Below are 144,179 nucleotides of genomic sequence, written 5' to 3'. Positions count from 1 at the left end.
GTGGGAGCATGATTATTATGGTAAGTATTGCAAGTTAGCAGTATTAATTATAGAAAACAAAGATTCACTTTGCAAAGTTGCAAAGGTTGAAAAGTTGTTTTGCTATAATTAAGGGAGAGAATATTATACTTCGTTTCAAAATTCTAAAGCTTAGATCGAGAAATGTTAATAAATTTAGTCAAGGATACATAGTGCATTCTCAAAATTCGATTATGATTATGACATCCCTCTTCATAGTTCGAATTGTGGGAATATGGCACATAAAATATTATGGCAGAAGGATGATAAAGTATCACGTCTTTATGTGATAAATTATGCATCGTGTCCATACGCTTCAGGTATAGGATCGATTGCATATGCTATAATATTTGACCGTTCTAAAATTTTCCAAATGCCTAGGGCATTAAGAGGGAAAAAAGGACTAGAATCAGTTTTGATTAAAATAATTACACAACTATCAAAGGACGATCTGAGGTTCACTGAGGATTTGTCTCTTGTGAGTAGTTGGAAGTATAGTACTGAATGGACTATATTGACATTATTATGAATAGATAAAATTCTATTAAGAATGAGTTGTCATATGACAAATGTGGAAAAATTTCCATTAATGGGAGTTGGATATTAAGAAATATGTCTAGATTAGAAACTTTTATGCGAGAAGGATGTTCAAAGGAATGTACTTTGAATGTGAGACTTCACGTCTATGGAATTGTCTTGTAACAATTTCCGATAGAATACCGTGTAATTTCATTAGCCGGGTCTTGGTGACTTTTGTGCTGTGACATTACGAAAGAATCATTGCATAAAATGTTAGAATATGACATATTCTAAAAGTGGCAAGAATTCGGTATTCTTATACTAATAATAAGGATTGGGGATTGTGAAATGAGTTTCATTGGAAAAGTTTTTCAAATGATATATTTCACAGAGTATGGACCATAGGAAACCAAAGTGTGCATGCTTGGAGCATGGGACAATTGTGGTTATAATTCGAGTAATAAGTTGATTTTCCGAAACATTAAACAATGAATAATGAGTAATCAATATGGTGACTAAATAAAAGATGTTTTATTTATACTCAAGAGTTTGGGGTCATATATGATTGAGTATTATCGTTGTGTTTCACTTTGCATGTTCTGACTTCCAGAATAACTGGGTTATTCGAACCTCCACAGTCGGTCATACGTTGGAAGTAGGTATGAAGCAAGACTGTCATGAATTTGTCTGTAGATTGTCTAAAGTGTTTAGACATAGCACAAGTTTGCTGCAGAGTTCATGAGTGCTTTGATAAGATTAAAGTATTGGATTAAATCCACCCTCACTTGAATCACTTCATGGATTTATCACGGGTAATTAGTGAGACGATAACATTGTATATTCTTGAAACCGAGACGTGTGAGTTGTTATTTGCTGGTCGGTTGCACATTGATGATAAGTAAACGCACTAGTAACTTGGTGTTATAAAACTTATTGTTGTGTATGATTCAATTAGTAGGTGCAAGCAAGCATTTGAGTCGAATTTTATCCATTCCTTTTACCCAAAGTGGGATAAAAGCGATATATGTGGGCCCCTCGATGATTTAGTGATGACACCTAAGCGTTTGGCCAAGCCGGGACTAAGTTGATGTGTTCAATTGTAGTCTGTTGTCAGTCGTCATAAATCAGATGTCGGGAAACAATACATAGACAGAGAGAACGATTTAAATCCATGTCTCATGTCTATACGATATCTTGTAGAATGGAGGAATATATGATCCCTTATCTAAAGGACACGCGTATCTGATAAGATCAGAGTTGACAGCGGCTTTTGAAAGCTACGATTGCTGATCAGGTTCTGAAGTTATGCAAAATAGTTATTAGACTTATCCAAGTGGGAGACTGTTGGATTAGTGTCTAAGCCCATAACTATTTTGGTATGTACTTGACCCGATTATGAGCATGGTCCTTTTGGGTTGCCTTCACCATAACAATATGTAGGATGAATTAAGGAGAGAAAGGTTTCATTATGATTTATTAATATATTATAAGAATAATATATTAAAGGAGAAATCATATTGTTTAATTAATATTAGTCAAGATTTAATTTTGTGACTAAAAGAGATTAATTAAACTTAGGGGACTGGAGTTGTAATTATAAGATAATTACAATTGGGCTATGGATCACCTAATAATATATAGGTTGGACGAATTCTATGGGAAGCCCATAAGGAATTCGTCCAAGGGATATGTTAAAGGAGTCCATGGGCTGCTTAGGGCCTAAGCAGTCAGATTAGGGTTTCCTAGTTGCAAACCCTAATAACCTACATGTATATAAAGGACCCCTATGCCCCAAAAACGTGGCTAATTGTTCCTTTAGGGTTTCCAGCCGTTTTTGGTGCCTCCCCTCTCTTCTCTCCTTCATCCAATTGCTTAGTGGTGTTTGTGACTCCATTAGAGGTGCAACACTTGATGCACTAAGCTTTCTGAAGCCAATCAAAGCAAGGAATTGATTGTTATTACTATATAACAATCAAAGGTAAGATCTAAACCTTAATTTCAGTTATAGTTTATTAGATCTAGGGTTTATGGCTTTGGATTATCAATTGCATGTTCATTAGACAAACTAGATCCAAAGCTATTAGGGTTTGCATGTACACCATAGGATTGATGTAGTGCTCAAAACCCATCAGAAACATGGCGACCCAAGTGGCTATTTGGTTTGAGGGTTGTGTGAGTTTGATGTTTGGTGAAATTTCCCAGCATATGAATCGCGTCTCATTGGTGCTTGATAGCAAAATTTGGGGAATCAAGTTGCGGTTCCGGTCATGGATTGAGTTCAGTTGGGGTGTTTAGTCGAGTGCGTTCTTGACTCTCTATGCAATTTGAATTGATAGGTTAGGGGTAAGGGTTTTGGGTTGTGCTGATGTTAGGGCGGGAAGTGTTGTAAGACTATGGGGGTTCCGTAGCATTCACTAGCAGCCAGATGGTGCGGGAAGTGATGTAAGACTACAATTATTCTGGTAGCATTCACCTTTTGTGTTGGATTCAGTGGCGACAGGTTGTCGGCCTATCATGATCGGATGGATGGAAGGAGCCATGAATGGCTGTATAGATTGGGCAGCTATTGTTAGACGAGGTATCCTTCAGAGATCATGTGGGACTGCTGTGCGTGCGTTTCAGGCTCAGTGATCGGGTAGGTGTCCGGTGGTTCAGACAGTTGGCAGAGAAGTTGGGACCAGGGAGGTCCCGGTTGTTCTTCGGGAAAGCGGCTATGTGGCAGCAAGAGGAGTTGGAGCGACTTCAGTAATTTGGGGTCCGTATGTGGAATTGCTTGTTATTTGGTAGCCGCAGTTGACCGGTGATTTTGCTCTTTTGGAAGCCTCAAGGTATTACGGGTGGAAAGTATTCTAGTTAGGATGGTTTTCTTATAGAATTAGTTCGATGATGATTCGATGTGGGCAGTCTGTCAGGGAGGCAGACCATCTCGGAACTTCAGATTTCAGATGGAGCAGATGTGATCAGGTTGCAAGGAATTCGTTCATCTTCGGGTTCTAGAAGCCTACGAGGGTTGGTTTCAGTTGCCTTGGGATATTTGTGGGATTCTCGGGTTTGTGGCGGTGATGCTCAGGTTGTCTGGTATGACAGGGGTGGTGATGCATGATTTCGAGGACAAAATCTAATTTAAGTGGGGGAGAGTTGTAACGCTCTGTTCCGAATTGACTCCTAGTCTGAGGCCGTGACTCGAAGGTCGGTAATTATTAGGATTATGGCTCTTGGGAAGGTAAGGTCTAGGCCCATTTGGGTGCGGGTGATGCATTAGAAGTGATCTGGGTGTTCGGTTCGTATTTTGGGAGCCTAGGGGTATTTCGGTAAAGTGTCAGTTCGGGCTTTTGGGGAAAATAGATTTTTGTTCGGATGGTCTTAAGAAAGGTTTGAGTTGTTAGTAGTGTAGGGCTTCTCGTCACCTTTCCGTGGATATAAAGATCGTCAGAATCGGGTTTATAACGAAGAAGTTATGGCCTTCGGAAGTTTCATGGTTTTCAGGCTTAGCCGAGCACGCGGGGTGTACACAAAGCGTACGCGGGGCGTACTAATGAAGAAGGCAGTATGCTGGGCATACCTTGGAGTACGCTGGGCGTACTGACCAGGATGGTCGCGAAGGTTCCCAGGAGTACGCTGGGCGTACCATATGTACGCTGGGTGTACTCCAGTCAGATCAGAACCCTAATTTAGGGTCTTGGACCCTATTTAAACTCCTTATCTCATAACCTAACCCTAATATCTTCAGCCTCCATCCCTCTAAACCCTATAAATCGACCCTTAGCCTCCATTTGAGTGATTCTTGAGCTTTTTGGTGATTTAGTGGGTTTTTGGTGCTTATTGTGGAAGGAGTTCCTTGAGGAAGCATTGCTTGGCTTGAAGCTTGTGGATCCAAGCCCTAATCATATTGATCTAACTCCAGAAAGTATAAAGTTTGGATCTTGGTGGCTTTCTCATGTGGATCTAGTTGGGTTATGACTTGTTATGTTTGGACCTTGAAGAAGAAGGAACTTGGTGATCAAGCTATGGTTGGAGTCAAGCTTCTAGATCCAGAACCTTCATCAACTTTGCAAGATTTTGGAGGTATAAAGTCTCAACCTTGACAAATCTTTCATGTAGATGTAGCTAGTTGGTTTTTGGTTATGGGTTTGGTCCCTTTGTGGTGGTTCTAGTGAGTAGAAGTTACTCCAGAACCTTTGAAGCTCTATATTTGGTCCTTGTTGAGGTTATAGAGTCACAAAGTTTGGATCTTGATGAGTATAAACCTTCCATGCATGATTTATTGGTCATTTGATGAAGTTTGGGACTTAGGGTTTTGGTTTGGACCCCATTGAGTTATGCTAATTCATAAATTTGGAAACTTTATGACTTAAGCGGTCCCTTGAAATCAGATTTGGGAGTTTGGACTGAGGTCCTAAGGTATTAAGAAGTTTTGAGACATTTTGGGAGTGATTTTGACCTTTAGGAATTTATCTTTGGTGTTTGGGATTCATTAAGTCATGCAAAGGCTTAAAGCATTCGACTTTATGGATTAAGATTTCGAAGAGGACTTGGATCTATAATTGTAGCTGCTGGAATGGAGTATTAAGCACTTAATGAAAAAGTAGCTTAACAGAGGAGTATGATGGGCGTACATGCAGGTACGCGCAGCGTACACCACCTTCAGCCAGTACGCTTAGCGTACAAGGGAGTACGCCCCGCGTACTCATCAGTTGTGGGCTTCGACTGTTTTGGGCCTCGGGTTGGGCCAGACAGTGGACTTTGGGCCTTTGGACCTTAGTGGACCATCAGAAGTCAGATGTTTTGGGCCAGGAATATGTTTGGTCTTAAGGTAAGGCCCATTAGAGCGATTGGGTCCAATTTAGCAAATTGGGCCATTAGTGGGCCACTAATGGGCTTGGAAAGCTTACCTAGTGTTGGGCTTTTGTTTTGGGTTGGGCCTTAGTTTTGGATCATACTAGGCCAGGGGTAGAATGGTCATTTTACCCCATGCATGGATTAAGGATTATGGTATGGGACCCAATTGCTAATTGGGTATATTAATTGGTATTGATAGCTCGGGAAGTGGACAGGGTAGCAGCTAAGGATTTCTTTCGGGAGGCTTCTGCATTCGAGGTGAGTCTCCTCACCATACCAATGGGTCTAAGGCACCAAGGCCGACCCATTATGCATTATGTGATATGCTAGTTGATTTCGTGTTATGTGGTATGCTAGTTGATTATGTGGTATGTGATATGCTAGTTGTTTCTGTGTATCGTGTATGGAAGACCTCGGGGGGTTCCCGAGGCACTTAGGTGTAAGACCTTGGAGGGTTTCCTTGGCTTCCTAGGTCAAAGACCTCGAGGGGTTCCCGAGGCACTTAGGTATAAGACCTTGGAGGGTTTCCTTGGCTTCCTAGGTCAAAGACCCCGGGGGGTTCCCGAGGCATTGGGCTAAGACCATGTGGGGGTTCCAGGGCTTGCTTATGTGTTGTTCTGTATGGATTATATGTTCTGTATAGCTGTTTAGCTAGCATGATATGTTGTACGTGTTTGTGTGTGGGTGTGCTCCGGGGAACTCACTAAGCTTCGTGCTTACAATTTTGTTTATGGTTTCACGTATCTTTGTTTTGGAAAGGAAGGGCCCAGCTTGATCGCAGCGCACACACCCATGTTTTCCGCAATGAAGGATTTTGGGATGAACTCTGATAAATGTTTTTAATTAACAATGTTTTGGAATGATTGGAATAAATGATATCTATGTTCGGGTTATATTAAAAATGAAAATTTTACCCCCGATTTTTGGGTCGTTACATTTGGTTTTGGTTCGGGGAACTTCAAGGCTTTGAAGGGTTGCTAGAAGTGTAGGGCTTGTCGTTATCTTTTCGTGGATATAAAGAACGTCGAAAACGAAGTTTAAACGAAGAAGTTATGGCCGTTTGAAGTTGGAGTCGTTCGTGTGAGTGATCATTGACTTGTTGACCACGCCCATTTAAGGCTCATGACGTGAGCATGAAGTGCTCACGATGTGAGAGGCACCTGATGCCCCAAAACCCAAATTTTCTGGTTTTTAAAGGTAGAAGATGATTGGGGTTGCTCCTCCTTAGCCTCCTTCACTCCCAAGACCTCTGAAAACCCTAATCTCAGCCCCCATTGAAGTTCTTGGCCATTCTTAGTGTTATTCAAGAGATTTTGGGTCTTTGGAGCCATTTGAGGAAGAAGAAGATCATTTGTGGTGCGTTTGTTAGCATCTTGGCTTCATCATCAGCTAGTTGTGTGTGACAACCCGGAATTTAGGGCTGAATCTGTAAACGGTTAGATCACCGCGAACCTTTTGTATACTGACCGGTTGAATTTTAATGCATATTTTAGCAGAATTATAACGTCTTCCCAAATAAAATAAGATATGAAATGGTATCTTATCTCAAATTATGGAAAATGTTGAGCGAAACGTAAAGCACAAACTGTAACTCTGGTTAATGACTGAAAAACTGAAATTTTGTATCAAGTGCCTGTGAACAAAGAAAATATTCTAGGCTCGTAGTACATGTTTCCCTGATCGCGGATATATAAAGAACGTCTAAAACGGGGTTCATATGCAAAAGATATAACCGTTTTAAGAAACCAAACCGATATAACACTGACATTATCTGATTTCATAAACCGTATCGATCCTTTGAGGCACTTGCACACCTTAGATATAAATTCTGAGAGCGTTTTTAGTCTAATATTTTATTTACTTCTCGGAATATTTTTAATAAAAATATTTGTAAAAGTCAGAAAAATCAGACGTTTCAAACCAATTAGACGCGAAACTTCGAACGATGTTTCACGGTGATTCGTATATCAGATTTGAATTTCGCTTAGATATTTGAAATCACCGCGACCGTGACATCCTCAAGGCACCTTCGAAATATTTTTTACGATCTCCGAAATTGATATCACGTAAATCGAGGTGGCTTGTAAATAAGACAAATTAATAAGACAAAAAAAAGGGCATGCTGGCAGCTTGGCATGCATGGGGAGCTTTCAAATAAGAGAAGTCAGCCAATTTTTGTGGACTTATACAGAGTCAACGTCCATTTCCCTCTCAACTCTCTCTCTCTCTCTCTCTTATCTCACTTCCTTTTCTTTTCTTCCCCATAAACGATGTTGGTAATCAACCTTCCTTTAACCCAGCTGCAAACAACCCCAGAACATACATGCTGACAACGACTCTCATATATTGCTCAAAGTAATTGTTCTCACTGCTATATTACTTTCAAGAAAGAAAAACTGATTACATCTACAAAACAAATGACAACCTAATCTATTTATAAACTATTGTATCTACAAAATAGGCACACATCCTAACAGAAACGTGGGTATACAAATGACCCGGTCCATTCCCATGCATATCAGTAAAGTTATGACCCATTTTTTTTTTTATTCAACTCAATCTTCCACATCAAGAATATATCCAACAAACGACACCTTCGTCTTTTCTTTTGTGAGACCCAAAAGGAGGCAGCAGCCTCCATCACTCACTCATCGGAGAAACACCACCAAGTACCCGGCGTCGTTGCTGCTTCCCCTTGGTCAGCTAACAGCAAACAAAGAAGCAAGGCCGCCATTGCCATCGCCATCCACCACCTTCGTTTTGTTTATGACTCCCTCGTTCGACTCAGTCAAGATTGAAGAGACCAAAGAAGTAGGTCTCGTCCCCTCTCTCTAGTTGAGCTCACCGGAAAAGAAAGGAAACGAAGGCAGTGAAGCTGCCATCACAGCTCCGTCACCAGCCTCGTTTCCGCCTCTTCTCCTGTTGAATGGAGTTTTGTGTTGATCTGCTGCCTTCCTCCTCGTCGGGAACGGTCGGACACAAGAAAAACCAGAGAGCAAGCTGCCGTACCAGCTCTGTTATCGTCGAACACCGCCGCCGCTGCTGTGGAGGTCCGGCAGCGAGCCACCATCATCGTCACCTTGCTAGTGTGGAGTATCTCCAGCTACCTTTATGCCACTGTGAGTAAATCGACCACCACCGTTACCTTATTTTTGTTCCGTTCGAACTCTATTTCCCGATGAAGCAAGGACCCAGTTTAGTTTTGTAATTGTTTGCATACTGTAAATCCCGATATGGTGTAAAGGATGACACTGTACAAACCTTGATTCCATTTAATTAAATATAACCCTAAAGAATGCTGATTTCACGAATCTAGCCCCTCATGGGAATTAAATTCCCATTTAAGTCAAACTGCCATTAAAATGACCGAGAATAGTCCCTCCCTCCGAAAACCTTAACAGTTTTCGTCCTGAAACTAAAATTAATCCGAAAAATTTTCACATTCAGCCCCTGGTTTTGAGAATAAGTTGCAAAATCAGTCCCTGGAGTATGATTTTGGCAAAATCAACCACTAAACTTTATTTATTTTAATAAATACCACCCTATACTTAATAATTAATACTAAAACTACCTTTTTGGTTTATTAGGTAATTTAAGTAGAACCGGTGATTCGTTTTAAGAGCACGGAACGTCACAAAACGAATTTCACGACAAGTTTCACCCTCGAGACTCGTTCACGCTTCAAGGGTGAGTGTTACGGCCCCTTTTTATGTTTTAATATTTTGGGGGGGAATACATGTGAAATATATATTTAAATATATTTTTCGGTTATGAAATGTGTTTATAATCATGCAGAATATATATATATATATATTGGCTATGGAATACGCATATAAAACATATATCTAGTTTTAATACTTAATATTGTCAAAATAATATATTATAAACCGATTTCTTTACGATATACATGCGTTTAAAAATATTATTAGTCATGTGCATAATTTATTTCACTTACATCGGGCATGTACAAACATATTTATCAATTATATATGTACAATTTATAACAATTATATCTTGGAAATCATTCATGCATGTGAAGAAACATTTTATCTATTTAAGCGAGTGACATACATTTTTACGGATTTATCGAACTTATTCAGCTTTTATAGTGAAACTTTACCGTATAACCTAGTTAATGGCCTCTATAGTGAGACAATATTCATTACCTAAGTTTAAACACTTAGTATTCCCATTTAACTATAACTGTTAATCCTCGGAGCGAGATACGTATGTATAGATCTATACGGGTTGACACCCCCACATGCGGTTGCTAGCTACAACCTCGACTGATCAATCGAAGCGGGTGCATATTTATCTTTAGTATAACTACGACGTCTAATGAAGCGTCGTGCAGGGATTATAACTGGTCACATAGCTTGGTTATAGGACTCACTATTGGCATTAACCAGACTCTTTAACTAGAAACCACGGATTCGGTTTCTCTGTTTATCAAGCATTTTAAGTATGGACTTACTTATGGTATAACTCTTTATCAAGCATTTTAAGTATGGATTTACTTATGGTTTAACTCTTTATCAAGCATTTTAAGTATGGATTTACTTATGGTTTAACTCTTTATCAAGCATTTTAAGTATGGATTTACTTATGGTTTAACTCTTTATCAAGCATTTTAAGTATGGATTTACTTATGGTTTAACTCTTTACCAAGCATTTTAAGTATGGATTTACTTATGGTTTATCTATTTATCAAGCATTTTAAGTATGGATTTACTTATGGTTTAACTCTTTATCAAGCATTTTAAGTATGGATTTACTTATGGTTTAACTCTTTATCAAACATTTTAAGTATGGATTTACTTATGGTTTAACTCTTTACCAAGCATTTTAAGTATGGATTTACTTATGGTTTATCTATTTATCAAGCATTTAAAGTATGGGTTTACCTATGGTTTATCACTTTATCAAACATTTTAAGCATGTATTTACTTATGATTTATCTCTTTAACAAATATTTCAAGTATATATATACTTGTGATTTAACTCTTTATCAAACATGGTTTTAACCACAAAAGAAATACTTTCTAGACTTATAAAGTATCATTCCATTTTCTTAGATCTTCAAGTGTTCTTCATTTCACCAAGAACACCAAGAACACACACTAGTGTTTTGGGCCGAAAACACCCTTCCTTGCTTCCATATTGTAAGTATCTATCTCTTATACTTTTTATCTAGTAAGGATACTTAATTTAGAGCCTTGAAAGCAGCCATTTATCCAAGAACAAAGGTGTTTTCGGTCTAGTGCATCTCCTTAGACCAAAAACCCTTTATGAAAGGTGCAAAATGACTTTAAACTTTCCTAATGCTTAGTATCGAGTCTAGAACACTTCTTTACTGGTTGGAAGCCCTTGGAAAATCACCTTATGCATCAAAGAACAAGAGTTTTCGGCCAACCTCTTGGACCGAAAACCTCCATGACCGAAAGGTCATTTGGACTGAAAACCTCCATGACCGAAAGGTCATTTGGACCGAAAACCTCCATGACCGAAAGGTCATTTGGACCGAAAACCTCCATGACCGAAAGGTCATTAGGACCGAATACCACTTGGACCGAAAACTCCTTTAAGTGGCTATACAACCCTTAGATGCAACCCTTGGTACTTCTAGCACTTGAATCAAAGTGTTTTCCATGTCCTAGGGTGTCTTAACTTGGTTAATTAGTTGTTAAATGACTAATTGTATACATATATGTGTTATTATATGTTAAATAGGATCCGTGTGTGTGCTCAAGTCTTCACTTGACACTTAGCATCCTATACATTCCGTTCATCCAAACCACTCACTACAGGTGAGTTCATACCCCTTAATTAACCTTTTAAATGTTTTTAAATGCTTTTATGGGGGGGGGGGGAATACAAGTTGAACAATTATAGTTATTATATCAATCACATGTGATTAATAACTACTAAACAAGTGGATTCTTACTTTTCAAACTGTGTTACCAAACTGTTTTACTTCAAACTGTTTTACAAACTCTTTTCATACCAAATGATTTTATCAAACTCCTTTACAGGTCAATTACTGTTACTTAAACTCTTTTAAACTTATATTCTTTATATCTATGTAGATATAGTTATATAAGTAGGATTGAAAGGACTTAGGACTGATAGCCTACCTTACTTCCTGTTCCTTGTTTGGTTGTGGACTTAGGGTATCAAGGTTATTTGTCCGAAGGTCGTTTGAATCCTAGTTATATATCATGTATATGTGTATAGATATAAAAGGTTACTTCTTTCATTCAGTTCAATGCCTTTGGGTAGCAAAGGTATACAAACATGTTCATATACACAAACAATATTACTAGTAAACTATAATAGGTATAGTTTAGGAAGATACTATTACTAGAACAATGAAACATACAATGAGTCAGTTCATTCATGAGTAATACATAGTGATGAGAAACAAACATAATACATAGTGATGAGAAACAAACATAATACATAGTGATGAGAAACAAACATAATACACAGTGATGAGAAACAAAACATACAGGCTAGACAGAGAAAGAACACACAATACAGCTAGCACATACATATACATATACATATACATTACTTACAGTTATGTGAGCCACTTAACGGGGGCATGGCACTACCTGTCATGACCCGTTTTCTATCCAGAATCTCCTTAAGTGGAGAGCGTATGACTTTGTGTATAGATCTATACTGGATTGACTATCCTACACCCTGCTGTTCGGTACAGTGGGACTTGCAAGTCTACGGGTGCCAAACGTCATTTCTTACGACGTCTTACATCGTCGTTTTACTATAGAGTCGGTAGCAGGATACAGGCCGATCACATGGTACTTTAAATAACAATAGGTTTAAAGTAATTAGTACAGCAGTAGTTATTTAATACAACACTACAGTACTATTTCATTTTCCCTTTACATTTACTTTGTGATATTCACACAATAAACAATAATGTAAAAACTATATTTTTGGTTAATGATAGTCAGATTTGGGAAAATACACACTCTTACAAGAGACACACACACAGATACTAGATGCCTTGGTAGAAGGCTACTGTTAGTAGGAAACATAGAGTTTTCTAGGAGAGTTCAAACAGTTACAAACGTTTACAACTTATATACAAACATCTTACAAACATCTTACAAATGCTTTCATACAAATACAGACACTAATATACTTATGATCTCACCAGCTTTAAAGCTGATAAACTCTTTCAAAATAACTTGTATTCTCAAGTCGCCAGTAGACAGGTACCGGAGCCAGGTTTTGAGAAGACGGAGCTCGTTCAAGACTCATCTTTATTTTTGATGTATATTTTTGGTGTATATATAACTTGACAGAACACACTTGTATGAAATTATATTATTAATGCAATGGATGATGTTGTTGCTTGTTTATTACTTTGCATTGTTGTGATACTGAACATGACGTCCTCCACCCCCGAACGTTTCTGCCATTCCGGTTTTGGGGTGTGACAGTGTTTGGCCAAGCCAGGACTGATTTGATTTGTTCAATCAGTCAGTCATCATAAATCGGAAATCGGGAAACAACAAATGGACAGAGAGAATGATTGATAATCCATGTCTCAGTCCATATGATATCTAGAATGGAGGAATATATGATCCCTTATCTAATGGACAAGTCATTGACAAAGGTCAGAGTTTGTTGACAAGATTAGAGTTCGACAGCGGCTTTAAGAGCTACGATTGCCAGTTAGGTTTTGAAGTCATACTCAATAATAGTTTTAGACTTATCCAAGTGGGAGACTTTTGGATTAATGTCTAAGTCCATAACTATATTTGGTATGTACTTGACCCGACCCGGCATGGTCCATTTGGGTTGCACTTCACCGGCACAATTTATATGGATAGTCTTTTGAGAATAGTATATTTATGATTTATATTAATATATTATAAGTTCTAATATATTAATATGGAATCATATTATTAAATTAGTATTGATCAAGAATTAATTTAGAATTAATTAAGTGATCAAAAGGAACTAATTAAATATGGACTCTTATATATATATATATATGGAATGGGCCAAGTTCATTGAGGTTGGGCTAAGCTTTCATGGGTAGTCCATGGAGCTTTTAACCTATGGATCCTATGTAAATGAAAGGTCATGGGTATTAGGGTTTACATGGATGTAACCCTAATCCTCCATAATATATAAAGGGGTCCTTGGCTCACAAAATTGGCACTAGTGTATGAAAATAAGAGTGGGCCGATTTTAGTGTGCATACATATTCTCTCAAGTTCTTCCAAGGTGCTTTGGTGATTTGTGATTCCACTTGAGGCTTCCACACTATTGGGGCTAAGCTCTTAAGCTTGAAGACATCAAGCTACATCAAAAGGTATGTCATCTAACTAGAACTTTGTAGTATAGATGGTTCATAATATGCTAGTTAGGATGAAACCTTGGAATATTTAATATTTGCATGTATAATAGAGAAAACATAGATCCAAGGTTTATAGGGTTGCATGTACACCATAGGAGTGTTAGAATGCTCAAAACCCAACACCTTTAACAGAAGATTTGTTCATGGATTTTCGGGCAATCTAGTCTCATTTAGTTTTTGTTATGTCGGCCTACTTGTTAAGGTGAATTTATGAACCTATTAATATATGTATGAAACTTGTATTCGAACTTTAAATTTGAATGTAACTGCTATGTTGTTATTGTTGTAACTTGTGATGTATATTCAATTTGCTCGGGATCCATGAACTAAGTCGCACAGCCCGACGTATTCCGCCGCCTCAGCCGGGGGTGTGACATTGTGGAGCTTTTGGACCTTTGTAAGTCCTCAAGCTCGTGTCTTTCCTTTCCTTTCTTTCTGGATTTTGGTCATGGTTTTGGACTCCAAGCTTGAGTCTTGGCCTTTTTTCCTTCATTTTGACCTAATATGGTGTTTGAGTCATGCATTAGACATGCATGACTGAAAAGCTTCAATTTTTATGGTACTTGGGGTTAAGGGAGACCCTCTAGACTGTCCCATGTTAAGGCTTAATGGATTAGGAGCTTAATGCTCATTTTTGGTCAGATCTGGCCTCACAACGTGAGGAATAAGGTCTCACGACGTGAGAACGTGTTCGAGGAAGTTTCTGGGCAAAAGTCACGACCTCACGACATGAGCATAAGGTGATCACAACGTGAGCATCTCCTGTGCAAGTTTTGGGCTCTTTGATTGTTGGATAGCTTGGCCTTGGACTTATCTTTTGGTTTGGGCTCATAATGGACTAAGGATTTTAGAGTAATGGACTTCTGGTTGGGCTTGCCTTGCTAGGCTTGCCCTAATGGACCTTGGATGGTGAAATTGGCTTGGGCCAATTGTGGGCTTGGTTGTTTTGGGCCATGTTCGGCCATCTGGATTGTATAGTTGGGTTGTTGTGTTTTGCTGGAATTTTCTTGGGTAAAGGCCCATAAAAGGAATTGGGCCCAATTTGGAAAATTGGGCCATATTTGGGTCTTAGATGTTTATTTTGGATCTTGGGCCTTTGGTCATCTAGTTTGAGCCTTGGCTTTGGGCCCAAGCTTGTGGAAGGGTAAAAAGGTATTTTACCCAAATTTGGACTCATAGTGTGAGTCGGGGTTTAGATATTGATGGATTGTCGTCGTGGTATTTGATAGAACATGGATTTTAGCGGACCTGCAGTCAGAGTCTATTCGTGAGATCAGCTGTGATGGGGTGTTGTCTTGATGTTGGCGGTTCGGGGATCTGTCAGCCAACAGGCAATGATCGTCTGTATGATTCGGCAGTGCGAGGTGAGTTTTCCTCACGGTACTTATGGGTCGAAGGAACCACTGCCAACCCTTTGGATTGTTATCTTGTTTTATCGTATGATTGAGTACTGTGGTGATCTGTATCCTGATAGATAGGATGATGCTATGATTAGTGATCTGTTAGATCTGCCTGTTATCTGTTCTTGCTATATGTTTACCGGTCGCATGTGTTGATGTAGTGTGGTTGGGTTGAGACTGTACTGCTTTGTGCTACCAGTCAACAAACCTGGTAATATTTGTATTGGTATGTTAGATGTATGCTTATCTGTTATGTATATGTCGACATGGTTTGTGTGTGTGGTTGGGTTGAGGTGGTCCTGCTTAGTGCTAAAGGCCAACAGATCCAGGGCGGCCCAGATAGGTTGAAGGCCAGTAGGGCGTACTACTCAGGCCGAAGGCCCGGAGAACGGTCCAAATAGGTTGAAGGCCCGGTGAGGCGGTCCAGTCATGCTGAAGGTTTTGTGAGCGGTCCATATAGTCTGTAGGCCGGTGGGGCGTTCGAGTTAGGCTGAAGGCTCTATATGCATGTTGTTTGTTGTGTGTTGGTACTTTGGGGGAAACTGATCACTAAGCTTTGTGCTTACAGTTTTTGGTTTATGGTTTCAGGTATTTCAGAGATTCGTGGGAAGGTAAAAGCATGACCGTACACATCCTGATTTTATATCATTGATCTTGGGAGGCACTGATTTTCAAATAATGTTTTCAAAACACCATTTTGTAAACATTTTATTAGTAAAAGGATCGTTTTGAAAAATTTAAAATTATTGAAATTTTTGGGATGTTACAAGTTGGTATCAGAGCCTTGGTTTGAGTGAATTGGAGGAACACCCATGTGAATCCAGTCTCAAACTAAGGAAAAAGGGTTTTCAAAATGGCTTTCAAAGTAAAGATTTTAAAAATAACTTTCAAAGTTTCTATCAAAATAAGCAAATTAGGATGCAATGTGTATGATCAGTCGAAGCCAGTAAGTAGACCGCAAATTACCACACTATTATTTGATCTTGTGATATGTTAGAAAAACATGCTAGTGATAGGCTAGGGATCTTCATGAATTGCATGATAGAATTGCCTGATTATATAATGCCTTATCTCTTATAGAATCCCTGATTGATTGTGGTATGAATCTTTCGCGTGTGAATTGGCTACTGAGTGAACATGCTAAGTCACATGTTTCATGCTTTAAATGATCTTAGGATAAGGGGTTTGGTCATGCTGCGCAACTCTTGTCTGAGTCCAACCGTCGTGGGATTGAATCTGTTAGCCTAAGATTGTTTAAACTATATGGTATGTGACTGTATTCATGCAATATTCATCCGGCACCAATAGAGAGTCGTGCGGCAGTTAGTGGTATGGTGAATCGTGTGGGGGTCAGCCGGTCAGTTGCATTATTGGATGAGGAGGCGGTGGTTTCCCTAGAATGGGTGCGGTTCATAGCAGGTCGGCGTGAGGAATGATTAGCCACTCTTGAGAGAGTGAGGTCAGGGCGAAGGTGCGCTCGAGATCTTGGGAGTCTGAAATCGAGAGTTCGTATGAGAATCCGTTTGATTTTATCGTGCTTTAGTGCCAGTCGGCTCCTCTACTCGAATGCTGCCTGCTTCGTGCTTTGTGGGACCCATTTCGATGAGAGTTAACCATCAAATGAATACATTAAATTACATGCTATGAGGGTTAAATAATCTTAGAATAAAGGACTTGGACCTATTTCACAACTCTTGTCCGAGTCCAACTGTTGTAGGGTTGGGTCCTTTAGTCGAAGGATTATTAAAGCTTTGTTGCATGTAATTGTATTCATGAAGTGATTAGATGACATTGGTAGGGGTTCTTCAGCAGCTGATGGCAGAGTATGTGTGGGTGGAATCCTAGGAGAGCCTAGAAAGTTTTTAGTGCAATTGTTTCCCTGTAGAGCTGGTATTGAGAGTATTTTAATGACTAGGACTTAGAAGGCCATAGATGATTCTTGAAGAAAGTATGGATAGGTGTGGAAGGTAGTATTAGGCATGTACTACTAGAAGCACATGATCCATACTCGAATCAAGGAGAGTTTCGGGGATTCTAAGGGCTGGTCTGGGTGATAGCATGGTTTGGTACCATGATTCGTGGTAGGGGTTCCGTGCTTGTTGATCTTTTGGTTATGGTTGTCCAGGCATGGGGATGGGCCTGGTAATTGTTTTGGGCCCCAGTGGCGATATCGGTTTGGGTTGAATGTTTCAGACCTTGATGAGCTTGTTGGTTTGAGGTCTCGAAGGTTTCGCTTGAGGCCGTCTATTCGAGTCGCAAGACTCAAGGATGGAATGGCCATTATGATCGGCTTGGACATTACATCTGGAAGTGGAATGGTCGATTGATGGATTGGAATGTCGCTATCTATGGCAAGGATTATGCCCTTTCAGTTCTCCGAGTTCGGAGGAGTGAGAAGGCTTGTGACTTCCAGTGTAAGGTTGTAACTCAGTTTGGGGTCTGTTGGTCGCGGTGGTGGGCGACAATATATTAGCGCCCGTATGCGTAAGTGTTTAATGTAGTATGGGTACTTTGTGATGCGAGCAAGGGTCCATATTCTTAGGATATGTGAGATCTAGGTGTCAGATTGTCGTTGGGGTTGCAAGAAAGTAGTTATGTTTGGAGTGTAAGTCGGTAGTTGCTTATGCTTTTCTGTGAAACCTTTAATTTTAAGTGGTTACGATTGGGGATTTCAGAGGCCTTAAGCTGAAATTCATGATTCTCTTGAGATTCGTTTGATCCGTATCTGGAGGATCATTCTGTAGGGATTTGAGCATTCTAACACTCCTAAGGTGTACATGCAACCCTAAATACCTTGGATCTATGTTTTCTCTATTATACATGCAAACTTGAACTTTCCAAGGTATTACCCTAACTAGCATACAAAACTTGATACTTGGGTAATAAGACAAGTTAGATTACATACCTTTTCTTGTAGCTTGTTGGAAACCTTGAACCTTTAGCCTTTAAGAGCTTAGCACCAATAGTATGAATGCCTTAAGTGGAATCACAACACACCTAGAACAAAAGGATAACTTGAGAAGAGATTCCTTGCACACACAAATCGGCTATCCCTCTAGTATTCCACTTAAGTCTTGCTTAGAGCCAATTTCATGAGCTAGAGGGGTTCTTATATAGTGTGGAAAACTAGGGTTACACCATGTAAACCCTAATGACTTTACATATCCCTCATGCTCCATGGGTTACCACATGGGTTTAGCCCAACATGAAGAACTATGGATAATAAGCCCACTTTATAAGAATGAATGATTTACCAAATCAACCCCTTATATTTAATTAGTCTCTTTTGATCACAAAATTAATTCCAAATTAATTCTTGATCAATACAAATTAAATAATATGATTTCATATTAATATATTAGAACTTATAATATATTAATAAACCATAAATAACTTCTTCTCAAAAGTCCATCCTATCAAATTGTCCTGATGATATGCAACCCAAATGGACCATGCTACTCTTGGGTCAAGTACATACCAATTATAGTTATGGACTTAGACACTAATTCAACAGTCTCCCACTTGGATAAGTCTAATAACTATTATTGCATGTACGACTCTACAACCGACTAGCAATCGTAGCTCTTAAAAGCCGCTGTCGAACTCTGACCTAGTCAATGACACATCTATTAGATAAGGGATCATATATTCCTCCATTCTAGATATCATATGGACTGAGACATGGATTAAAATCATTCTCTCTGTCCATCTGTTGTTTCCCGATTTTCGATTTATGATGACCGACTAATTGAACAAATCAAATCAGTCCAGGCCTGATGTCATAACTAAATCATCGAGGGGCCCATAGATATCGCTTTTATCCCTTCAAGGGTAAAAGGAATGGATAAACTTCGACTCAAATTCTTGCTTGTACTTAGTCATCAAATCACACACAACAATATGTTTTATAACATCCAAGTTACTGGTGTGTTTACATATGTCAATGTGCAACCGAATCGCAACTACAACTCACATGTTTCCGTTTCAAGAATATAAGATATTATCATCTCATGATCACTCGTGACAAAATCCATGAAGTGATTCAGATGAGCCTGGGTTGAATCCAATACTCGAATCTTATTCCAGGAGCACTCATGAACACTGCAGCTACCTTGTCCTAGACAAACTACAGACCCATTCATGACAATCTTGCCTCAATACCTACTTCCAAAGTATGATCAACTGTGGATGGTTTGAATAACCTAGTTATTCGGGAAGTCAAAACATGAAAAGTGAAACACAATAATGATACTAATACTGTATGGCCCAAAAACTTTTGAGTCATATTGATTACTCATCATTCATTGTATAATGTTTCGAATAATCAACTTAATACTTGAATTAAAACAATAGTTATGCCATGCTCCAAGCATGCACACTAATAGTTATGCCATGCACCAAGCATGCGCACTATGTTTGTCTATGGTCTTACTTTGTGAAATAGATCAATTGAAAAAAACATTTCAATGATGCTCATTTCAAAATTCCAAATCCTTATTGCAAGTGTAAGAATTCCAAATTCTTGTCACTGCTAGAAAGTGTTAGATTCTAAACTATCATGCAATGATTCTTTTGTAATGTCTAGGTGCCAAAAGTCACAGAGACTTGACCAATGATATTACAAAATATTCCTTTGGAGATTGTTACAAGACAATTCCATGGAAATGAAGTCTCAAATTCAAAGTACATTCCTTTGAACATCCTTCTTGCATAAAAGTTTCTAACTTTCTCATCTATTCTTCAATACCCAATATGGAAACATTCCATATTTTCCATACGACAACTCATTATTAATAGACTCCTGTCTATTCATAATAATGTCAATATGGTCCTTCCATTACTATACTTCCAACTGTCCTTAAGCGACCAATCTTTGGCGAACCTTAGATTGTCCTTAACAGTTGTTTAACCACTTTAGTCATATCCGGTTCTATTCCTTTTCCCTTCTAAATTCCCTAGGCATTCGAAAAATTAGAACACAAGAATATTATAGCATATGCAATCGATCTTATACCCGAAGCATATGGGATACGATTCATAATGTCTAACATAAAGACATGATACTTGATCAGTATTTTGCTATAATATTTCTATTTTCCATGTTCTCATAATTTAGATTATTAAGAGGGATGTCGTAATCATAATCAAATTTTGAGAACGCAATTAACATTTCCATATATAGAATTTCCTTATGTTGAACCATTCCAACATAACATTCATATATATTTGACTAAAATTGATTAAAATCTCAATCTAAGCTTTTAGATTTGAAATGAAGTATAAATTCCTCTCCCTTAATTATAGCAAAACTACTTTTCAAATCCACAACTTTGAGAATTGAAACTTTTGTTTTCTATAATTAACATTGCCAACTTGCAACACTTTCCATAATAATTATGCTCCTACTAGCATAATAATTATTATTTTACTAGCATAACACTTATGCTCCCACTAGCTTTGACATGTATTCAGAAAACAGTTGGACTTCTAGAAATCAATACTTATTGACTTTCATTAACAACGTTCAAATTGCTGATATGAGATGCTTTGATAAGACTTTATCTAGGCTTCTCAAACTCATACACCTTTCCTTAGATAGCCCACATGTGTGTCTAAACAATTTAAGAACTTACAACAATAAGTCTCAAATGTTTAGACTTTTTGCCATTCCTCACAATTCGAATTATGAAAAGGGATGCCGTAATCATAATCAAATTTGAGAATTCAAATATCACAACTGTTATCTCCTTAAAATCTACTTAGTGAAAGCGTTTCCTCACCATTATTTTCATGAATTGGAGAGAAACCTTATGACACTTAGATTTTATGGTGTATGTGTTCCTATCCATGTGAATTTGTCATAACCATAATCACAAGACAAGGTTAGTGACAAATCCAAACTTCTTTTGGAAACGAAGTATTACTCATCTTCTTGATTTAAACTATTTCAACAATTCACGATTCCTCTTCTTAGCCATACAAATGCACTAAGATGTCTTTAGAGGATCAATTGTGATATGGTTTTTCCATAAACATTAAGATGATCGTAAAACACGATACTAAAGTACTCTCCCATCTTTTCAGATTGGAGAAACTTTTATCTTTCTGCCTAATTTGATTCTTCTCCTTCGTTCTGCTATACATTGAACATTTTCCAATGTTTCATAATTATACTTAAACTTGTAAGCATAACCATCTTTACTAAACTTTAGTAAATCATGACGAATATTCTTATCGATCTTTGTGGTGGATCTTGACCAGCGCACACCCAGTGTAACCGATCCCCTAGTCCTTCACTTGACTCACATATACATGTGAAGAAGGAATTAGTCTTAATTTACCAAAGATGGAAATTCTCATTCATCATACAATACAACTTGCATGAGTCCAAGTTTCTGTCCAATCGAAACTTGGGTAATGAAAATCTTTCCTTATTTTGGCAAATACTCGACATTACCACAAACGAAAGAATCGAACTCATATTGCTAACATAGAAACATACAAACATCAATTTCACAAATACCATTGCAAGTAGATATAGTAAAATAAAACAAAATTTTATTTATTTATAAAATACGGAAAAAACTTTTCCTTACAATGCAATTACAAATGAAAACTATGTCATTACATATTTCCTAGCAATCTATCATAACTCCTAAGCTGCAGCTCAAAAATCTGATCTTCGAACCATGCGATTGAAATCCATCTTCGCGATCAGATTCAGCATACTCTTCCTTTAAGCTTCTTTCCCTTTTGCATGATCCTACAAAACATCAAAATGCAACCTTGTCACATCATGTATTAAGAATCAACAATTAGGAACTTAATAGAGTTAAATAGTAGACTTACTTGAAGCAGAGTCAAACTTTTCGATTGTACTTTTTCTCATATCTTTCAGGTAGTAAGGGCAGCTTCGCAACCAATGCCACTTTTCTTGGCAATAGAAACATATAGACTCTTTGGGAATGGTGCACGAGACTATCTCAGACTTAGCCTTTCTCTTTGCCTTTTGGTCAACCGGGTTGACCATGGCTGATCCCTTTCCTTTGGGAAGAGAAAACTTTTATGGACTTCCAATGTTTCCATTTTCAATATCCATGGAAGTTTGGGGAGTAGATCTTCCCATCAAATTTGCTTTTCCAGTGCGCCACATCATTGCTGATTCAACAACAACAAGCAAATAGGTAATATCAATAAAGGTCATGTCGTGGTCTATCTCATAGTAGTCCTTAATGAACTCACTATATGACTCAGGAAGTGACTGAAGAACCCAGTCAACCGCCAACTCCCTCGAGACAACGACACCTAATATTCTCAGCCTGTCAATATGTGACTTCATCTCCAAGACGTGAGTACACACAGGACTTCCATCTTCATGTTTCATTGCAAGTAGGGCTTGAGTGACCTTGAATTTTTCAAGTCTTTGAACTTGTGAATTAGGGAGAATAATTGGAGGAGGTGGAGGAAGTGAAGTATGACTTCCACGATCCAACCGCGGGACATCATCTTCAAGAGGAAAACTTGTTCCAAAGGATTTGGGAAGACCATAGTTGTCTGAACTAGACATCTACAATGAGAGAAATTCAAGTTAGTTGATTTAAGTCCTTAATATAACACCCAAATGAAATATTAAGGCTAGGACCCAACATAATATTTTAAAATTTGGAAGAGGGATGTCGTAATCCAAACTGCAAAATATTTGAAGGTGGGTAAATAACGATTTACCAATTTCCACCACAAAAAACGAAAAAGAATTTCAGGTTTTAAATGAATTGAAACTCCTAGATCCTTTGAGATTCATTGAACAAAGCAATGTCATGTTTAAATCTCGATTGTGCCCTTCAAGTTTGTGACTGGGATGCCGAGGATCACAAACAAGGTGTTAATAACCATGCAAATTAGTTTGGTACACCCAATGTTACACCACCTAATCAATGTGCCGGTTAACCACACACGCTCCATTGATCTATGATTAAAATCAAGCTACCCTTTGCCACACACTGTCAGTCCAGATTAGTGTGCCAGTTAACCACACACGCTCCACTAACGACTTAACAAGGTGCAAAGTGAAATTTCATGGGTTAGCACCATGTTCACATTTTACTAAGTAACTAAGATTTGGGAATTTATAAGTGTTTAGTTACTTTATATTTATCATTATACTTTTAATGAAGGGAGAATTAGAGTCCTATCCTACCCGTTCAGCTAACAACCCTCCATCAGTCAAGGAAGCGGTGGGTGAGAGTGGACACCCATTAAACTGCCATTTTATAGGCAGTAACCTTATACCCCCCTTATAGACAGGCTTCTTGAATGAGGCCTACTAACGGTAAGATTGACTTTGTTCTTACACACACACACACATATATATATATATATATATATATATATATATATATATATGTATATATATATATATATATATATATATATATATTAAACCTATAATATTATAATAGTATAAGGGTATAGTTTTAAACTTTAAAATTCTAGAGTTTGGAATTAAATGTTTCAAAAGTTAGACTTTTACATTTACAAATTCCAAAACTTGAGGGCAGCTTTTGAACTTATTAGAAAACTTTTGGAATCCATAACTTATAAGTTTAATATAGGTTTTAATGAAAAGACTCTTGAAAATCCATTACTTGAGGACAAGTTATGGAGTTCATACAAAATTTATGGAAAAAGACTCTTCAAGTTCATAACCTATAAGTTTAATGATCTCTTTAAAAGAAAAACTTTTCATTTTCCATAAATTGAGGACAAGTTATGGAACTCATCAAAACATTTAGATCGACTATTGTAACTAACAAAAAAACAAACAATTTTGTCTATGATCTAAATTAAACTCATAAGAACAATACAATTCATATCAAACAAATTTCATGTAATTAGCCTAACCATATAAACTAATACAAAACATGAAACTTTGACAATTATCTTTTAAATTGGATTACCATGATCATTACCACATCAAAAACATGTTTATAAGTTCAAAAACAACTTAGGGTAATGATCCTAGTCCAATTCCAGCCAAAAACATCGAAAATCTGCACTCAGGGGCTCCAACTCGTCGAATGTATGAACAAACTCGGCGAGTTGGCCTGTTTTGTGATGGAACTCGGCGAGTCCCCCAGTGGACTCGGCGAGTCCACTGTCCAGACAACAGATTTTTGATTTTTAAAGCATTTCCAAGCAAGTAGCATCAAGTATAATTGAAAACAAGCCTAGGCTCTGATACCACTGTAGGGATTTGAGCATTCTAACACTCCTACGGTGTACATGCAACCCTAAATACCTTGGATCTATGTTTTCTCTATTATACATGCAAACTTGAACTTTCCAAGGTATTACCCTAACTAGCATACAAAACTTGATACTTAGTAATAAAACAAGTTAGATAACATACCTTTACTTGTAGCTTGTTGGAAACCTTGAACCTTTAGCCTTTAAGAGCTTAGCACTAATAGTATGAATGCCTCAAGTGAAATCACAACACACCTAGAACAAAAGGATAACTTGAGAAGAGATTCCTTGCACACACAAATCGGCTAGCCCTCTAGTATTCCACTTAAGTCTTGCTTATAGCCAATTTCATGAGCTAGAGGGGTTCTTATATAGTGTGGCATGTTGGGTTTTGAGCACTATAACACTTCCTAAATGCACATGCAACCCTAAATGCTTTGGATCTATGTTTTCTCTAATTATACATGCATTATCATTTTTCCAAAGCATTGTCCTAACTAGCATACAAATTGTCAAATGAACAATACAACTAGTTAGATGACTTACCTCTTAGAAGGACTTGTAGTTATTGACCTTTGAAAGTTTGAGCACCTCAAGTGTGATGCCTCTAATGGTTCACAAACACCATATGCAAGAGGATGGATTAAGAGAATAATCTATTTATCTCAAAGAGAAGAGGCAACCAATTTTGGTCTATGGAGGGTTCTATTTATAGTGTTAGACATGCTAGGGTTACACTTGGTAAACCCTAATAACCTAATGACTTTCCACATTCTCATGCTCCATGGGTTTAACCTCCATGGACTATCCATGGATTAGTTTAGCGCATAATCATGGATCATTAGCCCACACTACAAGAATGATTGATTTACATAATCAATCCCCATATATTTAATTAGTCTCTTTTGATCACAGAATTAATAAATTAATTCTTGATCAATACTAATTAAATAATTCCATATTAATATATTATACTTGTAATGTATTAATAAACCATAAATAACCTTATTCTCAAAATTCATCCTATCAAATTGCCCTGGTAAAGACAACCCAAAAGGACCATGCTACAGTCGGGTCAAGTACATACCAGTTATAGTTATGGGCCTAGACACTAAATCCAACAGTCTCCCACTTGGATAAGTCTAATAACTATTACTGCTTATGTACTTCAGGATTTGACTTAGCAATCATAAGCTTTCAAAAGCCGTTGTCGAACTCTGACCTAGTCAGTGACTCGTCCTTCAGATAAGGGATCATATAATCCTCTGTTCTCAAGATATCAGCTGGACAAATACATGTAACAATGTCATACTTATTGTCCAGCAGTTTGTTTCCCGATTTCCGATTCGTCTGACATAGAACATAACTGAACGCATCAATTTAGTTCTGACGGGGCCCGATACATAAGTCAAAACAGAATCATCGAGTGGCCCAATATATCTCTTTTAATCCTCCTAGGATAAAAGGGAACATATAAACTTCGAATCATATGCTTGTACTAACTATTCATTGAATTATACACAACAACACGTTTTATAACATCGAGTTACCGATGCGTTTTCGTACTATCAATGTACAACCAACTCATAGTCAACAACTCATATATCTAGGTTTGAAGATTTATATGATATTATCGTCTCACGATCACTCGTGATAAATTCCATGAAGTGATTCAAGTGAGCATGGGTTGAATCCAATACTCAAATCTTATTTCAGAAGTTCTCATGAATGGTGTAGCAAACCTGTTGCTATGCCTAACTCCTTAGACAATCATACAAGCCAACTCATGACAGTCTTCTTTCATATCTACTTCCAAAGTATGATCGACTGTGGATAGTTTGAATAATCTTATTATTCTGGAAGTCAAAACATGCAAAGTGAAACACAAGAATAATACTAATCCTATATGGCCCCAAAACTTGTGGGCGTAAATAAAACACCTTTTATTTAATCACCATATTGATTACTCATTATTCATTGTATAATGTTTTGATTGATCAACTTAATACTTGAATTAAAACAATAGTTATCCCATGCTCCAAGCATGCACACCATGTTTACATATGGTCCTTACTTTGTGAAATAAATCAATTTGATTTCCAATTAACCTCATTTCACAATTCTAAATCTTCAAGTGTAAGAATGTCAAATTCTTGCCACTATTAGAATGTGTTAGTTCTAAACTATTATGAAAAGATTCCTTTTGTAATGTCTAGGTACAAAAAGTCACAAAGACTTGACCAACGATATTACAAAACTTTCCACTAGAAATTTTTACAAGACAATTCCAAGGAAGTGAAGTCTCAAATTCAAAGTACATTCCTTTAAATATCCTTCTTGCATAAATGTTTCTAACTTTTTTAATATCCAACTCCCATTATGGAAACTTTTCCGTAACTGCCATATGACTATCCATTCTTAATAGAATCCTATTTATTCATAATTATATCAATATGGTCCATTCATTACTATACTTCCAACTATTCATAAGCAACCAATCCTTAGCGAACCTTAGATTGTCCTTGACAGTTTTTTAACCACTTTAGTCATATCTGGTTCTAATCCTTTTTCCCTCTTAATGCCCTAGGCATTTGGAAAATTAGAACACGTGAATATTATAACATATGCAATCGATCCTATATCCGAAGCATATGGGACACGATTCATAATGTCTTACATAAAGACATGATACTTGACCAGTCTTTTGCTATAATATTTCTACTTGCCATATTCTCACAATTCGAACTATGAAGAGGGATGTCGTAATCATAATCGAATTTTGAGAACGCATTTAACATTTCCATATATAGAATTTCCTTATGTCGAATCTTTTCAACATAACATTCATATATGTCTTGACTAAATTTGATTAAAATTCTCAATCTAAACTTTTAGAATTGAAATGAAGTATAAGTTCCTCTCCCTTCAATATAGCAAAACAACTTTTCAACCTTGCAAGTTTGCTAATTGAAACCTTTGTTTTCTATAATTAACATTGCTAACTTGCAACACTTACCATAATTAATTATGCTCCCACTAGCATAACAATTATTTTTGTTACTGGAATAACTTTTATGCTCCCACTAGCCTTGACATGTATCCAAAATCAGCTGGACTTTTAGAAATCAATACTTATTGACTTTCTTACCAAAGTTTAGATTTTTTATATGAGATGCTTTGATAAACCTTTATCCAAGCTCATACACCTTTTATTAGAAAGCTCATATGTGTGTCTAAACTATTTCAGAACTTACAGCAATAAGTTTCGAATGTCCATACTTTATTTGCCATTTCTCACAATTCGAACTATGAAGAGGGATGCCGTAATCATAAACGAATTTGAGAATGCAAATATCATAATTGCTAACTCTTAAAATCTACTTAGTGAAAGCATTTCCTCACAATCATTTGCATGAATTGGAGAGAAACCTTATGACACTTAGATCTTATGGTGTATGTGTTCTTATCAATATGAATTTGTCATAACCATAATCACAAGACAAGGTTAGTGACAAAATCTACCTCATATGGACTGAACTTAATCAATCTTAATTTCTTGCTACTTGGCAGCACAAGGGCCTACCATATCGTCCAAGTGGTTCAGCAGATCATTCTTACTGATCAATGAACTTTCACCGACCAAGGTGCTTTGCCCTATGCAAACAGTTGAGAACTCATAGAACTCACATGCATAGTCAACTTTAACTAAAATGGGCACGGAAACAAGAATATGTCAACACGATAGGTTACAAACCTCAAGTCGTGTGCTAGTGATTAACAATAGGTTTATTCTTGATTAGTTCTTGAAACTTGTCAAGATCTTTAAAACTCCTACTGACCTCTTGACATATAAGATTCTCTTGTTAAGATACATTCTTGACAAACAAATATTCAAGCGTTAGTGCGGATCCTCATCAAGAATAACACCTCACTCAATTGGTCTTAGTTGGTCTTTGTCCTTACTATGACATCACAACTTACCAATTTCAAATGTACAAGAGTAAGAAACATTTTACTCTTCATTTGATGAGTGTTATAAAACTTTTTAAGATATGTCACTCAAGTTACAATCTTTGAGTATGACTCTAAGATTTGATTTTGGAACGAAATATGATTCACCTCAATTGATTTGGCCGTTTCAACAATTTCCCGATTCCTCTTCTTAATCATACGAGTGCACTAAGATGTCCATAGAGGATCAACTGTGATATGGTTTTCCTAATCATTAAGATGATCATAAAACATGATACTCAATGTAACGCCCGTAGATCAGCGCTAGTCAAATTAGAGATAATAGGGGTCGAAAACGACTTTTCGACAAAAGATTATGTAGAATAAATAATCTTAAATAAGTTGTAGAATATGTCTCAAGAGTTCCGTACATATAAAGAACGCCGAAATCCGAGTTATAACGAAGAAGTTATGGTCCGTCGAAGTTTTACAGCAAAACCGGCACGACATCGGGAAGCGTAAAAAGTGAATTTACGATAGAATACTTTTTAGCCTTAGTAGTCTAAACCAAAGTCGTAGAGTATGTTAAAACGAGAAAATCCATAAAAAGAACGCCCAAATCTGACTTCGTATGAGGAAGTTATGATTTTTCAAAGTTTCGGCTTAGCAGTGTACAGCTCGAAACTCGAATTTTAGTTTGAGCGGTTTTTGGCTTACGCGACCTAAATGAGAGTTGAAGATCTCATTAATAGGAACTCAACGGTAAAAAGACAGAAGAAAACGGAGTCCGTATGAAGGAGTTACGAATTCTTCGCGGTCATTTAACAGTCTAAACTCCTCCTACTGTTAAATTTAAGATCGGTCGATAATTAGCCGACGGAGTCTAAATGAAAGTTGTAGATCTTGTTTTTACCTACGTGTGGAAAAAAAGAACGTCGAAAACGGAGCTCGTATGCAAAAGTTACAGGGTTTAGAAGTCGGCAGGGTGCTGCTGCAAAAGGGGTGACGTGGCTGAATATGGGCCAAGGCTTTCTCCCCAAGGAAAGCCATCAGGTGATGACACGTGGCACCGACTCGGCGAGTCCGTGAACCGACTCGGCGAGTCCGTCAGGATTTCACCCTATAAATAAAGGTGCCGGGTTCCCTCATTTCCTCACCCCTCAACCCTCTTCTTTCTCTCTCTAAACTCTCTCTCTAAGCCTCCCTAACCCCCCAAAGCCTAGGGTAACTCCCTAACACGAGGCGGAAGCCCCGGAGCGCCCGACAGCTCAGAGAAAAGAGCCTTTCGGCTCGGGAACGCTGCTCCAGCGAAGCCCAGTTTTGCGAAAAATCCGCTGTATGTGGGCTACGCCTACGCTATTTTTAATATAGCTTCTAATTAATTATAGTAACATTATTAAGACCTTAAAATAATTATTTGGGCTATTATTATGAGTTATATAGTGTTGTTTAACGCTTATATAATAATAATAACAGCTAGGCTATTAAATTAGTCTCGGTAAATACTGAACTAAACCCTAGTGGTAATGATACTGGGTTTTGTCGAGGGAAATTGTTTTAAGAGTAACGAAGTGCTGTCCAAGTACCGAGTCACCACCGTATCAGGTGAGTGCATAGTCCCTTTCATGAACATGATTTTAATACAAGTATTGATTGAAGTATTAATTATATGTTTATGTGCGAGTTAATTAATGTTGCCGAAATACGTGTTAAAGAACATACTTGATTATATATGATGATTTAGGATAAAGAGTAGACCTAAATTAATTATGAGGAATATTGGGTAGTATTTTCTTACGAGTACAAGTGAGTTATACTCAGAGAATAGAACCTTAGTATATGTCATTTATCCGGGAGCATGGATTAGACACAGTCATTGTCCATAGTCCGAGAGTATGGATTGGACATAGTCAACTATCGTTAATTCGGGAGTATGGATTAAGACATAGTCAATTGTCCTTAATCCGGGAGTATGGATTAAGACATAGTCATTCGTCTCTAGTCCAAGAGTATGGATTAGGCATAATCATTCGTCATTAATCCGAGAGTATGGATTAGTCATTCGTCCCTAGTCCGAGAGTATGGATTAGGAATAACCATTCGTCATTAATCTGAGAGTATGGATTAGGTAAAGCCGTTTATTTCTGATCCGGGAGTATGTATTAGGTAAAACGGTTAATCTTAGGTTTGAGAGTATGGATAGTCTCGTTGTGAGGATCGACGGGGTGGAATAAGAGTTGCTTATACATATATGGTGAAATTGTATATTTTGTGAGTTCTAAATTATATATATGATATAACATTGTGGGATTGAAATCCCTATGTACTCACCAGGTTTCCCAACCTGACCCACTCAGTTTATTGATATCACAGGTTTTGATATGAAGTCACATTACACTGAGAGATTAAGGAGATATAAATCACTAGTGATAATGAATGTAAGTTCTGTTTATGCTTATGTTTCTGTATTGACGATGACATCCTAAATGTTTTAAAAGGATTAAAAATACTTTTCTTCGGAAATGCTTTGATAACGTATTTATCATGTTTTCCTGGGAACAAATTCCGCAACGTTTTTCTTAAAAAGAGATACTCTGATTTTTATAAAGCATAAACAAAATCGGTCTTTTCTGGCCGTGAAAATGGGGATGTCACAGTTGGTATCAGAGCATTAGTTTAAGCGAACTAGGAATATGGATTTATTTCTAGACTTAAACTTAGAATGTTAAGCGATGATCGTGAGGAGTGTGTCTAGTATATTTAGGTAATACACCTGAATAGACACAAGCACTAGCTTATTTAGGGAAAATTCCTAACATGCTTTTATGTGCTAAATGATTTATGATGCTAAATGTATGATCGGATCTATGGTCTGTTGCCAACCGGATCTGGAAACTTTATGTGTTCAGATTTCTAAACGTTTAATTACGGTATTAGAACTGGCATGTAACTTTTCGGAGTAATAAGGAGGATTACACGTCTAAACCCTCCTCTATCTATATTCTCGTCTCGATACACCGAACGCCTGCTTTGGTGTATAGAATGTCATGGTGAAGACTCGTAGTGAATTGAGTAAATGAAGGAAATGAGAAGGCTTACGATAGTGAATGATACCTATCGGAAGATATCGTAAGAGTGGTATCTTGCCTTTAGAGTACGCAAGGAAAAATAACAGTACGTTTAGAGGAGTACGGTACGTCCGAAGTACACCTTCGATTGACAGGATGATGAAACGATTGGCGTAATTCCTGAAGCTATCCTACCCTCTGGCATTTTCACCACTGAGTTGCAGCAGAATTGATTATTGAAGATACACATGGAAGAAATCCTAGTAGAGTCTATGGAAAATTTTATGATTGATTGGACACATTTTTATGTGTTAAAATTGTTTTTGTGATAGTAACTTGGAAAGCTGCGAGACAATACTTGGGACGAGTATGAGTAGGTGTGAATGGTAGTAGAGGCCTATACTACCGGAAGCACAGGACTCACGCTTGGACCAGGGAAAGTCACAAGGTTACCAAGAAGCTAGTAATTGGTTCCGTTTTATTCAAATATGTCGTTACCATCGTTTCGGTAATGACTAAGAAGATGATTGTTATTCCGACCCTAGTGGTCATACCAAATTGTGTCCGACTACGACGAGTCTGTTACGTGGTTCCGAGAACCAAGTTCGATGTAGCACCTGACTTAAGCCGGAAGAATTAATCAAAGCGATCAGTAGAGGTATCGTGACGGTTGCTTGTAGCTAGAAATGTTACCTTTTAAGATGAGATTAGAACATGAAGGAAAATATATTCTGTTCTGGAAGACTCTAAGAGACCTGAGTCTAAGCATTGCAACATAAGATGATAGGTCATTAGAATTTGACACATCATTCCATTGTAGTAATAAAAGAACTTATCTTAAGTTTGTTAAGAAGAAGAAGGAGTCTCCAATAAGGATCGGGAGTGTGAATCAAAGGTCATGATTAAAGGTCTAACACGAGACAGAGAGCGGGAGCGAGATCGAGCGCCGCCTGCAGTCAAGGAGTCCAAGAGTTAGATACTCATTCGAAAGAAACAAAGAAGTTACGATTATTACCTAGGATGAAGAGATAACGTATGGAGTCATTATACTGTCCTGTTTCGTTGATGATTCCGGGACGTAATCATCCTAAGGGGGAGATAATTGTAACGCCTGTAGATCCGGGCTAGTCAAATTAGAGATAATAGGGGTCGAAAATGACTTTTCGACAAAAGATTATTTGAATAAATTATCTTAACTAAGTTGTATAATATGTCTCAAGGGTTCCGTACATATAACGAACGCCGAAATCCGAGTTATAACGAAGAAGTTATGGCCCGTCGAAGTTTACAGCAAAACCGGCACGGCACCGGGAAGCGTAAAAAGTGAATTTACGATAGAAGACTTTTTAGCCTTAGTAGTCTAAACCAAAGTCGTAGAGTATGTTAAAACAAGAAAATCCATAAAAAGAACGCCCAAATCTGACTTCGTATGAGGAAGTTATGATTTTTCAAAGTTTCGGCTTAGCAGTGTACAGCCCGAAACTCGAATTTTAGTTTGAGCGGTTTTTGGCTTACGCGACCTAAATGAGAGTTGAAGATCTCATTAATAGGAACTCAAAGGTAAAAAGACAGACGAAAACGGAGTCCGTATGAAGGAGTTACGAATTCTTCGCGGTCATTTAACAGTCTAAACTCCTCCTACTGTTAAATTTAAGATCGGTCGAGAATTAGCCGACGGAGTCTAAATGAAAGTTGTAGATCTTGTTTTTACCTACGCGTGGAAGAAAAGAACATCGAAAACGGAGCTCGTATGCAAAAGTTACGGGGTTTAGAAGTCGGCAGGGTGCTGCTGCAAAAGGGGTGACGTGGCTGAATATGGGCCAAGGCTTTCTCCCCAAGGAAAGCCATCAGGTGATGACACGTGGCACCGACTCGGCGAGTCCGTGAACCGACTCGGCGAGTCCGTCAGGATTTCACCCTATAAATAGAGGTGTCGGGTTCCCTCATTTCCTCACCCCTCAACCCTCTTCTTTCTCTCTCTAAACTCTCTCTCTAAGCCTCCCTAACCCCCCAAAGCCTAGGGTAACTCCCTAGCACGAGGCGGAAGCCCCGGAGCACCCGACGGCTCCGAGAAAAGAGCCTTTCGGCTTGGGAACGCCGCTCCAGCGAAGCCCGGTTTTGCGAAAAACCCGCTGTAAATGAGCTACGCCTACGCTATTTTTAATATAGCTTCTAATTAATTATAGTAACATTATTAGGACCTTAAAATAATTATTTGGGCTATTAGTATGAGTTATATAGTGTTGTTTAACGCTTATATAATAATAATAACAGCTAGGCTATTAAATTAGTCTCGGTAAATACTGAACTAAACCCTAGTGGTAATGATACTAGGTTTTGTCGAGGGAAATTGTTTTAAGAGTAACGAAGTGCTGTCCAAGTACCGAGTCACCACCGTATCAGGTGAGTGCATAGTCCCTTTCATGAACATGATTTTAATACAAGTATTGATTGAAGTATTAATTATATGTTTATGTGCGAGTTAATTGATGTTGCCTGAAATACGTGTTAAAGAACATACCTGATTATATATGATGATTTAGGATAAAGAGTAGACCTAAATTAATTATGAGGAATATTAGGTAGTATTTTCTTACGAGTACAAGTGAGTTATACTCAGAGAATAGAACCTTAGTATATGTCATTTATCCGGGAGCATGGATTAGACACAGTCATTGTCCCTAGTCCGAGAGTATGGATTGGACATAGTCAACTGTCATTAATTCGGGAGTATGGATTAAGACATAGTCAATTGTCCTTAATCCGGAAGTATGGATTAATACATAGTCATTCGTCCCTAGTCCAAGAGCATGGATTAGGCATAATCATTCGTCATTAATCCGAGAGTATGGATTAGTCATTCGTCCCTAGTCCGAGAGTATGGATTAGGCATAACCATTCGTCATTAATCTGAGAGTATGGATTAGGTAAAGCCGTTCATTTCTGATCCGGGAGTATGGATTAGGTAAAACGGTTAATCTTAGGTTTGAGAGTATGGATAGTCTCGTTGTGAGGATCGACGGGGTGGGATAAGAGTTGCTTATACATATATGGTGAAATTGTATATTTTGTGAGTTCTAAATTATATATATGATATAACATTGTGGGATTGAAATCCTTATGTACTCACCAGGTTTCCCAACCTGACCCACTCAGTTTATTGATATCACAGGTGTTGATATGAAGTCACATTACACTGAGAGATTAAGGAGATATAAATCACTAGTGATAATGAATGTAAGTTCTGTTTATGCTTATGTTTCTGTATTGACGATGACATCCCAAATGTTTTAAAAGGATTAAAAATACTTTTCTTCGGAAATGCTTTGATAACGTATTTATCATGTTTTCTGGGAACAAATTCCGCAATGTTTTTCTTAAAAAGAGATACTCTGATTTTTATAAAGCATAAACAAAATCGGTCTTTTCTGGCCGTGAAAATGGGGATGTCACACTCAAGTACTCCCCCATCCTTTCAGATTGAAGAAACTTTTATCTTTCTGCCTAATTTGATTCTTCTGATTCGTCCTGCTATACATTGAAACTTTTTTCAATGATTCAGAATTTTACTTAAACTTGTAAGCATAACCATATTTACTAAACTTTAGTAAATCATGGCGAATAGTCTTATTGTTCTTTGTGGTGGACCTGACCAGCGCACAACCAAGTGTACCCGACCCTCTAGTCCTTCACTTGTCTCACATATACATGTGAACAATGAATTAGTCTTAATTTCCCAAAGATGAAGGTTCCCATTCATCATACAATACAAGTTGCATGATTCAAAGTTTCTATCCAACTGAAACTTGGGTGATGAGAATCTTTCCTTATTTGGTAAATTTAGACACTACCACAAACGAAAGAATCAAATCCATATTGCTAGAATATACATAAACATCAATTTTTCATAAATGCCATTGCAAGGAGATATAAAATAAGATAAAAAAAACAAAATTTTATTTATTTATAAGATGCGGAAAACTTTTCCTTACAATGCAATTACAAATGAAAACTATGCTATTACAAATTTCTAAGCAATTTATCATAACTCCTAAGCAACAACTCAAAAATCCGATCATCGAACCATGTGATCGAAATCCATCTCTTCGCGATCAGACTCAACTTGCTCTTCCTTTAAGTTTCCTTTCTTTTCTTCGATCCTACATAACTACAAAATGTGACCCTGTCACATCATGTATTAAGAATCTCCAAATAGGAACTTAGTAGAGTTAGAAAGTGGACTTACCTGAAGCAGAGTCAAACCTTTTTGACTTTACCTTCTCTTAGATCTTTCAGGTAGTCTGGGCAGCTTCGCAACCAATGCCCATTCTCTTGGAAACAGAAACATATGGACTCTTTGGAAATAGTACACGGGACTATCTCAGACTTAGCCTTTCTCTTTACCTTTTGGTCAATTGACTTGACCATGGCTGATCCCTTTCCATTGGGAAGAGAAAACTTTTCTGGACCTCCAATGTTTCTATTGTCAATGTCCATGGAAGTTTGGGGAGTAGATCTTCCAATCAAGTTTGCTTTACCAGTACGCCAAATCATTGCTGATTCAGCCGCAATTAGTAAATTGGTAAGATCGATAAGGGTCCTGTCGCGATCTGTCATATAGTAATCTTTAATGAACTCACTATATGACTCACAAAGTGATTAAAGAACCCAGTCAACAGCCAAATTCCTCGAGACAACGACACCCAATACTCTCAGTCTGTCAATGTGTGACTTCATTTCCAAGACGTGAGTACACACAAACCTTCCATCTTGATGTTTCATGCAAGTAGGGCTTGAGTGACATTGAACTTTTCAAGTCTTTGAACTTGTGGGTTAGGGAGAATAATTGGAGGAGGTGGAGGAAGTGAAGTATGATATTGTGGAATATCATCTTCATGTGGAAAGCTTTTCCCAACAGATTCGAGAAGACCATAGTTGTCTGATCTAGACATCTATAAAGTGAGAAATTCAAGTTAGTTGATTTAAGTCCTTAATATAACACCCAAAACGAAATATTAAGGCTAGGACCCAACACAATATTTTACAATTGCGAAGAGGGATGTCGTAATCCAATTGTACAATATTTGAAGGTAGGTAAATGACGATTTACCAATTTCCACCATGAAAAACGAAATAGATTATTAAGCTTTAATTGGTTTGAAATTCCTAGATCTTTGAGATTCATTGAACTTTTCAATGGCATGTTTAAATCTCGAGTGTTCCCTTCAAGTTTGTGACTAGGATGCCGAGGATCACAAACAAGGTGTGAATAACCATGCAAATTAGCTTGGTACACCCAATGTTACAGGTCACCTAATCAATATGCCGGTTAACCACACACACTCCATTGATCTATGTTTAACACCAAGTTACCCTTTGCCACACATTGTCAGTCCCAGATTAGTGTGCCAGTTAACCACACACGCTCCACTAACGACTTAACAAAGGTGCAAAGTGTAATTTCATGGATTAGCACCATTTCGCATTTTTCCTAAAGTAACTAAGATTGGGAATTTTAATAAAAGTTTAGTTACTTTATACTTTTATCATTATACTTTTAATGAGGGAGAACTAATGTCGTATCCTACCATTCGGCTAACGACCCTCCACCAGTCAAGGAAGCGGTGGGTGAGAGTGGACATCCATTAAACTGCCATTTTATAGGCAATAACCTTATACCCCCTTATAGACCGGCTTCGTGAATGAGGCCTACTAACGGTAAGACTGACTTGTCTTATACATATATATAAGTATTAAACTTTAATATTATAATAGTATAAGGGTAGAATTTTAACTTTTAAAACTCTAGGGTTTGATTTGGAATTAAAGTATTCAAAGGTGAGACTTTACAAATTCCAAAACTTGAGGGCAAGTTTTGAACTATTCAAAAAAAATTTGGAATCCATAACATATGAGTTTAATATAGGCTTTAATGAAAAGACTCTTGAAAATCCATAACTTGAGGACAAGTTATGGAGTTCATAAAACTATTTATGGGAAAAAGACTCTTCAAATACATAACCTATGACTTTAATGATCTTATAAAAAGAAAACTTTTCATTTTCCATAACTTGAGGAAAAGTTATGGAGTACATTACAGGCCATAAAGATCATCAAATAAACTAACAAGCATGTCAAATAATGTCCATGATCTAGATTAAACTCATATGAACAAGATAATTCATATCTAACAAATTTCATGTAATTAGCATAATCATATAAACAAATACAAAACATGAAACTTTGACAATATCTTCTAAATTGGATAAGCATGATCATTACCACATCAAAAACAGGTTTATAAGTCGTAAAACAGTTTAGGGTAATGATTCTAGTCCAATTCCAGCCTTAAAAGTCGAAAACTGCACTCTGGAGCACCAACTCGTCGAGTGAAAGAACAAACTCAGCGAGTTGGTCAGAATTGTGCTTGGACTCGGCGAGTACCCCAGTGGACTCGGCGAGTCCACTGTCCAGAATAGCAGAAAATCGATTTTTCAAGCTTAAACAACAAGTAGCATCAAGTATAACTGAAAACAACCATGGGCTTTGATACCACTGTTGGGTTTTGAGCACTATAACACTTCCTAAGTGCACATGCAACCCTAAATGCTTTGGATCTATGTTTTCTCTAATTATACATGCATTATCATTTTTCCAAAGCATTGTCCTAACTATCATACAAATTTTCAAATGAACAATACAACTAGTTAGATGACTTACCTCTTAGAAGGACTTGTAGTTCTTGACCTTTGAAAGCTTGAGCACCTCAAGTGTGATGCCTCTAATGGTTCACAAACACCATATGCAAGAGGATGGATTAAGAGAATAATCTATTTATCTCAAAGAGAAGAGGCAACCAATTTTTGTCTATGGAGGGTTCTATTTATAGTGTTAGACATGCTAGGGTTACACTTGGTAAACCCTAATAACCCATGACTTTCCACATTCTCATGCTCCATGGGTTTAACCTCCATGGACTATCCATGGATTAGTTTAGCCCATAATCATGGATCATTAGCCCACACTACAAGAATGATTGATTTACATAATCAATCCCCATATATTTAATTAGTCTCTTTTGATTACAAAATTAATAAATTAATTCTTGATCAATACTAATTAAATAATTCCATATTAATATATTGTACTTGTAATATATTTATAAACCATAAATAACCTTATTCTCAAAATTCATCCTATCAAATTGCACTGGTGAATGCAACCCAAAATGACCATGCTACAATCAGGTCAAGTACATACCAGTTATAGTTATGGGCTTAGACACTAAATCCAACATGGCAAACTAGGGTTACACCGTGTAAACCCTAATGAATTTCCATATCCCTCATGGTCCATCGGTTAAAACCTCCATGGAGTATCCATGGGTTACCACATGGGTTTAGCCCAACATGAAGAACTGTGGATAATAAGCCCACTTTATAAGAATGAATGATTTACCAAATCAACCCCTTATATTTAATTAGTCTCTTTTGATCACAAAATTAATTCCAGATTAATTCTTGATCAATACTAATTAAATAATATGATTTCATATTAACATATTAGAAATTATAATATATTAATAAACCATAAATAACTTCTCAAAAGTCCATCCTATAAACTTGTCCTGATGATATGCAACCCAAATGGACCATGCTACTCTCGGGTCAACTATATACCAATTATAGTTATGGACTTAGACACTAATCCAACACATTCTGCGTGTATTAATCATTCCAGGGTCAGGTAGGGTTGTACGTGGTTGAGCTGGTTTGGGTTATGATTTGGTTTCAAAACTAGTGGGTGGTAGTTTTAGCCCTAAGTGGGAGAGAACTGGGATTCTCTGGTTGAGTATCGGTCATTAAGGGATTTTTCAGTTCGTTGTTGGATTGATGTTTTCAGATTAGTTCCAGGCAGATGTTGATCGTTAAATCATTTACAGAAGTGGGTATGTTCAGTTCCGAGTGGGTTTTGATTCTCTAGATTAAGTGTCATGTGTCCTCGACCACTGGTCGTCGAGTTCTTCATTCAACGGGGGTTATCCGAAATATTCAAGAGGTGACAGTTAAAATCCAAGGAATATGTCAACCTATCATCAAGTTCAGTATGTTTTATGTTCCCTTGGCCTCGGGTATGTTTATCCTCTTCAGGGGTGTGAAATTTTAGTTTGTAGCAGGATCAGGTTTTTGGTAGCATTCAGGAAGCCTCCGGGTACTAGATGCATATTGGTGGAGTCTGTTCAATCTCAATCAAAGTATGAGGTCTTATTCCGATAGTTCATGGGGATGTATTCTAGTTATGTTGAAAATTATCCATTTGTTGGAACCTTGGTATTTCTTCCTTTGTTGATTGAGGTTATGGGTTTTCTAAGGATGTGCATTGTGGTAAGTTCAGGTTATGTTGCCAAGTAGGGTGTTTATGGGTTGTGGGCCCACAAATCATGATTGCTCATTTTTCCTGCTTGTGGTACTTTCGGTATTGGCGTTGAAGGAATTCGGGAAATCTCTCAAATCAGCTGGTTTAGATTTAGGAACAATTAAGGCTTTTTGGGAGTATCAGTCAGGTATTAGAAAATCTTTGTGGAATGTATGCATTACAATTCTGTTGGTTCGCAAGCTGCTGTTAGGGGTTGATTATCAAGTTGGAAATTGGTTATAAGGTCGCAATCATAAAGCCATTCTATGAAGGTCTCGATTGGTTTTCCAAGTGGGGGTACACCTTAGCGGATAAGGGTTGGATGCAACGTGGAAATTCTTGGATTGAGCGTCCTTGCTCGTCGGAGCAGTGGTTGGTAATGGCATGACAGAGATTCAAGGGTCATTTAAGGTTGTGGTACATCATATGGTTTGGTTTTGGTTGAAGTTCGCGGTCGGTATGTTTTGTGGATCATTTCTACATGTCTCTGGTAGTGTCCTCAGTTAGGGACTGGGGGTAGATTCAAGTGGATGCTCATCAGTTTTAGGGAACGCTCTGCGAGAAGATATTATGAGTGGCTATTTTCGAGTAGGCTTTTGGTGGAAACTCACGTTGGGAATCGCGAGTGTATATGTGCAAGGTCTATAACCAGAGAGATGTGGGTTAATAAATTTGTATGTCAAGGCATTAGTCGGAGGGTTCAGGATTTAGCTTATGTATCTGTGTTCTGGGATGGTTCTATATGTGTGAAGGTCGAGCAAGTGATGAGGTTTCAGCATCTTAGCAGTAGCATGTCGATCCGACGATTAAGGAAATTTATATCTTGTATCTTTTTGTGTTAATGGAATTGCTATCATCAGGAGTTGAATAGATAGTGTCATGGATTTAGCATTGGTTCAGTTTCGGCGGTCTGTCAGGGAGTCAGACCAGTTCGAGACTTCAGGTTTCAGATAAAGTAGTTTAGATTTCTGCATGGGATTATGGATTCGTCTTGTTCGAGTGGGAAATTCTGCTAGGTTCAATTGTCTTGGGAAGGAAATTGTTTGTTCAAGGTTGTGGTTGTGTCCCTCAGGTTGTCGGGCACGCCAGAAATGATAAGGAATGATTTCGAGGGTGAAATCGAATTTAAGTGGGGGAGAGTTGTAACACTCGGTTTCGAATCGCTTCATTATTCGTGGCTGCGGCCCGATAATCAGTTATCATAAGACTTGGGAGCTTGGAAAAGAGAGGATTTGGCCCTTTTTGGATGAGGATGTTAAAGTCTAAGTGATCCGACTGTTCGATGGTGTTTCGGAGCCCAAGGGCATAATCATAATTTATTATCTCGGTCCTTTGTGAATTTTGGTTTTGGTTTGGGGAACTTCAAGGCTTTGAAGGGTTGCTAGAAGTGTAGGGCTTCTCATCACCTTTTCGTGGATATAAGGAACGTCGAATGCGGAGTTGAAACAAAGAAGTTATGGCTGTTTCAAGTTGGAGTGGTTCGGGTGAGTGATCGTTGACTTGTTGACCACGCTCATTTAAGGCTCACGACGTGAGAGGCACCTGCTGCCCCAAAACCCAAAATTTTCATGTATTTAAAGGTATAAGATGATTATGGTTGCTCCTCCTCACCCTCCTTCACTTCCAAGACCTTGTAAGTTGTTTTTTTTTTTTAATCTAAGTTTTGTTTTTTTAATCTTGGTTGTTTTCTAGATTTTTTTTTTCATCTGATTGTTTTTTATTTATCATTTTTTTAAATAATGAAATATTTTTATTTCAATTAATTTTTAAGTTTATTAATCGTTTTTAAGGAATTATATTTATTATTTGAATTATAAAGCTTAAAATTAAATTATTTTTATTTAAAAAAAGTGAAATATAGTAAAAAAAATGATAATTTTCTAGCTCTTGACGCGAATAGACCCATTATTCTAACTACACGGACTAAAAATATGTTTATTTATTTATTTATTTTTTTCCACATAACACTTTTGTCATACCCCCAAACCAGAACGGCGGAAACATTCGGGGGCGGAGGACGTCATGTACAATATCATAACAATGCACAATAGTAAACAAGCAACAACATCATCCATTGCATTAATAATATAATTTAATACAAGTGTGTTCTGTGTATAGTTTGAAAGACACCAAAATATGAATCAAAATAAAAGACGAGTCTTGAATGTGCTCCGTATTCTCAAAACCTGGTCCAGTGTACCTGTCTACTGGTGACCTGAGAATACAAGTTATTTTAAAAGAGTAGATCAACATTTAAGCTGGTGAGTTCATAAGTATTTAGTGTCAGTTGTTTGTATATGTTTGATGAAAGTGTTTGTAAATGTTTGTAAGTGTTTGATGTAAATGTTTGTATCTCCTAGAAAATCCTATATTTTCTACTTTAACTGAAATGTAGTCTTCTACCAAGACACGATTGTTTTGTATGTTTGTTCTTTGTAAAAGTGACTATTTTTCCCAAGTATGACTATCATTACCAAAAATATAGTTTACATTACCGTTTATGTGAGAAGATCACAATGTGAATGTAATGGGAAAATAAAGATGTATTGTAGTATTGTATATAGCAACTACCGTTGTACTAACTACCTTAAACCAATAATTAAGGTAAAATGTGATAAGATTATAACCATACTTGATTGACTAGTAAAACACGACGATCAAAACGTCGAAATGGTATGACATTCGTCACCCGTAGACCTGCATGTCCCACTGTACCTAGCAGCAAGGTGTAGGATGGTCAATCCCGTATAGATCTATACACAAATTCACGCTCTCCCTCCTGGAGACTCTGGTTACAAAACGTGACACAACAGTATATTGCCATGCCATGAAGTAGTGGCTCACATTAATGTTATAGTGTTCTTGTGTTTGTATAGTATGTTCTAGTGTATTGTATGTTCTCTCTGTTCTAGTGTATAGTATGTTCCTCCTTGTTTCTCATTATAGTATGTTCTTTCTGTTTCTCGTTATAGTATGTTCTTTCTGTTTCTCATTATAGTAAGTTTGATCTGAATCATGTATGAACTGACTCTTGTATTTTTCATTGTACTAGAAATAGTGAGTAGTAATCCTCTAAACTATACCTATTATAGTTTACTAGTAATATTGTTTGAATGACTGAGCATGTTTATACACCTTTGCTACCCAAAGGTGCTGTACTGATGTAAGAACTTTTATATCTATACACATATACATAATATATAACTAAGATCCAAACGAAACTCGGACAAACAACCGATGCCCTAAGTCCACAACCAAACAAGGAACAGGAAATAAAGCGAGTTATCATTCCTAAGCCTTTTCAACCTTATTTATATAACTATATCTATATAGACATGATTTTGACAATATATATGTTTAAAAGAGTTTAACATATAAAAGAGTTTTAACATATAAAGGAATTTTAACCATTTGAATGGTTACAGATGACTTGATGTCAGTTTATAAAACATTTTGAAATAGTTTGTTTGATAACACAGTTTTGAAGTATAAGAAATCCACTTGTTTGATAGTTATTAATCACATGTGATTGATATAATAACTATAATGTTTCTACTTGTATTCCCCCCCCCCCCATAAAAGCATTTAAAATCATTTAAAAGATAAGTTAAGGGGTATGAACTCACCTGTAGAGGGTGATTCAAATGAAAGATCGATATAGGATGCTAAGTGTCAAGTGAAGCCTCGAGCAAAAACGGATCCTATTAAGCATATAATGACACATATATGTATATAATTAGTGTATATAACAACTAATCATGATAGGGAACCACCTTAGGGACTAGGAAACACTTGGAATGAAGTGTTATAATCACATATGATTGTTCTAACGGGTTTAATGTCACACAAGTGTGTTCACGGCCATGGTGTTTACGGCCATGGGAGTTTATGGTCAAGATGTTCACGGCCAACACATGAAATGGTTTGTGTTTATGGCCAAATGTGTTCTTGATAGGGGTTTACGGCCAAAGGAGATGCTATGGCCGTAAACTCTTGTTGTTCTTAGTGAAATGGTTGATTTCAAGGGTGTAATTCAATAGCTTCTAATGGATAATTAGTATATGGAAAGGATACTTACGTTTTGAAGCTTGAAGGGGTGTTCACGGCCCTAAGAACTAGTGCGTGTTCTTGGTGCTCTTGAAGATCTAACCCAAAAGAGATGATTTCATGGATAAAATCAAGGGACTTTAATAGATTAAGAAAGGTATCAACTAATAAATGGAAGAATCACTTACAAATTTGTCGGGAAATAGAAGTGATCTTGATGATACTTGAGAGAGAATTGAGATTTATTGAGTTGAAAGTGTAAGAAATGAAGAATAATGAAGGAATATCCTACATAAGGAAGGAGTTCACGGCCAGCCAAGAGATTACGGCCGTAATCTTTAGTTTACGGCCGTAAACTCCAAGCGTTGGGGTTTTCCGGCTTGAATGCTGCACACTGAACTCTCGTAGATACTTCCTAACACTCAATCCATGAATGTACTAAGCTTAGAACACTCAAACAGACCCTTAACAATGCTAAAAGATAGCAGAAACAAGTCTGACTTGTTATTGAATTGAACGGTTTTACAAGATAGAAATTTCGGGTTGTCACAACTTTCTTTAATTTTTAACTAGGAAAAGATGGAAATGTTACATTTTTTAAAAAAAAATTGGCCCATTATCATTAAATAATAAACTGCAAATAACTCATTTCCATTAAAAAAATATTGTTAAGCATTTGTAGGGTTTGGAATATGAAGGAACTGAACTTTGTCATGCATTTGGTTGGCAAGTAACAACAATTGTTCGGTGATGAAATTCAAAGGCCAAAGGAATTAATATTATCGTAAGTTTGAACATGCAAAAAAATTCACCTCTATTCTTCTTATTTCTGCTTTAAGTTTCGGTTTGTGATGACCTACCCATGCTTGAATTTTTATCTGTTTGTGTATAAATCTGAACACACATCATAAATAATGCTTATAAAAAATATTTAAAAGGTGAAATAACGTTAATAAACAAATAATAGTAGATAAGTGTTTTTCTGTTGTGATCTTCCCACGTAACCACCCATTTCTCAAACTCAACTCTCAACGCCTCCTCGGCCAAAATGTGCCCCTCATCACTTTCTTTTCTGTGTCGTCTTTATTTGCCTACGCTGCAATGTTCATCTTTCCAAGTTTGTACCCCTACCTGTAAAGGCTCCTTTCGTGTTGTAAGTTTATTCGAATTTCGACATGGTATACGAAAAAAGAGCATATAAAATGACCAATTTGCCCTCAGTCAATCCTGTGCTACGGTGAAAGTGACTAACGATTAAAATATGTTAAAAAGTCGAAAATAGTCATTGTATCTTTTTTAAGAGTCAAGAATGTACTGTTTTGACTTTCAAAAGTCAAATTTACCATGTCACAAATTGAGAATATGTCTGAAGTATAAAAGGGTAACATCAACATTTTACTATTTTGTGATGCTTAGAGTCACATGTTATATAAAAAAGTAAGGAAAATGTTAATATGCATTTTCATTTTAGACATATTTTATATATGATCACCTTCAATTTTAAGATTTACTTTTCTAACTTCTTCTTCAAAGTTCTTATTGTCTAAAATACTCTTTTTCTTGGTGAAGCAAAATTCAGTACAATCAACTGTTTGTAATGATCAGTGTGTGGAATTTGGTAATTTTAACTTATAGCTTTGTAAACCACGGACCTGCATTTCAGACCAGTCCTTAGATAATATATAACATAGTATAATGAAAGTATAATGTAAGTAACAACAATGTACTTGCATTTTTTTGTGGATAGTGTGTGTGTTGACTTAAGATTGTGAGAGTTTTACCATACTGCCACTACAACCATTGGGATTGAGATCAAGTTGTATAACCCAAATACAATGTTTGGCTGCTAGGTGGACGGAATCCAAATATCCAATCCCGTTGGAATCGTTCAAGTTTCATGTTTGCGACTCGTTGTTCTTCTCCAGACCAGTTTACCTCTATTTTTACTCTGTAATAGCCATGACTAGATTGGCCAATCTCAAAGGCCATTGACATGATATCCATGATTCCCCCTGTTTTTACGACCTATTGTATATAGACCAGCCTCAGTTTCCGGTCCAAATCCCCTGTAGAAGACATCAGCCATCAGTCATAAAAATCAGAAAAAAAAAGTTCCAATCAAAATCAATTACAAACTATCTCAATACTATGCTGACAAATTAGATAATTGCTTCCATTACCAGATCAACCTAACATCTATTACCAGATTAAAAAAAATGTCATATTAAATGAATATAGGGCTTATTGAGACTGCTAATAACACCATAGATAACACCAACCTTCCTTTTTATTTGGTTGATCATTGGAGTATGAATCCACGTTTCCAAACTAAAAAAAACAATTACTTTGAAGGATGACGAAAAGAAGGAAACACCAATTCGAAACAGGAAGGCATAATTGAATTAAAAAGGGATATAATTGAATTGAATAACTGTTTTGATGTTGTCAGATATGAGTGACAAATCGATTACGATACATGGTGTAGAGGCGGCGTTTATCTGATATCATAAATTTTAAACAAAAAATATATTTTCATGGAAGCAGGAAGAACCGAAAGGGAGAAGGTAGATGAAGACGGACTCTCTCATCACATCCGACTGCTTTTTCCTCCATAGGTCCGACAATATGGATAAGCCCCTGTTATCACCAGCAAAATCAAAATAATTAAACCATCAGGTTAAAGTGAAACCATAAGAAAACATGGATATTAAAACAGAAGGTGTGTTGAAGTGGGGAAGAAAGCAAGAAACCCTAAGGGTGCGTTTGGTTGTGGAAAATTGCTTTCATTTTCTAGGAAAATGTTTTCAGAAAATAGAGTTGAGTTTTCGCTTTCAATTTTCAATGAAAATTTTAGAAAACGTGTTTGGTTGAAACCGGGGGTGTTTTCATTTTCCATCTTAGAAATTTGGAAAACTTTGGAAAACTGTAAAAATCACTTTTCTAATTTACATACAATTTGGAAAACTGAAAATTTTCATTTTCTTGGAAATTTTGGAAAACTGAACGAACCAAACGCGTTTTCAAAATTTCTGTTTTTCTTGGAAAATTTTCCACAACCAAACGCACCCTAAGTTTCTTCGATTGAGATTTTGTTTGCTATCGCCTCCTTCTCCGACGATCACCAAAGCAGTTCCGTGAGTAGTTCAGGAAAACAAAAACGTCTCCCAAGAGTCAGAAGCAACGAAGGATCAAGGTGGAGAGGAGCCGTAATCGAGGATTTGGAGAAGATGGAGATGAACTGGAGGGTACAATCAGCAGTGAGGTTGTTTTAAGCCTGAGTCGAACAGGGGCGATGCTGGTGGTGAAAATCGGTGGAAGAGACGGTGAATAAGAGAAGAGACTGGAAGGATGAAGACAATTAAGTCGATGGCGGTGGATAGAGTCGGTGAAGGGTAGAGCCTAAAGTAAACCTGTGTGATCAATATTTGAATGACTCAAACTTCTGTGGCCAATATCAGAATGAGTCAAAAGTTATGTGGCAAAAATTAAAAGTCCAAAAGATCATTGTTAATACTTGCCATGCGCTTTAATATATATATATATATATATATATATATATATATATATATATATATATATATATATATATATATATATATATATAGAGAGAGAGAGAATAAAAAAGGTTAAGAATGGGGGAATCATTCTCAGCCAATCATTTATCTAACATCTTCACCTTAAAAAAAATGCGCGTGTCTATTTTTCATTAAGGGTATCTTTGTAAATTATCAACGTTTTTATATAGAACTTACCTGTTCGTTGTTATCAGTTTCCAATTTGATGATATATTTAGCTCGTTTGAATCGGATATGATGAATTCATTATCAATATTTTTTTCTTTATATAACCGGTTAGCAATTATACGTATTTTTTCCATTAATCGTGAAGTTTCGCATCTGTGTTTCAGTTTTCTTCTTCGTATTCAGTTTCCGATTTGATCAGGTATGTATATCGTTTGAATTGGATATATCGGAGTTCATTATCAAGATTATTGCTTTATATAATTTGTTTTGAATTACGCGTATTATTTTCGTTTTGGAGTTGTTTCATCGGAGTTCATTATCAAGATTATCAAGTTTCGAATATGTATTTGTGTTGTTTCATCGGATTTTTGTTATGTAGTTTGAGATATTTATTTCAAATTGGAGCTGATTTAATTTTCAATTTGATATATCGTTGTAGTTTTTACGATCAAAACTAAGAGAGATTGCTTAATTACATCATCTGATCGTGTTGATTTAAGTTTCTTTCAGATATTTTGTACGTTGAGGTGAAATATATTCGAAATTAACCAGGTTTTCATATTTACGACTTTTTTGTGAGATATATTCGATATTAAGATTGTTTTTGTTTATTTATACAGATCATTTGGTTTATTATGTCGAATTCTAGCGTTATTGATGGTGATTTGTATTCTTCTATGTGTAAGAGTGAAGAAGAAGAAGATGTTGAGAACTCATTTTTTGAAGGTATCAGTTATTGAATTATTTTGTTTTTTTAATTTTGTTGATTATCATTTATTGACATATGAATATTTTAATATGAATAAATTGTTGTCTTATTCATATATGAATAAACGTGTGATAATTGTATTTTCGTTTTATTCATATATGAATAAGTTATGTTTATTTTATATATTTTGAATTCTCATGAATTTTATGTATTCATATATGAATGCTTTATTAATCCATTAATAAACATTGTTTTTTGTTTTATTCATATTTATTTCATGTATTCATATATGATTGTTTTATTCATGCATTATTATATTGATTTAGATTTAATATTTTTTAGGTGGCGAATCTTCGAGTTCAGTAGATGATGTGCAATATTGTGGTGATATAATTGGAGAACATGTCCATAAGCCAGATGTACATGTTCAACTTATTCCATTTAAAGGTTTAATCTTCAAATCATTAAAGTTGGCCATCAAAATGTATTATGAGTATGCTAAAATTGGTGGTTTTGATGTGAGACTGAGCACGCAGTCAAGCTTTGATAACAAGATTATAAAGAAGAAACATGTTATATGTAATCGTGGTGGCAAACAGAAAAAGAAATCTTGTGACACATTGGGTACAAGTGGTGTTAGGAGGAAACGAAATTCAAATTCAAGAGTTATTGGTTGTCAAGCAAAGATTATATTTGAACTAGGCGAATGCTCGCGCGTTGCGCAGAAACACCTATATAGTTGAAATCTTTACAAATATATGTTTTTTTAAATATAGCAATAACGTTGTTGTTAAATTTGATATAATAATTCGTATACTAAACTGATATAAATATTGATTATTTTGAATTATATGATAATATATACATCTATTATAACTGTATTATCTCAACTGTTTAAATGACTTCTACCTGTAAGTTATTCATGAATAAAATTAAATATAAAAGATGGCTTAATATTATTTATAGTTTTTGTTATTGTTAATTAATTTTAAATTTTTTTTCTTAACATTTTAATTTCTATCATTATAACTATTTAAAACATCATACATTGTTTTTTGATTTTATAGGTAACAATATAATCATTTATATAGACTTATTTTTAACTTTTGTTATTGTAAGTTATTTTATGCTACTTATTTTAAAACTTTTAACGATTATACAAATATCTTTAGGAAATATTTTAGTTAAATTGATATTATAATTTAGATTTTGCATTTAGCACTACAATTTATCACTTTTAACTATTCACAAAATATTCATTGGGTTTTTTTAAGTGGAACTGAAATTTATATTTAAGTTGACACTGTAATGTTATAATTAAACTAACAGTTTAAGTATTTTGTCCAAACTGTTCCAAAGTTGTAGCTTTAAATTGATAATGGTTTACATACAACGACATATTAAATCTAACAAATTAAGTATAATATGTTAAAAGTAAAAACATAACTTTATAAGTAGAGTAAAGATATTATTTTCATATTGAAATTTAGTTTATTTATGATTACACTTTAGGTTTGATATTTATTTAACCTTATTAACCAAATTATAATCATTATTAGAAAGACACTACAAATTATCACTTTTAACTATTTACAAAATATTATTTGGGTTTTTTAAGTTAAACTAAAATTTATATTTAAGTTGGTCCTGTAATGTTATATTTAAGTTTATAATTTAAATATTTTATACAAATTGTTCAAAAGTTGTAGCTTTAAAATGATAATGGTTTACACCAAAAAATATATTAAAACTAATAAATTTAGTATAATATGTAAAAAGTTAAAAAACATAACTTTATAAGTAGAAGTAAATATATTCTTTTAATATTGAAATTTAGTTTATATATGATTATACTTTAGGTTTGATATTTATTTAATCTTATTAATCAACTTATAATCATTATTAGAAAGAAATTGAAAAGTCATGGGAGTTTCAAATGAATGTGGTGAAAGAAAAAATGTATGGGAGTTTCAAATGAATGTGGTGAAAGAAAAAATGCTTCCTTTATAATATAGTATGATCTGTGTATGGAACTCCATATTATAAAGTTTTTCAGTTTGATGAATTTCACAACCATACACTTGAGAAGAGAAGTGATTTAAAAAAAGCGAGGCAAATGTCATATTCAGAAAAAGAGTTTATAGTGCGTGCTTCCACGTCAAAAATAGGCCCGACTATGGCTCATAAGTTGAGGGCAAGTCTGAGAGGTGGGTATGAGTTTGTAAAGCCCAAAGTAGTTGACTATAAAAATTTAAGGAGAGATATCAACAGGGTTATAGGTTATAAAGATGCCCAAATGATAGTAAACACAATGAATGACCATCGAGCTCACTATCCAAATTACTCATTTGAGTTTAACTGTCAAGATGATGTTTTGGACTGTATGTTTTGGGCTGATGAAATGGAGAAGGCATATTATGCTGAATTTGGTGATGTTATCTCGTTGATGCGACTTTCCGAACAAACAAGTAAGTTATTCTATCTACTTTTTTATTGCTTATTCATATATGAATATTTTAACTTTTACTTTTCATGTTCAATTTTTATTGTTGAAATTATTCGAATAATATACTGTAATTGTATTGATAGATGAATATTTTTATTTTTACTTATGAATACATCAAAAAATGAACACTTTTTTTGTGTGTTAGGTATCGAATGGTTTTTGTTCCATTTACTGCTATTGACCATCATAAAAAATCAGTTACTGTTGGAGCGGGTTTGCTAAGCAATGAAAGCATTGAGTCTTACTCTTGGTTGCTTAAAGCGTTTCTTAAAACTTATGGGAAAGAACCAACACTTGTTTTAACCGATCAAGATGCAGCAATAAAACAAGCTATTGAGAATGTTTTTCCTAATTCAAAGCACCGATTATCTATGTGGCATATAATGAAGAAGTTGAAAAACAAGGTAATATTTTAATATATTTCAAATATGTTACATAGTATTTAGTTATTCATAGATGAATATACTAATTTTTTCAAATATTAGCTTATTCATTTATGAATATTTATTGATATTTTACTTATTCATATTTATTCATTTATGAATAAATATAGAAGTTTATATTATTTTTGTTTTAATACAGATATCAGATGATTTATTTACGAACACAGACTTTAGAAAAAGATTCTCGAAGCTTGTTTGGGACATGAATATGAAACCTGATGTATTTGAGGTGAAATGGGGTTTGCTTATGAAGGAATTCAATCTTGAAGACACGAGATGGTTTAAAGACATGTTTACAAAACGTGATTCATGGATACCTGGATATTTTAATGATATTGCAATGTGTGGTTTGATGAAGACTACGTCGAGGTCAGAGAGTATGAATTCATTCTTTAATACCTACTCAAAAAGTGGAAATTTACTTTTGAATTTCATGATGAATTACGACACTGCCATTCAAAAGCAAAGGAATACTCAACGAGAGCTTGATAAGGCATCAAAGAAAGCATCATATAAAATGCAAACACCTCGAGAAATAAAACTACAAGCATCAAAGGTTTATATAAGTACATTATTTTTTGAGGTGCAAAAGGAAATATATAAAGCAAGTTTTTTTCTGTACATACTCGTATGTTGGTATTGAAGATGGGTGGGAAATTTATATTGTGCAACACAACAACACTAAAAGCGAATTTAAAAATGAATTTAAGGTAATTTAATAGTTTTTTTTATGAAAAATGTAATGTTTATATATATTCATATATGAATACTTAGATATGATTGTTCATATATGAGTATATGAATGTACATGTTTAATTTTTGTTTAAATTGTTTTTTCATTTTTTTATTATGTTTTTTTATCAGGTTGGAATAAAAGCTGAAGAGAAAGAAATAAATTGCAGTTGTGAACATTTCAAGCGTATGGGTGTTTTATGCAGACATGCTTTTACAATAATGATGAGATGTGGTGTGAAATAAATTCCTGAAAGGTACATTCTGAAAAGATGGAGAAAGGATGTGATATCAAGAAATTATCGTTTTAGTTCTCTTCAATCTGATTCAGGGGATTGTGAGAATGTGAAGCTAGTCAATGATTCATATTATAATTTTGAATCATGTTTGGATATTGTAAGAGATGACAAAAAGAAATTGGCTTTGTTTGCTGAGAAACAACAGATGTTGTTGAAGGAATTTGAGAGTGAGAGTGATTGTACATCTGCTGGATTGAGAAGCAAGACGGATGGTGAAGTCGTATGCAAGCTTATGGGTGTTTCTATTCCTATTCCAAAAGAGATTAATATTCATGTTCCTCAAGTTCAAAGCAATAAAGTTTCTGGAATCAAGAAAAGAATTCGAAGTGCAGGTGAAGTAGTATATGAAAATTCTAAAAAAGAACATAGAATGTGTTCAGGATGTGTAAAACGAGTTCCTCACAATTTACGTACATGTCCAGTAAGAATTGCAGCTGCTTAATCAACAAAAGACATTTAGGGTTTTTTTTTATGTTTTTTGGTTTTATTCATTTATGAATATATGAATATATGCATATAATAACAATAAACAATAATATTCATGTATGAATAATACACATTTATATTGATATGGTAAATTGAGATTTGAAATATATGTTCTTTTAAAATGAATATATCATATTTGTTTTTAAATAAGTTATATTAAATAAGTTATATTGATATGGTAAATTTATATGTGAAATACACATATTATTTGTAAATTATTCATAAATGAATACATAATATGTTGATTCATTTATCATTGAAGATGTTGTTATTTACATATTAAAGGTGAATGAATATACAATGTTGGTATTCAATTATGAATAAACTTAAATAAAATTGAAAACTAGTATAAATGAATATAAATATGTGAACTTTGTTATACTAATAAATAAGTTATATTCATATCTGAAATTTTTTATGTTCATATATGAACTTTGTTATACTAACATATTACTCCTAACTTAATCATAAATGAGTATATCATATTCGTATTCATTTATGAATAAAGAGAAATAAAATTTGAAAATATATGAATATAAAAAATGACAGAAATAAGCTAACTTGTTTCTACTAATAAATAAGTTATATTCATACCTGAAATTTGTTATATTCATATATGAACTTTGTTATACTGACATATTACTCCTAACTTAATCATAAATGAATATATCATATTCGTATTCATTTATGAATAAACAGAAATAAACTTTGAAAATATTTGAATATAAAAAAATGACAGAAATAAGAAAACTTGTTTCTATTACACAATCATTCAACACAAGATAATAAAACTTGTTCATAAGCATTTCACAAACTATTTAAACGATGTTCAATAACATTTAACAAACCATTTAAAACTTGTTTCGTAGAATCATCTTACATGTACTTCAAATTCATTTATCTTCAACACAAACTATTCTATAGCATCACACTTCATCACAAGCAATCATCAATATTCTTTTAACCTTTTTTGAATTGTTTGCATAGCCTTGTATGCATGATCGGTACACACTTTGAATTCAACTTTTTGATATTTTTCATCAAGATCCAACACCTTAGCCTTCAACATGTTAATTTCAGAAGTTAGCATTCGGTGTGCATACCTTTGCCTGAGCTTCTCTAAAGTAGTTTGTTGAATTGCACTTTCTTTATGAAGGCCTGGTTTCCACTTTGAGAGTGGTTGTCCCATATAGGTCTCCATATGTCTCGTTGCAAACACCCCACAATCAACTTTGTTTTTAACTGTTCTCCATGGCATTTCAAGTCGTTGGGGTGTGATACTTTCTTTCGAGATTGCATTTGCTCTTGGATGGTTTATTTCTTTAAAGTATCTCACAAACAAATTTTTCTGATAATTAAATAAAATAAAAGTTAGATATGTAATAAATTGGTTCTTTTATGTTATTGTGAATTGTGTACATACCAAAGGTTTCAATAGTACTCCGTATTTCCCTTCATAATCCCCCTCAATTGCACTGTTGTTCAGAATTTCAATTGATGGTTTCTTTAAGTTGAAGACAATCACAAAAATGTGAGCACTTCTAACAACTGGAAAGAATACCTATTTTTATGTATATAATGGTAAGTATTTTGTTGATAAAATATATATATAAAAAAACAAGTTTAATTAACATACCATGTCAATATCTTTTATGTTCAAGATTTTTTTGTACCCATCGGTACTGTTATGAAAGTGCTCCTTGAATTTTTCGTACTTTCTTTCATCAGACAATGTTGAAGTTAGATAAGCAGTTTGTAACCAATATAATTTTGAAGGATTAGTAAATTGTTAATCATAAATGAATAGATCATGTTCGTATAATAATCATAAGTATATAGTAAAGATATTTATTTTTGATTTTTTTATTCAAAGATGAATACATAATCATATGTGAATTTCAGTTGAATATACATAATCATATTAAAGAATACATCATATTGGTATAATCATATGTGAACTTCAGTTGTAAAAAAATATAATATTCATAAATGAATACATCATATTGGTGTATTCATTTATCAATAAAGAAGAAATTAAGGTTAGAACATAAACTTACAGAAACTGCAACTTTCAAGAAGAGTCTGTATGGTGAATTTCCAAAATCCCTTTCCAGTTCTTGGTGGTTAAGTAAATCAGCCCAAGTGTCAAAAACTTCTCCAAAAATCTTTGTGCTTGCATATAGACTTTCCATAATTTCTCTTTTTGTTATCTGACCATATTTTTTCTGGACAACCACATCTCTGCAAATATATAATCAAAATGTCATACATTATTATCTATATAATAATCATATATGAATCTCTATAAAATAAAGTTACTCACGATGTATTCCATTGCAAGTTGAACAACCACGCACAGACAATACTCTCCTGATGTGTCAGTTTAGGTTTTGTGTCTATTATTCTGCATTTGAAAGGTGATTTGAAAGCATCGACAAGCTTCTTCTCCCTTGGTTCATCCAGATCATGCTTTGATGGTCCTATGTCAGTAGGAATTGCTACAGAGATTGGTTTTGGATTAAGAACATTTTTGTTTGCTAATCTGATAACAACCTTGTGATGGTCGTCTTTGATTTGTTTCTTTGTAAGTGGTTTTTTTGGTGAAGATTCATTGGATTTTTTACTTGAAGTTTGATATGAGTCTTGACTGAGACCTAGACTAAAACTTGGATGAGTATCTGCATGCCAGGAGATTTATCATATAAATAGTTGTAAGTTAATTATAATATATTTTTATATTTTGAAATGTTTTTCCAAATTGTTACCTCCTTCATTTCCTTTTGTCTTGTCAGCTTTTTGTCCTTTTTTGTTTTCATTTTCTGACTTTTTCTTTCCTGAAAGATAAAGAAATTTGATTAAGTAATTCATTTGTGAATAAGTAATGTATTCATTTATGAATACGTAATGCATACCATTATTTATGAATAAGTACTACTATATTTTGTATTTATTCGTATATTGTGTTATTTATTTGTGAATAATAAAACTTATTATATTCATTTATTAGTGAATCAACTATTTACCTCTATCTTCTGCATTTCCTTTCTCAATTTCTGTTTGTTTATCTTCACCTGCATCTTTCGTGTTCTTAGCTTCTGCTCCTCCTTTATTTCCATGTTCATAGTTTTCCTTGCCTAAACATATACATCATATATGAATATTTTATATTTTTTACTCGTTTATATAGTGTATTATTCACTTATGAATAAACAATGTTATTTAAACAATCAATATAAATATTGTAATATATTTTAAATCATTCATTTACCTGTATCATCTCCCTTTCTTTTTTCAACTTCTTTTCCTTGTTTATGTACACATTCTGATTTTTCCTTTTCTTCAAGATCCATTTAATGTTATTTATTAAATATAATTAATTAATGAATTAGTGAATAAATAATAGGTTGATTGTAACATACCTTGAATAACTTGACTGATCAGAGTATTAGTTTTACTTCTAGTCATTGGTGACCCTGGTCAAAATTTAATAAACAAAATTGTTATCGTGTATTAATATTTTTACATATTTTTTTAAAAATAAAAGTAAGACAAAATTTACCTATATCAATATTATCAAAAATAGTTTTCATTTCAGGGTCATTCCAGATTTTATCTTCTTGACTATTTAAACTTGAAAATCCAGTTCCAAGGACATTATCCACAATGTTGTCAACAACTTTATCCAACAAATTTTCATTTTAAGTTTGTTGAATAGTCTCTTCATGATTATTTGTTTCTTCAGCATCATCATCTTTTTTCTCTTCATCATTGTCATTTTCATTGTTCTTTCCATCTTTCTCTTTTACTTCAGTTTCACTTTCTTTTTTATTCTTATCTCCATCATTATTTATTGCTTCATTCTCTGCTTCATTTGAATCAAGCAAGTAATCCACTTCCGGTTGACTTCCATCATTATCATTTTCTTCTTCATGATTTTCTTCTTCATCTTCATTTTCTTTTTGATCATTTGTTTTTTGACCCATTATTGGTGTCAAATTGATACCTTCAACTCCAGTTTCATTACTTGGAAATTCAAAAAGTGTTGTGCTTTCAGTTTTTTCTCCAACAATTATATTTGTCATCTTTTCTTTGAAAATCCTAAAACTTTCCTTTTTAGGGAACTTTGTTATCGCATCATTGAGATTTGAATTCAGCTTTTCCTTCATCCTCTCAAAACTATTAAGCATTTTAGATATTTTTGATTCATATGCCTATGTAATAAAAAGAAGTATGATTAGAGATTAATATAAGAATTTAATGTAATCATATATTATTAACATGTTCAAACTAATTACCTCAACATAATGATATTCATCTTTATCAGAATCACTGTCTTCAAGATCTGTATCTCCTTCATCTTGTTCATTAACAAATTCTTCATTTAATTCTTCAAGTCCAAATCTACCTTCTTCTTGTTCAAATGTCTCTCGATATCTAATCTTCTCTGAACTCCAATAACAAATTGTTGGACGTTTACATGTTATTGTTAAATCTTCTGAGTGGATGTTATCAGCATAGAACAACTGCACATAAATGATAACTGATTAATATTCATATATGAATAACTAATGTAAAGAATTACATGTGAACAAGTATATTTTTCTTATTCATATATGAATATGTGATATTCAGTTATGAATAATTAATATTATTAAAAATTGAGTATAAACATTATAATAACTTACCACCAAGAAAGCTGAAGGTCCAACAAAGTAGCTGTTATCTGAGTATGGTATGTATGAGTTCTTTGTTTTGACAAGACAGTCCAAAACATAGCTGCACCAATCTATGTTGCTGATATCTGTTTTTCTTGAAATATAACTCAAAGGAAACAGGTTGCATCTTCCCATTGATGTTGACTCACAAAATTTGTTGACAAAAAGAACTAAGAAGTTCAATTTGAAATTGAAATCAGCTTCTGTGGTATTAACGATAACTTTTTTGATCGCATTCAATCGGATGATTGATCCTTCTTGAAACTGTTGCTTCCATTCATCATAACTAGTATCATCTTTAGGCCATTGATCAAGTTGTGTAAGTATGGTTCCACTTATTGGAATGCCCAACATGTCATGAACAGACTGTGATGTTACTTTCAGTTCCTTTCCTTCAAAATCTATCAGCATTCTCTCAGAATCAAATTTTTGAAGAATATAAAATCCCAGCTTCAGTGGTATATCTGTGATTTTCATTTTTAGCAAACTTCCAAAACCCATAGATCTTACACACTCTTTTTGTTTTTTGCTCAACCCAAGGATTATAGATAGTAATGCCTCTGGTGAACATCTGTTTTTCATCGAGTAAAATTCCTTTACCACTAGTTTTTTTTCTCTTTCTTGATTGGTGACTCCTTTTTTTTACCTTCTTTGATGGACGACTACTTTCAAAATCTGATTCTGAATCATGTAGTTGTCGTTTTTCAGGAGTTTTCCTTTTTGATGGACTTTTTCTTCTTTGATGCTTTCTTTTCTTTGGTGTTTTTGTTTCTTTTTTATCTGGTAAATGAAAACATATAATATTTGAATAAGTTATTGACATATGAATATGATATATGCTCGTTGATTTATGAATATTTATTTACTACAAAAATATAACTAGTATATACAATTTTATTCATATATGAATATATTAGATATGATAGGAATTTTGTACCTTTCGCATTTTTCCTCTTCAAATCTGTTTCTATCATTGTTGTGGGGTCTTTATCAGAAATACAAATCTTCTTACCTTCATGAATTAGTGAGTAGAATATAAATAATTTTGGAATACATTTTACAAAGAAAATATTTTATATTCATAAATGAATAAATGAAGATAACAGTTATATATATATATATATATATATATATATATATATATATATATATATATATATATATATATATATATATGTCACACCCCAAAACCGAAACGACGGAAACGTTCTGGGGCGGAGGACTTCATGTACAGTATCACAACAAAGCATAATAGTAAACAAGCAACAACATCATCCACTGCATTAATAACATAATTTTAATACAAGCGTGTTCTGTATAGTTTATAAGACACCAAAAATATGAATCAAAATAAGAGATGAGTCTTGAATGTTCTCCATCTTCTCAAAAGCTTCATCGGTACCTGTCTACTGATGACCTGAGAATACAAGTTATTTTGAAAGAGTTTATCAGCATTAAAGCTGGTGAATTCATAAGTATTTAGTGCCATGGTTTGTATGAAAATGTTTGTAACAACGTAATGTAAGTGTTTTTGAAATGTTTGTAAAAGTTGCAATTGTTTATACTTCCTAGAAAATCCTATATTTTCTACTGAAATGTAGTCCTTTACCAAGACCCGACTTTTGTATGTTTGTTCTTTTGTAAATGTATGAGTTTTCCCAAGTATAGCTATCATTATTAAAATATAGTTTACATTAACATTTATGTGAGAAGATCACAAAGTAAATACAATAGGGAAAATAACGTTTTATCTCAGCAGTGACACTACTGACTGTAAAGTGATAAAATGAAGACTCCAAGTCGTATTAAATGTACTATACTCCTTGGGGAGTCTTATTGCCTTTAATTCTTATCCGATTAATTAAAGGTTTAGATGTGAACTAGTTTGTAACCATGCTGATTGACGACTGAATACATGACGGCCTTTCAGTGTCATAAAATAGTGAGGTGACATTTTGTCACCCCTTGGTCTTACCGGTTGGGACTGTAGCTAGCAGTCGGGGTGTGGGAGTGTCTCTCCCGTATAGATCTATACACACGATGCCCGCTCTCCCTCCAGGAGACTCTGGTTATAATACGATACAACAATGCCTTGTTGTATCCGAAAATAGTATTTCACATTCTAATTATCGTATTCTAATGTTTGTGTAGTATATTCTCCTGTATGGTATAGTGTTAGTTCTCTTAGTTTCTCATTATAGTATGTTCTCTTGTATAGTGTATAGTATGTACTGTTTCTCGTTATAGTACGTTTGTAATGACTCATAAATGTACTGACTATTGTATGTTTCGTTGTACTAGTAATAGTGAGTAGTAATCTCTTAAACTATACCTATTATAGTTTACTAGTAATGTTGTTTGTATGGCTGAGTGTTTTGAACTGAAATAACAGCTTTTATGTCTATACATATATACAAAATATATAACTAAGGATCAAACGACACTCGGACAAACAACAGGGTACTCTAAGTCCACAACCAAACAAGGAACAGGAAATAAAGTGAGTTATCAGTTCTAAGTCCTTCAAACCTTACTTATATAACTATGTATGCATTAGACATGGTTTGACAATATATACATTTGAAAAGTTAAAAGAAAAAGGTTTGGCATATAAGAACAAGTTTCATAAAGTGTTTATTATGTAAAAGAGTTTGATAAACATTTTGAAGTAGTTTGTTTGATAAAGCAGTTAAAAGTATAGTAAATCCATTTGTTTGACAGTTATTAATCACATGTGATTGATATAATAACAATAATGTTTCAACTTGTATCCCCCCCCCCCATGAAAGCATTTAAAATCATTTGAAAGGTTGATTAAGGGGTATAAACTCACCTGTAGTGAGTGGTTTGGATGGAAGTAAAGACACCCTAGGACATAGAAAACACTTTGATTCAAGTGCTAGAAGTACAAAGGGTTGTATCTAAGGGTTGTAGGGCCTCACATTGGAGTTTACGTCCCACGGGTAAACCCCCATGAGTTTACGGCCCATGGTTTTACGGCCCTATGAGTTTACGGTCGTAAACTCATGGTATCTTGTACCATTTTGATGTTTAAGGTCCTATACTCATCTTGGAAGTGTTCTAGGCTTAGTTTCAAAGCTTAGGAAGGTGTTGTGGCAACTTTGCACCACAAACTAGGGTTTACGGCCAAGGGAGATTGCCTTGGCCGTAAACACCCTTTTGATCATGATTTCTTGATGTTTTCTAGATGTTTAACATGTGATTCTAGTATACAACAAGATAAGGGTAGTGTACTTACGTTTTGAAGGCAAATGGGGGGTGTTTTCGGCCCAAAACACTTAAGTGTTCTTGGCGTTCTTGATGATCTTGAAGATCTAGACCCAATAAGATGAATTTGTGGATGAAATCAAGAGTAAAACAAGGAGAAGTGATGTATTAACACATAGATGGAATGATTTACTTACATTTTTGATGTTTGGAAGCAAAAACACTATGATCCTTGGGAGAGAAATCCGATTTCTAGGCTTGGAAGGGTGGAAAATGATTGAAAATGACTAAGGATCATATATATAGTATGGAGTTTACGGCCACCATGAGTTTACGGCCGTAAACTCATGGTCCTTGGCCGTAAACTCCTCTTTTGAGGGCTTATGGCTTGCTTGATAGGTTACAATTTCAATTGGCACTTCCATTTACTTATTCTTTTGATGTACTAAGCTCAGAATGCTCAAACAGACTCTAAACAGTGCTAAAAGTTAGCAGAAGCAAGTCTGACATTGATTGAAATGTAGGGTTTTGTACAAGATAGAAATTTCGGGTTGTCACAATATATATATATATATATATATATATATATATATATATATATACATATATATATATATATATATATATATATATAGGTTTAGGTTCTATAGAAAACAAAAAACCCTAAAAATCATTAAAATGCATAAAAAAAATACTTAGAGATCACAAAACTTTTTTTTGAATTATTTTTTTCAAAAAATCGCAACTTTTAGGTCAAAATCGTTGAAAAAAAATTTTGAAAATTTTTTTTTTTTACAAAAAAAAAATGATTTTTTATTTATTTTTTTTCAGCGAAATTGTAAAAAATGCTGCGATTTTTTGATAAAAAAATTCAAAATTTTTTTTTGTGATGTCTTGGTATTTTTTTATGCATTTTTATAATTTTTAGGGTTTTTTTAGGGTTTTTTTGTTTTCCAAATAACCCTTCCCTATATATATATATATATATATATATATATATATATATATATACATATATATATATATATATATATATATATATATATATATATATATATATATATATATATATATATATATGAACATAAATGTATGAATAATTGTTTCAATAAAGATTAGCTTTTGAATACAAACAAAGCTAAGCCATATACATTTATTATCATATGAATACTGGAATTCAATAGTTTTTTTATTATAAAAATATCTAGATTGTGACTGAATTATTCATATGTTAATAGAAGAAAATTATAGCTGGGATATATAAGTTATTCATAAATGAATATAACAGATGTATATATATTTATGTTGTTCCAAAACAAAACAACATAAAGGTATGGGTACTTGTTTCCATTCACATATGATTAGCTTTTGAATACAAACAAAGCTAAGCCATATATTTATTCATATATGAATACAAGAATTCAATAGTTTTTTTTAATATAAAACATATACAGATTGAATTATTCATATGTTAATAGAAGAAAATTATAGGTGGGATATACAAGTTATTTATAAATTATAGCAGGGATATAAAAGATATGATATGTATTTTATACCTTTTTGATTTTTCTGCATTGATCGTGTTTCTCTCATTGTTGGTGAATCTTTATCGGAAATGTTAGTTTTCTTACCTTCATTCAATAGTGAGTAGAAGATAAATGAGTTTGATATTCACAAATGAATATTTGAATAAAACATATATATTCATGTTTTTTATTCACATATGAATATGTATGTTATATTCATATGTGAATAGAGCATATATAAGTCATTTTTGTTTTATTCATATTTGAATAATGTATATATGACAGCAAATTATGTTCTATTCATATGTGAATATAACATACATATTCACAAATGAATATTTGAATAAAACATATATATATATATATATATATATATATATATATATATATATATATATATATATATATTCATACTTTTTATTCACATCTGAATATGTATGTTATATTCATATGTGAATAGAACATATATAAGTCATTTTTGTTGTATTCATATTTGAATTTTGTATATATGACAGCAAATTATGTTCTATTCATATATGAATATAACATACATATTCACAAATGAATATTTGAATAAAACATATATATATATATATATATATATATATATATATATATATATATATATATATATATATATATACCATTATATAAACCATACATAATAATGTCTTAAGTACAAATTTTAAAGGCAAAGGTACAAAAAATTAAGCATGTTATCTTAAAATACAAGGAAAGTTGATCTGGACCGTTGAATATTATTTGAATGGTGGGGATTAAAAACACAGGACTGTCACACGGATTTCCAACGTGTTATAATCCAAGGCGGACAATTCAAATATTTTTGAGATCGAATTTTCATATGTCTGGAACCAAAATGGCGTTTATTTCTCTTTCTCGCTCGCTCCATTCAACATCAGGACAAACCATTCTTCCTGAAAACCTTAGCCGCTAGCAATCTCTCCTTCATTATGTCCTATGTTGGACCGCCAACAAATCCTTTGTTCATTGGTCATGTCTGGTTCTTAGAAGTTCCGATTCAGGTAAGAATCCTCTTCTTGATTTCCTTTATTTCTCTCTCTCTAAAAACACCGATTATCTCGAATTGTTCAGGTTATCATCTAAATCCCATCCCCACCTACGCAACGATTACAGTGGATTCAGAGATAACTTGCATCCCAACAACGATTAAACACCACTGCATCAATCGACTCCTTTTTCTTACTTCTTATTTGTTTGTATCCTCAAATGGAATCACAAATCAAAGCTTCCAAATCTAAGCTGGAGTTTTTGAGGTATAGATCGATTTTTTGAGTTTATATTTTGTTTTTTGGTAGTTTATTTTAACCCCTTTTTCTCCAAACCTCAATAGCAGGTCTTGAAGATATGGTTTTTTGAATAATAGCTTTCCCAGGTATGAAGATTCTGTATCGTTTAATCGATATGGGCCTCAGATTTGTCAATACACCTTGGTCTTTCTCGCTTTCTCCCTCTTTGTCTTTCGCTGAAAACCACCACCCTCTCTCTACAGGTATAGGTTTAATTTTATGTTTGTGTGGATTTAGTGCATTTGGGTCTAGATCTCTATATATGTATGATTAACTGTGCATGTATGTTTAATTATGTGTGTATGTCGATTTCGTAGGTCTGCACATCAGCCTCTTTTTGGGCAAGAGACGCCTCAATCAGAGAGAAATCATGGTAAGCTTGCCTTTAACATATTTTTTAACGATAATGGTCTGTTTGTTTACCGATTTTGCTGTGGTTTTCAGTTTTATGTGCTAGGAATCAAAAGAAACTTCAATTCTTCCAAGATTTTGCTGGAAAGGTTTGTTTTTTTACTTGGTTTCATTTTGTTGTTCTGTATGTTAACCGATATTTGACCCAAATCCAAATAATTGGAACTTCAGTCAATATCAAATAACTAGAATTTCAGTCAAAATGATTTGAATGGTCTGAAATTAGGGCTCTTACAAAGAAAATGAGGACGCAAGGTTCAGCCCCAAAACAGCTTATTGTGCCTTCGTTGTTGTTACCATCAGAATACACATACCAAGATGACACCTTCAATTTATTTCATTTTGTGTGGTTGTAATTTATTTTAAATATTTGAATTATACATAAATCATTCAACATGCTAACTGATATAGTCTTTTGTATGGGTTTTTAGGTGATGAATGGATGTTGTTCTGATTTGATCTTCATTGATGGATTTCTTCTCTAGATCTAATTATTGGTATATTACTTTTGAATACAAATGTTTTCTTCTGAAGAACTTAAGTCTAGAATCTTAGGACCTGGAAAGTGGAAACCTGAATACATGAAGGATCTGAATTATGTGTGTGCTTAACAGATGAACTTGAAATTGGAGGTTTGAAGAAGGTTGGAGACGATGGTAGAAAAAAATGCGATGCAGAGGTATGTGTAGGTGTCCATGTATGTGTGTGTGTATATGTTTGTATGTGTTTGTCTGTATCTATATGTAGGTGTATGTATGTATGTGTGTGTTTCTGTATCTATACGTATGTGTATCTAATGTTGATGTTTATAAGTACTACATAGGAAGAAGAAATGATAATGAAAAGATGTGACAACCACCACATTTGACCAGAAGGTGAGCTTTTTACTCATTACTGTTCCATCTTGTGGTTTTGATTCTACTGGTATGTGTAATTTGTAGACATTTTATGTCCTTTTTTTCATTTAAAGTATGTAAATTTACTTTTGATCAATTGTATTACTATTTGATTTCACATATATGCGAATATTGTTGATGGGTTTTTTATTTCTAAGTTGATACCCCTTTTATTTGTCTTTTCTTAGACCTTCAACATATTTGTTTTCTTTGAATCTTGATTTGTTCATTTGCTTTAGAAGGACTCCAAATTTCATGTTGATCACAACTAAGATGAAAAGGCATATTATTATTCACAGGCGGTTATAAGTTATATGTTCCAATTTTTTACTTCGGATTCAATGCTAATAGATATGCTAAAATCAAGATTATCATGGTTGGATCTGTAGGTGTAGATGTGGATACCGTTGCCAGGATGCCATTGATGTTGTTATTGTTATTATGCTTGTTGATCCCAATTCAATGAGTCATCTATGCAAAATCCAGTTGTTTCACAGACAATTCATAATCTACTTCAAACCCAGGGAACATGAATGAGGTACTTATTTTACTCATGTTTCTTTTCTTTTTTGTGAGGTTGTGTAGTTACTAAAAATATTTATTGTTTTTAGATACTCGCGATGAATCCACCGATGTGAATATGCTTGAATCAAACCCACAAAGGTGAATGCTCTGTTAGCATTTCTTAAATCTTATTTGAACTTTGGACAGTTTTTTTATCATATCTGTTGAGTTGTTCCATATTTTTGTTGAAACTTTCTACCGGATTGACATGAAAGCGTTCACTAAAGAAGCATGTTGGTTAGGTTATATTAACATGTTTAATTGTAAAGTATAATTTACATAATGAAATAGAATAAAAATTATGGCCTTGATTGCTTTTTCCATTACATTGATACCATCAAAACTGTTTATGGCCATTTAATGGTCTAAATATTTTTTTGCAATACATTCTCGTCAAAGTTCCAGTGTTCTCAAATCAAATGCAAGATCATAGTTTTCATAATTTGTAATTTTTTTTAAACCAATAATGATTTGTTGTGTGTTTGGACTAAAAAGTTGATTGATCATATTAAATTTATAAGGAGAAAAGCAAATAATACAAAAAAATTGAATTTATTGTTGGGGGCTTACTTCTTCCTGTTTTGCAGATTGAAATATGAAAGACGACAAAGAAATAAAGTTGACGATGTTCTTTTTTTTAATTATGTGATTTATTGTTTTTAATTTCTATTCAATTTTTGTGAAATTTTTGTTTTTCTTTTTAAATTATGTGAATTATGTTTTTTTTTCCTTTTCAGTTTATATGAAACTATAAGCATATTTGAGTTGATAGATTATGTTAAAACTTTTCCCAAAAAATATCCATTACAAAAATTATTAAAGAAAATTTATCAATTACCAAAGAAATTTTAATTACCAAGGAAAGTTATGAATGATAGTTTTTCATTAGTTATTTTAACTTAATAATATTAGATTTTTTTTTTCAAAACCTTTTAACGATTTGAGTCTAAATTGTAGTTTTTCATAAAATGTTTAATTAACCCATTAGATTTTAATCTCAAGTTGAGTTTTTCTGTCTAAATGATAGTTTTTCATAAGACATTTAGTCAACCCCTTAGATAAAGTTGATTTTTTGAACGAAATATATAGTTATTAGGAATTTAATCAAACGATTAAAATTTTAACTTCATGTTTTAGTCAAACCATACCTATTTCCACAAATATAAATCTTAATATCTACAACATACAAAAAATCAAAGTAGTAAGTTGTGTTTTATAAAACAAATCAAATAAATAATCATCTTATTTATATCAATTAATCTTTTATTAAAATAAGGATTGCTTTCATAAAATTTGAAACAAAGTAGTCATTTTAGTATATTACCTCTACCTAATATTAGTTATGTCTATTTTTATTTTATAAATGATTTCCAATATATTTTTATTTTTATTTTGATCCGCTAACGTACTTATATTTATAAGCCGGAATGATCTATGAAAATTATTAAAGGTAACTAATCAGTGCCGAAAAATATTCGCCAAAAAAACTATTTGTCGCCGCTGCATCTTGAAACCATCTGTCGGAAGGGAATGAATATCCATCCAGAAACCATTAGCCAAAAATAAACTATTCATCTAATCGTCGTCCGCTAGCAGATAAAGAGTAATAGACGGAAATTAGTACTTGTTGCCCCTCTAGAGATAGCTGATTATCGAAAGGAAACAATTTGACGATCGCCGAAATGACACTTTCGTTCGGAAACAAATCGCCGGAATAAAACAAATCGCCGCCGCCGCATCGCGCGGGTACGCTATATATATATATATATATATATATATATATATATATATATATATATATATATATATATATATATATATATATATATATATATATATATATTCATATTTTTTATTCACATATGAATTTGTATGTTTTATTCATATGTGAATAGAACATATATAAGTCATTTTTGTTGTATTCATATTTGAATATTAGTTTTTCTTGTGTTCAGAAGTAAACAAAACACATCTAAGTTAATCAGATCTTAATGGAATAACTATTTTATTTACCTTTTTGATTTGTTTTTGTTTTTCGTTTATATATATGCTTCATTGTTGGTGTTGTTTCTGTAATGGTAAGTAGTTAATATTAGGAAAACGTAAGCGAAATGTGAAGTAACGTTTATATTTTGACAGAAAGTTGTGAATAAGTATGAAAAATGAAGAGAAGATGTAAAATCATTTGTATATCAATTAATAATGGATGATTCTTACAAAAATTTCAAGTAAATCAAGTAATAACGAGGGAGGGTTACGAGAATGAACGATTATCACAAAATTTGAAGTAAACAATCTAGTTTGAAGAATGAACAGTGTAAAAACAAAATTTTTAGTTATAAATCAAGTAATAATGAACGAAGATTACGAAAAATTTCAAGCAATCAAGTGATAATTTTAGAAATTATTAGAAATCGTTAAAAATTGAAGAAAAAAACGCCGATGGTTACCTTTCATAGTCAAGAGTGAGGAAATGGTTTCGTTCATGTTTTCATCGGAAGACATTTTTCTTCGTTTTTACTCTTATCGATGTTGAGAATCGTTTACGTTACTGAATGTTTCTGCAAATGGTTTTTGTGTTATGGGGTATCGAAGAGGGAAATGATGGTTTTCTGTCGAAATTTGATGTGTGATGAAATTACTCAAGTGCCCTAACGGTTTAATGTTTTTGGGTTATTTACAAATTTGTCACCGCTCATTAATATATTTGGATTATTTACAAGTTTGCCACCGCGCGTTTTTTTAGCTAATTAAATGATTGGCTAAGAATGGTTCCCCCATTCTCAACCTTTTTTTTTCTCGATTGAACCCTCCTCTCCTCTCTCTCTCTCTCTCTCTCTCTCTCTCTATATATATATATATATATATATATATATATATATATACTAGGTTTAAACCCGTGGAACTCCACGGTTGATAAATTGAAATAGAATTATACTTTTGATAGTGTAATAAAAAAAGATATCAAATTTTAGAAATAATGAAGAATAATGATATTATAATTAATATGAATAAATCAAATACAATAAAGTATTATAAATTCCCAAAAACGTCCTTATAAACGACATTGGAAGTTTTATTTGTGAGAGTATCATATTTATCTAAAATTAACAATTTTAATCCGTCCCTGCTTTGAACTCTAGGTTTAAATCCGTGAAACCACGATTGACAAAAAGAAATTCAGTTTTTATAATTCGAAATCGGTAATGACTAATCAAATATTTGCAAAAAAATTATTAATTTACAAGAATAGAAGTTTGGTTAGTAAGTTTATAATATTGTTTTAAAATAAATATATAATCTATTATGAATATCAAATTTACGTTTTGTAAATTTAGATATTTAATAAAATCATGAGTTTGTAAGATGTAATATACATTTGAGTATAGTGAAAAAAAAAACAATAAATCATGGAAATGAGATTAAATTATTGAAATAACATTGATATGTTGATATATGACAAGTTAAACATGACAGTAATATAATAAACATATATGAACACAAAACTGAAAATAATAATCTTGTACAATAAAATATACAATGTAATGCAATGTACTTTCTTTGGGTCAAGACTAATGATAAAATAAGCATATTGTACAATGAAATATACAATGTAGTAGAATGAAAGTAAGGAAAAATATAAGAAACATATATGAATACAAAATTAAAAAAATAAATTATTAATGGGACAAAGTGAAAGACCAGTAAAATACAAAATATAAATTTTATATACTGGTATAGAAAAATGAATTTAGCAAGAAACATATACATCACAGAAATACACACACAAATACATGTAATATTTATAATATTTAATATAAATGGATAAATATATAAAATGATTATAAAAAATATATCCATATAACAACAATTACAAATAATTATTTGGCTTGTGTTTTAAGTTATGTTATTTTTCTCTTTTAAATTATATAAAAAAGATATAGAAAATGGTGAAAGCACATTCATTCACGAAAACATAAATTGTTATTTGATTTATCAACCAATTATAAAATATATAAAAAAGAAAAAAAATAATATTAATGGGTTTTAGATTTGGTTATTTTAAATAGTAAAATAAGTAAATAAAAGAAGAAAAAAAGGAAATCAAAACCTGCTTGCCTCATGTTCCATTGGAAGCAGTGAATAAGAACATAAAACAAAAAAAAAAGTGCTTGTGTGTATCGTGTGTTTCATATACGATCAGAAGAAAAAAAAAAAAAAAAGAGGAAGGGGAAGCCAAAGTCAGGCTCCTCATCGAAAAAGATGGTTGCGAAGCAACACGGAAACCCCTTGTCCCTCCTCTATGTGGTGCTTGATGGAGGACTGAAACCGAGAAATAAAAGCAAGAGCAGTGGTGAGGGGTGGTCGTTGGGGATGTTACAGCCGACCAGTAGCGGTGTCGTTGGTCCAGATGAGGCTGGTGGTGGTCGGACTCCATTTTTTCTCAATCTTAAATCTCCAATTCCTGTCATGGATTCAGTTCATGGAAGGTAATTTTGAACACATATCATTTACAGAAACAACACCATTTATGCATTGTACTTTTAAAACAATGTTGAATTTCTAATTTTAATTCGTATTTGCAGGTCTCACTAAAAATGTTTTCATGAAAAACATATTCAAATAAGATGCATAAAGGATTATCTTATTCAAAACGGATTAACCAGGTGTGTTTTATCTCGACAGCTGTGATAATTATTTTTATGTCCCTGATCTTATACATTATAGACTATATTATAGAGTATGATTATGAAGCAAATAAAGGAGAAGATGAGTACCTGATTGAGTATGCAGTCCACAAAAAAAACATCGATGAGTATACCTGGAGATATGAGAAACAGAAAGCAAACACCAGTGATGAAATCGATTATGAATGTGGATGAAAAAATAACATGTAAAAGGTAAAGAACATTGTAGTCTTCTTAACCCGATGATGAAAATCGATCTATGAAATTGTGTTGAAACAGAAACGTAAAGACGAAAGAAAAGATGTATATATAATCGATATTAATTATGTTATTGTTATTTTAAAGAAATTTAATCATTTCCCTGATTTATTGCCATTGATACCGTATGGTAATCAAACAGTAGATACGGTAAATCATTAGATAGAGATGTATAAATTTAAAACTCATTTTTCTCCAGAATTGTAGGAGATATATATGGTATAATTGAAAAAAAAATGAAAGTTGGCATTTGAAAAATGCAGAAAAATAAGGGCACGATTATATTTTGAAATGAAGGGTAAGGTTGGAATTTCAGTTAGAAGATTTGAGCGGGAAAAATGAAGGTGGAGGAGCTAAAAGAATGCCAGGTGGCGGGTTTGGCAGGTTTTGTACTGTTTTATTAGAATATATATATATATATATATATATATATATATATATATATATATATATATATATATATATATATTTCTTCTGCATCCTCTATTCTAACTAGACCGACTAAAAATATGTTTATTATTATTTTTTTTCGACATAACTCTTTCTTTAGTTCACTTTAATTTCTTCCACTTTTACTCCCCAAATCTCATTTATTTTCCTTCTCTTTCGAGACCTCCGTGTTACTGCCTGGGATTAATATTCGATAATCATAAGGAAATCAGGATTATATGGAATCGTTTATCTCTATCCAACATCATTATTTTTCAGATTTTAAAAATCCATCCTTATCCCTGTTTTTCGTATCATGTTATCTTTTTTTCACCGTTGTAAAAGGATCTATGCACTTCCTTTCACCTTCCTCCACTATCAGCCACCTGTTAGATTAATTCAGAAAAATAAGGATAAATGGTATATTTGGAACATTACCATATTTTGGTTTGGTGTTCATCTCATGTGTAACTTTTTGAGCTTGATTAGGTTACTACTTAGTTAGTATATTTAAATGTAATTGTTGATGTTATTTCTTTCAGATCTTTCCTCAATAAAAAACGTACGCAACAAGTTTTTTTTATTCTTCCGCTTATTCCTCTGTACGTCCTTCTTCAACTTTCCCTCCTGTTCCTCTGCATGTTTATTTTAACTTGGTGCACAAGAGCCACCACCGGTGAATCGAGAATGACGATTTTAGCAAAAATTCTCACTGCTATGTTCCTCCTCTTCTTCTTCCCTGCACCATTGAAGGCTGATATCATATCCGTGAAGCTCCGATTTGATAACAGACATATGATCCTTTTCTCGGAGTTCGAATTCTCACAGGCCGGCTACGTATCTTTCGGGATATCCTCCGTTAGTGTCACCTCCACCTCATCACGTCAACCTGATCCTTCACGTATTGGTTTCGTCCTTCAATCACATGAACTACAAAACCAACACCCCTTAGAATTCCAACAAAATACTATTTGCCCCTTGGATTTCAAATTAAACTCGGTCCTCTTTACCTTCCTGATCCTCAGTTTTCATTCAATAAATCATACCATATTACATATCCCGGTATGAACTCACTCTTCTTCGTAAATTGCAAAAACGAATCCATGGTGACCATGGATGGTCGTGCAGAGCTCTACAACATCGATGATGGCACCACCAAAAACTATTTATCAGCAGGGCTAACACAGCTCCCGTTTCTTTACTTCTTTGCCTCCTTCATTTATTTATGTTTTCTAGGGTTTTGGATCTTATTATGCTTCAAGAACCAGCAATGTTTTCACAGAGCCCATTTACTAATGGGTGGGTTGCTTGTTATGAATTTTGTTCAGTTCATCTGTTTGGCGGCGGATCTCTACTGTGTGAAGGTTACAGGCACTCCTCATGGATTGGATGTCTTGTTTTATATCTTTCAGCTTATAAGGACTGTGCTTTTGTTCACCATGATCGTGTTGATCAGTACTGGATGGTGTTTTTGGAAGCCATTGTTGGAAGGAAAGGAAAAGTTAGTTTTGATGATTGTGATCCTACTTCAGCTTTGGGCTAATGTATATTCTATATTAGCATGGAAAGTCGCCGGACCTTATAATAAAGACTGGATAGAGTGGATCCAAGATTCTGCAGGGGTAGATATCATCTGTTGCTTTGTTATTTTCGTCCCTATGGTGTGGTCAAGTAAATGGTTGAAGGAGAATAGCGAGAATGATGGGAATACTGCTATGAATGCTATGAATGGGGTGAGGTTGGGTTTATTTGGGTTGGTAGTTTTTCTATATGTGCTCTTTACGAGGGTTTTGGCTCTTGTATTTTTTTCTGGATGGGTGAATTATGGGGTACAGGAAATCAGCATTCTTGTATTATGTATGGTGATGTTTTATATTTTCAGGCCATCTGATTATGATGAAGACAAAGCAGCCAAGTACTTGGCTGCGTGGAAATCGAGTGACCCTTCTTGTTTTGATATTTTTGATATTCTTAGTAATGTATAGGTGATACGGCAGCTGAATCTTCAAGTAGTTTTTCTCAGAACAATTTGATGTGTAACGCCTGTTTGCACACTTGCATTTGTAAATTATCATCCTTAATACTTTTGGATTATTTCTATGAACATTCTTCCCATTTATTCACACTTCACTTTTTCTTGGATTTAGAACATGAACTCTTTACTAATCTTTATTTATTTTTTCTTTCTATTTAGAAAACAACAAAGGAACTTAATTTATTTTATTTTTGCTGATCATACGCATAACAATTTTAATTCTGTAAATTCTACAAACCAAGGCCGACTTATACAGGGTGCACATTATGAAGGTGATTCCGGATCCTCGTAGAATAGCAATCATGAATTTCATTCGATTTTATATATATATATATATATATATATATATATATATATATATATATATATATATATATATATATATATATATATATATATATATATATATATATATATATATATATATATATATATATATATATATACTAGCCGTCTACCTGCGCAAAGCGGCGGGCAGCGAATAGTTTGATCTCTTTAGAGTTAAAACCATTTTGCGTTCACTTCGAGAAATGAATATTAAATGACATCTATTTTTCAAGAGCATTATCATACCATATTAAGGGGGTGTTTGGCTAAGCTTTTTTAAAACAACTTATTAGGTTCCACATCACTATAAGTTAAAAAAGTGTTTGGATTAAAATAACTTATTCCAGTGGGGAACCTCTAATACGTTATTTTTTCATAAGTTACCCTACACTTACTTATTAACTTATAAGCTAATAAACTAATAAGCAATAAGTTTTTTTGCCAAACACCCCCTAAATGGTTATTACTTCCATTTATACATACCCAAACCACTTGTACTGTTTATCGTCCTCTTTTTTTTTTCGTTTTCCTTAATTCCTTTATTAATTTAATGTCCTACTAAGTAAAATGCTAAAATATATAAATAATAGTTTATAAAAATAAACCTTTAAAATATCAGGTGTTGTGATTCAAAAGTCGATAAATAGGCCTTTGAGAAGGCCAAAATACTCAAGTGTCAACTTGTTCATTGTGATTTTAAACCAAGTTTGGTCACAAATTAAAACATTTTTAACGATGGTATGTAATTCAAGGATTCATATTGATTTAGGTTCTCGAAACCTTAAAATATTGAACAAAATCTATATAGAACCTTATAATAAGGACAATAATCACCGTAATCAAGAAGTCCATGTGATGAAACTTGATATTATAAGGACCAATGATGAAAAAGGTTTCATTTTTAGACTAAACAAGATGAAAAATATACAAACTACCTTAATCATGTCAAATCTTGTGTTTAACCGTTCTTTATTGCAAAAGTAAGATGCCAAAATATACAAACTAATGATAATACAATGCTCTAACTGGCCCTCTTGGTTGAGTTCTTTGAACCTGCAAAGCCAACACATTAAAGAAACATAGTAAAAACCTTTTTAGGAACAAACCTGATATAATAAAGCCTTCACCCAATATATTTATAAGATAAAAATACAAAAAGTTAAAAATGATGAAATCAATTACAAGTAAGGATTAAAATAATAAACCTGTTAAGATAAGGCCTTTGCCCTATCCAGTCTCAAAATCATTTTCTTGATCCATTTTTTATGCATATTGATATCGTTATTGATAAAGCCTCTTGTACAAAATGGTTTGTCCGAACCTAAATAATATGTAGATCAAGATACACATGAATTTCTAGCAACCTTACATGGTTAGCCCCAACCCTTTCAGAAGTTCTAATCAAATTTCCAATCCATTCATCTTCAATGACCAACACTATGGTTTATACGACCTTCTTTTCAAGTTTCTAGACATCCTAGGGCAGCTTCAGCAAGAAGCCTTCTACATACATAATAATAAAATTAACAATGAAGACCTAATATCATTAATCATAAAAGAAGATCAAATATAAAGTAATAAAAACCCCAATTCTTGGACTGAAGCGACAAAAAAAAAAAAAAAAAAAAAACTAAGAATGGGATTTACCAGTTTCACTTGTCTGAAAGTTAATTATCAAGGGAAGAAGAGCCGTATAGACTTTCTGGTGGGCTAATGGTCAATTTTCAATGAGTTGAGGCGGGTGAGGAAGTGAGGAAATAGAAAGCAAGGTATTCTCAGATAGATGGAGAAGATTAGGGTCCGTGGATTGAGAGTGAGGTTTTCTACCATTCCCAGAACCATCACATCCATAAGAAGATCAAAAAAAAAATCAAGTTTTTTGAAATCAAAGCATGTCTAGGTCAAAAATGTCACCTGAAAGTGGAGCAATGAAAACACTTTGTTGACATATCTGCAACAACAGAAATCCGAGCTTTCTGTTACCAAAAAATCACATACAAATTGATCATATGTCTAAATAAGGGGAGAGGTAAACAAAATCTTGAAGCTCTATCATTTGATGTGTAGCAAATAACAACTCCAAATAAGATCTGGGTGTTTTGATTTGCGATTCCAACTCAAGATACAGACAAATAAGAAGTACTAGGAAGGAGTCGCCTGATGCGGTGGTGTCTGATGGTTTTGACAGCGATGATGGTTGATCTTGTGAATACAATGGTGGCTGATGTTATTGGTGAAGACATGTGAGAATATAGGGGTGCAAGATAACCTGAACGATTCGAGATCATCATTGTGTTTAGAGAGAGAAAAAAGGATTCAAGAAGAGGATTCTTGCCTAACTATGATAGAATTTCAGATCTTCAACATCAAAAATATAACATGCTATACTTTGCAAAATGTTGTAAAACCTCCATTAACAATAGATTCACGGTAGGCTTTATAGCAGGGGATGTAAGAAAGAGCCATCTGTAGGAGGGATATTTGAATCAACATGTATTTTCTGGTGGTTTCAAATTTTGAATTATCCGAAATTCAGGGAAGGAGATAGAATTTGTTGAGAAATTAAGGATTCAAAACACAGGTTAAAATTTAATATTATTTTATTGATGACTACTTGTACTATTAGCTTAATGATTTGAACGTCTTAAAAAAATAATATTATTATATTTAATCTATTTTTAGAAATAGTGAGATTTCTTTTATAAGATAATAAAGATATATATATATATATATATATATATATATATATATATATATATATATATATATAAAAGTTCAATTGAGAACCATAATTATTGGTTCTCCAAGAAACCAATTTTTTTTTTCAAGATTTAGAGCTTATTGTTTATAAAAAAATACTAAAAATTTCTAAATTCATAACTTTACATTGTGAATGCTAAATAATAAATTATATATTTTTTTGGGTTCACCGTGTGAATTCTGATTCACAGTGTTCGTCCAATGGCTGTTTTGAGTGAATGTACCGGAGAAAACAACTGAAATCTTGATCTAGGGTTGAGATTTGTTACTGTACGTTTGTTATGTTTCTTTCCTTCTTCTTCTTATATCTCGATTGTTGTTGTTGGGTTTGTCTGAAATATTTGTTGATGTCAATTCAGGTGGTGGTGAAGGGCAGTTCACCAGATCAGAAAAAATGATTTATGGGTTCGTGAATGATTTCTAGGTTTGTGAATGTGATGTTCTTGTTCTTGAAATCAGGAAAAAATGAGTGTTCTTGAGATTCATATTCATATTAATGTATGTATGTTTTTAGTTCTAATAGACTTCACAACTAATGAGATTGAGCTTTGTTTTCTTTGTTTAAATCAAATTAATCTTGATGTATGTGTAACTGTGTATTTGTGTGTTTGAAGTCTGGAACATTTGTAAACTTAATCTAATAAACTGAACAAAATCGATAAAAGTGAAGGTTTTTCGCTTTGCAAATCCACTTCCAGACATGTTTTAATTTTGTTTGTGGTAATATTAAACCTAGAGAGAGAGAAAAAAAAAATTTATTTTGTTTTATTTTTAGTTACCGGTAATAAAACAAAAAAATTCAAATCAAATTGGACCATTGATGCTAACCCAAACCGTTTTGGCCCAAACATGCTAGTTTTAACATACTACATGGACCATTCTTGCAATTTTTTCTATGAATTAACCAGAACAGTTTAGCATTTAAATGTCAATGCAAAGCACCATATAAACCTAAATTTATTGTTGAAAGGTGGTATATATGTTTGACTTGAAAGTCAAATGGCAAGATTCAAATATAAGGGCTACAATCTATATTACCTGCAAGTATATATGCAACTGATCAAATGCAAATAAGACATCATATACTTCGAAATGGTTTTATTTGGTTGGATTCAAAATACATTGTTATTTAAGTTGTATCATTTTTTTTTGTCGATTGTCACTTTTCCTTTTAGTATTTTGATATTACAAATTACCTATTTTTAGTTGTCTTTTTAATTTAAGGAAAATATGTTGCTATTTTTACTTAATATATACCTTACCAGTTTCAGTCTAATGTGTGGCTATTTCCATACGTAAAACATATAAGGTATGTACTAGGGATGAGCATTTGGACTGGGAACCGCCGGAACCGGTACTGGAACCGGAATCAGAACCGAATAGAACCGATCGGGCTGGGACCGGGACGATATTCTTGTGGATTTTTGAAACCGAGAACCAGTAAGAAACGGAACCAGTAGAACCGGCAAAAACCGAAACCGTATATTTTTATTTCTCGAGGACCAGTTCTAGCATTGAAGACACGACAAGAACCGGTAGCAACCGGAACCGGCAGAACCGATGGTCCGGTTATGTTTCAATTTTCCACCAAGTTCGGTTCCCAGGCCGGTTCCGGCCGGGCCGATTCCGGCCGGGCCGATTCTGATGCTCATAGCTAGTATGTACAAAATATTAGGAATGCACTTTCTTATTATATATTACTTACATACCCGAACAAATTTATTTACAGACCTTGGACCTTTAACCAAAATCTATAGACCATTTTCTGAAGAAAAAAAATTATAAATAAGAAAAGTTTTTTCGGAAACTTTTATAAATATGAACTCCGTTTCTACAAAAAGGTAAAGTAATGTTTGTTCAGATAAAAGAGAAATCTCCAAAAAAAAGTCTCAAACCTTTGGGAAAAGTTTCTATTTAGCCAAGAATTTTTTTAATAGAAAAACCTAAGGGAGACATGAACGTGCGTCTCTCGTTATTGGAGCTTTTTAGTTTTTTAAAACGAAGCAAGGAGTATTAGATCTTGTGTCCCTTCTTTACCAAACAAGGCACCTTCAATTCAACAGGAGGAATTACGTGACTTTGTTCCATAGTTTTAAATTCATTTATTATTATTATTATTATTATTATTATTATTATAAGCGAAAATCATTAAAAAAATTAAATTCTTTTTTATCAATATTATTACATAAATAAAAATATAAATATATTTTAAACACGTGTTTATATGTAAAAAAATATATAAATATAATAAATACATAAAGAAAATGTATTTGTGTGTTTTTATACTTTAAAAAGAGTTTTTAAAGTTTGTTTTTCCAATTAAACGTATTTATACATATTTTTCCCAATTAAATGTATTTATAAAAAATATTTATAAATACATTTAATTGGAAAAAAAATTAAAAACCGTTTTTAAAATATAAAAAGATATAAATACATTCTCTCTATGTATTAATTACATTTATATGTTTTTTACACATAAATACGTATTTAAAATGTATTTATATATTTATTTATTTAATAATATTGATAAAAATGAATTTTTTTATTATTTTCGCTTATAATAATAATAATAATAATAATAATAATAATAATAAATGAATTTAAACTTTAGCAAATAATAGTTATATATAATACTAATGGCATAAAGTCTATGTAATTCCTCCGGTTGAATTGTTAAGGTGCTTTTTTTTGGGACGCAAGATCGAATCCACCTTGCTTCGTTTTAAAAAAAATAAAAAGTTTCAGTATTTGATAGATATATATATATATATAGGAGCGAAGGATTAAAATCAGATAAAGCCTTTGGCTCCGTTGGTATGTAGTTGGCTTTGTGGAAGGGGAGATGCAGGTTTGGGTCTCCCTCCCTGCATTTTCAAAAAAAAAATCTGATTTTTTATATTAGTAAGAAAAGAGCTGACATTCCACGTCAATAGTGTTTCTAAGGTGGAGTGCCACGGTGACAACCTAAATAGGTTTAAATGGATTAAAGTGTAAGAATTTATTGATTTATTGAGTTTTTCTAATAAAAAAAATTCGAAACTAAATTGAAACTTTTGCTAAAAATTTAGGATTTTTCTGGAGATTTCCAGATAAAATTTTGAAAATATAGTGACTTTTTTGAAAATTTCTTCCTTGAAAAGCTACTAAATACAAGTTTTGTATTTGAAAATCTATATAAGTTAGAAAAAACAGAATATACTTATAATATGTTTTTGTGTTTAAAATATTATAACATGTTGGAAAGTATTTAATGTTTATACCATTTTTTATATCATTTCTATCAATTTGATATAAAAAAATGTTATAGGCTCGAATTGGTATAAGTAAATATTTGTCGAGGTGCCCATGTTTGCGAAGTAAGTTTAAATAGGAAATGATTGGGATCTATGCAGGATTTTAAGATAAGGGGGGCTTTGACAATCAAAAGTTATTAAATAATTAGGAGGGGCTATGAACAAATTTTGATGAATCGATAGGCTATAAATCAGTAATTAAAATAAAAATAAATGTGATGAAGGTGGTGTGATTACGTAGGGCTCAATTTTGATTATCTCTTATATGTTATTGCACTCATTGTTTTTTCACTATAAGAATTGTTTTTTAATAAATAACCTATTAAGTTCAAGTGGATGTGAACCTAAGTATGATGATATGAATTATAAGTTGTTGCAAAGTTAAAGGTTAGTAAATGTAATATTCAACAAAATAGATATGAAAATAATCGGTAAAAATAAAGCTATATTTACTCTTTTGTAGTTTGCTCATGGTGAAAGCAAATGAACCGTAAATAGCCTCACAAAACACCCTACAAATTTATACATATATATATATATATATATATATATATATATATATATATATATATATATAATTAGGAGTAGTGGACATTATCTCTAAATATTATTAAAAGAGAACCTTTAATTCACCAATGAAGCAATCAAGGCCCTTGATTGTATTTCAATCATATGATTTTCACCATTAGATCAAATTGATGACATCATCTTCTCAAAATAGAATTCAAACATTTAATTATAGAATCTTTAAATTTACCAATTACATTTCAATCACAATTACATTAAATTATGGAATCTTTAATTATAGAATCTATTCATATTTAATTATAGAATCTATTCATACTTTTGAAAATATATTTCACAATTCGGGCATAATTACATTTAATTGTAGAATCTTTAAAATCAGCATTATGTTATCAATTAAAGCATATCATTCTATTTATATATGAGATATCGGTTTCTCCATAAATCTGGCCAAAAATATGAATAACCGCCTCCATCTTTCTCCTCTATTTTTCTCTTAAACCAGAATTCCTAATCCTCTTCTTCTTCGTGTCAATGGTTGTGCTTCAATTAATGTTTTGTGTGTTCATAACAGAATGTAGCACCATAAGGTGGTTCCTTTTTCTCATGTATTCTTAGAATTTGCATATTGCCTCTTCTTTGCATCTCCAATTATCACACCTCTGTTTTGGCTTCACACAAATCTCTACAAACTGAAGCAAGCATCTCCTTCAAGACATCTTTTGACGATCTATGTCCTCATTAACCCTAATTAATATTGTTCATAATTTAATTCCATTATTTATAGTTTTTGGCTTCAAAATTTAAACCTGATTAGTTTTTTCTTTTTAAAAAAACTCATTAAATAAACATATCAATAATTATGTTATCTTTAATATATATTAAAACAAAAATCTTATGATATCATCTGAAACAATTTGGGTCATTGATTGCATTTCAATCTTATGTTTTTGTGACAACCGTCAAATTTCGGTCAAGTCAAAGTCAAACAAAGTCAACAAGTTAAACCGGTCAACTCCAATAACCCTTGTATGTTAGGGTTTACGTTATGTAATCACTATACAATTCGCTATTTTAATGAGAAATCATCATTTGGAAAGTTCATGTGTTTGATTTTCCTTAGCCTTAACAGTGCTAAACAACGAACCAAAGCGATAAAACACTATTGCACAATCATCGGGATTGTGTACGACACTAAAACACGGTTTAACGGGGTTTACGAACCTTGCGTTGTGAAGCCGGACACTCAAATTAATCACAAACGAAACCTCTCTAAATCGTTTTCACTCTATCTCTTTCTATTTGAAATCTCTCCCAAATCTCTCTCGCAGACGACCCCTTTTTACCGGTTTTTCGACTACGACTTCGTTTTAACTCCGTTTTTCATTATTTTAACGTGGGATTTTCACCAAAAACTTTATTTTATAAACTAAGGCCCCAAAATATATAAATCTCCAGGGTTTTTATAAAAATGTATTAAAAGAATTGGTGGTTGGACTAATTATTGAGGGAATATTTGCTTTTCCTTATTTTATGACAAAAGCAAGCCACCACCACCTCACTCTATGATCATCCACTCTTTCCCACTACTCTTTGTCACCTTAGTGGACCTTTACACCCAATCTCCAGCTCTTCCCACGTTCTAAGAGCTGGAGGATTGATCCTCTCTCCTCATTCTCCATAAAGTTCTTTCATTCTACACTTAGCAACCAAAGGACTCTCCAAAATTCTCTCATCTTTTCTCTCAACTTCAAGAACTTCAAGGCTTTCTCCAGGGATTTCTTCCTTCAATTAGTAAGTATCTTCATCATTCACATAATTATTAAACTTCATTCTACTCAAATCATTGATATCTTACACAAATTCCATCTTATTCGGTGTTAGATTCTCGAATCATCAAGACATCTTCTTAGTGTTCTTGGGTTGAACACTTCCTCTATCTCACTTTCATCTACTGAAATCACATAAGGCGAGTTCATACCCCTACATTTACATGTTTTCTTAAGTTTTAAGGGGGGAATACAAGTAAAATCATCAAGAACACAATTAAACTTTTTCTAACAGATTACATCAGAAAAGATGGACTTTAATCACAGACTGTTTTGGTCAACTTAAATATTTTAGTTTTCAAAACTGTTCCAGGTGCAAGTAGTTCAAACTCTTAGCTTTAAAATGGCTACTTGCACATCTCCATATGATGTTTCTACAATTTATGGTGATTTTTACAAAACTGCCTATCATTTCAGAGGCAAACCTGGACCAGCCTGTGATTATGGACATTTTGACCTCTGTTAGAGATCACTAAAAATCATGATAAAATTTATGAACAAACTAGACTCATATTCCAAACTCTCATAATTTGTGGATTTGGATTTGGAGCTTTGATGATTTTTCTATAAATTTTCTAAAAACAGTAACAGAAACTGTATTCAACGAAAAGTTGCTGTCAATTTCATTTCACCTTGTAACATGTTGAGCAAGGTGTATATCTTTATGTGATTATATGTTATTGCAATATATGACATTTTATCTTAATATTTAGACACACATCAATTTACAAATGGATTTGGACATATAAAATATAAAGAATAACAAGTGATTATAATCAAAGTACAACCGATACATTCAAACATTTAATAAACTATTTTGAATATAGTTTGCATACATTACTACGTACTACCCTTGGTTGATAAAATATAATAGGTATAGTTTATGATACATTACATAACACATACATTTAAAAAGGGTACATTTATACAAAGGATATTTTCATTAAGCAAGGTACGGCCATATGGTACCAAGTTTTCATAACACGTAATTCCGTTAATGACTTTGTGAGACATTTACTTCAAATTACCATTAAGTCCTGTATTGTAACCAGAGTCTCCTTGAGGGAGAGCGTGATAGTTGTGTATAGATCTATATTGGGTTTGACAAACCCACACCTAAACTGCATGCAACAGTTAGACCGATAGGTCTGGGGTGACAAATGTCATAACATTTCCGACGCCCGAAGAACGTCGTTTTAGGCAACCTTGGTCATAGCATGGTTATAATAAACTCACACAAAGTATTAATAAATATTGGAATTTACGGGAACTTCATTAAAATTAAACGAGTTTATGTCGATTTAAACTTACATTATTTATTATAAGTAAGAAAAGTTACTTATACATTTCGGTCTTTGAATTTAAGACTACATATACATTTTAAGGAAAATATTGGATTTTCTAAAACAAATACTACTTTTACAAACGAAAGGCTTTTAATAATACCAAACAAAAGCTTATGAACTCACCAACCTTTGTGTTGACACTCTTTCAAAACAACTTGTATTCTCAGGAAATCATTAAACAGGTAACCAAGTGCTTTTGAGGATGGGGCGCTAAGGCGTCTACTATTTCATATTTTGTCAACATATTGTAATTGATTCGTAAACATTTAATTCATACAATGATGTAACTTTTTCAATTATATATATGTTGGTTGTGTTTGCTTCAATTACTATTACAATTGTTGTTATGATACTATACATGAAGTCCTCCACCCCTGGACGTTTCCGCCATCCTTGGTTTGGGGGTGTGACAGATTGGTATCAGAGCATAGTTTATAGTGAATTAAGTATATCAAACCACATAAGATATACAAACTATAAACACAATTGGGACTAATAGTCTCTGATTTGTGCATTTTTCAAATAAATATACTCTTAGAAAATAAATGATTTTCTTGATTAAAGTATACATACATACATTACATGCTCACATGGTATCATAACTAGCGAAAACATAAAGCAAAAGAAGAAGAGTTGAACATTTTGAGTATGCCTTAGTATATGTGGATTAAATCTGGGAAGAATATAGCCTGATCAACTATATATGTCCGGGAATTAACTTGCATATACCGGGGGATGGTCAGGATGGGCAACAAATCTAACAAACCTAATAACACACTACAAAGGATATTTTAAGAACTCAAAACTAAACATTTACAAATACTATAGGAGTATTTTGTGTTACTATAATAAATTATCTGAGAATTAAATAGGTCTTTATTTATAGATCAATAGCTGCTAAGTGGATGCGCTAAGGTCATATGTAACTAAGATGCTATAGACTTAGAATTTATGTATCTTTGTTTCACTTCCTGTCCTTGTTTGGTTGTGGTCTTGGAGTTAGGGTCATCTATTCGAAGGACTATTATATCTTAATCACATATGACTGGTAAGCACTTTGCAACTAATGAAGTAACCGATAAAGATCTTTTAAAACATAAATATATTAATTATGTCTCGACTAAATTAGTATGTGTGAAACTTTTACAAACGGTCATATACTTGGAAACAAGGAAACTCAAATAAAATATTTTATACTTTCATTTTACCTCATAACCCAATGTATTGGGTCAATTAAAAGTATAAAATCGTATGTATCATAAACATACCGGAAAACAACGTAATAATATACTTTATGTATAAAATATTTTCCTATAAATATACTTTCACTAAAAGAACATTGGTTTACAACTTATGACAGAACCATGCCGCCAAGGAAGGAGACTAGACTATCTAGCAGCACAGCACCACCCCCACTACCACTACCAACACCACCATCACCATCACCGACACTTCCACCACCACTACCAACACCACCATCACCGACACCTCCACCACCATCACCATCACTGACACCTCCACCACCATCACCAACACCTCTGCCGCCGCTTCCACAATTTGATCCAACAATACTCCAAGCTGCAATAGCAGCAGCAGTAGCGGCAGCCGTGTCCCAAATTGTCTCTAATGGGAATGGTGGATCTGGGCCAGGTGTTACACCCTCTAACCAGGGCGACAGATGGGTGCGCACAAGAGAGTGTTCTTACAAAGACTTCACCAATGGCAAACCCGACAGTTTCAATGGGAGCGGGGGAGTCATCGCTTTAATGCAATGGTTTGAAAGGACCGAAGTAGTCTTTTAAGTGTGCTCTTGCCCCGAAGCGAACAAAGTTAAGTTCGCAGCCTTCACATTCATCGGTCGGGCCCTTACTTGGTGGAACTGCCGGATTAGTTCACTTACTCTCGAAGTGGCTAGCTCCATAACCTGGGCAGAACTAAAAACCTTGATGATGAAGGAGTACTGCCCGAGAGGCGAAATTCAAAAGCTGGAACAAGAACTTTGGAACCTCAGGATGACAGGCTCCGACCTTGAAACCTACACCACCCGATTCAATGAATTGGCCCTCCTCTGCCCAGCAATGGTAACTCCAGAAGATAAGAAGGTGGAACGATACCTCTGGGGACTAACATCCCGGATTCACGATAGCGTACTAGCCTCGAAACCCACTACTTTTGCAAGTGCCAAAGAATTGGCACAACAACTTATCGACCATAGAGCCAGCCAAGGAACTATAGCGACCACCACTGATCAATCAAAAGGGGGAAACAACAAAAGGAAGTTTTGGAACCAAAAGAAGAGCCAACCAGCACAAGACCCCGCTAAGAAGCAACAAACTGTTGCTGTCTATGCTGCCACTACTGCTACCACTCCAGCACCACCGAAGCCATATGCTGGAACCCTACCCAAGTGCAACAAGTGCAACTTTCACCACAATGGTGCTTATAGGGAGATGCACTGTAACAACTGCGACAGGAAGGGGCACACTGCTCGTTTCTGTAAAGCGCCGGCTCGACCAATCAACCAAGTCGCCAGTACGGGGGCAACCCGAACCTGCTACAACTGTGGAGACGCCGGTCACTTCAAAAGAAACTGCCCCAAAGCACAAGCCCCTAATGCTGGTGGAGTAGGAAGAATTCTGGCAATAGGACATGGGGAAGCAGTTGAGGATCCCGCGGTGGTTACCGATACGTTTCTCCTCAATAACTCTTATGCATGCGTACTATTCGATAGTGGAGCGGAGAGGAGTTTCGTGAGCCACCAATATAAACAATTACTTGAACAAAATCCCCAAGCACTAAAGGATACTTATGTAGTAGAAATGGCAAATGGGAAAGTAGAACGCACTAGCGATATATACTCAGAGTGTACTCTCACTCTAGACAACCATACATTTAAAATTGACCTGATGTCGGTCACCATAAAAAGCTTCGACGTAATCATCGGGATGGATTGGTTAGTTCCTCACCGTGCCGACATTCTATGTTACGAAAGGGCCGTTCGCCTCAATCTGCCAAATGACGAAACCCTTCTCATCTATGGTGACAAACCTAGTGCGAATTTACAAATCATCTCATGCATCAAAGCCCAAAAGTATCTCCGGAAGGAGTACCACGCCTTCTTGGCCCACGTAGTAGACAAGAAACAAGACGTGAAAGACATCAAAGACATCCCCGAAGTGTGTAACTTCCCGGATGTGTTCCCAGAAGATCTTCCTGGTGTACCACTCGCACGACAAGTCGATTTCAGAATTGACTTAATACCCAGAGCTACCCCCGTAGCCAGAGCTCCATACCGCCTCGCACCAACAGAAATGCAAGAGTTGTCCAGTCAGTTGAACGAGCTTTTGAGCAAAGGGTTCATCAGACCAAGCTTCTCACCTTGGGGAGCACCAATCCTTTTTGTAAAGAAGAAGGACGGATCCTTTCGCATGTGCATCGACTATCGGGAACTAAACAAACTCACCATCAAGAACCGATATCCTCTACCCCGAATCGACGACCTTTTCGACCAACTCCAAGGAGCAAATTTCTTCTCAAAGATCGACCTAAGGTCAGGTTACCATCAGCTACGAGTTCAAGAAGAAGATATTCCCAAAACTGCATTCAGAACTCGCTATGGGCACTACGAGTTTGTGGTGATGTCCTTCGGTTTAACAAACGCACCTGCGGTATTCATGGACCTAATGAATAGAGTGTGTCGACCCTACCTAGACAAGTTTGTAATCGTATTCATCGACGATATCTTGATCTACTCGCGAAGCGAAGAAGAGCATCGCCTACATCTACGCCAAGTGCTAGAGACACTAAGAGCGGAGAAGCTTTATGCTAAGTTCTCTAAGTGTGAATTCTGGATTAGAGAAGTGGATTTCCTTGGCCATGTGGTAAGTGAGAAAGGCATACATGTGGATCCCTCCAAGATCAAGGCAATCGAGAATTGGTCAGCACCCAAGACGCCAACCGAAATTCGACAATTCCTTGGGCTTGCTGGCTACTACCGAAGATTTTATACAAAACTTCTCCAAGATTGCGAAACCACTCACCACCTTGACGCAGAAAGGTGTGATATTCAAGTGGGAAAATAAACAAGAAACTGCTTTTCAAACGTTAAAACAAGCCCTATGCAGCGCACCGATCTTGTCTCTCCCAGAGGGAACCGAAGACTTCGTAGTGTACTGTGATGCTTCGAATCAAGGCCTCGGATGTGTGCTCATGCAGAGAGGGAAGGTTATCGTGTATGCATCAAGACAGCTTAAGACGCACGAGGTTAATTATACTACCCACGACCTGGAATTAGGAGCAGTAGTATTCGCTTTGAAGATCTGGAGACACTACCTCTACGGCACGAAATGTACTATCTTCACTGATCACAAAAGTCTTCAGCATATCCTCAATCAGAAAGAGCTCAACATGCGACAGAGGAGATGGGTAGAGTTGCTGAATGACTACGAGTGCGAAATTCGTTATCATCCGGGCAAGGCCAATGTAGTGGCCGATGCTCTAAGCAGGAAGGAGTACTCGGGCCGCCGAGTAAAATCCTTAACAATGACAATCCATTCCCACCTGACCATACAAATCAAGGAAGCTCAACTGGAAGCTTTGAAACCAGAAAAGGTGGCAGGAGAGACATTAAGGGGAATGGATAAAAACTTAGAAGTCAAGGATGATGGAGCACGTTATATCATGAACCAGATTTGGACACCGAAGTTCGGTGGACTCCGAGACGTCGTCATGAATGAAGCACACAAGACTCGATACTCCATCCATCCCGGGTCGGATAAGATGTATATGGACCTCAAGAAATTATACTGGTGGCCGAACATGAAAGCTGAGATTGCTACCTATGTGAGCAAGTGTCTGACTTGCGCCAAGGTCAAAATCGAATACCAGAAACCATCCGGGCTATTACAACAGCCGGATATACCTGAGTGGAAGTGGGAACGAATAACCATGGACTTCATAACCAAGCTGCCTAAGACATCGGGCGGGCTTGACACCATATGGGTAATCGTAGACAGATTGACCAAATCAGCACACTTCCTACCGATAAAAGAAACCGACAAGATGGAGAAGCTGACTAGAACGTACATCAAAGAGATTGTACGACTCCATGGTGTGCCGATATCCATTATCTCCGATAGAGATAGTAGATTTACCTCACGGTTTTGGCAGTCTCTACAAAAATCATTGGGAACTAGGCTTGACATGAGTACGGCCTACCACCCACAAACCGACGGACAGAGCGAACGAACCATTCAAACGTTGGAAGACATGTTAAGAGCTTGTGTGACAGACTTCGGTAAAGCATGGGATACCCATCTACCGCTTATCGAATTCTCCTACAATAACAGCTATCATACTAGCATCAAAGTGGCTCCATTCGAAGCTCTTTACGGTCGCAAATGCAGATCACCCCTGTGTTGGGCTGAGGTGGGGGATACACAGCTAGCTAGAGGGCAAGTCTCTAATAGCACCCTCACTGGCCCTGAAATCATAAGGGAAACCACAGAAAAGATCGTTCAAATTCGAGAAAAACTGAAAGCGTCTCGCGATCGGCAAAAGAGTTACGCAGACAAACGACGCAAACCCTTGGAATTCCAGGTGGGTGATCGTGTAGTACTAAAAGTTTCCCCTTGGAAAGGAATGATACGATTCGGAAAACGCGGGAAACTAAATCCAAGGTACATCGGGCCATTCGAAATCCTTGCTAGGATTGGGCCAGTAGCATACAAACTTCGATTACCTCAGGAACTCGACAAAGTACATCCCACATTTCACGTGTCGAACCTAAAGAAGTGTTTGTCTGATGAGACACTCGTAATACCACTCGACGAAATCGAAGTTAACGAAAATCTCCACTTCGTGGAGGAACCAGTCGAAATCATGGATCGGGAAATCAAACGAACGAAACAAAGTCGTATTCCCATCGTGAAGGTCCGTTGGAACGCTAAACGAGGACCCGAATTCACCTGGGAACGCGAGGATCAGATGAAACAAAAGTATCCACATCTCTTCCCAAACTCTTGAAATCCCAGTCAAAATGAAAATTTCGGGACGAAATTCCTTCTAACGGGGGGATGATGTGACAACCGTCAAATTTCGGTCAAGTCAAAGTCAAACAAAGTCAACAAGTCAAACCGGTCAACTCCAATAACCCTTGTATGTTAGGGTTTACGTTATGTAATCACTATACAATTCGCTATTTTAATGAGAAATCATCATTTGGAAAGTTCATGTGTTTGATTTTCCTTAGCCTTAACAGTGCTAAACAACGAACCAAAGCGATAAAACACTATTGCACAATCATCGGGATTGTGTACGACACTAAAACACGGTTTAACGGGGTTTACGAACCTTGCGTTGTGAAGCCGGACACTCAAATTAATCACAAACGAAACCTCTCTAAATCGTTTTCACTCTATCTCTTTCTATTTGAAATCTCTCCCAAATCTCTCTCGCAGACGGCCCCTTTTTACCGGTTTTTCGACTACGACTTCGTTTTAACTCCGTTTTTCATTATTTTAACGTGGGATTTTCACCAAAAACTTTATTTTATAAACTAAGGCCCCAAAATATATAAATCTCCAGGGTTTTTATAAAAATGTATTAAAAGAATTGGTGGTTGGACTAATTATTGAGGGAATATTTGCTTTTCCTTATTTTATGACAAAAGCAAGCCACCACCACCTCACTCTATGATCATCCACTCTTTCCCACTACTCCTTGTCACCTTAGTGTACCTTTACACCCAATCTCCAGCTCTTCCCACGTTCTAAGAGCTGGAGGATTGATCCTCTCTCCTCATTCTCCATAAAGTTCTTTCATTCTACACTTAGCAACCAAAGGACACTCTCCAAAATTCTCTCATCTTTTCTCTCAACTTCAAGAACTTCAAGGCTTTCTCCAGGGATTTCTTCCTTCAATTAGTAAGTATCTTCATCATTCACATAATTGTTAAACTCCATTCTACTCAAATTATTGATATCTTACACAAATTCCATCTTATTCGGTGTTAGATTCTCGAATCATCAAGACATCTTCTTAGTGTTCTTGGGTTGAACACTTCCTCTATCTCACTTTCATCTACTGAAATCACATAAGGTGAGTTCATACCCCTACATTTACATGTTTTCTTAAGTTTTAAGGGGGGAATACAAGTAAAATCATCAAGAACACAATTAAACTTTTTCTAACAGATTACATCAGAAAAGATGGACTTTAATCACGGACTGTTTTGGTCAACTTAAATATTTTAGTTTTCAAAACTGTTCCAGGTGCAAGTATTTCAAACTCTTAGCTTTAAAATGGCTACTTGCACATCTCCATATGATGTTTCTACAATTTATGGTGATTTTTACAAAACTGCCTATCATTTCAGAGGCAAACCTGGACCAGCCTGTGATTATGGACATTTTGACCTCTGTTAGAGATCACTAAAAATCATGATAAAATTTATGAACAAACTAGACTCATATTCCAAACTCTCATAATTTGTGGATTTGGATTTGGAGCTTTGATGATTTTTCTATAAATTTTCTAAAAACAGTAACAGAAACTGTATTCAACGAAAAGTTGCTGTCAATTTCATTTCACCTTGTAACATGTTGAGCAAGGTGTATATCTTTATGTGATTATATGTGATATCGCAATAATTATACATATATTTCGAGCGATATTTATGTATTTTTAGCTATATTTTGGTATGATTTAAGATAAAAGGTACTTATAAAGTTTGAAATTCCATTTTACAGCTAAAAATCATTTCTGAAGAAAAAGGAGAAGAAAATGTGCAAAAATCCGCAAAAAGAAGTGAAAGAAATTACACGAAGAAAAACGAGATCAAAAAGTCAAAGAATTCAAAGATAGCCGCGTTGGAAAGACGAGAAAACAAAATAAAAATATAAAAAAAAAAAGAATTTAAATTAATTAATGAGGTTTAATTAAAATAAATTATTGGGAATTAATTATTTAATTTCTAAATAATTTATATTAATTAAATTAATTTAATTTAATTTAAATTGGAAAAAGAAACAAAAAATAGAAAAGAAACAAAAATCTAGCCCAAACCCGGAAGCCCAAAGGTCTGATCCGTTCTCGCAGCCCAGATCCGGAAGAACCCGAACCGAATCCGAAAACCGACCCGCAACCATTTCGTCTCACATGAAGATCCGCGCCTTAACCTGGTTTCCGACCCGACCCAGAGCTCCGACCCACTTTGGATCCGCGTGTTTCTTCGTTGGTGACGTCATTTGTGACGTCATAGCACCCGATCCATGCCCAACTCCATACCCGTCCGCCCCGAGAATCCGATCCATTTCCTCTCACATAAGGTCCGCGTGTCGACCCGATTCCGACCCGATTTCAGACCCAAGTCCGATACGGTACTGTTCAGTGCTAAACGACGTCGTTTTGAACTCCAGATTTGCCAATTCCGATTCCATTCCGTTTTTAACCATTTTTTCCCCACTTTTTCTTATTTTAAACCCATTCCTTTCCAACCAATACTCAATAATTCACCACCTTTAAACTTTCCAACCTTTTATTCCCATCTTTTTATTTCTTTTGAATTCTTTTTCATAAGATTTAGATTGGATCTTAGATCCAATCTCAATTTATTTCTTTTTGGTATTTAATTCTCCCAATTTTTTCTATAAATACCACCATTTTTCACCACAAAGGGGGAGGAAGAAAAGAGAAGACATTGCAATTATGCATTTTGATACACAAATTTCTTCCAACCTTTGAACCAATTTTCTACAATTGGGGATTCACGAGTCAAAGAGCTAAGGAATTGAAGATTGCAGTGGCATTAGGGACTACATCGGGTTTGTTTTATCGAAAATGTTTAACATTCTCAATATGTTTTCTATATATGTTGTAACTTTAATTATGGGCTAAAATTCCCTTTGCTTTCACTTGGATAATGAAACCTTGAAAATATGATTTAATTTATATTATTCGGATACTAATTGTTATTTATTTTATCATGCATATTTGATCATTTATTTTTATACGTTGAATTTTTGTAATAAATTTTCCTATAACTAAGTTAATATTTTTAAAGGATCAATTTAAATATATTATCTTGAATCATAAATTTTTCATGACCATTGATATTTATGACTAGTGATGGACAAAATCCTAGGATTAGGCAAAATAAAATACTAAAAATTTAACATGTATATTTTGTATCGTATGACCAACTTACGATTCCTATTAGTTTTACGACCACTAAAATTAATAGTTTGATCAAATGTTTGCATGATACGAATTAATTATTGTTAATAAAATTGTTAATTGCATGACAATTGTTTTTAATTATTTTTATTATCAAAACGGTAAAAATTAGATCATGATTTTTAACCAATTTTAGAAATCGGTAAATAACTAATAATATCCATTGCACTTAATATAAATCATTCATTACTAAAAGGTGGAATTAAATCTAAGTGAAAGCATCCTTATCATTCTTGATTCTTAAAAACCAATTCTTGTTCTATATTTGTTTTTACACTTTAATCGTTAAAATTCTCATTATTTGTCTCGTTACTAAAAATTCCCCCAAGTTTCTTATCTTTTAAGTTAATTAGCGACAAATAGTCTAAACGTAAATCGTACTCGTTTCCCCAAGTGTTCGACATCCGTTCTTACCATTGCTATATTACAATTACAATTAGGTACACTTGCCTAAGTCGTGTAGTAAATTCTAGCATCGGTAATTTCGACCTTATAAATTTAAGACTAGAGTGAATTTTACACATCAATATGTTATTGCAATATATGACATTTTATCTTAATATTTAGACACACATCAGTTTACAAATGGATTTAGACATATAAAATATAAAGAACAACAAGTGATTATAATCAAAGTACAACCGATACATTCAAACATTTAATAAACTATTTTGAATATAGTTTGCATACATTACTACGTACTACCCTTGGTTGATAAACTATAATAGATATAGTTTATGATACATTACATAACACATACATTTAAAAAGGGTACATTTATACAAAAGATATTTTCATTAAGCAAGGTACGGCCATACGGTACCAAGTTTTCATAACACGTAATTCCGTTAATGACTTTGTGAGACATTTACTTCAAATTACCATTAAGTCCTGTATTGTAACCAGAGTCTCCTTGAGGGAGAGCGTGATAGTTGTGTATAGATCTATATTGGGTTTGACAAACCCACACCTAAACTGCATGCAACAGTTAGACCGATAGGTCTGGGGTGACAAATGTCATAACATTTCCGACGCCCGAAGAACGCCGTTTTAGGCAACCTTGGTCATAGCATGGTTATAATAAACTCACACAAAGTATTAATAAATATTGGAATTTACGGGAACTTCATTAAAATTAAACGAGTTTATGTCGATTTAAACTTACATTATTTATTATAAGTAAGAAAAGTTACTTATACATTTCGGTCTTTGAATTTAAGACTACATATACATTTTAAGGAAAATATTGGATTTTCTAAAACAAATACTACTTTTACAAACGAAAGGCTTTTAATAATACCAAACAAAAGCTTATGAACTCACCAACCTTTGTGTTGACACTCTTTCAAAACAACTTGTATTCTCAGGAAATCATTAAACAGGTAACCAAGTGCTTTTGAGGATGGGGCGCTAAGGCGTCTACTATTTCATATTTTGTCAACATATTGTAATTGATTCGTAAACATTTAATTCATACAATGATGTAACTTTTTCAATTATATATATGTTGGTTGTGTTTGCTTCAATTACTATTACAATTGTTGTTATGATACTATACATGAAGTCCTCAACCCCTGGACGTTTCCGCCATCCTTGGTTTGGGGGTGTGACAGTTTTCCACCCTTAGATCAAATTGGTGACATCATCTTACTTAAATGGAATGTATTTAATTCCAATAAAAGTTTTCCAATTGTCAAACAAAATTAACTTAAATCCATTGAAATAGAATGTATTTAATTTTAATAAATTTCCCCCTATTTTAAATCTTGAATTTTTGGTTATAAAGGTTTTAAAATAGTCAACTTTAAAAACATATTACTGAAAACCATTTCAATTAAAACATTAAATATCAACCATTAATATAAATCCATTTATATTAGCAAACCATTAATATAAAATCCATTTTTATTAGGAAACCATTAATACCAAAATATCATATTCAAATTATCACATACATATACGATTCATCCTTGAATTTGTGGCTCACATTTATTTTCGATCGTTGCTTTTCTTCAGACCTTCTCCTACAACATCATTCTTATTGTTTATCACTTCCATCATCATTATCTGCTTCAATCCTTCATTGTTGTGCACTAGAAGGTCAGTACCTTCTTTCGCTTTTTTATATTATTTTTCGATTATTTTTTGTTCCCGTATCAAATATACGTATTCATATATATATTTTGATATTCTTTGTCACAACTTACATGAAATCGATTAATGTCATTCAGTCTAGATTAAGTCAAACAAAACAAAATTGTATAATTTTTCATATTAAATTCTTAACCTATTAACTTGGACTCGATACTCAACAACCTCTACAAACTGCAATAGCTATGTGATTTTTTTTACAATTTATAGCAACATAATTACCATGAAAAAAGAACTTTTAATTTAAACTACAACTTAGTTTTTTATCGGTAACAACAATATACAACACTTAATATCAACATCATTACCTACCGGTTTCTCTAGATATTAATACATGAACCATATCAAAAGTAGGCTAAGAAGTTAGAATCTAAACTAGGAATAATCTTATTTCCTTAAATATCATATTTACGGTATTATAGAAATTTTTTATTTGATTGTAGAATCAAATTGCATAATTACAATTAACATTGTTTTTATTAAACTTTGTATGTAGGTATGAAACAACAATAAGTATATTTTTGAAGAAACATTGTTTAAAATAATTTGTATAATCTAAATACATGTTAATTTAGTTCATTTTTATACTTTCCTGTAACATTGGATTTTTTTGTCATGTTACATTCAAAATATGGGTTATTAGAACAGACACCTTAGGTGTTTGACGAAATGTCTCAAAGAATCTGACACAAGTTCTCTACGCTCACCTCACAACCATGTATAAATTTTGGTTTTTTTTTCTAGATTTTTAGCATCATGTGTTTTTTATGTTTGCAACTTTGTAGTGTTACATGTTTTTTTGTCTCATCCTCAGGTTTTTCTATCTCTGATAGGGCTTCATTTTTTATATTTATTGTAAACTATCGATTCAATCTATGTCACTTTGTTATGACTTTTATCAGCGTGATAAGATTTTAATAAATTGTCCATTTCTTGATCTTTTAGAAAAAGATGTTCTAACTGGATTATCATCTACGACCGTGGTATTCTATTTTGTTGATGAAGCGATCTATGATTTGGCCATGATGGTTTTTACGGATTATTTTTGGACTGATAATTGTTCTTGTCATCAAAAAAATACATCCAACAAAAAGTGAAAGATAATTTTTTTAATTAATACCATCATTTAACTTTAAAGGATTTTTTTCAACTTTGATGGCATGTAACAGAGTTTTGGCTGAAATTTTCAATTTTGTCGGCATATAACAGGTTATGACTTAAATAATGATATTAGATATCTGGGCAATCAGGTTTTCTTCGGTTCTTAAATTATTTTGCAGAAAGTTGTTCAATTTGGTATTATTGATCTCACAAAAGGCAAGTCTCATGTCTCTTTTAGCATATCCATTGAGTTTAATAGTTTATTGTTCATATTTGTTTTTTTTTTTAAATGTTAAATCTTGTTTTAGTGAATGCAAGTCAGTAGGAAGTAAAGGTGCAAGAAAAGAAAAATACTAAATATGGGATGATCATGGTTATTTCAAGCCAAAATAAAATTCTAAAGTAACAAATGCTAAATTTAAAAGATAAACACTTGTAATGCATAATACATATTATACTTCCCAAATAAGTAACCAAAAACTAACCTCATCCCCAAATAAATTACATATTAACTAACATCAATAAATTATGATTATAGTGTCTTGATTTTTAATTATACATTATAGAGAGTCGGTTAATATGTAGTCATTATTTTTATATTCGTATCGGTTTTGAACTACAAAAACTATATTCAAATAATAAAAATGAAATGTAACATATATGATGGTAATAATGCAAAAATAACCTTCAAATTTGGTTTGATACAAAAAAATAGTCTAAAACTTATTTATAAAAGCAACAAGAAATAACAACGAACTTTCAAAAAGAAATGAGAAATTGCAACTAACTTTTAAAAACTATCAAGAATGTATAATATAGGATGATAATAATGCTTAAAAACACCGAATTTGGTCTGATGCGAAAAAAGTAATTTTATATGAAAGTAGGATTGCAGTAATACTAAAAGAACCTATATGTTTTTTATCTGATGCAAAAGTGGTCGAAACATACTTCTAAATTGGCAAGAAATAGCAATGAACTTTTAATTCATCTTGAATAACCATTTAATAGATATATGTGAAAGATATGAATACTCAGCAGTTAAGACCATAGACCTTACTCAAACGTCCGCAAATGTCTTGAAGTAAGCATTTATTTTTCCATTATTTTATCATTGTCATAAAATAAAAATAAAAAATCATCATTTGTTTAAATTGTTTAATTCGTCTCATAATAACAAGTAAGTTGTGTGTCAATTATGTATTTTGACATTTTCAATAAGTTATGGGCAATATCTAAATCGAGCAAGCATAAATGTTTTTATATTTCTTTGTCAGAGTTTTTTTTTTTTTTTTTTATATTTAATATTGTACGTGTGTATGTGTGTGTGTGTGTGTGGGGGGGGGGGGGGGGGGGTTATGTGGTTCATTTCAAATAAACATAAATAAGTTGCTATTTTTTAAAATAAACAATTCTATTTCGCAATATAACCATAAAATAACAATGTATTTTGAAAGTACATTGTCAAACGTTGGATTATACTTGCGTAGACCCGTTTTGCGCATGGTTAACTATATGTAGCTGTTTCCGGTGTCACAAGTAAAAAAGGTTTGAAGGTACTTTGTGGCGATGAAGGTCGTTCAACTAATAAAACAAAAAATATTGTCTACAAAGAGGTCCTTCAACGACTATATATATTTACCAACCTCAGTGTATTTTATACACATTTCAATAATATCAATAACCCTGATTTTTTTATAATTATTCTGCAATATCTATATACATTTATATTTTATTTATGTGTTTCCCGCGTTTAACGCGGGTCATAATCTAGTTAATAAACTATAGGCTAAATATTTGATTCATATTCATTTTATCTCCAATATAATTGAGTTTATTAAAACATTGGCAGGGGCAGGACATCTGGCAGTCCCTCCACTGCCTCCGCCACTGGATCTATGAGTGGAAAACTAGGCTTTATTCAAGATTTTAATAAAAAATTATATTTTATTAAGTGAAATAGAGTGCATCAAGTGAGTAATGACACTTTTTAATTAAAAATCAAGAAAAAAGTATCTTAGATTATAAAACAAAGATGACAACACATTTTAAATCAAAAACAAAAATGTTCTCACTCTTATATAGAAAAAATGTGTTAAGTTAAATTCGACCTCATAAAAATAAAACTAATAACAATAAAAGACCACATATTTTAGAAGTTTGATGTATTATTATACATGGTTGGTCGCGTTCCAGTTTTGTGTGGTCATGGGCATCATGGCAACCAAGGTTTTCTTTTTTATATCATGAAAAGCTTTTTCGATATTACCTTTAAAGTTTCAACAAATAATTTTAATTTATTTGCTTATAATACGACTTAAACAAGCTTCTATTTATTTAGTTTTTAAGCATTCTAAGGAGATTTTTTGTTCAGCATAATGTGAAGCAAAGGCTTGTTTCTGTCGTATCGAATTGACCAAACTGATTCTGAAAATTTGGAATGTGGATCTGAATACTGCTTCACAAACTGAATATATAATAGCATTGAAGCTATTTGTGTTTATTTCAACATCTACAAAAACAAAGTCCATTACTCTCTAGTGACCATGATCACCATCGAACCACTATTCTTTTTATGATAATATCTCTTTCATTCTCTAATCTATTATACAAGTTATCTTCTAATTGTTATACAATGATTAATTTGGTGTTCACATTGACTTCAGATGGATGAAGTTTTCTCTGTTATTCCAAGTTAGTTCTCTTTCTTCGTCTCGTTTTTCTTATGTGCTTTTGATTAGCTCTATATATAAGTCAAATAATATTCCCCATTTATATAAACGCAATTCTTATAAACATAATATTTTATAGGTGTAGAGGACTCTAGTGATGGTGGAAACTTGTGAAGTAGAGGGTTTAACAAATCAGTTAGAGGTCGACTGAAGTCCTTAAAAAGTTACATTTTCATGTGTAGGCACAAAATGATTTGTTTCCATCATTTGGAAAATCATTTCAATTAATTTACGAATCAGAGTTTCTTGGAGATGAAGGCTCTGTCATTTTATTAAATGCATCAATATAGACTTTGGTGACACATTATGGATCGCCCCTTGGAATTAAGTTGATTTATCTACTTGTGGAGAAGATATGCAGAAATCAGGAATACGTCTTTTCTGCTCACACTTGTCTGCAATTGACAGATTTGCCTCAGAGAGCAATTTCAAATCATTCCCAATTTCACAAATGAAATTTCTAACCTGCTATTTTTTTAAAGTAACTTTTTAATCATTTAGTTACAATATTCTGCAATCCATCATATCCCTTCCATTTTTACAACTAAATGATATTTTTTTAACAAAAGAAGTTCCTGATATTGTGACACAAATTTATTTTTTATGCTAAAATAATCTCTAGGGGCTGCTTTTATAGTGCAAGCAAAATGTATGATTAAGTTTATGTGTATATAAACCAAAAGAAGTCAAAGGCAGAGGTAGGGGCTACCTTTTTATTTGTATCATCATGTTTGGGAAGTGAATCCAAGTTTCTCAATTAAGTGGCCTGCCAAATTTCAGAAAGCAGGATGAGTTAATAAAGGTATAAAACTGTTTGTCCATGTTTACAACCATATATTGACATGGAAACAATTTCTTTTATTATATACATGCTTATGTTGGATATAATATTGGCATTTTGTTGGTTGAAAGAAAGCAAAATTAAATATTATATTTATAATTTATCATTTATCATCAGCGGAGGGAGGAGCATACCTTCAGATTAAGTTTGTAACTGCTCAGGGTATGTAAGTTTGAGGGATACGTGAGATGAGGGGCCAGTAGGAGCCTCTTTTACTACTCCTTTCTTTCAGATTTGGGCATCCTCCAATTCCCAAACTCAAGAGTGAAGGCAGCAACATTTCTGGTAGATCAATTATCTTTGGGCAGTTGTAAACGTGGAGACCCTGGAGGGAGGTGAGGTGTTGGAGTCCCATTGAAACTGATTCCAGCTTCTCAAATTCATTTATTTCAAGAGAAGTAAGAGATGAAGGAAGAAGATGGGACATCTGACTGAAATTACTCACATCATCATATGGTCCGCCATATAATCCTAACTGCACAAGTGAGGTTGGAAAAGTCTGTGGGCCCCACTTTGAAATGGGCTTCTTCAACCCCCCTATTTTAAGAGAAGACAGCTTTGGAGGCCAAAGCCCACCAGAAAAGGAAGCATCCATGCTCGGACATCTTGCTATTGCCAGAAATGTTAACACATTGAGTTTCGGCAACTCATGGTCAGGAAATGACTCCAGATTTGGACAATCGCTTATTTCGAGTTTCAAAAGGTGATTGAAGGAACTCAAAGCAGTGATCGATTTCAGATTTTGCCAACTAATTATACATACGGATTCAAGCATCAGTATGTTTGAGTTGATCAGAGGCTTCTTTCGTGCACCTACCAACTCCTTCTCCAATAATTTATTACAATTCTTGATGGTAAGTGACTTGAGGCTGTTTGGACAGCTGCAATGCTCCAAGCTGTCACAACCCAATACGGACAAGCTTGTAAGAGATGTTAGGTTGCTCCCACAATTCTCCTCGTCCTCTTTCTCTCCTAATCTCACCAAATTTGAACAACCTTCTACTTCCAATGTCCTTAAATTCACAAGAACCTTACTTGCCTCTGCTTCTGATTCCCACAAGTATCTTATTTCATTACACCTTGCAATACATAATTCTTCAACTGCCCCAAGATGCTCTATAACACCTCCCCACACCTGATCATTAAGTCCTGAAATTTTATCTATAACCAAATCGGTGACTGATGAAGCTACACGAACCAGACTTCCTAACACTTCATGACCGCACCCACTTATCCATAGAACCCTCAGTGAAGGTAATGCTTCAATTGAGACTCTAACCAAATTAGGACAATCATCTAACGAAAGCTTCTGAAGGCATGGAAATGTTGTATCCACAAGTACCCCATTATTATTGGTTGACCATACCTCCCACTGCTTCATATCTCTAAAACTTAGAAACTCAAGTGAAGGGAATGCAGGACTAGTAGTCCCAAGAAACTCCAAACCAACAACTTTCACCTCATCCATGTCTTCAATAACCAACTCCTTAAGGAATGGTAGCTGCCCAAGTAGCGGTAGAGATGTACACTTCTTACAGCCATTTAATGTCACTTGAGCCAACCGATGAAATGAGGGATCCCCAACCCAACTCGGAAACTTTGTACCTCCATATGACACAATGCTGAGATGTTTTAGATTTTCGTTATGAGGCTTCATCGCATTCAGGACCTCCTGTTCAACTACTTCCTTTCGAGAATTATCAAATACATCACTCCATTCCACCACTAACTCACTTAGCCTCCTGCGGGATAAGTTCACTTCCTGTGCGTGCATTGGATTTTGCACTTTGTCAAGCCCCTTAAAGGAAATTTTACCTTGGAGATCCTTTAGATCTTTAAGCTCAGTTATTGAAAAGCCGCTGTCTCCTTCAATAATGATCTTAGAGAGAGTTCGTAGGCTTTTCAACTCACCAATCCCTAAGGGCATCTTCTTCAAAAGTGGAGTATCCATACAGTCAAAATGCCGCAAATTTTTTAGATTTGAGAAGCTGTCAGGCAACTTTTTCAAACGGTAACAGCCCGAAACAATCAACGTCTGTAAATTATAAAGGTTGCCGACATTATCTGGTAAATGTGTGATTTTGGTTTGAGATAAATTAAGATACCGTAGGTGCTTCAGACTGCCAACGAATTCTGGTACCTCGCTTATCATAAGATTACTCAAACTTAGGACCCTTAACAATGGTAACTCCTGAAGTAAGTTATCTAGAACCTTATTTGATAAGTAGAATATTTGCCAACTGTTTATCATCCCAACAGATAAGGCTAATAATGTTCTCAAACTATTAGCTCCTTTGAATGCCTCGAACTTTGTGTAAATCATATACGTCTCACAAACAAATGACATATGCCGGTACTTACCCGAATCTTCCTTCCGAATTTCCTTCTTTGTTTCAATGTCTAACCTTGAAAAAAATTCTCCCGCAACAGACATGGCCAAGTCATTCATCAGGTCATGCATAACAAATAACGATTTGTCATTAGGTGCCCGTTGGAAAAATGACCTTGACAACAAGTCTTCAAAACATTCAACACCCATGCGTTCCATTAATTTCCCTGTAGTATTTGATTGATGCAAAAACCCTTCCGCCATCCATAATAGAATCAACTCCTCCATGTCAAACATGTAGTCCTTAGGGAACAAGGAACAGTATGCGAACAACAGCTTCAAATTAGCAGAAAGATCATGGTAGCTTAGCCTAAGAGCCGGAATAATCTTATCTCTATTTCCCAACCTCCATATCTCACTATTAAGCAGCTCCTTCCATTCTTCCTCGTCTGATTTTGCCCTCAATAACCTCCCAAGTGCTATCAAAGCCAATGGCAGGCCATCACATTTTTCGACAATACCTTCACCATGTGGTTTAAGTGTTGGATGGGAATCGAAGTTATTTTCACCAAATGCATGTTGACAAAATAAAGATACAGCATTCTCATGTGACAAAACAGAGAGACTGTAAGGTTGATTGTAACCCAGTTGGGTTAGCAATGGCAGCTTCCGGGTGGTCATGATAATCTTACTTCCGGGTGCTCCTGCTAGAAATGGGCGTTCTAGAATTTCCCAATCGGTATAGCTTTCACTCCACACATCATCAAGAACAACAAGAAATCTCTTCTTTGATATCTTCTCTTTTAAAGCTACTTGAAGAAGATTTAAGTCCTTAAATTCTTGGTTTCCCCCGCCTATCGCTTGAAAGATAACTTTGGTTATATTGAAGATATCAAATTCATCAGAAACACAAACCCACGCCTTGAGTTCAAAGTGAGCCTTCCCTTGCATTTCGTCATACAAAAGTCTAGCTAGAGTGGTCTTACCCACCCCACCCATACCAACTATGGGCACGATGCTATAGTTTCTATCACATGGTTCATATAGCTTGTGGATCAAAGCATCCTTTTCATCTTTGCGTCCAACAATACTAGATGCATCTACCAGAGAGGTCTCTAACCTTCTATTCATATGTTTTGGGCTTTCATCTTTCACACTTAAACCAAGATTTTCTTTTTCCTCTACCAGTTCTTGTAACTTGGTGGTAATAGCATCTAACTTGCTACCCATCCTAGTACTCAGTGAGAAATTTGTGCAACAAGTTGGTATTATCTTTCTTACCAAGCTGGTGGAGGCTCCAAATTCATCGGTCAACTCACGATGTATACCTTCTGTTGCCAAGTCATCAAGTAGGTCGTCTATGTCGTAAGCCAGATGTTGGAGACCATTCAACCACTCTTTAACAGCTTCATCACTTATTTCCTTCTGAGAAGCATCATTAAGCAGAGCTTTAATCTGGATTAATGACCTCTTCAGTTTCCTGAGCTGGGAATCAATTCCCTTAGCGCGAGCAATCTTCTTGATGGCTTCAGAGGCCAGCTTTTCAAAGAACACCGAGAAGAAGGCAGAAACAACGATTTCAGCCATTGTTTATGATAATTAAGAGTAGAGAATATTAGTAGAAATGGGGAAGAAATGGATATGCGGAGAGAATGATTTCAATTATTGTTTATAGCAGAGATGTGATTGCTCATGGAAAGAGAAAGGTTTCAATTATTGATGAGGGCATAGATTCGGATAAAATCAATGTACACCACAATTTTTGTGGCCCCAAAAGTTGCAAGTGCTGTATTTTGAAAAATAGTTACCAAAACATTGCGAATTTTAATTAATTTATCAAAAGGAAAATCAAAGAACATTCAAACCTCAGTGCTCAACAGCTCATGGGGTCGATGAGGTCCGAGTTGGTATGGTGGCCTGGTGGGTCCAGATAGTGACTGACGGATCGACGAAACCATCCTTCACCTCCGACTCTCCGTTCGACTTTTCCATGGCCCTCATCTTCTTCTGCTCACTGTTCTCTTCTTCATCGTCTTCTTTTCTGAAATTGTGTTTAGTAAGAATTTCCGCTGCATGTGTGGGATTCAGAGAGTAACGAACCGAGTGGATTAAAATCTGTTCTTGTAAGGGGTGTAAATCTGTTCTTGTTTTTCACTTTTTGCCTCATACGCCACTTTTTTCCAAGTTCTTTTACTCACCGAAACTCAAAAAATCATCTTCACTATCTTTCACTTTCATTTTCTTTTAAATAAAAATAATTGATTTTTAAGTTATAATTTTTTTTAAATGACTAATAAATATAAAAATTATTTAAAATTAAAACACCACTTCGTTAATTAAAACTAGGAATGTTTTGCGCATGGACCGGATTGTTTTAAGGAGTTTGTTGTTGGCTTATGCTCTGCTGAATATCCATTTTGTTATTGGGCTAATGGTGTGTTCAATATTTATTTTTAATGTTATAATTGTGGGGTTTTTCTTTTAATTTATGAGTGTAACGGTTGTTAATTTAATTTGTTTTTTTATATATATTGTTTGTGACATTGTTGTTTAAATTTCTTTCTTATGGACTCATCATCATTCCTAATGCTTGTCCTACAATAAACGTGTTTTGGATAAAATAAACATATTTTGGTCATTGTTACTTGTTAGTCTTCATTTCTTTTACTAAGAATAGGAAGGAACTTTTTTGGACTTTGTTATTGGGTTGTGGGTGATATCTGATGGGTTTATATTTATTGACAGTAAAAAACATTTGAGTGCATGCAAAAAAAACACCAACTACATGGAAAAAATTAACAAAAGACTTCGTTTACACTTCCTCTTAGATTATTCAGTGCACTTTTCAATAGGGTTTGAGCATCTCTTTATGGAGGATTATCGAAAGGCAGATGCACCTCAACAGCAAAGGCAGGCATCCAAGACTTTGAGGAAGTGGTCCTCTAATAAGACTGTCTTCCATGACCCTAAAGGTCAAAACAGGAAATTCATTGTAAGGTCTCACGTAGGGTAGACATGAATGATAAGGATTTTTACTTATAACTCCTCAAGTGTAGAAATATCACCTAGTGCTTCAGGTATAGAACCATTGATGCGGTTCCCAGAAAACTCCTATGGAAATAGTGTCAAAGGTACATTCAGAAGGGCAAAATGGGAAATTTGAAAGAAAAAAAAAAGTAACATGTTGATATGTTTATGTTAATAACAGACTGACAGTTTTATGTTAAGCTACTTTGCACTTTTCCATCATAACTATCGATAGCATATTATAATAAAAACAAATGAAAAGTAGATTGTTTCACACACACATCCATACAGCCACACACACACATTAAATACACATACATTCTTTGTGCATTGTACTTTCCTATTTCTTGCATTATAGTATTGTAAGTTCAAAGTACAATGCTTAAGTATTAATCTAAAACTAAAAACTGAAATTACATAAACGCAAGTAAGGTACTTCTATTGCTTTTGTTTAATTAAGATATTATAATAAAAAAAAAGTAATAGAAATACATGCTATTCCATAACTTTTCAAACAACCTTCATTTAGCTTTAAAGTGTTTGTTAGGTATATAGATGTTAAAACAAATCAAATTGACATATTACCCACCTCTTAAAGCGGCTGCAGAAGCATAAAGAATGAAAATGCATGACAATGAACTACAAAATAAAATAAGAAAATTGTTTCTGCTCTAAAAATAATCATCAAATAGCAATTGGTAAATTAAAGACCTCCATTCCAATTCACAATTCAATGTAAAGTTGGATTGAATCGTTTTTAACTTCAAAATTGACAAAAATACTTCCTTTGGTAAAAAGAAACTTCAAAAGTACATTAAACTATCTGAAGTAGTAAAAGTTACAGACATTTTAGAGATAAAAACAAAATCCATGTTAATATAGAAATTATCTAGGTTTGAAGCTCTAAATCATAAGTGGGTTGAATGATGATACCTGTTAATAGAGTACATGCAACACAACCTCACTAAGAAATCTCCCTATAAATCATGCCTGTAGATTCAAAAGAAGATTGGTATGTCCTGTCATTTAATTATAATTTAGTTTTTTTATCATGAAGATAGAATAAAAAGGTTATGTAGAAAGTGAAATATCAAACTACACTCTTAAAAATTGTATTTAAGATCACTTATTGAACCTAATGCTCTTTCAAGTTTCCTAATCATAGTTTAAATGCATAAATGTAATTCAAATTATGAATTATAATCAACAATGCTACTCTATGGATTTAGAACAACATTAAGAACAAATTAGAGGTGTAACCCATATATATTGTTCTCTTATAACATGTGCCACCTAAAAGATTCGGACCAAATTTCCTTGGATAAGTGAAAATCAAATAATATTAACAAAAAATTATGAACATACTCATATTTAGAAATTAGTTCTTGCCTAAATTGAAGGATTGAAAGGGGTATTACACCTGAGAATATTCAATACCTGCTGCAGCTGTTGGTGTATTCGAGTTGTGTTCTAATCAAATGCCTGCACAGCAGAAGCCATCATCATTAAGATTTCGAACACAAAAAAATAAGCGATAGAAAAGATCGTTTATTAAAGGTAAAGAAAGGGCAAGGAGGTACGTGGCCATTTGTTCATTCGACTTTGCTCCAGCAAGTGCTGCTTCAGATGACTTTCCAAATGCATCCCAAAACGGATTATGATGCAGTCTGTCTAAAATCAATAAGAACTGATTCAAGTTTAGATAGGTAATCGAGATTTGAATGTAAAAAACTTATAGAAAACTCACATGCTATGAACCATGTTTTTAGGGCATGTTAGGGTTAAGATATCGGCTCGCTTTCGCTGTGAACTTTTTTTAGGGCATGTTAGGATTCCACTACTGGTGTGATATCACCAACGAATTAGGGCAAGAGAATCCTAAACCTGATTGAAATGAAATTAAAGCAATGGATACCCCAAGATGTGGAGGGAGCAAAAGTGGATGTCGGAAATCAGAAGCCGAGAAAATGTCTACAAGACGATTGACGCCGAGATTTCCCTTCGGAAGGAAACGGAAGGTCTTCAGATGCGTCGACATGAAGACCTAAATTAAAAGAGGGCCAGTGGTTGAAGACAGACGATGCAAGAGGAAGAAGAGCCAAGCATTCGTCAGCGAGGAGTGATTTTTGAGACGAACAGGAGGCACAAAGTCAGTGCAAGCGGTGGAACTGGAAGTTTGTTTGCTAGAAGAAGGTTGAAAGCGATGCAATAATATAACTGTACCGCCCCCATTTATTTAAATAAATTAATAAATAAGTGGAAGTCCCGACTAATTTGCGAAGAATTTTGATAGTTGGGGGTTGTTTAGTAAGTTATGGAGTTGTTTTGAGAAGAATTTTAGAAGCAAGGGTATGTTTGGTAATTATTAGGATTAAATTGAAAGGATTGTAAATGCTAAGGGTTTAAAGGGGAACTTATGGGACTTGTATTGTAATAAATTATTAATGATAGGGACTGTTTAGTAAGTATGGTACTTAGTTTGTAAAAAGAAGGAGATGGAGGCGCTGGAAGTGTCATTATGGCAGAAGTTTGAGAGGAGCTGGAGTATATATGCCATCCACCGTCTAACCCTAAACCCTAGCCCAAGACTTTGCAGCCGCCATCGTCGGAGGGTCCTCCGGCACCGCCTCCCTGTTGTTGAAGCCGTCGTGCCGCCTCCCGTGCCGACGAGGGCAAACTCGACTGCCGCTGCTACGGTCGTGGTTTGAGGAAGCAACTCCCCCCGTCGGTTGCGAGCATCCTAGTCGCCGCTGCACCGCCTCTGTGAAGAAGACGAAGCCACCGCCGGACGCCGCATCTGCCATTCCAAGCGACGTCGGTGGCCCTGGTGCCGTCAGTGAAGATCGAGCGGATGCTCTCCTTCGTAGCTGTTGTTGATGTTATCCGCTTCATCCCTTCTACCCCGCCTTCTTCTGCCATCGCAATGTCGCTGTAGCAGCCACTCCGGGCGGCTGTTGCGGCTGGTGTTCTTCTTCAACTGCCTTGCGCCACCACGAGGGTGGTTGAGGTCGGGGTGCGCTTTGGTGTTTGGCTCGCGACAATCATGCTCAGGTGGTCGTGTGTTGATAGGCTGAGACTCAAGGAAACTCGCCACCACTGTGAGGTGGTGGCTGTCGATGCAAACCACCGCTTGCCGCCGCTTCTACTTCCTCCTGCCATGTCATGTCACCACCAACCGTCGTGGTGGTGGCTGTGAGATTGTGTGAGTGTATGATTCCATTTTAATGTGTGTTATCTCGTGTGGTGTGTGTGATAGTTTATGTATGGGGCGTTTGTCTAACCGGAAAGTCGGGAATAGCCACCGCCACCACCGTGAGGTGGTGGCTGTCGCCAAGCGCCACCGCCGGCCACCACGGTGTGGTTGTGTGTGTGTTGGTTAGTGTGTGTTAGTGAGTGAGTGTCTGTTATTTTGGATGAAAACCTTGTAACTGTAATTAGCTTTGAATAATGAAATAATAATAATAATAATAACTACCGTATCGTGGTGGCCGCCGCCACGAACCGCCATTGACCACCACTATCCGAGGTGGTAGTAGGTGGTACCCCTCTAGCAAAACCCTAATGGACCTAGCCAAACCCTAATGGGCTTAAAAGATTAATTTTGGGTCTATTGGGCCATGTTTGGGTGGAAAACCCTAATTGTGAGTATTTGGGCCTTGGACTTATTAGAACCCACTTTTGAGCCATTGGGATTGGATTGTGTATTAAGCCCAAATTATTCCATATCATTTATCTAGTAGAGTAAAGGACTTAATTTATTCCATATCATTTATCTAGTAGAGTAAAGGACTTAATGAAATTAAGTCCTTAATGGGTTAAGTGAGAAACACTTAACCATAATTGTCATTTTATGTGAAACCCTAATTTCACTTGGACTTTGAGTTGGGCCTTTCTTTTGGGTTTGACGATTGGGATGATAATGGGCCATTCAAGAACAAGCAGTTGGACTTAGAATAATTTAATGGGCCTAGAGTAAGACCCATGTGAGGGTTTGGGCCCAAATTGGAAAATTGGGCCATAGATGGGCCATAGTCTGGGCCTTGATGATTATGAGATGTTGGACTATGAGAATGTCAAGTGTTGAACCAAGAATGAATGATTGGGCCTTTGATCAAGACCATGTAGAGACTTGGGCCCAATTGGGAAAATTGGGCCATAGATGGGCTATAGTTGGGCCTTGGTCCATTATTAGACTTTTGGGCCTTTAGATTGGGCCTTGGGCTTGAGTCAAGCTAAGATATGGGTAATGTAGTCTTTTACCCCAAGTATGGACTTATGGGTATATGTGTTGGGACCCAATTATTAATTGGGTATTATTTTGATATTGACAGACCTGGAATCTGTCATCCAGCAGCTATGGTTTTGTCAGCGGGACTTCAGCAGTGTGAGGTGCGTTTCCTTCCAGTAGGAGCGGGTCTACGGTCATAATACCGGCCCGTTTAGATGATAGTAGTTTCGGACTGTGGTCCGATGTCGGGGTAGTCCCGAGAAGTAGTTTTGTATGCTTGATGTCTTTGTAATTTCGTGCATGTATATGTGATTATGTTATATGTTTACGATTATGTTTATGTTATGTTCAGTTTATTCCGGACTTCGGTCTGATGCAGCGGGCAAGGCCCTAGTTATTCCGGACTTCGGTCTGATGTAGTGGGTAAGGCCCTAGTTAGTCCGGACTTCGGTCCGATGCAGCGGGCAAGGCCCTAGTTATTCCGGACTTCGGTCTGATGCAGTGGGCGAGGCCCTAGTTAGCCTGGACTTCGGTCTGATGCAGCAGGTAAGGCCCTAGTTATTTCTGACCTCGGTCCGCTGCAGTGGGCGAGGCCCTAGTTATTCCGGACTTCGGTCTGATGCAGTGGGCAAGGCCCAGTATTTGCTTTATATGTTATTGTATGGTATGTGGTAGTTTGGGGAGACTCACTAAGCTTCGTGCTTACAATTTTCAGATTTGGTTTCAGGTACTCAGTTTTCAAAAGAGGAGCTCGGGAAGATTGCAGTGCACACACCATCTGTTCAGCCTGGGATGTTTATACTCTGATATGCATGACAGTTGTTATAGTATTCTGAGATACGTTGTTTATGATTTTTTTATGACGCATGATGTTTATGGTTTTTATTATTAAATTAAAACGAAAATTTTGGCTTGTATTTTTGGGATGTTACAATAACCCAGCTCGGTAACCCAATGAACAGTGCCGAGAAGAATAAAACGGTGAGTCAAAAAGCATAGGAATATAACACGTGTTTTGGACACGTATCCAATCATTGAACATCGAAAAGGAAGACGAAGATGGTGATTAGAAGCACCTGTAAAGGGACATAGGGTAAACGGGATAACATAAAAGAAAATAAAAAGAAAAAAAAAATTATAGGAGCGGTGCAATAGGATTAATTTGCTGATCCTAAGGGAACAAGAAATTAATCTATATATAATATATAATAAAAGTTACATAAAAAAACTAAGATCAAAATAACTAGAAAAACCAAAAAAAAAAAAAAAAGCTAACCAACATTTAAAAAAACAAACCAATCTATAGGAAATATTTTTTCATGATCTTGTTTTTCTTCTTTAAAACTAGTTCGAGGGTCATTCCCGAAAGATGATTGGTGTTTTCCATCAAGAATTTCATATCCTCCATTTCTTGTCTTTTTTTTTCCGGCTTCTTTTTCTTTGTCGAATGTCAAACGTTCAGCGAAGTTCATATTGTATCGATCAAATATCGCCGTCATTTTCCGCATTTCATCCACGTCCATGCTAAAATCCGATTTACCAGAGGAAATCCCTTCCCCTTCCATTTTGCTTTGTCCCTACCCATCGGTCGGACAATTTCTTCTAGCTTCAATTCGGCATGTCACTTAAATCTACCCCGATACGAGCATAAGAAAAAGTTGTGAATCAACTGGAGCCCATTTTTGTTCTTTTTTATTGGCCTTCTTCTTGTAGTATAAAATGTTGTTCGTATTGTTTCCACCTTGGGCTAAGAATTAATAATTTCCGATATTCGTGCGACCTGAATGTTTTTCCCGTTTCCACGCGAAAAAAATGCGAAGCCTCTTGAAGAATTTATTCATCTCCTTAACCGCTTTTCCTTTGGATTTTTAGGTTGTTGTACAACTCGTTCATTTTTTAGATAGCTTTCTCTATTTCTAAAAACTTTGAACTAAGTTGGTGTTTGGTAAGGTACTCTTCATCTTCTTTACCCAACTTCTTGAGGAATCTCTCAAGAATGTGAATCCAAAAATGATCTGCAAGTTGTGCACTTATCTTCGTTGAATACTCTAAAATGTCAACCCAAGCTTTTGTCAAAACTAGCTCTTCTTGCGGACTCCATGATATTGGCCTCTTGCGTCGATTGTTTTCCTTTGTGGTGTTGGGGGTGGTATGGATTGAGTTTCCCATACAACCTCGTCCTCCGACTCATCGAGGCTTTGGTATTGTGGTTGAGAGTGAGAGGGTTGTGTTTGGGTTTGGGTTTGAGGTTGATTTGGAGAAAGCTGATCGGGAAAAACAGCAAAGTTTGTAAACATATTTAGAGTAACATTTGGAACTTGCATGGGGTAGAATGCCTAACATTTCGGTATTGCAATTGTGGAGGAGATTAGATGGGAGCATCTAGTTTGGGGTGATAAACCCCTTGAGATGAATTGATAGCGAAAGTATTTTGAATTAGGGTGCTTGAACTCGAAACAATGGTGTTTTTTTTTCTTCTATCGGATTTTGGGATTAGATTGTTGTGATTCATTTTTTTGAACAAAATAGAGAGAATTTGATAGAAGAATGTGTGGGTTTGAAGGTTAAAATAGATAGGTATTTATAGTTGTGTAAAATGGTGTATGTATGTGTGTGTGTGTGTGTGTATATATATATATATATATATATATATATATATATATATATATATATATATATATATATATATATATATAAAGCGTTTTTCTAGTTAATAGACGTTAGTAAAAAAATTAATTTGTTTTTAAGTTATAACCGTTGGAAACGGCTAATAAGAAAAAAAAAATATAAAATCGAAATGGACCAATGAATGAAGGATAAAGAATGCGAGGACTCTTCCCCCAGTGCCCTGCACAGGCTATCCCGCATCCTCGGTGTTGTGTTCCGAGGTGCGGGTTCGATTCCCGCATCGGTTTCCCGCTACACTCCGTGTAGCCTTATTATTTATTTTTGGAAAAACTCGCCAGATGCTTGTAAAGACGTTATGTTATTCTAATAAAACCAATTTATAATTTAACTTTTGTTAAATTAATGAACTGGATAACCAAAAATAGTTGAGATTATGTGGAGTTATAATAATTACATGACGTATTTTGTTTAATTATAGGTTTGATAGGTTTAAACATGTGGAAACCACCGTTGATAAAGAAAAACATTATTAATAAAAAATCATGAGTTTGTATGTTGCAAAATACATTTGATAATAGTGAAAAAACACAAAAAAAAATATGTAAATAAAATTGATATATTACAAATTAAGCATGTAGGTAATATAATAAACACAAATAAAACGAATACAATAAATTATAAATTAATATGATGCATATAGTGTGATTTACTATTGTTTGATTTTGACCCATAATACTACAACCTTTATAACTAATACCATATCTGGTTTTTTTTATGATATAAGTTTGGCCTTATTTTAGTAGATGTTGAAATTTAAAAAAGTTATTATTAAAACTAGAGATTGGAATTTGGTACCCAGTGAAATAAAGGAAAATTAGATTTGATTTTGGAATGAGTGTAATGATTTTTATAATGAAATAAAATTATATAAAAAATTGTAAACAAATTCTTCATCCATGACAATCATTTCGATTGACAAAACAACAATATTATTTTGTAAAGTTTCATAGCTTCGGTACTTAGACCTTGATGTGTATATCATCATTCACTTTTTGTCCGCCACGTCATCTTTTACCTCACTCTTCTTTCCCTCACTAAAACCCGAAACCCATCAAGGTCTTATCGAGATTGTTCGTATTATGGTTCAAAATGAACTATTGATATGAATTAGAAAACGAGTTCAAAACCATGTCAATGGTCAACTCCTTTGGCAACTCGATACTAAGATTCCCCAATCTATCATCCATATTTAATGTCAAAACCACCTATATAATTATAAACAACAAATTTGTGCTTAAAATTTTATACAATTAAGCTAAAACTTTAATTAAAGAGAAAAAAACTCCATAAAAGTCCTTATATTTTTGTCTGATAATCGATTGAGTCTTTATATGTTATTACTATTCAATTAAGTCCCCAAAACTGGAAATTGTATTAATTTTGACCATTTTACCCAGTCAAACAGGTCATCTCACCTTCAAAATTTACAATTTTGGCTTAGATTTTAAAATTTTATTACAATTTTGGTCAAAAGTTTACACTTTTGGCCCAGATTCAAAACTTTGTTACAAACTCATCCTAAATTTAGTTTTTTTCATCTTTTATTTTAAAATTTTGTTTCAAATATGTTTTTTCCACTGTATAAAATCATATTTATAAAAAAAAAAGCATATTTCACATAAAAAAAACCTATTTTCTATATAAAAACTTTTTTTTAAAAAAATATTTGTTTATGCAAAATACTTATATAAAAACCTTCTTTTAAAAACACTTTTGTATGCATAATAACTATTTATAAAAACATATTTTTATTTTAAATACCTATTTATAAAAACATAGATATGTGAAAATGCATGAAATACATTTATGTAAAATACATTGTTATATTCATAAAAAATATATACAAACATGTATTTTAATATATATATATATATATATATATATATATATATATATATATATATATATATATATATATATATACGTGTTTATATATATATATATATATATATATATATATATATATATATATATATATATATATATATAAACATCTATTTCATAGTAAACATATTTGGATATATTTATGTATTTATATGTATACAAATAGATGTTTGTATAATTTAAAAGAAAAAAAAAGTGCTTATATATATATATATATATATATATATATATATATATATATATATATATATATATATATATATATATATATATATGGGGTTAGGTTCAAATGTTCTTAACATTTATTGTGTACTCGTAAGCATAGATCTGGACCAACGGATGAAATAGAATCAATGATCAAGATTTGAGGGTTTATGATATCATAATAGGGTAACATGTACCCTATAATCACATAAATTTCAGCATAAAAACATTTTGGTCAATTAAACTATATTAAAAAAGGAAATTTTCGGATTTTAAGGGATAACTAGTTCCCTTATTTTTAAATTGATTCTAATTTAATTCTGATATAATTTTTAATAATAACTGATTTTATTCTTGCAAATATATTTTTGATTTTATTCTTGCAAAATATGGTTTCATTCAAGATATTTTTTTATAACTAACATGCTTAAAGAATTATACAACATATTGTCAATAATACATTTTCTAAAGAATACAAATTTAATTTTTAAGAATCACTAATTACATTAATTTGTAAATAATAAGACTATAATAATTATTACATTCATTCTGAAAAAAAATATGACTAATAGTGGTTTGAGAATTACACATTTCTTAAATATTAAAACTAAGAATGGTTAAAAAAAATCAAAATTTAACAAATACATAATTCATTATGAAATAATATTATTGTTGAGAAACACTTTACACATTCTGACAGAATACATTCTGCAAGAATACACTCTTGTTCTTCATATTTTCTTTATTTTTCACATCAATGGCAGCATCTTCAAAACCTAAATCCACAAAGAAAACATAATCAAATTTCAAATATTAAAAAATTCAATGCATTCTAAGAGAATAAAAACTATATATTCTGATAGAATGTAGTAAACATTAAAGAATTGTAATTTATTCTAATAGAATGTAATCTTCAAATCAGTATATTCTAGCAGAATTTTTTTTTGTTTTTCTATCTTGCAATGTTTTTTATTTTTTCCTATATTGACAAATAAACAGATTGAAATCGAATTTTGTAATAATAACATACATTCCTAGAGTGTTGACATACACAAGTTGCATATATACTTTTTAACAAAATAAGCTCTGTATACGCACATACACTACAGTTAAATACACTACTGTTAATTGAATATACAAGGTATATGAAAATTAGTCCATGATATCATCTTCCACCTTAAAGTCCTTAAACCCTATAAAAAATTCTAATAAGAAAACCCATACAAAAAAATATAATAAAAAATCCCACACAAACCCACTGCATCAAAATAAACATATAGGCATCAAATTTAATCAATTCCAATTAACACTGTTGTCCCAAACAAAAAATAATCTAATCAAAGAAAACCCAACTTTCCATGGATTGTAATGAGATGTATGTTCGTTGATTTTGGAAAAAAGAATGATAGTTGATTTTGGAAAAAAAAAAGAATGAATATTTAAAATCAAAGGAACCTTAACAGTAGGCGATGCTTTTTCCTTGATTCAATCTAAAAAATGAGCACATACCTTCCGATGTTTTGCCAGTGGCTATAGGGAAATAATACGTCGGCATCAGTGGCTATGAGGAAGAAGGAGGGTGTCGTTGGTGGCTGCATCCGATGGTGTGGCCAACGTTTTTAGAGAAATAGGAGGAACGGGTGGCGGCGTTTATAAGTGGACTAGGGTTTTAATAGGTAAATAAGAATTAATCCCTTAAATAAAGGGATATCAATTGTTAATTTTAAATATTAATTAATACATATATGTAATATTACTAGTCTACTCTTATTAACTTAATTAATAATTATATTATTGTTAAATTCTCATTGATCCATACATGCATACAATATATATATATATATATATATATATATATATATATATATATATATATATATATATATATATATATATATATATATATATATATATATATATATATATATATATATATATATATATAAACATGTTTATATACATTTTTATAAAATGCGTGTTTATATACATTTTTTATATAAAAATGTATTTGCATATAAATTCATTTATTATAAAACATGTGTTTATAAAAAAAGGTATATAAATACGTTTTTATATGAAATACGTTTACTATGAAATAGATGTGTATATATTTTTTATAAAATTACATTGGTATATATTTTTCTATATAAATACGTTTATTACAATATAAGTGTTTATATATATATATATATATATATATATATATATAAACATGTTTGTATACATTTTTATAAAATACATGTTCTTATACAAATGCATTTATTATAAAATACTAAAATAGGTTTATATATATATATATATATATATATATATATATATATATATATATATATATATACATGTTTGTATATAGTTTTTTTATAAAAATTAATTTATGTATATTTATGTATTTATATACACAAAAAAATTATACTTAATTACTATCTATTTTATAAAAGCTTTTTTACGGTATATATGAGTATAAAAAATGTTTTTATAAATATATATTTTGCATACCAACAGTTTTTTATATAGAAAAAAGATGATTTTTTATGTGAGAACATGTTTTTTTGTATGAATATGATTTTATACAGTAAAAAAACATATTCGAAACAAATTTTGAAAAAAAAAGATATAAAACCACTAAATTTAGGATGAATTTGTAACAAAATTTTGAAATTTGGACCAAAAGTGTAAATTTTGGACCATATTTGTAATAAAATTTAAAATTTGGGCTAAAAATATAAATTTTAAAAATGAGATGGCATGTTGATGACTTGATAAAAGGGTCAAAATGAATATAATTATCCGTTTTTAGGACTTAATTGAATAAAAAAACATATAAATAGTAAATCGATTATGAGCCCAAAATATAAGAACTTTTATGAACTTTTTCCTTAATTAAATTGTCAAATATATCTGTCTATCTATATCCAAGTATATATTTACCTGGGTGGTAAGAAAATATAAATTCGTAAGTGAGGTTTTAGCTTTTAGGTTCATTCTTGAGCATCAGTTTCTTTGTTTGGGGGACATGTATGCTTGGCATTTCACCAAGAAAGTAAGCATAAGGCCATCCGGTATGAGAGAGGAAACCACACGTGAATACTGATGTGACACCTTTTCCCACGCATGAACATCGCCCTTAAGGAGCATGTGTGTGTGTGTTGTGGAGTGACCGGTTCCACCGGCGAAGACAGTCAATAAGGGAATAACTTTGCAAACGACCAATGAGATTCGTTGATTCCAAACGGTCAACTGGTCGTTGTTCATGAAGGAAGGTGCCGAGAATTCTTGAATGAGGCTCACCGGAAAAAGAATTACATCAAGAAAAGGTGTTGTGAAAACCAGAAAGAAGAAGAAGAAAATAGGCAATGGCTGAAGAAGAAGAAAAAGAAGAAGAAAAAAGGCGATTAGGAAATAGGGTTTAAATTAAAAAGATTGAGTTTAATTAAATTTAAGTGGGCTAGACATATTTTTAGTGGGCTAACATTTTTGTGGGTTAAACTTGGTTTTGATAATATGAACTAACTTTTTGGGGGTTTAATTGATTTGGTAATATGGAATAATATGGAGTATATATATGTGTGTTTATATAATTTTAAAATCTAATAAAATGTTTATTTAAATTTTAAAAATTATATTTTGTTTATTTAATTTAAGTAAAAAAAAAACTATAAATAATATGGAGTGGTAACCACATTATTTATAAATGTTATTTAATTTCAGTAATTATGTTTTTTTTTCAATTTAATGAACTTTTTATTAATAAAATATTTTTTATGTTTAATAATTATGTTTTTTATTTACTATAATGTCAAAAAAAAAGATAAATAATATGGAGTAGTAACCATTATCAATGTCTAGTGGTTTGGTAGTGAACATGTAGTAGAGCTGACGTGACGCTGAGTTGACAACACTTTTCTAGTGGGTTGGTGGTGACCATACCATTAACTTAATGTTTACCTATCAATAGATTCATACAAGTCTAAACTTTAAGCATAGAATACATCAAACTTCTAGAAAGGCGAGCAATAAGCAAAAGAACTGTTGACAGAGTATGTATAATGATCGGGCTAGAAACATAAATATGTTACAATCAATCATAATAAAAGCATGAGAAAATAAGAAAACATCATAAATGATCCTGTGTTTTTAGAAATCTGACATTTAGTTGTTAAGTTTAATAAACCTCACAAATAGTATGTGTGTTTTCAAAAAATTTGATGTTTGGTCGTTATGTCTCACTCTGTCAGCTTTCTACCGTTAATTAAAGGGCATTTTCGTCATTTCACTACCTAAGACCAGAGGTTTTCTCTTATTTTTTAAAATAGTAATAGTAATTATTTAATATAAAAGCCTCTCTCTCTCTCTCTCTCTCTCTCTCTCTCTCTTTCTCTCTCTCAACGAACCAAAATGTCCCACAAAACAAACCACTTCGTCTCTCACTTCAAGTTGTTTACAAAATCGGTGGAATTAGAACTATTCCAATTGTGCGGGTCGAAGGGTATGCCACCAATTGGAACTTTCTCTGATGATGTGCGTGTATAAGGTGTATGTGTGTGTTCCAATGGTAGAAAGCACAAATTAAAACAATCTGGAGAGTGTGTGTGTATAAAATCAGATCTGTTTATTGATTGCTTTGTGTTTCCTTTATCAGATACATCCTTGTGGTTTAAAGCTATACCTTCATAAACTTCCATTGTTCATAGAATAATCCATCTATAATCTTACTGATTTTGTGTTTCATAGGGTACAACTCAATGATTTCAGTTCATATTTGTTATAACAAAGGAGGATATAAGCTCAAAATCATAACAACCATGGATTATCGGAGGATGCCAAAAGATGCAACTTGAAAGATGCGATAATTGTTATTTAAGAGTCAGAGATAGAAAACAAAACAATGTTGCTCGGTTCCTTCCACTTCTAGTTCAATTGGCATCATAAACCTGCAAATCATTTTGTATCATCTTAATTTAATGGAGCTTCTTCTCCGTCGTCACAGCCTACTCCGATTTCGCTTTAGGGTTCTCGGTTTAGTGAAGCTTCTTTTTCACGATCTGTTTTCTTCAACGTCTAGCCTTCGTCTTCTCCGGTTAGGTTGGTAGGAGAATAGTGAGAGAACTCCATGACTAAAGCCATTTTCTGGGTTTGTTCTTTTTCACACTCCCCACTTTGAGTTCTTGTTCCTCCTTATTTTCTTGGTTTGTTCTTAAATGCACACACATACACACACCCCAGATTTTTGGATTTGTTCTTCAATACACACATGTTTACATTATAGGTTCTTCCATGAATGAACACAGATTTCGAGTAAAACCCGTAAATTATTTTTGATTTCAAAAAAAACCCATAAACGATTACTCATGAACACACACTTTATGTGTATGTGTGTGTGTTCATCCTCATGTTTTGAATCATAGGAACAATAATGCCAAACCCTCCACAATTTGTTGGCTATGATATCAACAATGACTTCGATATCGAATTTCCGTATGGTTTTCTTAATCCATTCCAGTTTGACTTGAGGATTTAGGCTGAAGATCTGTGAAATGAGTGAGAGAGAAAGAGAGAGAAAGAAAGAGAGAGAGAGAGAGAGAGAGAGAGAGAGAGAAGACCATATATATATATATATATGTATATATATATATATATATATATATATAGAGAGAGAGAGAGGTTTATATGTTTCTGATAATTATTGTGTGCTTTTAGGAACCAATAAGAATTAAGGAAATAATAAATAATTAATTAAATTGATAAGAGTATATTAGTAACTTAGCTGTAATTATTTATGGTAAATAATTAAAATCTTTAATTACCTTAATTGATCCCTTAAATCATAATTCCTTCATCCTCATAACCCTAATTCTATATCACAGTATTCATCAAACTCCAATACGATTATCTTCTTCACCCACCATAGCCGAAATATACAACCACGAGATAGCCATCTCCACCATATACAAATATGTACCAACAGATCACACCACCACCTCTATACTATTGGAATAAACAATTTCAGTGGCAAGGATAACTGCGACCGCAATTTAATCCAAATCAAAAATTCATGACATCTCCATTTTTCAATCAACGCCAACAACAACCAGATTTTGGTAAGAGCCGATAGTTTCGAAAGCAAGGATAGCCACCACAACATTATGGACAATTTTGGCGACCGATAGTTCGAGTCACAGCAATGCATTACTCTTTTGAAGCTGCTAAACACACGGTAATTTCAAAACTTTTTATTTTTGAATTCACACTTCCTATTTGAAATCTTATTTGAATGTTAAACACACGGTAATTACTTCCTATTTTTTAATTGCCACTATTCTGTACAGGTAAACATATTCTTATATATCTTTTCGTTGCAAAACATCATACGGACTTCCTCTATACTTCTAATCACAGGTAATCATATTCTTATATCCTTTTTAGCAAAATTTTGATATGTAATTTGGTAATGGTGTTCAAGGTGTCTTTATTTTTAATTCCTTTTGATGTGGGTGGATTTAGTTCATTTCATTAGTGATATTCTATAAAGCATGATGATTTGGGTGTTCCCTAAAGGTGTTTGACGGAATGCCTAGTAGAAAAGATGTGGGTGGACGCTCCACATATGAGTAATTGATAACACAGGTGGGATCGACCTTGGATGTGTGCAACCTGTAGAGTGGAACAGTGATATAAAAGGGTGGAAATCTCACCTTCATCGACCCGGTATTAAACATCCAATCAGGTATGAAATTATACTTCTCAATATTCTAAGTTCACCAAATCGTCTTTATTACCACCGACCTTTATCATTGAAATTTTGAATTAGATAGAAATTGTAAATTTATGGTATTGAAATTTTTTTTATGGATTTTGTTATAAAAAAATCAAAGTGGTTCACAAATAGATCATAGAATTTGTAATTTTTATGAAACTATACACATGGGGTTCGACACGATTGTTAATGTAAACTCCTTCAACAGTTTCATTTACAAACAATTTGGTTCTCAATTTTGATAATTTTAAGAATGCATGTAAAGTTACAAAATATTAACCATAAATTAATGTCAAGAATTTTGAACGTCACATTCTAACAGAATATGATTTCATCAACATCAATTTAACAAAATGAATTACTAATGTCTACTACATTCTATCAGAACTTATAATTTTTATTCTCTTAGAATACACTTAATTTTTTAATCTTTGAAAGTTGATTATGTTTTCTTTGTGGATTTAGGTATTAAAGAGGCTTTCATTGATGTGGAAAAGAAGGAAAACATAGAGAACGAGAGTATTCTAGCAGAATGTATTCTGCCAGAATGTATAAAATGTTATTAACAATAATATTCTTTCAGAATGGATTAGTATTTTTGTTAGATTTTGAATTTTTTTTTCTTTTTTAACCATTATTAGTTTTAGTCTCTAAAAATAAATGTAATGCTTAAAACATTATTAGTCATATTTTTTCAGAATGAATATAATAATTGTCTAATTTTATTCTTTACGAATTAATGTAATTAGTGATTCTTAAATAATAAAATATGTATTCTTTAGAAAATGTTATTCTTGATAATATGTTGTATAAATATTTAAGCATGTTAATTATAAAAAATATATTGAATGAACCATATTCTGCAAGAATAAAATTTAAAATATATTTACTAGTTTATGTTTGACTCTCTGTCATTCTGACAGAATAAAATCGGTAAGTATTAGAAATTATAATAGAATTAAATTTGAATTAATTTAAAAAATTCAGAATTAAAGAAAGGAAATTAATTATCTCTTAAAATCCGAAAATTTCCTTTTTTAATATAGGTTAATTACCAAAACACCATTCTGTTGAAATTTGTGTGGTTATATGGTACATTTTATCCTATTATAATATCGTAGACCCTCAGATCATGATCATTGATTTTATTCATCCATTGGTTCAGAATTGTGCTTACATGCACACAATAGATGTAAGAAACAAAATAACCTAGCTCTCTCATTGGTTCAGAATTGTGCTTACATGCACACAATAGATGTAAGAAACAAAATAACCTAGCTCTCTCTCTCTCTCTCTCTCTCTCTATATATATATATATATATATATATATATATATATATATATATATATATATATATATATATATATATATATATAGGAGGGTTCATGTGACAACCCGATATTTTGAGACAATAAAATGTAACACCAGTCAAATTTAGGCCAAAATATAAATTTCCTAAAAATCTTATTTGGGTTAAATAAAGTAGTAGGAATCGTATCAAGGTTTTCGTACATATAAAGAACCCTAAAATCCGAGTTATAACGAAGAAGTTATGACCAATCTAAGATTCGCGGCAAAAACCGGCAACGCTGATAGACGTAAAACGCAAGGTTTCGATACAATAATTTTTAGCCTTAGGTATCTAAACGAAAGTCGTAGATTTCGTTAAACCGTGATCATGCATAAAAATAACGCCCAAAACGGACTTCGTATGAAGAAGTTACAAATTTTCTAAGTTTCGTAACAACGATAGACAGCTAAAAACTCGAAATAAAGATCGAGCGATTTTTAGCCGACACAAGTTAAACGAGAGTTGAAGGTCTCGACAATAGTAGTTCAATGGTAAAAAGAAAAACGAAAACGGACATCGGATAAAGAAGTTATGGATTTTTAACGGAATTATCGTGTCCCGGCCTATTAAATAAAATATAAATAAAAATAAAATCAAAATTAGCCGACGAAGTCTAAACGAAAGTTGTAGAGTATTTTCTCACCTTCGCGTGGATATAAAAAACGTCAAAAACGGAGCCCGTATGCGAAAGTTATAGATTTTACAAGTTTGAGGCACACACACCAAGACGATTTACGCCCAGCGTACTCGGGTGCTAGGCCTCGGTTCGTCCACGTCGCTCCGGGTCCCATCCAATGCTCCGTCCGAGGATGCGGTAAGCGCTGACGTCGCGTACGCCCAGCGTACTCCGAAATTACGCCCAGCGTAACGAGTACGCCCAGTGTACTCCGAAATTACGCCCAGCGTAACGAGTACGTCAGCGTACTCCGAAATTACGCCCAACGTAATCCCTCTTTCAGCACCTATAAATATCATACGAGGCTGCCCGGATTTATTTGCTTCCTTACTCATTTCTTTCACCTTGGAACCCCTCTAAAGCCCCTCTAAACCACCCGAAAGTCCCGGTACACCCCTAGTACACGACGCAAGGTCCGAAGCCCCGAGATTCCCGAGAATCTCACCACTTTCCGGTCGGAGCGTCGCCCGAGAAAAAGCTCGTTTTCTTCAAATCACGCACTTTCTTCGGTGAGTTCATACCCCTATAAACTACATTTTCAAATGTGTTATCAATGCTTTTTATACACTTTTAAGGGGGGGGGGGATACAAGTAAACACACAGTTATTATCGTGTGTAACCTAAAGTTTCACTATATACTCTTTTTATCAAGTAAATCATATGTGATTCATAACTACTACATGCAAACTTTCGTACGCAAAATATATCACAATAACATCTTGTCTTTTTAAATTAAATATGTTGTTATACATATACGAATCAAACACTTTATTTATACTTTGAGTATATGTGTTCCTTTATGTCACTACAAAAGTTACACTTTACATAACGAGTGAGCATTTCACTAGGGTTTACTATACAAACGAAACAAACTTTTGGAAAAACTATAATAGTTTACGACAAACATTTTTACATGTTAAAACCTCTTTATCAAACTGTCTTACATACTTTATGTTTCCTTTCAAACGCTGTTAGAATCGTGTTTCAAACAAAGGTCTTCTTATACTTAAAATTGTTCTTATCAAACAAACTACTTTCAAATCGTTTTATAAACTGACATCAAGTCATCATTTCTTATTTATTAAACTTTTCAAAGGTTTTACAAAACTTCTTTTATATTTTTATTGTCAAATGCATGCCTATATATGAGTATATATATATATATATATATATATATATATATATATATATATATCATGTATACATATATAGACATAAAAGTTTCCATCAGTTGGTTCAGTACCTTTGGGTAGCAAAGGCATACTTCGGTTATACCCGTATAATACTAGTAACTATAATAGGTATAGTTAGGAGATACTACTTACCATTCCAAGTACAAGGAATCACACCAGAGTCAATTTATCCATGAGTCTATACTAATACATTACATACTATATGAAGAGATACGATTACATACAATTACAAGGCATACAATTTCAAAACATACAATTACAGGAGATACGATTACATAAGATAGTGTACTAGATATTCACGAAATTTTACATACTACAAGTACTATATCAAGGAAATACTTTCATATACAAAAACAAAGTGGACTTTCATATGTAAATCTATTTAATACTAAGAATTGTGAGACATTTCAGCTTCACGTACTTTCGAGTATGCATTTCAAGTCCTGTATTATAAACCATAATCTCTTGGAGGGAGAGCGTGATGCTTGTGTATAGATCTATACGGGATTGACAATCCCGCACCTAAACTGTTAGCTACAGTTAGACCGGCAGGTCTGGGGTGACAAACGTCATAACATTCCAACGCTTGAAGAACGTTGTTACAGGCAGTCTGGGTCATTAGCATGGTTATAAAACTCACATGGAGTATTAAAAACACGTTGATTTACGGGGTTATCAAACACCTTAGCGATTTTATACGTACACAAATCTACTAATTTAGGCATGAAAAACACCATGGTAGTTCATTTTTTGGGACTTTTAAAAATATTGGATTTCTAAAAGCAAACATTCAAAACAGTCGGGTCTTGGTAGAAGGCTACTTTTTATACTAGTAGAAAATATGGGATTTTCTAGGGTTTTCAAACGTTTACAATTACTTACAAATATGTTCATTGGTACAAACTTTCCTTCAAACATTTACAGGTCTTTCTTTACAAATCAAAGTCACATAAATACTTATGAATTCACCAGCATTATTGCTGATACTCGCTTTCAAAATAACTTGTATTCCCAGGTCCACAAATAGACAGGTATGACTACCAGATTTTGTGAAGACGGTGCGGTCAAGACTCGTCTTTTATTTTGAATATTCATTTTGTAGAATTATACTATGAAAGAACTCACATGTAATTAAAATTATACTATTAATGCAATGGATGATGTTGTTGCTTGTTTACTACTTTGCATTGTTGTGATACATTACATGACGTCCTCCGCCCCAGAACGTTTCCGCCGTTCTTGGTTTTGGGGTGTGACAGATTGGTATCAGAGCATTGTTTATAGTGAATTGAGTATATCAACCCATAAAAGATATACAGACTATAAATGCAATAGGGATTAAAATACTCTGATAAAGAGCCTATACTTTTAAAATAATAAAATATTTAATTAAGTATACATGCCTACATTTATACTAAAATCAGTGTCACTAGGACAGAACAAAAGTATTACGATTGTTGGGCAGCACAAGTAGACTTAGAGACATATAGTCAAAACTGGGATGATATAGCCTGATCAACTATATTATCTGAGGGTTGACTAGCATGTGCCTAAGTGTGGCTGTGAGTTGCAACAAGTCTAAAAACTTACCCACAATACCACAATGAGAACAATAGAACATAAACCTAAAATACTATAGGAGTATTTTGTGTATTACTATAAACTACTTATGTGTTAGATTCTTATACCCCAATTATCGCATAGATAACATAGCTGGACCCTATCCCCACGGCGACCCGTACTTCCCGAACGAAGGCAATGCTGGATGGTTCAGAGAAGAACCAGAGAATGATCATCCAATCCATTTTGAATGATCACCATGCTGCAGACCTTTCGGATGATGATAACTCCGAACTCGAGAAAGAGAACCTACCCCCGGTAGCTCCCAATTCAAACCCTAACCCTCGTCCAGCTCTTCATGGCCCGACGCCTCATTGGGTAGAATGCCTGGAAACATGGAGCGAAGAGCAAGATCAACCTATGCCGTTTAAAGGAGACCGAAGCTGCTACAACTTAAGGGGAACTCAGCAGACAGAGTTCTACCAATCCTGATCCGTAAAGTTGCCGAAACGAAATTCAGGGCAGGACGACTCTCCATTGTATCGAAGAGGTTAAATGCCAATGCAAGAATGCATACCATCCGGACCAATCATCTTGAAAACACTCGTGAGAGATATGAGAGAGACCATGAGACCCTGCTGCAAGCATTAGCTGAAAAACGAGCCGAAGTCATAGAACTCCGAGTACGCCAAAGGGTGTACGAAAGACACCTACTTGATATGGAACGTCAACTGGCTAAGCTGAGAGTTCACCAGAGGGATGACCGTCGCCAATAGTAGATGTCTTACTTTATTTTCCTTGTTAAAGGAATTATTTTTCTGTCTATGCCCGATGTGGCATTTTCTATGAAACTATCTTGTACTGTAAGTACTTTTAGTTAGGTCTTTATGCTGTCAAGGACTTTCTACTTGAGATATGATGTAAGACCTTCTTCAAGGTCAAATTTTCCTAAACTTATTACATCTTAAACATCGATGATATTGACAGTCGGCTAACTTCCGTGTCACTCTTTGTTCAAAAACCCTCATCATACCTTCGTTGGAGTCTATCTGAAACATGCTTTAGTCAAGTCATTGGACTATAGTAATTTAACTCCGGAGACATTTCCAAGTCTCTTTTAGTGGTTGGATCATGTTATTCACCAACCAACGATACCTCGGCTTGAACGACAAATGTCTTACGACCATTCTACAAACATACTTCTACTCTGTACTAGGACTGCATCATAGGGATGTAGGTCAAACCATCATGAACATACTTCCAATTCGTACTAGGACTGCATCATAGGGATGTAGGTCAAACTTTCGAGAACATACTCTTACTCTTTACTTAAGCGATCGAAGTACATTTAGGGTCAACCAAAATCGCTCACAAAATCCTTATCTTTCGTGTTACAGAATCATGTCGTCATCCGAAAACAATCAGCCGAGCAACGAAACCCCTATCCTCCATATCGACGCCGCTACGTTACAAGCTGCAGTAGCAGCTGCTGTGACAACCTTCCTTACACACATCAACTCCGGCAACACAAACAAGACTGACAAAGGAGTCGAGAGTTCCGATTGTAGTACCAATCCGGGAAATCAACAAATGACAACAGTCACGGACTTGCGAAGCCGTAAGACCGAAAAGATGAGACGATATCGCCAAGCCAGAAGTGAGCGAAAGCGATTCCAAAGACTTGCCATGCAACAGCAGCAAGTGACAACTCCTGTCCCTTCAGCACCAACACGACCCATTCCTCCAGTCCCTGGCATCAGGACCAATCCTACACACAAAAGTAGTGATAAAGCCAGACTCTTTAAGAGGAAATTTTCAAAGTGGAGTAATGAGGAAGGCACCCGTGTCCACGTAACTCTGACTAAACACCTCACTCCCACCACCAATGCTAGTACTAGCCAGTCATGCCACCAATGCGGTGAGATAGGGCACTTCAAGAAGGATTGTCCTATAACAAAGAACTCCGGCGCAGACGGGAAAATACTAAGGATCACTGCTGCGGGAGAGACTACTTCGGACCCACATAAAAGTAATTAAGGCGTTCATTGTAACAGACTTATAAATTGTTTAAAACTAGTGCAACTAGAGTCTTATCTTTTGCGAGATCCCGTTGGTTAAGGGACCCTCGTGCTGCGTATACTAGTCTTTTGTAGTATACTTTGTTCGCAACAATATTCCTATAGTTACTCTAAAGTACTGTAACCCTGTTAAGAGTTGCACCATTGTGTTTTATCTGTAACGCCTTATGTTCAAATCTAATGTCGTTTACTTCTAAGTAAGTCCGACATTATCATACAACTTGAGTCAATTCGATCCGCACAATACTAGTTTCGTGCGTACTTCTCCTTCTCCGAAAACGTCTTTCTAGCGAAGCCGTTATTCCAGAACACCGAAGTACTCATGCATAGAGTACCTCATGTTTCTTATCCTTTCCAAAGAAACCTCAGCAAACCTCCCCAAAGTACCACTCGTGCAGTACGTCAAGTTCAATCCAAAGACCCACCTTTTCAATCTTAATTATATACGACTCGTATACCCGAGACTGTGATCGATAAACCAGGTATGAGTTCTACTATGAACTTCAGGACGGAGACTGCCCAAGACTGCGAGTGATCGTGCTTCTGTGAGAATAAACTTAGAAATACCTATCCTTTTCCCTAATTCATGAGTAGTCATACTTTCTTTTAGATCTTCACGACAGCTAATCCACCCCAAGGTTTTGACATCATAATCAGTAGGAGTTGGTTAAGTCTACATCGAGCCGACATCAGGCGCTTTGATAAAGCAGTTCGTCCTAACCTCCCTAAACAACGAAACTCTAGTTATTTGCTGCAACGAATCAAGTACGAACCCTCTCATCATTTCGTGTATTTAAGCTCAAAAGCGCTTACAAAAGGAATATCATGCATTCCTTGCACACATCGTCGAGACGTGCCGAGAAGTGAAGGACATTCAGAACATCCAAGAAGTACGCGGCTTTCCCGACACCTTTCCAGAAGGACTACCGAGACTACCACCACAGCGTCAAGTCGAATTTAGAATCGACTTAGTTCCAGGGGCTACCCCAGTAGCCAAATCACCTTATTGTCTAGCTCCAACCGAGATGCAAGAACTTCCTAGCGAGCTTAACAAACTCCTCAGAAGGGGATTCTTTAGGCGAAGTTTCTCACTTGGAGGAGCACCGGACTTGTCTGTAAACAAGAAAGAGCGTTCCAAACGCTAAAGTAAGCCTGATGCATTGCACCAATATTATCCCTCCCAAAGGGGATAGAATATTTTGTGGTGTAATGCAATGCATCCAACCAAGGGCTTGGTTGTGTTCTTAAGCAAGAGGAAAAGTCACTGCCTATACCTCAAGACAGATTAAGACACAGGAAGTTAACTATTCAACACGTGATCTTGAGTCATGAGCAAAGGTAATTGCTCTGAAGATCTGGAGACACTACTTGTAGGGTACAAGGTGTAATACTCTCACAGACCACAAAAACACTCAACACACATTCGACAAAGAAAAGTTATCATACCAGTGAAGTCAAACGAAAGAAGCAAAGTCGTATCCCGATAGTGAAAGGTTCGCTGGAATGCCAAGCGAGGACCAGAGTTCACTTAAGAACACGAGTAGCAAATAAAACTTCTATCCGTAGCATGATTATTAATTCTGCTTAAACTCTAATTTCGGGACGAAATTCCCTCTAACAGGGGGATGATGTGACAACCCGATATTTTGAGATAATAAAATGTAACACCAGTCAAATTTAGGCCAAAATATAAATTTCCTAAAAATCTTATTTGGGTTAAATAAAGTAGTAGGAATCGTATCAAGGTTTTCGTACATATAAAGAACCCTAAAATCCGAGTTATAACGAAGAAGTTATGACCAATCTAAGATTCGCGGCAAAAACCGGCAACGCTGATAGACGTAAAACGCAAGGTTTCGATACAATAATTTTTAGCCTTAGGTATCTAAACGAAAGTCGTAGATTTCGTTAAACCGTGATCATGCATAAAAAGAACGCCCAAAACGGACTTCGTATGGAGAAGTTACAAATTTTCTAAGTTTCGTAACAACGGTAGACAGCTAAAAACTCGAAATAAAGATCGAGCGATTTTTAGCCGACACAAGTTAAACGAGAGTTGAAGGTCTCGACAATAGTAGTTCAATGGTAAAAAGAAAAACGAAAACGGACGTCGGATAAAGAAGTTATGGATTTTTAACGGAATTATCGTGTCCCGGCCTATTAAATAAAATATAAATAAAAATAACGTCAAAATTAGCCGACGAAGTCTAAACAAAAGTTGTAGAGTATTTTCTCACCTTCGCGTGGATATAAAGAACGTCAAAAACGGAGCCCGTATGCGAAAGTTATGGATTTTACAAGTTCGAGGCACACACACCAAGACGATTTACGCCCAGCGTACCCTCGTACGCCCAGCGTACTCGGGTGCTAGGCCTCGGTTCGTCCACGTCGCTCCGGGTCCCATCCAATGCTCCGTCCGAGGATGCGGTAAGCGCTGACGTCGCGTACGGCCAGCGTACTCCGAAATTACGCCCAGCGTACTCCGAAATTACGCCCAGCGTAACGAGTACGCCCACTTACTCCGAAATTACGCACAACGTAATCCCTCTTTCAGCACCTATAAATATCATACGAGGCTGCCCGAATTTATTTGCTTCCTTACTCATTTCTTTCACCTTGGAACCCCTCTAAACCACCCGAAAGTCCCGGTACACCCCTAGTACACGATGCAAGGTCCGAAGCCCCGAGATTCCCGAGAATCTCGCCACTTTCCGATCGGAGCGCCGCCGGAGAAAAAGCTTGTTTTCTTCAAATCACGCACTTTCTTCGGTGAGTTCATACCCCTATAAACTACATTTTCAAATGTGTTATCATTGCTTTTTATACACTTTTAAGGGGGGGGGGGGATACAAGTAAACACACAGTTATTATCGTGTGTAACCTAAAGTTTCACTATATACTCTTTTTATCAAGTAAATCATATGTGATTCATAACTACTACATGGAAACTTTCGTACGCAAAATATATCACGATAACATCTTGTCTTTTTAAATTAAATATGTTGTTATACATATACGAATCAAACACTTTATTTATACTTTGAGTATATGTGTTCCTTTATGTCACTATAAAAGTTACACTTTACATAACGAGTCAGTATTTCACTAGGGTTTACTATACAAACGAAACAAACTTTTGGAAAAACTATAATAGTTTACGACAAACATTTTTACATGTTAAAACCTCTTTATCAAACTGTCTTACATACTTTATGTTTCCTTTCAAACACTGTTAGAATCGTGTTTCAAACAAAGGTCTTCTTATACTTAAAATTGTTCTTATCAAACAAACTACCTTCAAATCGTTTTATAAACTGACATCAAGTCATCATTTCTTATTTATTAAACTTTTCAAAGGTTTTACAAAACTTCTTTTATATTTTTATTGTCAAATGCATGCCTATATATGTGTACATATATATATATATATATATATATATATATATATATATATATATATCATGTATACATATATAGACATAAAAGTTTCCATCAGTTGGTTCAGTACCTTTGGGTAGCAAAGGCATACTTCGGTTATACCCGTACAATACTAGTAACTATAATAGGTATAGTTAGGAGATACTACTTACCATTCCAAGTACAAGGAATCACACCAGAGTCAATTTATCCATGAGTCTATACTAATACATTACATACTATATGAAGAGATACGATTACATACAATTACAAGGCATACAATTTCAAAACATACAATTACAGGAGATACGATTACATAAGATAGTGTACTAGATATTCACGAAATTTTACATACTACAAGTACTATATCAAGGAAATACTTTCATATACAAAAACAAAGTGGACTTTCATATGTAAATCTATTTAATACTAAGAATTGTGAGACATTTCAGCTTCACGTACTTTCGAGTATGCATTTCAAGTCCTGTATTATAAACCATAATCTCTTGGAGGGAGAGCGTGATGCTTGTGTATAGATCTATACGGGATTGACAATCCCGCACCTAAACTGTTAGCTACAGTTAGACCGGCAGGTCTGGGGTGACAAACGTCATAACATTCCAACGCCTGAAGAACGTTGTTACAGGCAGTCTGGGTCATTAACATGGTTATAAAACTCACATGGAGTATTAAAAACACGTTGATTTACGGGGTTATCAAACACCTTAGCGATTTTATACGTACACAAATCTACTAATTTAGGCATGAAAAACACCATGGTAGTTCATTTTTTGGGACTTTTAAAAATATTGGATTTCTAAAAGAAAACATTCAAAACAGTCGGGTCTTGGTAGAAGGCTACTTTTTATACTAGTAGAAAATATGGGATTTTCTAGGGTTTTCAAACGTTTACAATTACTTACAAACATGTTCATTGGTACAAACTTTCCTTCAAACATTTACAGGTCTTTCTTACAAATCAAAGTCACATAAATACTTATGAATTCACCAGCATTATTGCTGATACTCGCTTTCAAAATAACTTGTATTCCCAGGTCACAAATAGACAGGTATGACTACCAGATTTTGTGAAGACGGAGCGGTCAAGACTCGTCTTTTATTTTGAATATTCATTTTGTAGAATTATACTATGAAAGAACTGAAAGATCCCAACTTTCGTATTTATGAAAGACCCAAACTTTCATACTATTCCAGAAAAAAATTCTTAAGTTACTTCCTCAAAACATGCTACATGCATATTTATAAAACAATATTTTATATTGATAAAGTGATTACAAAAGATTGGATACAAACCGACTAAGTTTTAGTACATTTCATGTCTACCCAAGAATCTACTATTCATATACATACATGAACATTAAAATACAGAGAAATAGTATTAACTATTCTAAATCTTTCAGCAGTATAAAACTATATTGGATACTCATCACCTGCAATTGTTAAACATTGAGAGGGATAAGCGATAACGCTTAGTGAATTCAATAAATAGATACAATATAATCTTATGCCTTATATATACCAATATGACTGAAGCAAAAGGGAACAAGAACAACAATAGCATATGCGTATCATATGTCACGCTTTCAATATCAACTCAAGATTTGATTCAAAGATTTACGATCAATGAGACATAACAATTTCAATACTTGATATGCATCAATAAAGCTTTGGCCCAAATGGCACAGAAGACATATAATTTCTGATTATCAATATGATAGATTTCAGGTTTTCACGCCCTGTTTAGCATTTCGGTAGATTTCAGGTTTTCACGCCCTGTTTAACATTTCAGTAGATTTCAGGTTTTCACGCCCTGTTTAACATTTCAGTAGATTTCAGGTTTTCACGCCCTGTTTAGCATTTCGGTAGATTTCAGGTTTTCACGCCCTGTTTAATCTTCTGCCAATGCCATTTAAATATAAGTCATTCACTTACGGGGAATATGCTCTACATGGCCAGAGGCTTCGTACCATTACCAATGTGAATCTAAGTCTTTTCACTGATCACATGGTCAAAGGTATTACTTTTGCTATCAAAATAGCAGAATAAAAATAACACAAAAAAAATACCTCGGAATAATAACACTGAAAAGCACATAGCACATATAACACATAACATACAATTATTCCTATATATTGAACTCACCTTAAATTAATCGGGGGTTAAAATAGTAATTTGGACAGTATTTCAGCTTTAAATATGACTTTCTATGTTGAAAACCGGGAGCTTAATTGAAAACCGGGCTCTGCGAAGGCAGGGCTTCAAAACCGAAAAGATAAAATTTTCGGGCTTCTCGGGAGCTTTGGGACGTGTTTCGGGTGCTAAAATTGATACCGGGGCTTCGGGGAAAGTCAAAATAGTGAATATATGAAATTAGGGTGAAAAAGTGTCAAATTTTCAAAGTTACCCGGGAAGGCTCGCAGCCTCCCTTTATATAGGGCCGAGGGTTCGGACCTTGTGGCTGAGAAGGGTCCACGTTGCATCTGCGAGGTTCGGTCAGGAAGGAGAAGACGTGGCTCATGCGAGCTTCGGACATCTGGCAGGAGGAGCGAAGGCCACGAGGCCGCTGCGAGGCTCGGACGTGGCATCTGCGAAACGGAGCACGTGGCTCGCATGCGAGAGGGGGCGGCGGTGGCGAAGCGAAGCTCGGACACGCGTGCGACACACGTCGCTCTTCGGACGTGCCACGACTCCAGTGACGCACCTGCTTCGTGCGAGGTGACGTGGCCGGTACTATTCATGCGAGATTTCTCGGATTTTGAGCCCCGAACTTCTAAAATCCATAACTTTCGTATACGAGCTCCGTTTTTGACGTTCTTTATATGCACGCGTAGCTAAAATTACGCTCTACATGCGAGAAACCCTAGTGGAACTCTTAGCCACGTTTTTGGGGTTTAAGGATACTATATATACATGTAGGCTATTAGGGTTTTCAACTAGGAAACCCTAATTTGACTGCTTAAGCCCTAAGCAGCCCATGGACCCTTTTAGAATATCCCTTGGACGATTTCTAATGGGTTTCCCCATAGAATTTGTCCAACCTATTATTCCAAGGTAATCCATAGCCCAAATGCAATTATCTTATAATTACAGTTCCAGTCCCTTAAGTTTAATTAATCTCTTTTAGCCACAAAATTAATTATCAATTAATTCTTGACTAATGTTAATTAAACAATATGATTTATCCTTTAATATATTATTCTCATAATATATTAATAAATCATAATTAATCCTCTAATATCCATAATTCATCCTATCAAGTTGCTTTGGTGAAGGCAACCCAAAAGGACCATGCATCATCGGGTCAAGTACATACCAAAATAGTTATGGACTTAGACACTAATCCAACAACAATAAGATAAGAATATTTACATCTATTTGTTTCATTGTTTATATACATCAAAAGTATAACACAATATAAAAGACGTGTCCTTATAAGCTCCTTCTTCTCAAAATGTTGTAGGAGTACCTTTCTACTGATTCCCTGAGAATACAAGCGGTTTTAAAAGAGCGATAATATCAGTTCCATCTATGACCACTTAGTTTATGCTAGTTGTGTATAAACCAATATCGAACAGACAGTTGATTATATGGATCTGCCCTAAATCCACAACTAAACAAGGAACAAGAAATGAGGCGGAAACCACACATTCCACAGTCAATCGAATATTCTCCATACTTAGCCTTGATGCCTAAACTAAGGAATTATAGAGTTAACTATGAATGTTTGTTACTGTATCCTGTTGTAGTATAGGAAAACATTAGTTTTTATGTCTGGTTACTACCAATCGTAGTATGTGTGTGTATTCTTGTACAAAATCCTTTGTATAGTATGTTCTGTATGAAACCCTGACTACCACCAGTATGTATAGCATGTTCTTGTTTGAAAACCCTGGCTACCACCAGTATGTATAGTATGTTCTGTTTGAAAACCCTGGCTACCACTAGTATGTATAGTAGTTTTATTAATTAAAATAAAACTAATGAATAATGGAATCCCGTAAACAATGATTAGTTTATACTATTGTGAGTTCGTATAACCATGCTTGATATGACTTAGAGACCTTTACGACGTTCTTCAGGTGTCGGTTAAATGACATTTGTCACCCCAGGCATGCCTGCCTAACTGTAGCTATCAGTTCAGGTGTGGGATTGTCAGTCCCGAATAGATCTATTCACAAATCTCACGCTCTCCCTCTTGGAGACACTGGTTATACTATGATAGGATTTAGTTTTACACATAAGGGTACAATTTTGAAGTAGAGTCTCACAATTATGTATAATCTAGTTTACATGCAGTCATGTATTGATCTACTATATTGAAATTTGTGGTATGCTTGTAGTGTAATAATAATTATACATAAATAATTATTAAATTTTGTACACTTGAAATCCAAATGTAGTAATGTATATCATAAACTAAATCTACCATAGTTTATGTGTTTAGCAATGTTTAACTTTGCATTTGTAAAACTGTGTATTGAAAACCTCGAACTATACCTATTATAGTTTGCCTGAAATGTGTTGTACTTGGTTAGTGTATTGTTTATGGAAACTATGCAATTATATATTTGTTTAACGTAAAGAGACCCTTATGCTCCTCATAATACAAAAGGGATAAAAATATCTATGTATTTTGTAGAAATCATTGGACTAAATCAATTGCATATGTTTTAAACTTATTGAAATTCTTTTGTTTTTGTTCACAAAAATCGTTTGTGTTTGGGTTGTATTCCCCCCTGAAAACGTTTAAAAATCATGAAAGCGTAGGGGTATGAACTTGATGGGTTTTAGCCATAAGAACATCCTATGTGCTAATACAAACCCTAATGCTTGGATCTAGGTTTCTCTATTGTACATGCAATTCATCCAAGACTTTAAACCCTAGATCTAGCATATGATAGTCAATATTAACATAACAATGGGTTTAAGATATTGCCTTGATTGTTATGTAGCAATAACAATCTCAAATCCTCCTTGTAATGACTTTAGAAAGCTTAGAGTCACAAATGTCACTCCTCTAATGGTTCACAAACACCAAGAGCAAGAGGATGAAGAATAAGGAGAGGGGAGGCTACCCAAAACGTGTGTAAACCCTAAGGAATAAGTTCACCACGTTTTTGAGTCTCAAGGGTCCTTTAAATAGTGAGGCTAATAGGGTTATCTAACAAGGAAACCCTAATTTGGATGCTTAGACCCTAAGCAACCCATGGACTCCCTCCTTAAAGGCCTAGGACGATTTCTAATGGGTTTCCCCATAGAATTCGTCCACCCCTCTAATATGGAGTCCATTTAGCCCAATATTCAACTATCACATAATTGACAGTTCTAGTCCCTTAAGTTTAATTAATGTCTTTTAGCCACAAACTTAATTCTTATTAATTCTTGACTAATATTAATTAAACAATATGATTTCTCCTTTAATATATTATTCTCATAATATATTAATAAATCATAATTAATCCTTTCTCTCCATAATTCATCCTATCAAGTTGCTTTGGTGAAGGCAACCCAAAAGGACCATGCACCATCGGGTCAAGTACATACCAAAATAGTTATGGACTTAGACACTAATCCAACAGAACTCACTGTTAGTTGTGTGCAAGCATTGAACTGGAAACGAAGACCCTCGAGTTGTTGTACGTGGCACTTAACAAAATCCTAATATCAAATAAATACATATATGTATCTAAATTAGCGATTTCGTTAGATAAAGTGTTAGAAAAACACTTGCTTTCGGTTAAGGAATGTTACCGGGATTGATCGAATCGAGGAAATGGGTTTTTCACCACTTAAGAGGTGTGTACGGCCGTGAACAGGGGTTTACGATCGTGAAGAGTGGTTTACGGCCGAACAGGCAGTTTACGGCCGTGAAGAGTTTACGACTGTGAACTCCTCTATGAAGGGTTTACGGCCTTTGCAGATTTGAAGGGTGTACGACCATATACTCAAGAACAAGGGTGTTTGATTTCGAAGAAAACGTGTTCCAGATGCTCCAAATCGACACCAAATGAAGATTTTTTGATGATTTTCGGGAGAAAAGAGGTGTTTTTAGTGTGTACGGTCAGAGGTTCTAGGGAGAGAATGAGAGAATTTTCGGCCAAGAAGGTTCAAATGAAGGTGGAGGTCCCGTATATAGGCTAGGGGTATGGTCGGTGGTGGGGTCCACTTGGCACCAACCGTACACGGGTTTACGGCCGTAAACTCGTTCTGGCCGCAAACTTGCTGTTTTTCAAGGAACTTCGGGTTTTTCGCGTGTTTTTCGATTTCGACTCGTATATAAAATTTAATTATATAAAACTAGATGATTTTCTAAACCAAGAAATTTGATGGAAAATTAATAAAAATTCAAATTTTATTAACGAAAATCTGTTAAAAGTAACGGAAAAAGTTTCGGGTTGTCACATTTACCAATGGAAGGGGATGATTTGAGTAGAATGCCTTACTGTGAAACCGGTAATGAGAATCTAGAAGAATGGAAAGCACAAGAAGTTTCATGGTGAAGCATATGTGAAACATATTAGAAGTATAGAAGAAGACAATATGATATTCAGGTTGAACTTTCTTATTATGTTCATTAACACCTTCATAGAGTCAATGGTTGGTGGTACCAATAATATCAAAGTGGTTGAGAAGTTAGTTCTAGTAAAGGACTTTTCCAAGATTGATCGGTGTAAATACATGTTGGACACCCTACGAACTAGAAAGGATATGTGGAGAAGGGATGACAAAACATGCTACTACTCGGGCCCTATTACTTTGTTATTGGTAAGGGATTGATTATTTTAGATTTAAATGTGATTATTTGAATATAAATTATAAATTTGAAGTTTTTTTTAACTTTTTGTTTATGTATCCATTTTATTTCAGCTATCATATGTGTATAACATGAGGTATGAAAATATAAAGTTGGATAAAAGGATACCATTTATTACACATGTTAAGGGTGATATGCTGATACAAATACAAGAAATGGAAATTAAGTTGGGAGGGTTCGGGAGGCAATTCAGAGATAGTAACATAAATGATGAGAGAATGGGATGTGAAGAAGAGGAGGAAGAATGCAAACTTTATTGGGACATTGAGGTAGAGTTAATATTGTTTTGAATTCAAGATTTTTTTTTGTGTTAATTTTTTTAAGTGTTAATTTGTTTTGATTAGTTATAATACAACATGTTCTGTAATTAGAAGGTAATTGATTCTAGAATTGTTGTTAACTACTTTAGTTATTTAGAATAAGCACAATAAATTATTCATATTGCAGGCATTTGCTGCTGTATTGGTGTAGCACCTGGTTCTTGGTACGTACTCTGTTATTAAATCTTCATTTATTTTTGCATTTTTAGCCTTGGACTCGGCGAGTCGAAGGACTGACTCGCCGAGTAGAAGCGGGATGAGGCGCGGGGTTTGAGCTGCGGACTCGGCGAGTCGGGTCCCGGACTCGGCGAGTAGCCGCTGTTTGGACAAAAACCCTAATCCAGGGGTTTGCACCCTATTTAAACGACCTTATGCAGCCTCCTTTCCCCCTTTTATGCTCCCAAACGCTCCTCATAGCAAATCCTAGCCGTTTTTGTGAAGATCTAAGGTTTTTTGAGTGATTCTTGTGAGTTTTGATCTCAAGGAAGAAGGAAGAGCATAGAAGGATCAAGAGGGGACTAAAGGATTCGAGTTTGGCTCATCATTTGCAGTCTTTGGAAGGTATAAAGTCTGAACCTTGCTCATTCATTTGTTAGATCCCTCTTTGAGGTGATTTAGGGCTTTTTAAGCCATTTTTGGTGGCCAATCATGTTTGCAAACATGGTTGGGGGTTTGGGCTTCTGTATCACATCATTTTATGAGCCACAAGTCAGATCTAGGTTGCTTTTTGCACCAAGGAAGGCCCCATGCAACAAAAGAACCATTTTAGAGCCTTTTAAGCTCTTATGTCCCATGCATGCACGTAAAGTTTGTAACTTTACGTGCTAGATCGAGTTTAGGGGCCTGGATCTATCATTTGGTTAAGTGTTGTACATCAGAAATCGAAGTTCTTGGTAAGGAATGAGATAGGCTCGGTGAGTCCATTCCTGGACTCGGCGAGTCCAGGGATTTTGGTCCCATATCAGTGAGGGTCATAAGGACCAGTTGAGTGTGGAAGGGTTTTTAGGAGTCCCGGGGAGTGACCCAACGTTCTGGACTAAGCAAAGTGTTCTGGGAATTCATAGTACTCGGCGAGTGCATGAACGGACTCGGCGAGTCCAAGGCAATCTTCATGGTACTCGACGATTTGTTCATACAATTCGGCGAGTCGGATGTGGATTCAGTCGGTGTTCTGTTAGAAGGAAAACTCGTCGAGTCATCGCCTAACTCGACGAGTAAAGACGGGTTTGAGGTCTAATGGAAGGATAGGGACTCGGCGAGTTGGCGAGCCAACTCGGCGAGTCAGGTCAACTAGAAGCTGACTTTGACTTTGACTTGGTCAGGGGTAAAATGGTCATTTTACCCTAAGAATAGATGTCAGTTTCTGACTGAGTGTTTTGTGGAAATTATAGCCGGAGGATTTCTGGAGCAGTAGCAGCGGCAACATTCAGAGGATTCCCGCACAGTTCAGCAGCTACTACGAGGTGAGTTACCTTCCAGTAGCAGTGAGTCTAAGGCCACAATGCCGGCCCACTAGTAGGAGTGTATGTTTAGATGATTGTCTCTGTGATATTCATCTAGGGCTGCTACTACCTGTGTTATGTTTATGTGCTAGTATGATATGATGCTATGTGCTAGTGACAGTAGGGGAAATAGTCCCCAGAATACCGGTCGATAGGACCGAAGGGGCAGATATGCCCAGCCATGCTAGATAGATTATGTGATACATGTTATGTGGTAGTGGTAGGGGTGAAATAGTCCCCAGTGCCCGGTCGAAAGGACCGAAGGGGAGACCAGCACCCAGGTATGCTAGTCAGTATCCGGTCGAGAGGACCGAAGGGGAGACCAGCACCCAGATATGCTAGTCAGTATCCGGTCGAGAGGACCGAAGGGGTAGGTCGGGCACCCAGATATGCCTGACAATATATGTATGTTATGTGGTTGTTTGGTATGTGGTACGATGGGGGAAATCACTAAGCTTCGTGCTTACGGTTTTCAGTTGTTGTTTCAGGTGCCTCTTCAGCGAAAGGGAAGGAGCTGGCGCGGTAGCGGCATATCACACACACGCTCTTTGTTTTCCGCACTACGAGATATTCTGGGATTTGTACTCTGACATTATGGTTGTTTTTATGTTTTGGTTTCGAACACGAAATACGTTTATGAAATGATGATGTTTATTCCCCAAATGTTTTCCAAAGTGTTGATTTGAAAATGAAATTTTTGGCTGTGAAAATTGGGTCGTTACAAGTTGGTATCAGAGCCCTGGTTTGAGGGATTCGGACACACCTTCGAGAGTTTCTGAACTCAAACCAAGGGATTAAGGGATTTCGAAAAAGAAAAAGTTTTCTAAAAGATTAAGTAAAGAGCTTTAAGAAAGAACGAAGTGTGTGATGTGCGCGACCGGCCGAGCTCAAGTAAGTATTCCCCAAAGTACCCATACAATGTTATACTATGTTTATCAGTTTCAGTAGAATAACATGCTAGAATAGGACTAAGGATCTAGGAGGATGCCTTATGTGCCTGCTTTTGTGTTCCAGCCTTATGTGAATTGCATGCTAGAAATTGAGTAGACAGCAGTGATGGGTTTTGAGCAAAACATCATTCCTATGGTGTACATGCAAACCCTAATAGCTTTTGGATCTAGTTTGTCTAATGAACATGCAATTAAATATCCAAAGCTATAAACCCTAGATCTAGCATACAATTAATCATATTAACATAAGATTGGGGTTTAGATCTTACCTTGATTGTTATGTAGCAATAACAATCTCAAATCCTCCTTTGTAATGGCTTTAGAAAACTTAGAGTCACAAGTGTCACTCCTCTAATGGCTCACAAACACCAAGAGCAAGAGGATGAAGAATGATAAGAAAGGAGGCACCCAAAAACGTGTAGAAACCCTAAGGAATTAGTTGGCCACGTTTTTGGTGCCCTAGGGGTCCTTAAATAGTGAGGCTATTAGGGTTATCTAATAAGGAAACCCTAATTTGATTGCTTAGGCCCTAAGCAACCCATGGACTCCCTCCTTAGAGGCTTTGGACGTTTTCTAATGGGTTTCCCCATAGAATTCGCCCACCCCTCTAATATGGAGTCCATTAGCCCAATATTCAACTATCATACAATTGACAGTTCTAGTCCCTTAAGTTTAATTAATGTCTTTTAGCCACAAAATTAATTCTTATTAATTATTGACTAATATTAATTAAACAATATGATTTCTCCTTTAATATATTATTCTCATAATATATTAATAAATCATAATTAATTCTCTCTCTCTCTCTCTCTCTCTCCATAATTCATCCTATCAAGTTGCTTTGGTGAAGGCAACCCAAAAGGACGATGCACCATTAGGTCAAGTACATACCAAAATAGTTATGGACTTAGACACTAATCCAACAGTCTCCCACTTGGATAAGTCTAATAACTATTCTACGTATGACTTCAGATCCTGATCTGCAATCGTAGCTTTCAAAAGCCGCTGTCAACTCTGATCTTATCAGAAGCGTGTCCTTTAGATAAGGGATCATATATTCCTCCATTCTAGATATCGTATAGACTGAGACATGGATTTAAATCATTCTCTCTGTCTATGTGTTGTTTCCCGATTTCCGATTTATGACGACTGACAACAGACTACAATTGAACACATCAAATTAGTCCCGACTTGGCCAAGCGCTTAGGTGTCATCACTAAATCATCGAGGGGCCCACAGATATCGCTTTTATCCTACTTTGAGTAAAAGGAACGGATAAACTTCGACTCAATGCTCGCTTGCACTCACTCACCGAATCACACACAACAATATGTTTTATAACACCAAGTTACTGGTGCGTTTACAAATTATCAATGTGTAACCGACTCGCAAGATACAACTCACACATCTCGGTTTCAAGAATATAAGATATTATCGTCTCACCAATCACTCATGATAAAATCCATGAAGTGATCCAAGTGAGTGTGGGTTTATTCCAATGCTCAAATCATATTCATAAGCACCCATGAACGTTGCAACAAACATTTGCTTATGTCTAATACACTTTAGACAATCCACACACCAATTCACGGTAGTCTTCATTCATACCTACTTCCAACATATGAACGACTGTGGTCCGTTCGAATAATTTGATTGTTCTGAAATAATTTAATTATTCAGGAAGTCAGAACATGCAAAGTGAAACACAAGAATAATGCTAATCCTATATGGCCCCAAACCTTTGAGTATAAATAAAACACCTTTTATTTAATCACCATATTGATTACTCATTTTTTTTTTTGTTTCGGGTAATCAACTTTTTTTTACTTGAATTACAACAACAATTGTCCCATGCTCTTAGCATGCACACAATGTTTACTTATGGTCCTTACTTTGTGAAATAGATCAAATGAACACATTTCCAATCATACTCATTTCACAACTCCCAATCCTTATCATAAGCATAAGAATATCAAATTCTTGCCACTTATAGAACATGCTAGATTCTAACATTTTATGCAATGATCCTTTCGTAAAGTCATAGCTCAAAATCATCAAGATTTGGCGAATCTCTATCAGAAACAATTCTATAGATATGATGTCTCTCACTCAAAGTACATTCCTTTGAACATCCTTCTTGCATAAAAGTTTCTAATCTAGTAGATTCTCAATATCCAACTCCCAATATGGAAACATTTCCATATTTGTCAATTCATTCTTAATAGAATCTTATCTATTCATAATAATGTCATCTAATACCATACTTCCAACTACTCACAAGCGACCAATCCTCAGCGAGCTTTGGATCGTCCTTTGATAGTTGTTTAATTATTTTAGTCAAAACCGATTCTAGTCCTTTTTCCCTCTAAATGCGCTAGACATTTGGAAAATTTTAGAATGGTCAAATATTATAGTATTTGCAATCGATCCTATACCGGAAGCGTATGGGACACGATGCATAATGTCTTACATAAAGATATGATACTTTATCAATCTTCTGCCATAATATTTTATGTGCCATGTTCTCCTAATTCGAATTATGAAGAGGGATGCCATAATTATAATCGAAATTGAGAACACATTATGTATCCTTGACTAAATTTATTAAAATTCCACAATCTAATCCTTTATATTTGAAATGAAGCATTATATTCTCTCCCTTAATTATAGCAAAACAACTTTTCAACCCTTACGACTTTGCAAAGTATAACTCTTGTTTTCTATAATTAATATTGCTATCTTGCAATACTTGTCATAATAATCATATAAGCATAACACTTATGCTCCCACTATCATGATGATTATTATCATACAAGCATAACACTTATGCTCACACTAGCTTTGACATGTATTCAGAAAATAGTTGATAAGCCTTTATCAAGCTTCTTAAACTCACACACCTTTCAATAGATAGCTTATATGTGTGTTTGAACAATACTAAGTCCTCAAATATTCAGACCAATTGCCAAACCTCACAATTCGAACTATGAAAAAGGATGTCGTGATCATAATCGAATTTGAGAACGCAATTTTCACAACCACTATCTTCTTAAAATCTCTCTTAGTGAAAGAATTTCTTCACGAACAGAGAGAAATCTTATGACACTTAGATTTTAAGGTGCATGTTTTCTTATCCATGTGAATTTATCAAAACAAAATTCAACTCTTATGGATTGAACTTACTTAATTTTTGATTTCTTGTCTCATGGCAGCACGGGTGCCCACCATGTCTTCCAAGTTGTCAATAAGATTACCCCTTCCTATCAATGTACTTTCCATTGATTAGGGCGTCTTGACTCTATGCAATCCACATGAGAACTCATAGAACTCACATTGCATAGTCAACTTAAACCAGAATGGCACAGAAACAAAATTATGTCAACACGATAGGTTACAAACCTCAAGTCGTGCGCTAGTGTTTACTCTTGATTAATTCTTGAGTCCTTTAAAGATCTTCAGACTCCCACTGACCTCTTGACATATTAGATTCTTTTATCAAGAACATTTCTTGATAAACAAATATCCATGAGTTAGTGTGTGTCTATATCAAGACAAAACATTACACAGATTTGGTCTTAGTTGGTCTTTGGCTTCTTCAAGACATCACAACATACCAAATTCAAATGTGTAGGAGTAGGAAAACAGTTTTCTACTTCACATTTGATGAATGCGTGTCACTCAATTCACAATCTTGGAGTACGATTCTAAGACTTGATTTTGGAACGAAGTATGACTCATCCTTTTTGATTTAACCATTTCAACAATTTACGATTCCTCTTCTTAGCCATACTAGTGCACTAAGATGTCTTAGAGAATCAATTGTGATATAGTTCTTAATCATTAAGATGATCATAAAATCTGATACAAAAGTACTCTCCCTTCTTCTTAGATTGGAGAAACTTTTATCTTTCTGCCTTCATTGATTCTTCTTATTCGTTCTGCCATTCATTGAAACTTTTCAATTATTCAGAATTACACTTAATCTTGTAAGTATAACCACATTTACTAGACTTCTAGTAAATTATGCCGAATAGTCTTATTGTTATTTGTGGTGGACTTGACTAGTGCATAACATTGTGTTCTATTCCTTTAGTCCTTTACTTGACTCACATACTTGTGTGATCAAGGAACTAGTCTTAATTTCCT

General features: G+C 34.5%; 2 protein-coding genes, 2 long non-coding RNA genes and 1 pseudogene across 11 annotated transcripts; 4 read left to right on the top strand and 1 right to left on the bottom strand.

The window, feature by feature from the left end:
- Positions 1-46,598: 46,598 nt before the first annotated feature.
- Positions 46,599-52,772, top strand: LOC145164818 (protein FAR-RED IMPAIRED RESPONSE 1-like). Its single transcript, XM_079083488.1, has 9 exons — positions 46,599-46,655; positions 47,754-47,840; positions 48,262-48,367; positions 48,693-49,015; positions 50,407-50,818; positions 51,055-51,260; positions 51,439-51,855; positions 52,164-52,266; positions 52,363-52,772. Exons 1-9 carry the CDS (start codon positions 46,599-46,601, stop codon positions 52,770-52,772), a joined length of 2,121 nt encoding a protein of 706 aa, XP_078939614.1.
- Positions 52,773-64,753: 11,981 nt separating this feature from the next.
- On the top strand, positions 64,754-65,694 carry LOC145163108 (uncharacterized). The gene is made up of 3 exons (XR_013739564.1): positions 64,754-64,899; positions 65,310-65,458; positions 65,532-65,694. It is a non-coding gene; the product is annotated as an uncharacterized LOC145163108 (long non-coding RNA).
- Positions 65,695-71,546: 5,852 nt separating this feature from the next.
- On the top strand, positions 71,547-72,844 carry LOC145164816 (protein CANDIDATE G-PROTEIN COUPLED RECEPTOR 7 pseudogene; annotated as a pseudogene).
- A 25,062-nt stretch (positions 72,845-97,906) lies between these two features.
- On the bottom strand, positions 97,907-107,780 carry LOC145167480 (putative disease resistance RPP13-like protein 1). Of its 7 annotated transcripts, XR_013741188.1 has the most exons (7): positions 106,140-106,601; positions 105,973-106,063; positions 105,813-105,874; positions 105,326-105,411; positions 99,171-103,406; positions 98,905-98,961; positions 97,907-98,590 (listed from the first exon to the last, which is right to left on the bottom strand). XR_013741188.1 is itself a non-coding variant. In XM_079086693.1 (2 exons), the coding sequence occupies exon 1, from the start codon at positions 102,950-102,952 to the stop codon at positions 99,194-99,196; it is 3,759 nt and encodes a 1,252-aa protein (XP_078942819.1). In that variant the 5' UTR covers positions 102,953-103,649; the 3' UTR covers positions 98,653-98,961; positions 99,171-99,193. The 7 variants fall into 7 exon arrangements, 1 of the variants encoding a protein (XP_078942819.1); XR_013741192.1 differs by lacking the exons at positions 97,907-98,590; positions 98,905-98,961; positions 99,171-103,406 and adding an exon at positions 104,605-105,031 and having other exon boundaries at positions 106,140-107,780; XR_013741191.1 differs by lacking the exons at positions 97,907-98,590; positions 98,905-98,961; positions 99,171-103,406 and having other exon boundaries at positions 105,045-105,382; positions 106,140-106,637.
- LOC145167482 (uncharacterized) lies at positions 106,929-109,537 on the top strand. Of its 2 annotated transcripts, XR_013741193.1 has the most exons (4): positions 106,929-107,594; positions 108,724-108,781; positions 108,973-109,166; positions 109,348-109,537. It is a non-coding gene; the product is annotated as an uncharacterized LOC145167482 (long non-coding RNA). The 2 variants fall into 2 exon arrangements; XR_013741194.1 differs by lacking the exon at positions 108,973-109,166 and having other exon boundaries at positions 106,934-107,594.
- Positions 109,538-144,179: the final 34,642 nt, after the last annotated feature.

The sequence above is a fragment of the Lactuca virosa genome, chromosome 3, assembly GCF_052849685.1.
Source record: "Lactuca virosa cultivar CGN04683 chromosome 3, Lactuca_virosa_CGN04683_v6, whole genome shotgun sequence".
NCBI lineage: Eukaryota > Viridiplantae > Streptophyta > Magnoliopsida > Asterales > Asteraceae > Lactuca > Lactuca virosa.
The sequence above is the reverse complement of the archived record's forward strand: the minus strand, read 5'-3'. Positions and strand labels throughout refer to the sequence as shown.

What these genes read in the sequence shown, in the direction of transcription:
- LOC145164818 (XM_079083488.1), top strand. Translation starts at nt 46,599, where the DNA reads ATGGATATTAAAACAGAAGGTGTGTTGAAGTGGGGAAGAAAGCAAGAA. An exon ending in GAAAGCAAGAAACCCTAAGG is followed by an intron (nt 46,656 to 47,753) that starts GTGCGTTTGGTT and finishes ATAACCGGTTAG; the next exon opens with CAATTATACGTATTTTTTCC. An exon ending in TCAGTTTCCGATTTGATCAG is followed by an intron (nt 47,841 to 48,261) that starts GTATGTATATCG and finishes TTATTTATACAG; the next exon opens with ATCATTTGGTTTATTATGTC.
- LOC145167480 (XM_079086693.1), bottom strand. Translation starts at nt 102,952, where the DNA reads ATGGCTGAAATCGTTGTTTCTGCCTTCTTCTCGGTGTTCTTTGAAAAG.